This window comes from Passer domesticus, chromosome 1 (assembly GCF_036417665.1).
Source record: "Passer domesticus isolate bPasDom1 chromosome 1, bPasDom1.hap1, whole genome shotgun sequence".
Classification (NCBI taxonomy): Eukaryota; Metazoa; Chordata; class Aves; order Passeriformes; family Passeridae; genus Passer; species Passer domesticus.
This window is the reverse complement of record NC_087474.1, coordinates 116,401,479-116,545,657: the sequence shown is the minus strand read 5'-3', so window position 1 is coordinate 116,545,657 and position 144,179 is coordinate 116,401,479. Positions and strand designations below refer to the sequence as shown.

The 144,179-nt window shown below is 38.9% G+C and overlaps 1 protein-coding gene across 6 annotated transcripts; it reads left to right on the top strand.

The window, feature by feature from the left end:
- Positions 1–24,334: 24,334 nt before the first annotated feature.
- Positions 24,335–138,718, top strand: CDH2 (cadherin 2). 6 transcript variants are annotated; one of them, XM_064384819.1, is made up of 16 exons: positions 24,335–24,953; positions 35,761–35,872; positions 100,642–100,868; positions 102,685–102,831; positions 103,909–104,064; positions 105,414–105,558; positions 106,616–106,788; positions 111,637–111,774; positions 112,136–112,321; positions 114,197–114,453; positions 115,769–115,911; positions 117,108–117,341; positions 117,661–117,894; positions 119,126–119,265; positions 130,097–130,261; positions 137,296–138,718. In XM_064384819.1, the coding sequence occupies exons 1-16, from the start codon at positions 24,879–24,881 to the stop codon at positions 137,500–137,502; spliced, it is 2,739 nt and encodes a 912-aa protein (XP_064240889.1). In that variant the 5' UTR covers positions 24,335–24,878; the 3' UTR covers positions 137,503–138,718. The 6 variants fall into 6 exon arrangements, with proteins under 6 accessions (XP_064240889.1, XP_064240902.1, XP_064240907.1 ...); XM_064384832.1 differs by lacking the exon at positions 24,335–24,953 and adding an exon at positions 26,066–26,084; XM_064384826.1 differs by lacking the exons at positions 24,335–24,953; positions 35,761–35,872 and adding exons at positions 87,920–88,030; positions 88,438–88,510.
- The last annotated feature ends 5,461 nt before the right edge of the window (positions 138,719–144,179 follow it).

The window sequence follows — 144,179 nt, the reverse complement described above, 5'->3', positions numbered from 1 at the left end:
TGGTGTGTCTTTTTGCCTTAGGAGATATGTGTTAAGTATAAAGGTTTGCAGTTAAAATTCTGTGAGGCGCAAGACTCCTCTGGAACATCTATCATGTCAGCAGAACTGCTAAAGTGTAACTCTGGTAAAAAAAAAAATGACACTATAAAAATTACATCTATCATGTACCCTCTTTATTTTCCCTTGGTGATTTCCAGATTAAATCTGCTCAGTTTAAAAATAAAAGTGACTTTTTTTTTAACTGCTTTTTTTATCCAACCGTCTATGTTGCCTGTTCAGCTTCTGCCTAAAAAAAAAATGAAACCATGTTCCTTCTATTCCATACATCATTTTCCATCCACTCACAACAAAAATTCTCCAGCTAAAATACACGTTATATTTACACAGATATGAAATGAATCAGAACAAACCATATATCACTCACCTTTCAGATTAAAGTAAAACCTGTATCTTTTTTTTTTTTTAACCAGTAAGCCCTAAACATGTATAGATGACACGGAGTGATCAAACTTGTCATTTTCACAACAGCGAGCTGTAGAATGTTTCACACTAAATATATACCTAACCACATGCTACACATTTATGCCTCTGTCTATATATATACAGACACATGTGTCTGTGTATCTATGTATGCATGTAATACACACCTGTGTATTTCTAGATATACATATTTGGATATGCTGTCAAGCACTGTCCTAATCATAGGCTGTCAATGCTATTTTATATCCCTTAAATAGTTGTGCTGATACCTCCCTAAAACATCCTTCCACAGGAAAATTTGGGAAAAGGGCAGTACCAGCCTTTACCAGCACCAAATGACTGCAGCCCTGTGCTACTCTGTCAGTGTTGAAAAGCATTAGGATTATTTGTATCATTTCCTACCCCTTTCCTATATCTTCTATTTACTCACTTATATTTCATTAACTCTCTGTTTTGATAAGCTGAATTCTGTCAAACTGCGTATCTTTTCTATTTATACGAGATAATACAATAACCTAGTCCTTGTTATCTTTCCATAGAATATGAGTAATCATGTTATAAAAGGTGCTATACCACCAAATGGATTTGGCTAGTTAGCAGCTGGTTTTTTTTTTCCCCCATGGCAAAGGAATATTATTTGAAAAACAAAATAGAACAAAACAAAAAACTATTATAAAGAATGTTGCATTTAAAATACCAGGATTATAGAGAAAGCAAGAAATGCAGGGAAAAAGATGGTACTTCAAGAAAAAAATTAACTCTACTTCCTCTTCAGCATAGATGGCTAGAATGGCAATCAGATTATCTCATTTAATGAATGACGTATAGCCAAATGCAGGTGAATCAAAGCAAGTCAAAGGTCATGCAGGTAAACAGAATATACTTTGTGGAGTGTGCTTCACCATGCTAGAGTTCATTTTGGCTAAAAGTATGCGTGAGCAGTTGGTCAACCTGACTCAGTTTTGGAGGAGTACTTTGTACCAGATTTCTCCACAACTTTATTCATTAAATGTCTTTTCTATTTAATGACGTAAATCTGGTGGTGGTTCATCCCTCCATCACAACCTAGAGGAAAATGACACCATCATCCATTGTCTTGTCCCATCACAACATTATTGCAGGAAGTTATCTGGCCAGGAAATTATCAATCCTTAGGGGGAAAAAAAAATTCTTAAGCACATGTTTTCAATATTGTAACCTACCATATGTAGATTCGATCTGTTTTTCACTCCTTGTGCTGGGTTACAGTCTTTATTTTCCAGACAAGATTTGGGGTGGAGCCAAGGTAACTGAAAAATCACCTAAAGTTCTCAAATGGGGAGAGAGGTGGAAGTATTATTCTTCAGACACAAGGGCAGTTTTATGACAGAAGTAAAGCTTGTCTGTGCAGGAGACACAACTCTTTAAGGGTGTCTGCAGGACTATCAATTAAGCTACCACATGAAATAATGGCCTTTACAAATATTGCCACTTTCTTCTACAGCTGTATGTGATCAATGTTAATAATTTCATTTAATGTAGTGCTGGAAGGTGAAGGGGAGAACAGGAGCTGAGATAGAATTTAAGCCTCAATTTGTCTATATCAGTGGTTGGCTTACAATATGGTCTTAATGTATTTGTGTCAGTTAATAAATTGCTATAAAAATTTACAATAAAATTGAGTTAACGTTGATGGCATATATCTAAAATCTATACTAAGACATATTCTTACACTGTTAAAAATTAAAACTGTATAGGAAATAGTTTAATCATCATGAAAAAGTCAAGATTTTATAATCTCTTCTCACACCAAATCAAGGAAAAAATTAAGATCTCAAGAATATGCAGTACAATACAGCTCAATTTAAACAATTAATTCAACAGTATAATAAATTTCAATAATGAACTTATTTAAAAGGTTTAACTTAGACATTCAATTGAAAAATTATCGACTCATGAAATTATTGTTTCTATTGTTTTATAGACAGAGCTTTGTTTTGCAATTTTTTAAACTGTCAATTTCTTGCAAAATCAGAATCTTCCACAGGAAGTGGTTCTGCTTAAAAATCATGCTCAAGAAAGACCTCTATGTTTTTCTGCCCAAAACTATCATACACAATATAGTCAAAAATAGAGCTTAGAAGTATGACATGTACATAAATAAAAAATGCTAAACATTCGTTCTAAAACCCAAACATCAGCTATGGACAATAGAGGAACCAAATCAACTAATTACTGGTCTACGATGTCCAGTGAAATCATGAAATAACCCTAGCTCATGACTGAGGCATTCGTCTGGCTCTTCACCTTCAGTGGAATATTTATTAAAAGTAATTACTCCCCAGAAAACGCAAAAGTGCCTTTTTTCTTCCTCTTTCTGGTGAAACAGGAGCCCATATGTCTGAAGTGTTCATGCTATACTTCCTCACCACTCCGTACCCTGTCTGCATATCCCCAACACATGCTCTCTTCTGCCATAGATACTCTCTCATAGTTCTTCTCAGCACTCCCTGTTTAAATGCACACCTTCATCGCCACTCTTCCTTATCCTGTGCTTCTCACCTCTGCTATTGTTTGAACTATCAATAAAAACACAGAGCTGAAACTTGCTTTCATTAAAAGCAGGTGCTTTTACCTAGTGAAAAAAAGAATTATTCCCTTTCAAAATGGCTGCTGCTTCCCACTGCTTCCAGCAACACTGATGCTAAGATATGTATAAAGACAGAGGCTTCCTACCCTGAAAGAGGAAAGAGTTCTTGGAATGATGTTCGTAAAAAGGAATTAGATGTTGAAATGTGTATCTGCTCAGATAAGTGTAGTCATAGATTTATCCTGGCTGTACTCCAAGCTAGGAAGCTGTGCGTGTGCTTTGGCTTGGCAGCCAGAGAGGCAAATTAGAAGAGTGTTAACACACTCTGCTTTTCAGCTTTCTGCTCCAGGTACAGCTCTAGACCAGGCTGACTCATATTTGGGAAACTCAGAAAGAAAGATGTGAGAATAGCAGGAGTATCTGGTACAATTGACCCTCAGCTACGAACAAAAAGACGTCAAGAAACAAGTTCCAGAATTAAAAAAAAGCCCCTGATCTGGTAGGAAATTTATGGCAAACCTCACTGTAATGTACTTATTCATAAGCAGCAGCATATTAGCATTCATAAGTAGTATCATGTTAATATTCATAAACAACATCATGCAATCTTAAAGTAATTAAAGGAATTTCAGTGGTGAAATTCTTAGAGTTTTAACATGTTAGCTGTTAGACAACTTAATGATAGCAAGAACTGTGGCCCAGCTTTGATTGTCAAGTTGTGAGATAGTGAAGATCTCACTACACATGCAAGTGGGGACATGGGTGGGATGCAACTTCAGAGGTGACAAACAGCAGCCTCAGAGTGACCAGTCCTCTTAATAACCTCCAAGGTAACCCCACAGAGACCCATCTTGTATCTAATTACCTGGGTGGCCCTTAGCTTGATCATCCTCTCCTCTCCCCCTCCTTACTATGAGACATGGAGATCTGACAGCCCTTAGATCACTATTCCTCACCCATTCCTTGCACATTCTCTTTTCCTCTGCTACATTAGTTTCCATGGACATAGAGAATACCAGCAACTCTACATATTTGAAGTTTATAATGATGTCCTTTCCCTGTCTCTTTTCCTTATGGAAAATATCTCATGATGCAGTCTTGCCTGGAACTTGAGGTGTTTCAAAATCTGGATTACATTCATTCTTGTGCTTTTACACCTAGAACTGAACTCAGTCCACCATCTAATACACTATTTTCATTAAAAAATACTGCAGTTTTCCTGCATACCAAGTATGTACAGCAAGATTTCAGTTCCCCCATCCCCCCCTCCCTTTTTTTTTTCTTCCTTTTAATAATACATTTAGAGTTCATGGTGTTTAAAAAGAAAAGGACTAAGTCTATGCAATGGAACTCCAAATACAACTTTCTCTTATTTAAAACTCAAGCTTGGGTTCTCTAGGAGTGATGGCCTCTTGTGTTGTTTCCAGTTGGGATGCTTAACCTACCTCCTACTTCTAAGACTAAGAGGCAGCCAAAGGTACACCCACTACCTGGATGAAGCAGTATGATGAGCAACTGTAAGCATTGCTCAGTTTAATCCTCTTGACCTAAGGCTGTCACTATATCACTGCAGTTACACCTAGCTAAATAAAGCATATTGCAGAAGCTTAGTTTATTTTTCCCAGAGCAGAACTGGGTGCAAGCTGGTTTACCAAGCATTGAAAGCAAAGACTAAGAGGTAGTTAAGAGGAAACGTGGGTATATGCCTAACCTTTTATCTTTTTCCTGCTTTTCTGTGTTCTGTGAATGTATGAATCCATGAATGAATGAATGCATGAATGAATGAATTAATGAATGCCTAAAATTGAGTAATTTTAACCAAGTGTGCTGATCATAGGCTCTTTGATAGGGAAATTTTTGCTTTTGCTGGGTGTAAGTAGATCCATAATGCCAGCACTGCTGAGAATACAGAGCTATGGGACTTCAAGGCTTCATCTTCTGTGATGGGTGAGGGAAAACAAGCCTGTCACTTAATGGACATCCTAGCAGGATCTAAAGCACAGTTTGTCATGCAACCACACCAACATGCTTGGATTTTCTGCGCCAGACACTTAAAAGAAACCTGGGCTAGTTTGTATGTAGTCCAAAAATACCAGATTTCACAGGAAATGCATAAACATCTTTCTGAGAGCTACTTGCCAGTGTGGTTTTGAATAATACAAATACTCAGGTTAAGCACATCAGATGCAAAAACCTTCATGGCAGAGAGATCATGGTGTGATATGAGAGTGTCAGTGCTGACTCAGAGCTGGATGCAGTATGCAGCATCACTGGGTAGTCCACAGGAGCAGATTAGCTGATAGAGGCACCACACTCCCCTTTCTGGATAACACACACAAATGAGACTGTCTAATGCAAGAAATTGAGCCCTTCCATCCCCTCAGCAACCTTCCCTAGAGACTGTACATCTCACGTTTCCCACTGACAACAGATTACCTCCTCAAGCCCCCTTCCTTCATGTAATATTAGGACTTTTCAGGGCATGTCAACATATAAATGCACCATTTGAAAGAAAAAGAAGATAGATAGAAAAAGTTATTATGCTCACCTACCTGATCTCCAAAAACTAACAGTTTTGGTTTTGCAGTTTTCTTTTCCCAGAAAAACACAAAATTCAGTTTTTACAGTTGCTTCTGTGGGTGGAAGGATGCAAAAACATGAGTAAAACTGGCTTTCTAACAAATGTTCTTGAGTTTGGGTGTATTTTAATCTCTTTGAGGAGTTAGAAATTCTCCAAACTTTTACTTTGTTATTGAGCAATTTATGTTTTCTACAGTACGAGATGAAATGATGGTAAAATCTAAAAGAAAAAGCAATGTACAGAAAAATAGTCTCTTTAGAGCTGAGCTTCACTGCTTCAGCCATCTTGAGGGATGCTGTTTTATTTGCCTTTTTAATATATTAAACCTTAAAGGGTTATTATTTCTAGTAGCACTATAAACATGACAATTTCTCTGTAATGCAGTTTTATTAGTAGAAAATGTGAAGATGGTTTTGGCAATGGTTGAGCAGCATGTGACTGGACAGCCAGTACAGAGAAGTCTATGATATATTGGAAGCAGCTAGAACAGCTAAATGGCCACTGAAGCATCGATGGTAAAAAACTGTCAAACTGTCAAACTTCCACTAAACAATTATCATTAAGTTCAGACATTAAAAAATCAAAAATTCAAGAAAAATGTCAGGATTTGATATTTTTTAAAGGAAATCTTATTGCTGCTCTGTTGAGAAATTAATTTCTGTAATGAAAAACATGACTTGTGAAACTTGAAGAGAGAGGACTTCTTCTGATCACATTATGGACCGTGTGAGCATATACTGGAAGTAGAAAGGAGAATAATTTTGCTGTTCATTCTGCCTCAAGATTAGAAGGAAAGAGTGTCTATTTTTGATCCAGTTGTTTGCTATTTACAACTAATATTTTTTGTAAAATTGTACTGCATAACAGAAAACTAGAAGAGATGTGAGACTGTGTGCTTGTACAGAGGCAATATTGGCTTTTTTAAGACAAATCCTGTGACTTCATTACCTTTACAACTTTAAAAAGTAACACAAATTGACAGGAGTTTCTAGACTCTACATTTCTCTCCTTCAGACCATGCTTTCCACACTATAGCTCCAGCTTAAACATTTACATTTGCTGCATACATGCCATCAAAATCCCTGACAAGTCTGGTGATGAGATGGGAAGAACGATTCAAAGGGAGACTTCAGTGTTTTGAAAGGGCTATATTTACTGTTAGCTTCTCAATTAGAAAAATACATATTTCAGTCAAATTGTGAAAATCAATTTAATTGTTTTGTCATTATAAAATTTGTTTCTCCTCTATGACTGAAACCTGTCCTCTATTCCAGTTTTCTGAACAATGGAAAACAGGCATTTTAACATCTTTTACACTAGCATTAAATAGAAGGTATGTGGAGTGAAGATGGAAGTGATAATGAAGATCTAACAGGCTCACATGTAACTTAAAGAGCTGAGATTAAAATGGCCTATTTAATATAAATTTTACAACAAAGTAATACAAAATTGTAGCAGAGGTTTTCAAGATTCTTTATGGGTGTTCTTCTGTATTTATTCACTTAGGCACCAAAAGATTTTTATATGGATTTATATGTAAGTTGTTTTGTTTTTTTTTAATAAAAGTTTTTATGGCAGTTCCAAGTTGTCTGTTTTTATTTAAACCTCATCAGACTGTTCCAAAAATAACTGTAATATAAGTACTTATCAGAACTCCAACAACATAATTCAACATTTATTTCAAGTACTATGTAATAGTGGACAGCTGGAAAGTCCTGTATTAAATCTTATTATGACTCTAATGTTTCTAAAATTGGGATTTATGAAATTTCAGAATACACAGGACATCATCTACTCAATTTACAGAGCCACCTTTTCTTGGTTGTCTTAACAGGTTCATTCAACCATAACATCTCCTGTAGTATCAGTCTTAACAGGTCAAATCTTATCAGTCCAGAGATACTCTTGAAAACAGAATCAACATAGTCCCTGTTCACCATCCTTCTTGAAGATGAAGAATCACTTCCTACTTTCACTCCCCCTGTGCAGTATAAAGATTCTTCTTTGTTTACACAATGCTCAGAACAAAAAGGCCCTAAACTCAGCAGGAGCCTGGTAAGCAGTGTCAGTAATAAAGGCATGTCAAAAGGCATTTTGGAAAGTTCATTATTAAGCTGCACTTACGTCCCACCTTCCGTGGAGATTTTGTATAGTCTTTTATAACTTTTGGATATAAAGAAGAGTGGGAGGAGGGGAAATCAGCCCACAATTTTATTTGTTGTTTTATCTAATGCTGAGTTATTTTGGTTTAAGTATCTTGAGATTTCACTGCACTACGAATACAGTGTAGGAAATAAAGATGGAGAAAAAACTGTGCAGAGAAGACAACAATGAGAGAGAGTGAACACAGAACATTTATTGAATATGAGCTTTTCTTCTATTAATTTGTGACCAATTTTTAGACTTGAATCAGACTGAAGAACTAATTTGGCTATGAACACATAGATACACAGACAGCATAAAGTAAGGCAATGTCTTCTTTCCTTGAAGTATGCTCAGACTAAATAAAGTTCAGTTTGGTAACACTAGAACAGTACAAGAAAGCTTATACTTTTCCCCTGAAGAATTAAGCAGTTCAGAAAAAGACTCCAGGATGCCTGAAGAGACCTCAAGTCTAGGTACTAAATGAAATATCTCCATTAACATTTTCATTTCTATTTCTTAATCTAAGAGGCAAAGTTGGAGGAAAGGCTGGAGGCCAGAACTTTATGGCTCTTTCAGGCTTACAGCATCCACAACAAGAAGACACAAGTTTGGAAATGCACAAAAAAATTAGGTTTTTTCCCTTGTTTCTTTTTTTAACCTGTTAATGAAAAGGTGTCCCAGTTTGAGGCCAATTTGAGAGGAAACTGATTTTTTTTTCTCTCAGAATGAGATTGCAGATTTGTATCACTGCAAATTATTGCTTGAACGTGAATAAGATCTCTTGAAAAAAAACCCAACATTTAAGCTAAGCAGCTTGTTCAGTTTTGGTCCACACCTTGCTTATAACACTACTTAACCTTGGTTTTAATGCAAAGCTAGAATATATTGCTTACTTTTATCAAAAGCCAAAAATAACACAGCACTCTGTATTTTTCTGTGCAAATATTGTTAAAGCTGGGAGAAGAAGGGAAATAAAATTGACCTGAGCAGAATGAAAAATTGTGCTGCAATTAAATAGACTCTGCAGTGGTAGAGAGAGAAAATAAGAAAAGGAAAAAATACAGCAGCATGTAAGAAATAAGCAGCAATTAGTGAATGAGACTATTGCTGCTTAAAATTGGTATTTAAAACTTGGAAGAAGATCAAGCAACTTTCTTGTAGCATTCCTACATTAACATGTACAATGAAACTTCATATCAGCAAATTGCAGCATAAAGATGTTAACATGTTATGCTGCCATAAAATAGCATGAAAAAGTCTTAGAGCGGAAAAGAAAGGAATCTGGGGGAGAAAGGTTTCTACAGTTACACAAAATTATTTATTTTGTCTCATGTGTATTTGGCAATGAAGATTTAAAACTTAACAATGACAAGGACTGTTAGTATTGCAGCTAATTTTCTAAGAAAAGGTACTTACATTACTTAGGTTTCTTCTTATTAATGTTAGAACTCTGTTATTATATAGAAAGAGACAAACAAATCCTGTAGAATAACAATATGTTTGCTTAAAAAGTGTATTTCTGGTAAAACAAGAATGCTCCTCTAAGTGTACTTCATTGACTTTTAAAGTGGTAAAAGTGTTCTCTGTTTCAGAGCTAGAAGTTATATTAATATTAATCTAAAATCTTCCTAATATTTCCTTTGCCTAAAACAACAGAAGTTGGAAGAGTTCAGTTACTGTAATGCATAATAATACACCTGTCTTCAAAATGTCGTTCAAAAATGTTATTCTTTGAGCTGGCAAAGCCCCCATTCTCTCTGGAAATTGTTTCAAAGCCCATCCTATGTGAAGGCTTGCTTTAGCTGACATTTACGTGATTTCCTTCACGGACATTGTAGGGAGGTCACAGACCAAAATCCAAGTGTTTGTTTTCCATTCCTAATAGCAGAAAGATTTTAAACATGAAGCAATCACTCTCTTCTTCAAGAAAGGTAATTTATCTCTTCCCCTAGCACAGTCAGATCCTGGAGACTTGCCACTTCAATTCTCTCAGATTTTATAACCCACACTACAATATTCAAATAAAATTTTATTGTATTGTGAAAAGGGGAGGGAAGAAGAAAAACTGTGTTAGCACTGATTGAAGTTGAAACTTCAATCTGTGAAGGTCAGAGAATTCAAAATAGCTTCTTATATTATCTTTATCCAGCTTCAGTGTGTGAACATGTAAAAGTTTATTTTTAAGACAGCTGTGTGTTCATGGAACAAAATACCTTTTTAAGTAGTCTGAAAATAGACTAATTTCAAGGTGATCAGGATTTCACTTCCAAAAAAGTGTGTAAAATGTGATTGACTTTTCCTTATAAATCATTATGGTAAAGCTGGGTGTTCCTTGCCCATGTTGTTTGATAGGGAATATTGGTGATGCCCAAAATAACTGACTCAAGAAAACTTAGACTTGTTACCAAAGGTATTAACAGTATGATTTCCAGTAAAGCCTGTAGAAGCCAAGATTGTGAAATCCAGACAACTTATTTAAAATGCACCCTTTTCAACTGTCAGCCATCAATTTAAAGGTAGCTAAACTGTCTATTAAGTCATCAAAGCAAATCAAATGCCAACTGCTTAGCATTTCCAGTGTTTTCCCTAAAATTAAACTTTTGTACATTCTTTAAAGACCACAGTAATCATGTCGTTGCTTTTGGACATAATGTCCAAAGCTGAGCATGTTTTAAAAATTAATCCTATTATTCTGTCAGATATCTCTCTCCTTTCATCAGCTGAAAAAATGGCCTCCCGTAGAGAGTCAAATCTTTTTTTATTTTATCATTTCAGTGCTAGCTACAATTAACTTTGTTATTTTAAAGAACTTACCCTCTTACTGAAGAGACCTGAAGAAAAAATCTTCAGTAAAAAGGACACCTACTGTCAGCATTGTTAGTCTTTTATGAAAATTGCCTCATGTTGTGCCTTTTCAATTTAATTTTTTTGGTGAATACAGTATGTAATTCATACACACACATGTGAATGGCTGGATCACGGAATAATAAATATTAGACTTTATTTTCTGTGGTAAACAAATTGATTGCCTACAGCAACATGTCGCTTCTAGACTGATTAAGAAAAAAGTAACTACAGGAATCTTTAACACAGAAACTCCAACACCAGCCAGCTGTCCAAGTCTAATCACCTTGGCTGCATTTATTTAATAATGTAGGAGAGTTCCTCATGCTCCATTTGCTCAGAATGTAAGAGATATTTTCAATGGAGCTGAATGAAAATTAGGCTGAATTTAAGGAATTAGGATAAATCCTGGCCATAGAGGATTAAGGCAAGTGAAGGAGCATCTAAAAGATAGCAAAAGTACAGTACAGTAGAGGGCATGCTGTTCATTCCCTGCACTTGGGGTCAGAGAAATGGCAGATTCTCAGAATGTGATCAATTTAAGAAAGAAAATTAATAGAAGTCCATGGACCCACTCCTAGCAGTAAATGTTACTTGAGCTTCACCAAGGAGAAGCAGGGTTCAAATGTGACCATTTGAGTATATGCTCAAACTATTAACTTTTTTTTTCCTGGTGACCTGTGGATTTCATTAGCCAGTTCATCCTAACAGCAGGCTTCTTCTGTGAGTCAAAAAAACTCGTATCTCAGGGCCTAATTTCCAGGGCATTTAAAATTTCTGATTTTTTTTTCTCTATACAGTGCCTGATTGAACACGAAAGCAAACTTGAAGCTTTTATAATAGAGTATTACCAATTGAAAAAATTTGGTCATAAAGGTAACAATGTAATGGAGGTGCAGATTCCCTTATCCAAGACTGAGACCTTCCCAGCTTCAAGGTTATTAATTTTTATGGTGATTACAGGAGCAGTTTTGTTAGTTCAATGCTGGCAAGACACTTAAAAAGACATTGCTTAATGCCTTTAGTAAAACATAAATAATGTTTTTTCTTTTTGGGAATTTATTTTAAGATTTATTTGCTCTATAAGGATGAATATCTTAATCTCTTTTCCATGTACCTCTCCACCAATAAAGGGTAACAGAACTGATTGTTACATAGTTAGAGATCTATAAAACTATTATGGTTGTGTAGATAGATGACTGTATTGGCTGGCCAGAGTTCTATTTCTGATTCTTCCATCCAACACAAACAGAGAGTAAATGGGTTTGGTTTCTTTTTTCTTTTTTTTTTTAAGTGAGTTCTTTTTTTTTCCTTTCTTTTTTTTTTTTGGCAGTGGGGGGAAGAAATGTTTGGTTTTGGTCTTTTTTTGTTTTATTTTGGATTTAGATGAATCATTACCTGGGTGGAGTGCCTCATGGTAATAGTATTATTATTTCATTTCCGTTTGGTTTGAAACAAACAAAATCCTTCATTTCCTTCATTGATAGCATATTCAATACTTTGCATTAGGTGTTTTCTTCAGACCCAGCATGACATCAAGAAAATGAATGCTGTCCTTCAGTTGACACTGGCAATATTTAAATTTTTTGCTAGGATTGTGCAAAGCATTCTTAAAATGTATTGGCACCGTACTCCATCATGACTTCATATAGCTAGGATAATGTACATTATTTTGCACTAAACACTGACATAATTCTAGTCAATGGGATTTTGCCTTGTAACAGTACTTAATTGGTGTAAAACCACACTGACTCCAACTGCTTAAATGATCTCACTAAGTGGCATTGAGGTTAATTTTAATCTTGATTCTGTACTTCTGTGGTTTATGGGGCTGTGCCCAGTTTTTAGAAAAGAATGAGCCAGGGGAGAGTCACAGCGGTCAATAAAATAAACTTTCTCAGTACTATAATAATACTTCCTGGTACAGGTTCTAGCAAACTAGAGTGGGTAAAAATCATCTGAAGAAATGCTTCACATACACCTTTCTGAGGCTGCACCTGTAACTGACCATACACAAGAGAAAAACCATAAATCAGCTTCAGCACAGCAATTCAGCAGTATCAAACCCAAGTGGGTCTGTGTCACTTTAGGCACCAGCTGAGAGTAATCTCACTATAATGAGACTATTTTAATGTTAACTATATTTTCAATTGTGTCACTGTGTAGTCTGAGAAAATGCACCATGGTACAATGTTCCACCACATACCTCCATCCTACATGTTTGGGTTCCCAGCACAGGATAGTCCCTGAAGAAAAGAAGGTCAAACTTTGACTCAGACTTATACTCCTTGTTTTCTGATCTTCATTAATTTTGCCATTTTTGTTTATGAATTGCTTTCAGGACACTTGAAAAAATCTTGAATAATGCTGTGAATATAAATCTTATTTATAGAAATAGGCTGTGCCTTTGCATCAGGAATTTAATAGCAGATGGATACCACTGTGCAGTATTGTGTACCTTCAGATGTCATGGTTATCTGGCTCATGGAAGAGGTGCAACAGGCTGCCTATGAATTGCATTGTATAGTTGCATTCCCAATACTATTAGGACTTGTAGAGGGATGTATATGACTAACCTTTACACGGTTTCAAGCCTTCATCTTTCAAAATCTTCATCTACAGGACAAAATATTTTTTCATGTTGCCATAGGGCCTCATTATTAAGGAAGGTCCCCTAATAATAATGTGGAAACATCAACATTGCCAAGAACTTTGGTTCATCTTCAACAGTGTTCAAAGGAAAATCTGTTCTCTGGATAATCTAGATATTAACGTCGCTGAGAATTCACACCTCACTAGGGAATATCTAATTTATTTTCAGTTCCCCAGCATATGGTGCTTTCTCTGTGCTCCACAGACAGCAAAAAATAATAGTTTGGCTTAATTTTGCTTACTTTAAAATTGGAAAATGCTTTTGGCCCACTTACAGTTAAATGCTGTATTTTTCCCAAGGACATGTGGAAAGGACTGTTTTACTCAGAAGGAAGGAAAGGAGGATTAAGTGACTGCTGTGGGAAGGTCCTATAGCCAATGCTTGAAAAGGTGCTCCCCACAGTGACAGCAGCAAAGCCTGAGGCCATCCTGCCCAGCCTTTTGCTGAAGATTTCCATTGGCATCATTTTCCACTTATTTGCTTTATTTTGACCCTTCCTGACTCTTTTTATCCAGTTTGATTCCTTGGCCCTAGTGTAAGAACCTATTTGCTTCTCAGTTGTCTCTTTATAGCTTTCTTAGAGCAAATGTAATAATTCCCCAAACAGATCTTTTCTTCTTTCTTTCTTTTCCTGCAGAGATGTCTGCTTCTCAATGGAGAAAAGGTATCCCCTTTATGCAAGCAGCAGCATGAAAGAAGCATCCCAGGAACTTGGAGACCCCTCTCTATAGTATCAGTGTCAACAACACAAGACAATCCTTTTCCCCTTTCCCACTTCCCCCATAGTTTTTGGGGAGCCATTCCCAGATATTCTTCTATCTTAGCTTCTCATTTGACATCCCTTGAGAGGCTGAAGTATGTTGGAAATAATTTTATTCTTCCTAAAGCTTCTGTGACAGCAGTTGGTTGTTCAACCAGGAATGTGTTAGACTGGGGGCAAGAAAAAAATAAATTAGAAAACAGCCCTCAATTTGAGGGTTGCTGCTACCCTTAAAGCTGTTTTTACTTTTTAGGGTGTTACTCAGAGACAAGACTTTCCTGACAGATAGAAGGATCTTACTCAAAACAGACAGTGGATAAACTGGAAAGGGTGCTCTTTATCTTGATCTTTTCCTCATCTTACTCTCAACCATAGAGGCACTCTAGCTGCTGGAAGAGTAAAGGCAAATACCAAATATCAGAACAAGCACAGGAGATTTTGTCTTCCTTGGAGTCTTTGCCCTTAGTTTTCAGTTCTTTTTTATTATACCTGCAAATAATTAACAAATACACTGTAAAATTAGTAGCATTTTGCGATAGCTGTTTAAAGCCAAGCAATTTGCAATGTCCTACGTGTCTGGATTTTCTCTGTAATGTGATTTTGGCTGTTTATGTCATGGAGCAGATCACCTTGAGTGCCACCATGCAGCACATACAGGACAACCAGGAGATCATGCCCTGCCCATCTGAGTTCATGAAAGCCAGGTGCTGCCTGACTGGCCTGATCTGTTATGACAGAGTGACCTGCTTATTGGATGAGTGGAAGGCTGTAGGTGCTGTCTACCTTGACTTTAGAAAAGCCTCTGACACTGATTACCACAGTATTCTCATGGAGAAACTGCCTGCTCATGGCTTGGGTGGGTGCAGTATTCACTGGGTGAAGAAACCAAAACTGTTTGGATGGCCAGGTCCAGGGAGTGGTGGTGAATGGAGTTACATCCAGCTGGCAGCTGGACTCAGAGTTGGGGCCAGTCCTGTTTAATATCTTTATCGGGACTGAGTGAATCCTCAGTCAGCCTTAAACAATTCTATGATTCTATTAAAATACTGTCTCCAGCAGCAAATGTATTGCCAGACTTTTGTCTCCCTAGCACTCCTCGAGAAGAGCCAGTATTGTGAGTAGAGCTGTGAGTCACTATATGGATGTGTATGGAAAGTGGGAAAAAGCCACTGAAAGAATTAAGCATTTCCAAAAGTTCTATGTTGCTCCAGTCCAAGCTGAAGTTTATGGTGTTTACACAGCACCCTGACTCTAGGGAAGTAACAGCAGTGAGAAGGAACAGATGTAAAGCAAAGTAATATGCACAAACAAATCTCCAAGCCAACCCAAGGCCTGTAATTTTGTGCAAAGTTACAGCCAAGGATCATATCAATTGTGGTTTTGATGGATAACTAAACAGTACATAACTCTTTGGTTTGACACAACTAAGTTCCAGACTCCTCACAACTGTGGTACATTCATCATCATAAGTCCTCCTCTGTTTCTCTCATCCTTCAGTTCTTTTGTTGCCATTTCTTAGCCACTGACACAAGAACTCGTATTTGAGGGATTTCGCCACTAGTTCTGAATGCCTTGTATATGTTTACAATTTACTGACTCATCTCCAGGTGGGATAGACATTCTTCTCTTCAGAAGCTCAAGATATGTTCAAGCAGAATCAAAAGGGACATGGCTACTTTAATGGATATGGAAACTCAACATTATTTATCAGCACTCCTGGCTTCCCAAGGATATTTATTTGCAAAGGCAATCTGGTGATGACTCCAAATCAGTGTCAGGAGAGAATACGGAGAGATATAAAGTGATGAGCGTGGGATGGAAGTGGAAGACTGCCAGGAATGGAACTGCAAAGAATGTATTTACAAAAGCTTCAGTGCAAAGGAAAATGAGGGTTCCTCCTGGCCCAAGAGCAAATACTGAAGGGTGTGTTTCTCAGCAAAGGATATTATTCTGGGAAACTGGTTCTGATGGGGGGTCATCTGGTAACAACCAAAGCAAGGGTGTGATGCAAGGGTTAAAATGATCACTGTATCTGCTAACATGGGAGCACTGAGTAGGAGTCTGGTACATGTATTACTTCTGTTTTTCAAATTACTACAGCTGGTGGTAAAATACAGCATGCAGTTCTAGTACAAGCATTTCAAGCAGCATGTTAAAAATTAGAGGGTCAGGGGAGAACTGGAACATTTATTAAATTATTGGGAACTATGTATTTAATGAAATACTCAAAGACTTTGATTTAGTTTGCTTAAGGAGGAAAAGCTTCATCTTATCAAAGGTAACTGGTCTGTTCCAATACAGTGAAAAGACACATGAAAAAGTTAACTCTTTCAGAGCTGAAAAAAGTAACAAGAGTGAATGCCTAGAAATTACACATGTTAGATAAACATAGCTTACTCATTAGTTCCCTGGAAGGGTTTAAGGCCAGGTTTGATGGAGTTCTGAGCAATTTGGTCTAGTGAAAGCTGTCCCTAACCACTGTAATGGTGTTGAAACTAGATGACCTTTAATGTCCCTTCCAACCTAAACCATTCTATGACATTCACCTATGACATTTTTAAAGAGAAGAATAACCATCCACTTAGTACAGGCAACATTAGACTTTGCAACACCAGCAATTTTGAAATGAAAATCGGAAATTTTTGTAGAAAATAATAAATGTCTAATTAGGCAGTAACTTCTGCTTTGTTTCCAAAGTAACAATTTAAAGGCAAATCACAAGCATGCAGGAAGAATGACAACAAACTCTGTGAGGCATTTTCAGTATTTATTTTTCTCCAAAAACTATTCTTGGCTATGCAATAGCTGTGGTACAACATAGATACCACGGCAGTAGCACAAAGCTCAGTGCTGGATGCAAAATCCTTCTGCAAATCAAAGTGAACACTTTGTGTTTAGTCCGTGCTGAGCTCCCTGCTGTTGCCTGCAGCTCAGGAGCTGTGAACAGATGAGGTTGTAGCAGCAACTCATAGGGCACCCTCTCCACAGTGGTTCAAAGAAAGGCCTAGGTGGAAAAAATGTCTGTCCCTGACTTGTGAAGTAAGACTTCTCACAGAAGAACCACATTTCACTAGGAAAATATAACTAGCAAGGCTTGCCACTCTAAATCAAGCTTCTATGTCTGCCTTGAAAACTTCCCCTTGCTCTACACAAGTTCTTGGCCTTGTTAGGAAAACTACTAGGTAGTATTTTTAAGCCTGTGCGTTGATGAAGTCCACATAAATTATTTAAATGGCCCCTTCTGACTTCAGAAAATATAAAAAAAACAAACCTATGAATATGATCCATTAGTAGCAGAGAAAAAAAGATTTTATGTTTAAAGCCAAAGAACTAAAGTAATAGATTTTTTTGATTAGCTAGTTAGTTGTTTTCAGAATCTGCACATGTATTGAATTGTGATCTTTAACACAAAAAATAAATTAGGGCTTTTTAAAAAAAAAAAAAATCAATCCTTAACTTCAACTCCTAAATACTTTTTTTAAGACTCTTGGAAAAAAAACAGACCAACTTTCAAACTTGAGAAGTCCTCAGGAACTCCCACTGATCCTGAGGTGAGAAGCAGCAGAGGGGCGTTTATAAGCAGGAAGAACACAGGTTTAGTGTTTTGACAAAGGAGCCCTGGCCCATCTTGCCATGGAAGTTGTTAACGCCTTAACCCAAACAACGCTCCCGCCCCGCAGCCTCAGAGTCACCATGCCACTGTCTAATGACCTGGCAGCTGCCAGGGGCGCCGCTCAGCTCTTCAGCTCACGTCGCTCTTGGAGCATCTCAACCAAGAAAATGGTGAAGAGGCACACAAGCACATGTTCCCCTCAGCTCTGAGGATGGAGACCTCTTGGGAAGAGACAAGGTCGGCAGCTGTCAACAGTAGCAAACCATGGTGCCACAGGAAAAAAACCCTTTTTTTTTTTGGTCTTTTTGTTCGGTTTTGTTTTGTTTCAAATTGCAGACACAGCTTTGCCTGCAGAGATCAGACTTCTCACAGGATATACCTGGCACTGTGAGGACAAAAACTCAAGTCTCCAGGCTGCCAGGGGTCTAATGTAACCAAGGCAGAATACTCTTCCCTAGGAATAATTCTTCAGAGATTTCCTAAAATTCAGGTTAATGATACGGTCTTATAAATTCAAATAGCATTTGGGGATGATGTAGGCTGCAAAATATATAGAAGATCTACAAAATTTCATTTTAAAGTTGAAAGCCATTTTTGAGTCATACCAATGTAAAAATTATTCAAAAAGTAGGAGGATTTTTAAAAAAAATCATCAGATTTTTCTGCAAGTATGTAAAATATTTCTCCATGGCTACTTCACTGCATTTAATTAATTTTAACTTGGACTGAATTTTTGCAGACAAATTGTAAATGCTTTTAATGAAAACTACTGTTATTAATATACTTGTTGATAAAAGCAATTTTTCAGATACTTGAATCCACGATTCCCTAACCTTCTAACTGTTCTAAACTTCTGAATCCTTCTGCAATTTTTGAGAACATTGTCTGAAAGGGGAGCAACAAACTCATGAATATAGACAACTCCTACTCTCTCTCCCATGCTTAATCCAACAGGAAGTATTGGAAATCTCAGAGCATCTCTTCCATACTGAAAATAAGGGACACTAACTTGTGTTATGAAGAAGGCTTGTTTGCAGAATTTTTGCAAAACAGCAGTTGTTGGGGGAATAGGAGGTATATTGGATGCAGACGGGTCTGTCAGGGGATATGGCTGTGAAACTCTTCTGAAGTGTAACAACATAATTTTCAGATCTGTAAAAATGCCAGACTTTGGCTAATTTTAACAGCAATTGAAAAAGGCACAACCTCAATGTAAGGATCATGTTCCACCCAAAGTTAAGCTCTCTGCTTTAGAGCCTGGAGTAAAATACCTGAAATGGCAGCAAGAATTTTTCAACAAAAATAAAATTACATATTTTCCCTGATCTCATTCTTCTAAAAGGACAAAGAATTTTTCTGAAGTTTTCAAAAAGCACTTGGCATGAAACATAGAATTAAAACTTATTAACTAAAACAAAGAAAATACTACAGTAAATGAAAATAAGATTTGATGGAAAATATTAGACATATTTAAATATAAGTGTTAAAGATTCTATTTAATAATGAAAGTGACACATGACAGCTCTTACAATTTTATTAAAGCAAATTATTAAAATTTCATTAAATTAAATTATTATTTGTCTATGCTGGCTTACTACAAACAATTAGGGTTGCACTTTCTTAATTTTTATTACCAAGAAGTCAGGAATAGTAAGATTTGTCTTTTGGAAATTTCTTTGTTTCTTTTTGTAGGTGTTACATACATACCTCTTCACAGAAGTCAACAGCTTCATTCACACCCGTGAATTCTGGTTAAAGAGGGAGTCTGGGACTCTGCAAACTGCACAAATCAGAAAAAAGTCTAGACTTCTGATCCCAAGACAATAAAATTATTACTTGATATCATTGGAAAGCCAACCAAGAAAAATGAAATACTTAATATCATAAATAATTTTAGAAGTGTTTACTGAAGCCAGCTTTTTAAGAAGCAAGAACCTACTGGCCTGATCAATATGAAGCAGCTCTGTGAAACTCTAAAACTTTCTTTTGTAGAGATTAGAAATCATCATATGCCCTTGTTAGAAGTCATCATCCTTTCAGTCAATCAGTTACAAGTCAATCATCCTTTCTCACACCATATGATTAAAGCCTTGTTCTGGAAAAGATTTTTTTTTTTTTTTTAAGATATCCCACTGAATAGAGATGCTATGCTGATCCAAAGGTCTCTATCTTGATTTTCAATAGAAACTCTCCATGCCAAACAGCTTGAAGGCAGTGGGCAGTGATGCTGAATGAGATTCCTGGAAGAAAGTAGCACAAGCAATCAGCTTGAATATGTTGATCCCAGATCTTCACACTAAGGGTATAAACATGAAGCCAATTACACAATATGCAAATATATTGTATCACAGCTGGATTACATATGCTCAGCTTCTTCTCCGTAGAGAAATCCTTTACAAAAATCATTAGCAATTAAAAGAAATATAACTATGATGACAGATACAATTTAGCTACCAGAAAAGGGAAAAGAAAATCCTTTCCTGCAAATCATATACATATATGTATGTATACACACATACACTTATGTATATCTCAATAAAAAGCAATTAATGCTGCTGAGGCTTGCTAAAGCAGAAACAGATCTGCTGTATGCTACATTTTTCTATCCTAACCCAGCTGATTTTCAAACGTGAGCACACTAATGCTGCAGCTGTAGTTATCTTTCCATGTCTTTCATTGCCTTGATGTAAAAATCCTGGAAAAATACGTAGAGCTATGCATCTTAAGTATTGATAGGGCTAGAAAAGCCCACCAGGACAAACTGTTCAAGTTCTGTAATGACTTACAAGCTACAGTAAAATAAAAATTACTTATTTACTGCTAAGACCACCTTTTCCCCCCTTTTTCTGAGAATGCGTACCTAAATAAAATGACAATTTGAACTTTTTGGGGTTTTAGTTCATATCAACATGAAAAAGCATATTAAAAAACCTGAACACTCAGACTGAATAATTCAGCATCATACTTATTTTACTGAAGTTAGAGAAAGACAGCAACACTAACAATAGCATTTAAATTACTCCAATTTTTAAAATATTTAAGCTATTTTAGTTTCTGTGGCACTCAGGTTTTTTTTACCCACTTGATGCTATCTATATAAAACTTCTTTCTTCTTGGCCATACATGATTATTTACTTCCTAAAGCAATAAATCATTTTCATGTGGTGCCAACAACTAACAATCTTACTATTCAGAAAAAATCTCCCTCCCCTTAGGAATTTCACATGTGTGAAGTTGCTACAGAGAATATACAAATATGCTCTTTCCCCATTGCCTGCCACAGACTACTCAAAATAAATCTGGAGACTTAGGATGACAACATCCAAATTTAAAACCACTGTTTTAAAAACCTGGATTTTTGTTTTTGTCAGTAGCTTTTTCTTTTAGCAGAATTTATCTGGATTAGCTGATGGTGTATGCAGCCTTAGTGTCATAGTAAACAGCATTCGCTGCATTTTCCACCATTGTGATAAAACTCATTAATAAGCATTGGACGTTCTCAGACACATTAATTGTGTGATTTGGTATTGGGTTTTTTTAAACAAATAAAAGTATTTCTTCATAAGCCATGAAGAATACAAGAAAACTGAACAAAAACTAATATCCCCTTATTACTTTTGCTCAATGCATTTACACTTCCATCTTGTAAATATGTAGACATAAGAATAGGGGTTTGCATGTGTGCAGTGTAACTCACTAAAATCACATGCATAAATGTCAGATAAGAGCTTAAACTGTCAGTAAAGTACTTAATTTGCACTATTTGAGTTGAGGAGAGGAGTAGTAGTGGCAGTACCTGGCAGATTAAATGTAAGACTAGATCCACAAGGGAAAGGGTCTCCTTTTCCAAAATATTTGAAGCCATAAGCAATCTAGTATGATCCAAATTGAAAGCATTCATTTTTTTTTTTTTTTACAGAATTTTTATGAACCTTAGAAATGAAAATTAATTTGGACAAGTTGAAAGAGAAACTCAACTCCATGACTAACATGGGAATTACCCTAATCCTCTCTTCAACTCAATCATGGAATTTTAACAAGGTTTTTCTGGAAGCCCTTGAGATCTCCTAGCTTGAACATTAACTTGTGTCCACTATTTTCATACTAGTTAAAACACATAAATGCAATCTGAGGCTGAATTAGGAGATCAACCCTTTGAGTTCTAAATCACTTGTTTGAATTTTAGCCAGAAATTGCCAGCTTGCTGGGTTTTGCATGATATACATGAAAAAAGTTGATGATCTCATTTTAGCAGCAGCACGGACGCTGAATTTCCAGCTATGATTACTTAATGCTAGATTATTTATGTGTGGAAAAAAAAGTAAAAAGGTGTTCTCTTCTCTCTATGCTACAAATTAAGAATTCCCTGAAGAGTCATTAATGTTTGGAAGCAACACACAAGATTCTTCTCTGCTCTCCCAAACAAATGAAGAGATGTGGTGCAGAGATTACACCTCAAAAGGTACTACCCACCTGGCTCTTTTACCTCTCTATCACAATACCCAGAAGTAGGGAACTATGAGACAGAGGAAACTTTTGGTTTTAAGTAAATGAGGGAAGCCCACTGCTTTATTCAAACTTGTTCAAGGCTAGAAGATTCAGTAAAATGCTATTGGTGAGAGCAATTTTTCTGCCAGTGTTATTAATCCTGCCAAGTAAATTTAAAGGCAGCAGTAGAACCATAAGAAGCATCAGCCAGAGCTCTGATCTGGTAACTTTCCAGATACGCTGCAGAGCCTTTAGTTTTTCAGGCCTTTAGGGATGGATGGATTGAAGGATGTGAGGGGCCAGGCTCATTTAAGTGACAGATAATTATTCTCATTGGACAGCTGGTTTATGGAGTAGTTTATAATGTATGCTCTGCATTCTGTAAAACACTTGTAAAAGTGAATAAATGCTCAAATACAGCCATTAGCAAATGCTAATATTTTGCCTACCTATCAGAAAATACAAACAGGAATCCGTTACTCAGGGAAAGTTACTGTTTCATAAGCAAATCCAAGCGTTTCTCCTTAGAATTGCTAAAAAGACCAAACACGTGCTCCGTCAGGTGCAAAACCGGGAAACTCGTCCTTGTTACAGGATATAAACATCAGCTGTGCCCTTCTTGCTTATTCTCCCTCAGGCTTTGGCTAAATTTTAATCCAGAAAACTCATGACCAGCCGTAGTTTCCTCCTCTCATTGTTCTTCACAACTCCTGGGATGGGTACAATTGCACGGGCTACAACTTTAAAGGGGGCGCGGGGAGGGAGGCGGCGGCGGGGGGTGGCTGGCTGTTGTGCTGGTTGAGGCCGCCTCTGCTCGGCTGAGTCTCATTTGGTGTTTGAGCCTTGCAGGTGGCGCCTGGCTGTGCCGGTGCCCGGGCTGTGCCGGTGCCCGGGCTGTGCCGTGCCCCGCGGAGGCGGCGGGCGCGCAGCAGCGCCGCGGCTCCGGGGCCTTCTCCGCCTCTCCGCTGCCTCGGGTGCGCAGCTGCATCGCAGCTCACGAGTGACCGCTACTTTCAATTCCCAGGCTAATGAAAGCAGCATCGTAAAAGCACGTACTTACCCCGCCTTTCCCCGACAAAAACACAAAGGCAAATCCGCTGTTTCCTTTCAAAACACGGAGCATGACGGTTTGCATTATTTTCTAAATGAAGGGGGGGGGGGATGTTGGGAAGAGTGTTTTTCTTGCAAGTTCGGATGCAAAGATGCTTTAAAATAAATAATGCACCATTTTGAATGAACGCTTCACGAGGTTGCCTAGGGGCCAATGTCTACGAATCCTCCCCCTACTATGTCCCGGGATGAAAGCTCTGATGCATAGACAGAAAACAACTTTGCCTACTATGGGCGAGCGAAAACCCGTGCCAGCTCGGCAAATGACCCAGCACTTGGTACTTGCTTCTCTAACTGTTCGCTCAGCAGCACTCCCCAGCTCCGTTCCGCACGCTGACATTTTTGGACCCGCGGACTGCGGACCCAGCCAAGCTTTTGAAAACATTTGCTAATAAAATTCAGCGGGTAGTTTAGGAAAAGAAATACGGAATGAGGGGGACGGAAGGTGGTAAAGGAAAAAAAATAAAGAAAAATTTAGGGAAAAAAAAAAATAAATGAAAAAGAGTAAAGCTAAGCAGTAACAGCTGAGCGGAACTTGCCGAGCCGGCAGCACCGGCGGCGGGCAGGGCCGTCCCACGGCGCCCGGGCTGGGCACCAGCGGCACCCCCGCGGCTTCTCGCTGCACCGACTGTGCCCTACCGAGCAAGGCGGGGACGCGTCTTCCTTCCCCAGAAAGTTCTCGCCCCCCAAACCATTGTAGTACACTAAGTGTGGGGGTTGGAATTTATTTCGTTCCACCGCTCTTTAGCTGTTGGTGTTGCACGGTCAACGGGCGCTGCCGCCTGCCCCGCTGCCCCCAGCGCCCGCTCTCCGGGGACCGAGGAGGGGCAGCACTATTCGCAGGCACAGCGGCGAATTTCCCCGGCGCTCACTGTGCCGTGCCGTTCCCATTGGCCGTGCGGCCGGCAGGGAGCGACGGGAGGCGGAGAGGGAGCTGCCAGCAGCAGACAGGCAGGCAGGCACCGGGCGAGCGCGTAGACAGGCGCACGGCAGGCAGAGGCTGCTGGGGTATTGTTATCATTGTGCTTCGACAGAGGGCTTTGCCTGCAGGGGGAGGGGTGGAGGGAGGAGAAGAAAGAGGGAGAGAGAAAGTGCGGGGCGAGCATGCAGCAGGGCTGGGGCCGGCGGAGCGGCGGTGCTGGCGTGCCTGGGCTGAGGCGCTGAGAGGAGCCGCCTGCCCGAGCTCGCTGGGGGGCACCGGCGGGAGGAGCGAGGCGGGCACGATCCAGCCGTGGGGAAGGCTGCCAGCCGAAGGGAGCCGCCGCCGCCGCACCGGCCTCGTAGCAGCAGCAGCGACTACTTCTTTCTTATCTCCCAGCCTTTTGTTTGCCCATCCTCCTCCTCTTCCCTGCCCACCCTCTGCACCGCGGAGGGGGCTCGGCCGAGAGACAAGCAGGCTGACCCAGAGCTGAGTTTCACCCATCCTCCGCCCCCCGCTCTCTCTCCCTCCGCTGCATCGCTGCCCATGAGCTAGAGCGGCAGCGGGCTCCGGCAGGCGGGGGCAGACTCCGACCGCAGCTCCCGGCAGCTGCCGCTACCCGACCCTCCCCGCCGCTCCCCTCGCCCCGCTCCGCGGGCTCCAGCCGCGCTCCGGAACTGCTGGGGGCCGCCCTGCCGCCGCCCCTCCTCGCCTCCATGTGCCGGGTAGCGGGAGCGCCGCCGCGGATCCTGCCGCCGCTGGCGCTGATGCTGCTGGCGGCCCTGCAGCAGGTAAGCACCGCCGGCGGGGAGCGGGCCGGGCTGCGGCTCTTTGTTCCCCCGCGGGCGGCGATGCCCGGGGAAGGCGGGAGAGCTGGGGGGAGAAGGGGGGGGGGGGGGGAACAGGCAGGCTGCACTTCGTGGTGGGGGTCTCGGGGAGGGGGTAGGGGAAAGCGGCCCCGCCGCCGGGGTGCCCCGGGGTGGCTTGTGGCCGCTCGTGCAGAGCCACCTGCTCGGGGCAGCCCCGCCACCGGGCTCCGCGCCGCGGGGAGAGAGAGAGAGAGGAGGGAGCCCCCTGCCCGGGGCCGGCTGAGAGAGAGAGGGTGGTCCCGAGGCGAGAGAGGTGATGGGGGCACTGATCCCCCCCTCATTCCCGGGAGAGCAGGTGCTGCGGGACGCGGGGGACAGCTGCCGGTACCCGCGCTCCTGGCAGGAGCACAGGAGCTCGGCCCCGCCGCCGGCGCGGGGGACAAAGTACCGGAGTGGAGGACGGAGCGAGCATTCCCCCCTCCGTCCCGCGTGATGAAGGGCGGGCTGTGGTGCCAGAGAGGTGCGGGGCAGAGAGCAGCCCCCGCGCTTCGGCCACCCCCGGCTCCCTCGCCCGCTAATCCTTTCCCCGAGAAGAATTTAATCAGCCTCCGCCTGGACGCTGGGCTTCCCCACCCCCTGCCGCTAACGGGAATTTCCACTGGGACGGGCTCGGGCCCCGAAGTGTTTAATTTATTATTATGAAAGTCCTGCTGCTGCCTGCCCCCGGCGGCCTTGCCGGGGCGCTCCGGCGGGTGACGGACGGGGTCCCGGGCAGGTGGTCGCGGGCTAGCGCTGGGCACCGCTAGCCGCGGTGTGCTCCCAGTGGGGTGCAGAAAGTGGAGGTCTGGCGAGAGATGGGAGTAACGGGGCGGGTGTGGGGAGGACGGGGAGACGACAAAATGGATCCCGTTGGGGCAGCAGGGGCAGTGCCCGCGGGGTGATGGTTGGGCTCCCCTCGGGCGGCGAGGAGTGTGCGGGGCGGGAGCGGAGCCGGGGCAGCCGGTGGGTACCCCGTTCGTTTTCTGCTCGCTGAGCTCGTATCCGGCGCGGCGCCGGGGGTGGAGAGGGCGGTAAGTCCGAGGGACAGATGGCGCAGATCATCGCCTCTTAATGGTATTTACGATTGGGGCATTTCTGTCGGGCCGGGGGAGCGGGTTGAGGCGAGGCCGGCGGCGGGGCCGGGGTGCCGGGCGGGCAGGGCGCCCTCCCGCCGCGCCCGCAGCGGCTGGCGCAGGGCAGGGGGAGGCGGCCGGCGCAGCCACTGTCCATGGTGCGGCCCCGCTGCCTCCGCCGCACCGGGGGCGGGAGGAGCCCGCCCGGCCTCCCGTCTCCTCTCCGCTTCTCCGTCTCTCTGACGCTCCTGTCCCTTCACGGGGTCCCCGGGCAGCTGAGTCCTTCACGCAGTTTCTGAGGCGCTCTCAGGCGCTGATGACTTGCACCAGGCGAGCGAGGTGCTGAAACGCTGCTCCGCGGCAGCCGGGGATTTTCCCTTGAGTCCTAGGAGGACGCGCGGCAGGGTGGCTGGCGTGACACGGGAGTGTCCGGCTGGGCATGAGCGGCTGCATGTGATAGCAGACACCCTGTTCAGAAACTTGTGTGTGCCACTTACCGGCTGTTGTTGTGTTGGGTTGGTTTTTTCGTGTGTTTTTGTTTTTTTGTTTTAAGTCCTTATGTGCTGTTTACTGTATGTGCTTTCAGTTCTGCTTAGTCTTCCTATCTCAATAAATCTTTAAAGCACAAAATCTGCAGTAAGCTTTTATTCCATCTTTTTTTTTTTTTCCTTCTCCTTACCCAAGACCGGTTTGAAATTGAAGCACAGGCTATGAATTAAGGACAGGAACTAGCCTTGTTGCTTTTACATATCACTCAGTGTCACTGGCACGTTATGGTTGGGGAATCCAATTTCCCCCTTGTTTGGGTATCCATTAAATCAGGTTAGGGTTGATTTTTAATAGTGTGTAATAAAATTGGAACTTGAGTATGAAATCAGATTTATAGACCTGTATCTGTACAACACTTTCATTTTAAGAGCTGGTTTTTCCTCCCCCCTTCTTCCATCATGCATACTGAAGGAGCCTTCACCAGCTAGGTGCATTGCTAACTTTTGTCCCCATTGTCACACCTACTGCTTTTGGTTTGTAGGAGGTTATTTGTATCAGGTTCTTCTGAAATGTTGAACCTTTTCACTCAGTTTTTCCTCTCTGCAATACACCATCTATCTACCTTTATTTTCTAGAGTTATTAATCAGTTATTCGTTAGTGTTGTAGAAAAGCTGTCATTATGGAATTACTTGAGAGATCGTAACTGGAGTCAGATTTTAAGGGCAGATCTGTGGATGTTGTTTATGTACAGGAAATACGGTTTAAGAGTTTTGGCAGTATGTAACCTGCACAAGAAAGAAGGGAATGAAAACTGCACTCTGTTTTGCTGGTTAGCATATAAGTATGAGTCTGGGAGTATTACATGAAAAAAATCCTAACAGAAGATAGGATGGAAGAAATTAATCTTGTTTTTCTGGCTAAATTAACAATTCCAATCAAACGAAGGAATGGGAAAGCCAGTATGAGTTTACAGGAATGAAACTACTATTAGGAATAAACTGGAACACAAATTAGAAATCAAGTGCTCAAAAAGGGAATATTTTTCTTCAAATAAGCTGATTGAATCACTACATAGATGTTGTCTGTTTCTAAATCAAAGGCAAGTAAACAATAAAGCAGTTATTGGAGCCTTTTGAGCCTAGGTGACTGGTTTGAATTCGAATTATGATGACAGAGGACGTAAGTTATTACCCTCTGCAGGCAGTTTTGGTCTTATTCCAGGTCTTAGCGAATGTATCCAGGTGATAAAGCTACTACCCTAAATGACACTCCTGTTAAGCTGCCTCAGCTGAGAATCTGACAGTGGCATTTCTTGCCAGCTCTACCCCTCTAGTAATTACCAACAGCAGCAGTAGACTCTGGCAGAATTGGGGTGAGGAATATTAACGTAGTTTAACGTACCCCTATTGTGGGTAAATTTTCTGACTCTCATAATATACCTGTGTCTTAGATTTATTTTTCTTTATCTCTGTAAGCATGAATTTTACAGTGTCTCTGATAAATGACTCCATTAACAGACACCAACACCATTAACTCTTTTCGAAGTACACTGGATGTAGTGAATTGAGTGCATTTTGTAACACATTCATAAGCCCCTGACCAGAGTAGTTACGTGGAGTATCTCAGGCTTTTTCGATGTAGCTCTTCGTGTTCTGGTTTTGTTTTGTCTTCAAAGACTCCATTGGAAAAGTTAAATGTGTCAGGGTATTGCAGCAGAGAGCTCTCCAATCCTTGTCTGTCTTGTCTAAGTGACACATCCTCAAAATTCAGATAATTGCTGAGCTGAATTTCCCTGGATATTAAACTGAATGTATTATTTAAATATATTTTGTTAAAATACATTTGAAAAATCTCCTTTTTGCATCTATTGTAGGACAGATAAGGTTGTGTAATTCAATGAGTTTTTTGAATTTAAGTCATTGGTTGACAGAACAGGAGATAATCAGATTTTTTTAATACACAGAATTTTCTGGGCAGGTATTTCAGCAAGCTCAGAAATACATACTCTGCTTATGTACCATAAGGCATATATTCTTATGTTGTCAGTCTATGTATTTTTAATAAATGTGTGTTTTCTAGAGAGCCTTCTACTGCTCTCTCTCTTCCTGGGTAGTACTGCTACCTAGGCATGCAGCTCAGTGTGCTGGGAAGATGAATGTATAGTTTTGGTACCAGCTTTTAAAATATTGCCCAAAATTACCATATTTTTGAACTACGTCTAGTCAAGAGTGTGTAATTCAAAAACTTCCTGTTATTTGCCTTTCTGTTTCTAGAAGGTGAAAGGCTTCCCAGAAACATCATTGGAAGAACCGTGTCATGTTCTGTCTTGCTTGGTTTCATTGATGCTTTATATCAGTAATATAATTTATTAGTTCTTTTAATAACTGAGTACTAGCACATGAGACAGTTTAGTTGTGACAGAATTGCATGTTTATATTTAAAAATAGCTTGAGGAAGCTGTGAGTAAAGTTATTTTTACTCAATACAGACAGTATTGTGTAAGGGACTTGCCATGTGGTAAGGAAGAGGAATTTTTGAATGGCTTTTCCTGCTTAACAAAATCATTTACCAATTAAACTCTCTTTCTGTTTCTCACTGGTTTTGTGAGTGCTTTTTTAGGGCAACAAAAAGTTCAGAAAGCTTGCAGTAGTTTCAGTAGTTACCAGCATGCCCATTGGGATGAGAGCGTAACTTATTTCAAACAATGTACACACACAAAGCACAAGTCTGTTCACAAAAGCTGTGCAATCTCTTAATGTTCCCTGGAATTTTTATTTTAAATTCTTGTTATAAAGGGTAGAAGGATCCCATAGTGGCCTTACGGAGTAGCCTCTGTGCTTCTGTTAACCCAGTAGCCCCAGCTGTGCGTAAGGTTCAGTGAGACAGATTACAGAATAAGCTGATGATCCGACAAGGATCACTGAGTCCAGCTCCTGGCCATGCACAGCATCATCCCCAAGAGTCTCACCATGTGCCTGAGAGCATTGCCCAAACTTTGTGTGGAGAGTAATGAAGGCAAAAAGAATGCTTGACATCCTTCTCACTTCTCACCTGCCACTGGCTGAGATTCGCTTGTTGGCCAACAGTGGCATATAGTGAGGTGAATCCTGAGAGGAAAGAAACATACATTATTGCAGGATTAGTTTAAGGAAGATCTGTATTTTCCTCAAGTGTGTTTGTAGTTTGTGAGTGAGCTGAGAGGGACCTTTTTCACCTGGGTGTTGGACCATGTTGCTATTCACTTTGAGAGGTATATAATCCAAGTGTGCATGATTCATCATTTGATTTGATCCTGCACTTCTTGCTGAAAGATCATGGGAGCTCTGTCTGAATAAAGAAGGGAAATTAGGCTTTCTATTTTTAAATGACTTATGAAAACAGCGTATCAGCAGCTTCCAAGATGGAAGGTGATTCGCTGCCAAATATTTTCAGCATTTCACTTAAAGTATTTGATTTTATTCAGTATTCATATATTTAATTAAATACCATGTTTCCAAAAAGTGTGTTTATCCTCTCCTTTAGGCACTCCTTGACATGTTTAAAAAATATATTTTTACCAACGGACTCCTCTAAGGACTCTCTCCTTCCTTATAATTAGCATATCATTATCACCCAGCAGCTGAAGACATAGTTAAAATTTCGTGATCTCCCCCGAAGAGGCCTTTCAAGGCCTCTCCCAAAGGTCAGAAAAATGCAGCATCTTCCTGTGTGGAATAGCAGCAGTTTTATGGGCTGAGATGTTCAGTGTGAGCAATACAATGGCTATTGCCAAATCAGAGAGATGTCATTTCTTGTAGAGAAATTAGAATGCATGGATCAATTTTTTTAAAGTTATTATTAAAACAATCATTAAAACATAGACATACAGAAATTTTAAGATATCCTTCTCTGAGCTGTGGCTTACCTGAAGAGCCATGTGTTTTGGAAGGTGCAGCCACTCCTATGTTCTCCTAGTTGAGGGAGGGAGAAAATTCAAACTTGGATCATGAGTTTGAGCTACGTAGGGTATACTAAATAATTGTTGTAATTTTTAGTAGAGCAAATGAATATCGTCTCTCATTGGGGGTTAACAGGATAGGCTGTGAACATGGTTTGTAAAGCTGGGGGAAGAACAGATGCAGAGCAGGGCTTGGTGGTGCTGGTGGATGAGAGGCTGGATATGACCAGAGAGAGAGACTTTTTACATGGGCATGTAGAGATAGGATAAGTAGAAACAGCTACAAACTGGAAACCAGGAGGTTGACATTAGTTACTCTTCACTAGGAGCATGGTAAGGCAGTGGAACCAGTTGCCCAGAGAAGTTGTAGATGCCCCATCCCTGGAAGTGTTCAAGGCCACGTTGGGTGGGGCTTCGAGCAAGTCCCACTGTTTTAGTGGAAGGTGTCCCTGCCCATGGGCAAGAAGGATAGAAATTTATGACTTATATGGCCCTTTCCAACTCAAGGCGTTGTATGATTCTATGAACCTTTGGTGGTTTAAGGCAAGTTACTTCAAACCAGATAGTAGCATAAAAGTTGTAGATTCTCTTACTTGGGGAAGGTGCTTGAGAGCTCTAAGTGTTGGTTTAAGAAATTGGATTTTCTGATCTAAAACCTTGTTCACAAAGTAGGGCACTGATTAGAAGTGAAGATGGTGTAACGAAAGCCCTTTCTGCTGTAACTGAATGACCTCTGGGAGGATGTGGCCTGGCACCCACTTTGGAAGCTTTTGGCTTCCAGAACAATTTGAATGAAAGGCACTTTTATTTTTCTCTAGTTGCACTCTATGGTTGAAAACAAATTGTACTTGACTACTTCTGCTGAAGTACTGAGTACTGTGAGAGTATAAACTGTTGGCAGCTTTGTGTGCAGCAAGTTTGGGATTTAAGAGACTTGCTGAACATTTTGAATTCCAGTATCTAAAGCTTTTCTGAGATGTTTCTGTCATCCAGGGTATCTTTCTTATGCTTTATGACAGTAAGTAGAAACTCGTTACTAAATAATACTACCTTGTACAGCATATCCCATTGTGTCAATAATGTCTGTACACAAAACTAAAAATGGACAGAACACTCTCTAGAGTTTCTAGAGTTCTCTAGTTGCAAGTGAGTATTGGGTATCATCCTGGCTTTTAAATTAATGGAGAAACACCCAGTCTTTAAACAAAGTCACAAATGTTTCTGTGATCTGTGGTTAAGCTGGATATTACTGTGGTAGTTGTAAATGAATGTTGGCTATTAAGGAGGAAGAGCTCAAACACCCCATTCTTGCTTCATCATACATATAATTATGTCAGACATTGTTTTGAACTTCACACAATAATGTCCTGTGAATTGGCTATACTTGGCAATTGGTAAGTGTACTGTGTTCAATTATACTGTGTAGTATGATATTGTCTTTGATACGTACCCTGCTTGCTTTCTCATTTTACTATCTAGGCTTCTTTTCCTATGGGACTAAGTTACAATGATTAAAAAAGAAAGCAGTCTTCCAAAAACAACTTGCCTTGCATTTTGGTACAATTGTTGTTAAGAAATCTTGTGTAGTAGTACATGTAGATGCAAAGCAGTAGATGCAAAGTGGAAGAGACTTGGATATTTCAGAATAGTAGCTACTGCTGAACTCCAGTGGTGTATGGCATATGCTGAGGAGGTGGTGAGATTACATTTTGAAATACATGTTTCTTTAAATGGATATTTCCAGATATTTGGAATTTTAAATGTGTCTACTTATTAAAAACAATGGAAATCGGTTATGAGTCCAGATCTGTCAGTGCTAGTGAAGAAATTCTGCCTGGCTCAATGCTTGTTTTAGTTAGAAACTTTTCAAAACTCTGAGACTTGTATTGTTGGAAGACTTTTACTGGTGGTATTTTGAAAAAGATGTAAATGCAAATTCCTTAGAATTATACACTTGAGATTGTAAACAGGTTGTTAATGGTATTTTTGGTTTCAGGGGTTTTTTTGGTGGGTTGTGGGGATTTTTTGTTTTTTCCCTTTTTTTAATCAAACTGGAATACAGCTTTGGAATTAAACCACAGTTTTCATATCTAGAGATGAAACTAAAGTAACAGAGGAGCAGGATGTCAAAACTGCAGGCTTAACTGCCTAACTATATCAAAATGGTGAATTCTTTTAATTGATTGAATAAAACAGTTTTGACAGAAGACTTCTAATTTACATCATGTTGTTTCATAATTGCTGTTTTCCTGTTGCATTTATATCTGAGATCTACAGTACTGAGTTTATATGCATGATCTGATACCATGTGTGACTATCTCTCTGGCATCTGGAGATGGTAATGCTTATCACTCATTTAGCAGTTAAAAATGGCTAAACAAGTCATAAAGTATGAGGAAAGCAGGATAGTTTTTTAGAAGTAATTTTTTTTTGCTGTCACAAAGTCTGATAGTACTTGAGAGGAGAATTTTCCAAGTGCTGAGCTTGTTTAAAGCTTTGTGACTCCACTGAGCAGGTTTTATGTGGGTACAAGCTAAGGTAATTGCTTTCTGTCTTAAAGAGATTTTTTTTAAAGTAGTGTCCTTCTGCAGATGAATGTACAAGTAATATTATCTTAAATTTGAAAGTGTCTTGGGAATTGTACTAATCACACAAAATCCTGTAAATTATAATAATGTGTCCCATAATCTTCACTAGGTTTTGCCTTTTGCCCCAGATAAGGGGATAAAAATATTTCAGCATCCTTCTTTTCTTAGAGTTAAAATGGTTTAAGTCTTGCAGTACTCTTAGGCTGAACTTAATGTGACCCAGTGTGTCTGAAGTTGCAACTTCTACTTAATTCAGAATGCTTAACACGGGGCGATTAAGAATTGCTGAAAATTTGAATTCCTTCTTCCCTTGTGTTTTTATTCTGAAACAACCTTTACAAAGGGCTGTTTTTGGAGAGCAGAGTAGAGTCTTTTGTTTCTGGATAAAATTGATGGCTGCAAATGAAAGAATAAAGAAGGCTCTCTATTCATGTTCCCCAGCCTTTGTTTCAGTAAGCATTGTTTCAGTTTATAAGAGCTGTTTAGTACATATAGATTACTGGAAAGGCTGAAAGATTCCCAAACACATTGGTGCAGTCTTGTTAAAAATCCTGCTATCTCCTCAGCTGCCCAACCAGTACCTTTTTGTTTCAAAGATACCATGGAAGACTTATATTTCATTTTCCACCACATTACTTTGAAGTCACCTTTTGTGCAGTAGTTTAAATTAGTCTTATTATTTTTCTTTCAGATTATGGAAACTTTATCAATCCTGTGATATGATCTAAAGCTGAGGAAACTGGCTGGTTGAAATTTTAGTTATTTTTCATTTGCCATCTTTTTATCTTGAAAACTCAGTATATAAATAGACTGTTGGCACATGGCTACAGATCTTGGTTCCAGTTTTGTAGGGAACATGGTTCTGTGATAGCTAAACCGTTGATTCATTTGCTTTCTCTTTAGGGTCTCCATATAAACATAAAAAAACTAGTTAAGTAATTGTACACAGGTGAGATACCCATGTAGATCTTAAATCACAACAGTTTGAGTTAATCTGAAAATTGATAATTACAAATTCTCTTACTGAGCGCATACCTGGATGGTGCATTAACTTGTGAGTAAGTAAATTTTTTTTTTTTGTTTTGCTAGTGTCAGTGTTGAGCTGTGCAATTAGGATACTGTTGGTATAAATGCAGTGCAGTGGGTTACAAATGCCTCCTTGTATTAGTGATAAAACTGTTCCAGCAGGGGTTGACATGCTGAGTTTGGCCATGTTTGTCAGTGGAGAGATTACACTTCCACCTGGTCCCCTTTCCCTGAGGAAGCCCTTGTTGTTTGAGATGCTCCTGTTAAAGCATCTCTGCTTTAATGCTCTCTTTCCCTGAGGTTACTGGGGTGAATGGGTGTAACACTGTTATCTCCTCTTTCTCCCTCCCTTTTTTATTTTTTCCTGCAGGGCTTTCTTTGCACGATGCAGGGATACGTAGCATGGCCTTGAGTAGGTCTGCTTGATGGAAGCCTATCTGGAAAGCAAACAGGAAAATCTAATTTAAGTCTTGATCAGATTTAAGTATGATATAATCACACAGTTGCTTGCTCCAAGGCCATGTACTACATCTGGGCATGCATGTGGATAGGCCTTTGTTTGGCATGTAGAGGTGTTTGAGATTGTGTGGCAGTGGTCATGGTTTCTTGGCTGTGTCTCAGCCCAGGCTGCAGTGGGAGCTGACCTCTCTGCTGTGTACAGTGTGAAAGGGGTTTGCCAATGTACAGTCATGTGGCCACATGTAAGGTGGTCCATTCTCTTGTGCAGTACTAAAATGAGATGAAACCAATCCACTGAAAAGAAATCTTAGTCCTTTGCCACAAAAAGTGTTTGGTTTTGGTTGTTGGTTTTTTTGGTTTTTTTTTCCCTTCCAAATAGGCAACTAGCTGTCCTGGAAAATAGCTTTCTTACCAGAATTATCTTCTGAACATGGAAGACTACAGTACAAACAAGTTTCCAAATGCTGTATTATATTTCTTAATGGAAAAGCATTTATGCAGCTCTTTTAAGAATGTGATTTGAGGGTAAACTTTTTTAATAAGTGAGAGAACAAACAGTTTCAGTGGCTCAGCTCTTCCATTGTGCAAATTTAATGAGCTGCTCTCCTTTTAACTTAATGTCCCTTTGAAATAGGAGTTGCATTGGAAACATTTGGCTTTATATGGTATCTGTTTGAATGCTAACAAAAGTGTAAGTTCTGTTAAGTTATTGCAAATGTAAGATTTTGTTTTAGTTTACTTGTTCTGGTGCAGCCTCACATAGAAATATTCTATATAAAACATTTTACACCAGTGGTTGAAGTGATCCCGTTCAAGCAGTCTGGCTGTGAAAAAGTTGAGATGTGTTTTGTGCAACATTTATTTCCAGAGGAAAGAATGTTTTTGTTCCCTTTATGATTCCCCTTCAGTCTAGATGTCTGGTTTAGTGGAAATGTTCAGTTGTCAGAAGAATCAAGACGGTGTATTATTTAGATCTTACCAGACAAGTGGGATTTGTTCCTTCCATTCCAGTTATCAGAAAGATTAACCCTTTGCCCTCGCAGTCCTAATTGCAGTCGTTCAGAAACAAAGATTTTGCTTGTACAAAACAGCAGCAAAGTGTAATATCTGCCAACTGGAATGTTTCTCTGGTGAATGTGGGTTGCAAGTATTACATACATTTTGTCTTGTGTTTCAGGCACCGATAAAAGCAACCTGTGAAGATTTGTCATGCAAGACTGGATTTCCTGAAGATGTTCACAGTGCAGTAGTGTCAAGGAGTGTACATGGAGGACAGCCTCTTCTCAATGGTACTGTTAGAAAACATATTTTGAACTTTTTTGTTTCTTCTCGTTGTAGCCATAAGTCACTCTGGAGCATTTTCATCCTTAAGTAGGACACAAACTCTTTCAGGAGAGAACATCAGCTGCTTTGTGATTATTTCTTGATCACTGTCATAGGACTTGGAAAATCAGTTGGCATTGGTGACAGCACATGCACCTCTGACTGTAATTTGAGAACACTGAGTGTTGCAGAACTTCCCATTATTGTCCTCTAGTTCTCAGCACAGCATTCACACTGACGTTTCTTCCTACCACTGACAATATATATGCCATTAGTCTGTACTTACAGCCCATTTATGTAAGGTAAGGTAAGCAAAATTTCCTTTTTGCTTTACCTCTCATAGAAGAACTGCAGTTACAGCCAGTGCTAGTGCTTATGTTAGTGCAGAGATGGTTCCCTTACTGCTTTTTCATGGCAGTCTGAGGAGAGATACCTGTAGGAAGCAAGTAGTGGGCTGGGCAGCAGCATGAGAGAGTGGTTGTCTGTGAGCCCCGGTCAGTGACCACAGCGCTGCAGGCTCTGCAAGGAGGCATGCCAGGAGAGGCAGGACGGTGCCAGGGCTGTCTCAGGGACAGTGCACTGCTCTCTCACCCTGGCACCTACCTGCATCCAAATGGCACGGTGCCCAGGCTGGGGATGACCTGCTCGGTGAGCACAAGCCCTTTCCTCCACCAGGGATGCCCTGCAGTCAGTACACCTGCCCAGGTTTGTCCAGGTTGGGAATTCAGTTCACTGTTCCTTTTGTGTCTCTATTTTGCAGGGATAGAGTGGGACAAAGAGGCAGATGCTCTGAATGTTTCCTAGATTTCCCAGCCAGTTAAGTTTCAGTATACAAGCTTACAGAAGTACAAGGTTTTTAAAAATCTGCATTAATTTATCTGTTTTCTGAACCGCTAACATAATTTTTTAAATCTAATTTGGAAATTGTGGAACTAAGAACATCAGTTTTAGACAGTTTCAAATACAGCTTAAATAAGGACTAATTTAATTTAATTTGTTGTTTCTTTCACGTATAAATTTGGCTACACAGTTTGAGACATTTAAATGAAAAAAATTCTAATGAGTCTGCAAACAAATGAAGTAAAAGCTGTAGTCTTGATTTTACATGCTGTATGTAGCAGTCTCTCGTTAATTATATTTTACAGACCTGTTTTGTGCTTTCTTAGAAGTATAATGGAAACTTGAATGCAGGATGAATTGATTAGCTTTAGTGTATTTAAACTTGAGTTATTAAAGCTTTCTGTATTCAGTTTCAAGAAAGTATATTCTACCAGCACTGACTTTTCTTTTATGAAAAGATGGCTTAGAAATTTATGTATTGAAGCAAATGTTCTGCCAATTGAGCAAATAATAAAGAGGAAAGAATATTCCTCACTTTTTCACCAAATGGGACTTAATAGATGGCTCTTCTATATTCTCCTGTAATAGACATCAACATGAGAATTCCCTGGTATGTGATGAGCAAACACAGGCAGGGTGCAGAAACAGGGATGCAGCCAAATGCTTTCTAAGGGTTCTGCCTTGAAACCACCAAATGTTTGTTATAGGCTAACTGTCATACCATCAGTTCTCTTGAAATGGAGATCACACAAGTTTTGAGATCTACCTTGTTCTGTGGAAGTTCTCTTTACTTTCTATGGAATCAAGGCTGTTTCTGCAGTTTTTCCATTTCCCACCAGTTAGGAACCATAGTAGACTGGGCATTAATTGTCTGTTGTCGTTGCTCATGGAAACCTGATGATGATGTCTGATCAGCTCTAACTGAGTCTGAACTAGTAACGCAGGATGACAAACTGACTTCCTGTCTCATTATTCATCCCAGTCCCACAGTCCCTTCCCTTGCTTCTCAGAAGTGAGTGAAGCATGACTGTTGGTTTGTCCTTGAATGGTATTAAAATGCATAACATTTTAGGGAAGTAGGAATTGGAAACACTGTATGAGGCAAACAGTATGTATCACATCATATCAGCTGGTTGAAAAATGACCTGGGGGAGTCTTTTTCCTACTACCGTTTCCTCAACTGAATTACTGCAGTGGTTAATTCTTTTGAAAATTTTGACATGCTTAAAAGCATATAATTTGCTGGTTACACATAAACATACAGTCCATCATTGCATAGCTTTGACTTAAATTTAATTACACTGTCATTTTGAAATACTATTGTTGTCAAAAGCCTATTTTCTGGTTATTAAACTAGATTCAGATGATGCTGGAAGTTAAGTATAGTTGCATGACATTTGCTTCGTAGGGATAATCATGTGCCTGATTCTGATCTTGGCCGCCTCGCCTATCTAAATGCATGGAATTATTTAAGTTGGAAAAGACCTCTAAAACCATAAAGTCAGTGCATTAATCCAGCACTGCCAAGTTTACCACTAAACTACGTCCCTAAGCACTACATCTGCATGTCCTTTAAATACCTCCTAAGATGGTGACTCCAACAGTTTCCTGGGATGCCTGTTCCAATGCTTGCCAATCCTTTTGCTGAAGAAATTCCTCCTAATATCCAATCTAAACCTCCCCGATGGATGGTGATGCTATTTTCTCTTGTCCTGTCACTTGTTTCTGGAAGAAACGACCAGACCCTGCTTCATTACAACCTGCTTTCAGGTAGTTGTAGAGAGCAGTAAGGTCATAAACTTGGCCTTGGCTCACTGATCCTCTGTATTACCTTCCTGCCCTCCAGCAGATCAGCATTCGTGCCCAGCTGAGGTGCACTTAATCCCCTCATCCCGATCATCTGATCATCGATAAAGATATTGAACAGGACTGGCCCCAGCAGTGAGCCCTGGGGAACACCGCTGGTGGCCAGCTGCCAGCTGGATGTTACTCCATTCGCCACCACTCCCTGGGCCTGGCTGTCTGGAAAATTTTTGGGTTTTTACCCAGTGAACTCTGCCATGAGCAGGGAGTTTCTCCAGGAGAATACTGTGTTGATCAGTGTCAGAGGCTTTTCTAAAGTCAAGGTAGACAATACCTACAGCCTTCCACTCATCCAGTAAGCGGGTCACTGTCATAACAGGAGATCAGGCCAGTCAAGCAGTACCTGGCTTTCATGAACTCAGATGGGCAGGGCCTGATCTCCTGGTTGTCATGTATGTGCTGCATGGTGGCACTCAAGGTGATCTGCCTTGATCGTGTCCTTCCCCAGCCCCTAAATTAGGCTGACAGTCTTGTAGCTCCGCAGATCCTTCTTGTAGCTGTGCATCAAATTTACTCACCTCTGGTCAGCTGTGACCTTCCTGGTCATCCAGGACTGCTGATAAACGTTGGAAAGTGGCTTGCTGAGCACTTCTGCTGGTTCCTTCAGCACCTTTGTGTGGATCCCATCTGGCTCCATAGACTTGTGTGTGTCTAAGTGATGCTGCGAGTCACTGACAATTTCTCATTGTGTTATGGGGGCTTTACTCTGCTCTCTGTTACAGTCTTCTAGCTCAGGGGCAGGGTACCCAGAGAGCAACTGTTTTTTTATGACTGGACTGTGGCAAACAAGGCACCAAGTACCTCAGCCTTTTCCTCATTCTTTGTCCCTATGTTTCTACTCATATTTGATAAAAGATAGAGGCTTCTCTTAAGTTCTTTGGCTTCTGTCTTACCAAAATTTAAATAAAATTAGAATTATCATATCACTTGTTGGTCTTTGCATTCCATTTGTTGCAGTAACATAGGACATCTGGCTTTTAAAACGCTACTATAAGAAATTTTCTTGCACTGCACTATACTGTATGTTTTCTGTATGTTTTTTGAAGAGGTTTTTGTTTTTCATCCTGTGTTCAGGTGTACTTGTTTTTGATGGAGGATCGGACTTGTTCCCATTGCATTTAAGAATAATTCATAATGGCTTTGTTCATTCCTATGGCTAGGACATTATGACAACATCTGCTGATTTTTAACTTTTGTTCGTGAGGGCATGAGAGGCAACTACACATTCAGTTCTTGTCCAGGTGATCAGTTATCCCAGTATGTGGAAAAATTGGTGAAGCAATATATATTCAGAATAACTTAATTTGGAAAAGGGAAAAAATGCTCCACATTTATTAATGGGGGTGGGGGGTTGAGGAAGAGAAAGAGAGCTGCCCTTGTTGCCCTTGGTTTCAGGATGAGGAAATGGAGAAGATGATTCTAGTTGAGAGGTCACAGAAGGTGGAAATTTCTCCATTTGTAGGCTGTGACTGAGCTGTGTAGGAGGTGACCTGCACCATATAGACTGTCCCCTATTGCCTCCTTCTGGCATAGTGTCACCAGTTCCCCATGGTCCTGTGTTCCCCTGGAACAGACTTCACTAGTCATATCCTTGGAGACTCTTTGAAGCTGATACCTTACAATTTGTCTTGTACAATATCTGGCAAGTCTGACTTCAAGATACAATACTCTCAGGTCACTAGATACATTTAAGATAAGTCCTATAGCCGTAATATTAAATTAATTTACTATGTTTGACATGTTGTTTCACTTGATACCAATTTCATTGATATTACAGTGATCTTTACCGAGGAACTAGGTGACCTCAGAACTACTGTCTTAATTTCTGTAAAGGAGGAAAAAAAATAATAATTTCAGAAGCAGAATTAAGAGAAACTTCATTCATTTCTAAAAATTGTCTTTGGACAACCATGGAACTACTTGAGCCTCCAGCTCTTTTAAAATGTAATATACTTTGAAAATTTTTAGGACTTAAATCCTCCAACATTTAAAAAAGAAAATAAGTAGTATGCAAATAAGTCTCCCGTCATCAGCTAATAGAAGTAGATATCTAACCCAAATTGAGGGCACAGTACTTAAGACTGGTTTCTGTAAATATAATGTGATTACTGTTTGGAGAGCCATAAATAAGATGTAGTATTTGTAGAAGAAGAGGTTAAGTCAAAAGGGAGTTCCGTTTAATATATTAAATGCCCTTGCTTGCGCTGGTTTTATCACATTTTTGTAGTTCATCCAGGGAAAAGTACTTGTGGCAGTTTGATATGTCCAGCATGTTTATCTAATCTTTGTTCTATATCCTGCAAATTTTAAGATACAAATAAAGCTTTTTCAGCTGAAATAATTCACCTCAAAAGGTTACTTGAATGGTTTGCAGAATCATTTCGTAGAGATTATTATGCTGATAATTATTGGAGCAGTTTCTTATCTCTCCAACAGGTTATTTTAACATTGCCTGTCTTGCTACTAAATGCATGGTTTTAGTTTTCTGCTAAGAAAATTCATTCCTAAACCATTCCTTCGAATGCTGAATAGCTATAAAATATTTCTAAGGTCTTTGTGTTGCACAGTGATAAAGAAAAAAAATATTTTGGTGTTGATCACAGAGATAAGCAGTGATTATGGATGATAAACACTGCAGTTTCATTTAAGCCACAGTAAGCATCAGCTCTGCCAAAAAAGGCATGCTTATGCCTTCCCTCCTTTGTGAGCCTGGTACCAAGTGCTCATGAAACCATTAAATAAATGGGGTTAGCCAATTTATCTGGGGTAAACTTTCACTCCCACTCCTTTAGACTTTTTTTCTGAGTGACCTTGTAGTCTTAAACAGAGCCATGGTGTCCCTGCTGCCTTCTCTCCTCTAGCAGTGGAATGCTTAGAGAGTAGTGTTTGTTTTGATGCTTTCAAAGTGAGTGGCAAAACTTGGTTTTTTGCATTCCCACAGACTTATTTTGTAGTTTACCATTGAAAATACCAATTTGTCTCAACCCAGAAATGTGTTCTTGTTGGTAGTGTGGCCCTCAGGCATGGCCTGGTGGCTCAAGAGTAACTTGACATTTTTTCCTGATGTAGTGGAGAGTTACATGGATGCTGTCTGTCCCAGGTGAATCTACTTGGCTTTGTTGCTAGTGTTGTTTTATTATTCTCCATATACAAATGTCTACTGTCAGCCAAGAATAAAATTCCTTTTAAAAAGTTATAATGCTTAAAACTGAAGACAGCAGCACATCTTTTAAGGTGGATTAACTGTAGAGCCAAGGAAACTGTTCTTAGAAGAATTATATTTTCCAAGAGGGAAATTAGTCTTTACCCAGGAAAAAAATGTTGGCTTTTTCTTTTTTCTTCTATTAAAAAAAATGAAAATAGTAACCGCTTTGTTTGAAGTCTCCTTGCCTTAAGCAAAAAGACAAGTTGACAAGTTCCTTCCAGGCAGACAGCCAAACAATCTCAGATAGATGGGGTCTCTCTATGAGCTGCTGGCAAGCTGGGGAAAAATTGTTTCAATTCTTCCCAAATGTATTGTTTTCTGAAATTCTTTTCCTGTACTCATCACCCTGCCCCCTCTTGCAGAAAAAGAAAGAAAGAAACCACCACAACCTACCATCCCCTTCTAGTTACTCTTTTAAGCCTTATGGGAGTGAATTTTTTTCCAGAAGCTTCTGTTAAGATATTTTTTCCCTCTGAGTTATGCTTAAGATTTTGTAGGTTTAGTTTGCCCTCTTTGAGAAGCAGAGTAAATTCTATTGCATCACATTGGTGATGCTGTGCCTTGTTGTTTTATTGTCTGTTACAGTTGCATTCCAGTTCTTGGTTTCTTGCCGTTTTAATCCTTTTCATCTTCTTTTCTCAAGCAGTTTTCCCATTTGTACTCTTTCCATACCCCATAGCATCCTAAATTCTCCAGTGTCAGTTTTGAGCTTGCTATCCTGGATTGGAAGAGCTGCTTTTGTTTGCTTTCACTATGCTAGCACAGTACCTGTTCTGTGATACCAGTTGTCTGTTCATGTACCAAACTCTTAATCTATTCTTGGATACTTGTCCCCTGAAAATTAGAGCTTTCTTTTGCTGAAGCAAGAGACTGCTTTTCTTGAGATGTTGTTTCCTTATTCCCTTTTACCAACTACTTAAACATGGATTATATTCTAGAGTATATGAATCATATATCCACCTTGCAGAACAGTGGTAATATTCCTATTTGAATGGTGACTTCTTTTTTCTTTTTTTGTCTGACTTGTATGTGAAACCTGATTTTATTTTTGAGTATTAAACTACTGGCTGTAAGTTGGTATCATCTCGTTTCAACCTTGTATGCTGAATGTTACATAGATATAAATGGAAAATAAGCATAAATAATGAAATGCAGTGATGTTACGAATGTATACAAAGGACTAACAAATATGTACGAAGGACTGTTTCAGAAACATAATTCTGTTATCCCTTGGTGGACTGTAAAGCTACTGTGGACTTGCATGTAGTATGTGAATCAATTTGTACATCCAGTATCAAAGAATTTATGACTCAAGTTCTAGGTAAAAAGGAATTCTAAAAAAATTGTATAGAAATGTACTAAACAAAACTTTTACTTTTCATGGAATGTTTTTAATACAGGTGAAAATACAGTTTATAATAAAATCCTAAATAAACTACTCTGTCCAGTTTTTCCTAAGAAGAAACACGATTCTCCCTTATTCCCTGGAAAAGGAGCGCTGCTTCTGTTTCTCGTGTAGATTCTTATAACTCCATGTTGGTAAAGAGAAAAATACACCTACAGAGAAATTATATAAATCTTGAATGGTTGCAGTGTTCTGGGATCTGTAAATTGCTATCTTAGTTAATTAGTCCAGTTCAGATAGTAATTTCTGTCTGTAGTGCATTTACTTGGAATGCACTGAATTAATTAGTACTTATTCCCTTTTCCTATGTTCAGCTGGTTACTTGTGAGGGTCTCAGATGCAGTGTCCTTTCTGTGTGCAGAAATCTGAATTACAACAGCAGAATTGGTAGCTGCCTCACTAAGCTCTGACTGTGGCTCAATGAAGGATGGCAAAGGGGATGTTTCTTTCTGCCCTCTGAAGCTGGGTCTAGCATTATAGTCTTTCTAACACCATTTAGTGTAGCCTTAGTTCAATTTTAAGCTATACCATCTGGCTTTGATTCCCAAGGGGCCATTATTTTCTTGGAATCATTGTAGTTAGAGTGTTCTTCAGTGCTGACCAGTGCTCTAGGGAAGGCTGGGAGGAATAATGGCTGCAAAGCTGTGCAGAAAACCTCCCCAAACTAGGGGAGGTTTTCTGCAAAGGTGCCCCTAGGTATTGGGTGATTTATTTAGTAACAGAAGGAAGTTGCTGTTGCATGCAAGAGCCACATGGGAAAAAAAAAAAGATTTTTTTGTGCGGTGCATTACTTTATGGAATACGTGGAACAGAAACTCGGGTGAAGCCTTCTGTGTTAGTATACATAATAGGAGAAAATGTTATTCATAATTAGGAATTCAGATTGTCACTTAGGACTACACTGCATCTTCTGTTGACTTGTCATTCTTCTGTCTGAAAGACGAGAGCATCCTACTGAACTGATATTACAGGAAATATCCTTTATTGCAAAACATATTACCATACTAAACACAGATAAACTCCTCTAGTATTTAAATACTTAAAAACCAAATTAAATCAAATACTACTGCCTTGAAGACTTGGATGTCAGTCAACAAATCCTATGTATGGTTTGAACTGCTCTGATTTTGATTTAATGCAGTGAGGTAGATTTATTGCTTTTGGTTAAACTTGGGACACTCAATGTCAGGGTACTTTTTTATTCTGGAAATAATAACTTTTGGAAGAGCTCACTTCCAAGCTTTCACAATATGTCCTAGGCATCAGAGCTAGCTTTGCTAAATAAACTCAGGAGAAAGGAGGAGCAGAAGGAAGGTGCAAAAAAACAGGGTCATATTTTGGATGGAAAGGAAATTTGCTGGACTTGCTATTATCTTCTAATTGGACTGTAGAAGGAGCAACTGGCCTTTGGTACCCTGCAAATCTTTCCAATTTAACACAGCACAGATGGTTTTCTACTCATTTCCATATGCCTTCACAGGTTGATGTGTCCTCCAGAGGATGGGGAAAATAATGTTGGGGGATAAATGGAGTGAAACACTGGAGTGCAAAATGGAGCTGAGGAAAGGATGGAAGCAGAAGAATCCAGGTGATGAAGGCTGATGAATGGAGGGTGGAGTTATGAAGCTGGGTGTTATTCAAGGGGGAAGGGAAAGCAGAGGTTTTCCACAACCCTAGAAGGAGCAGAGAAACTTCACATTAGTTGGAAGAGGAGGCAGAAGCAACCGAAGGTAAAAAGGAAAATATCTTGGAATATTTTCAGATTTCCTCATGGCATCCATTTTGAGCCAGCCATGGACATCCAATATCCACCCTAAGGGAAATGCTGAGGACCCAGTAGAGCTCACCAGTATGAAATAAGTGAGCATGTAGTGCTGAGAAGCTTTTCTAGGGGGAATAACCAGGCCTTCTTTACACCAAAATGGTGTAAAGCACGGTGTCCCACATCTTCCATTTTTTTGCCATTTTAGCTAAAAAAACCATAATTATGTGAGTATTCAGTCAAGATCAGAACATGCACAAGAACATGCCTTTTGAAGATAAACTGATCTCATAGCCAGGACATGAGGTTAGCTACAGTACCTACAGCTGCACATCATGACTTGTGCACTGTTTTGGAGGAAACAATAAGTTTGAGCACTAAGGGTCCATCAGTGTCTGTGAAGTGGTATTAAAACTCACTACTGCTTTTTGTTATAGGTGATTTGGTATTACCAATGTTTTTTCATCTTTTCTCACCTTGTGTGTCTGTCTATACATGCAGTTTAAGTGCATATGAAAACACCAGCCTTAATTTAAGCTATGAGAGGATATACCCAAAGTTTGAATCTTCCCTGTTGTTGCAAATGCATTACAATGATGTGGCTGCAAGGTGAGTGAATTTGATCAGCAAGATAATGCATCACAAAACTGTTCTTTTTCTGGGCTCCTTCTCTTCTGGGTCAGGTTAGTTGTTGATTTGCTGGGATCTGCTGTGAAAAAGGAGATAAATTAATGAGAAAAGAGGTGTGTCAGTGGTGATGAGATAAAAGGAGGTCATAACTGAATTAAGCTCCACTGTGTTAGATTCTCTGGTAGGTTTTTTTCCACCCTCTTTTCTCTCTGCAGTGCTTTCTTCCTGCTGTTTTAATATATCCAGGACTGGGCAGTGAGGATCAGTGCCCTGCCATCCCTTGTCCTTGATGGCTGCTGCATCCCAGCGCTGCCCAGGCACAGCAGTGAATTGTGCTGACGGTTCTTAGCTGGGTTGCAGATGACAGTGAGCAATCCCATTAACCTGCCAGCCTGGCTGCAGATAATCCCGGAGAACCAGGGCACCCAGTGCTGCCCACGGCTGCCATCCCTCGCCCTGCTGCCTGCAGCTCCTGCCTGTAGGCACTGATGCTCTGGGCAGAGGAGCAGCGTGGCTCAGGTGCATCTCCTCCTCCTCTGAGCTGCCTGCAGAGTTCAGAAACTGGCCCGTTCAGATTTATTTTTTTTCTTCTTTTTTACCGTCTGCTGTGTTTTGGCAGACCTGTGAGCTGTGGCAAATATTATGATCGTGTCTGCTTGCCTGCAGCTCTTTCTTGTGCACTGTGCTGCCTTTTAAGAAGTATATTTTGTTTGGTTTTGAAAGTTAATGGCATATGCCTCTCAGATTGTAGAGAAGAAGGATATTTAAGGCCCTCTGTGAGTTCCAGTTTAACATTCTTTTAAATAGGAAAGTCAGAATCCCTAAAAGCACAATTTATAATATAAAAGCTATCAAAATAGCAGTGCAGTCTGTTAAAGTGTTTAAAAATTTGATTCGCTGCAGTTTAAAATGTGAAAATAAATGTACATTAATTGTTTTGAATGGAGATGAAGATGGTGTTTGAAGCCAGTCTTTAAAGGAATTAGTGAGATAGCACTGCAGTTAATGGTGAAGCACTATTTTCCTGTAATGGGCTAAGCAATGTTCTCTAATTAGCTTGCAAATTGATATTCAAATACAAGTAAACTGGCAATCAAATACAAGCAAAACATCTATGTAAGTAGACTTTGACGTCTGCATTTAGCATACCTGTATCAAAATTATGTGTGGGTAAAGGGTAAGCTCTTAGTTGTTTTCAGCATGGAGCTTTTATTAATGGCAGCTCGCTGGTTACAGTAGGTCATTTTTTAAATTTAAGCACATGAAAAGAGAAAAAATAAGTTCCTCTTTTTTATTTTTTTCCACAAGTGAGTGGCTTTTAAACATTAGTAACATAATACTATGTGTGCATAACTAAGAGTTTATTTCCTGTCTTCATTTTTTCTGGTTTTTGTCAGCTAGTTGTGCACGTAAGATGCATAGCTGAGTCAGTGGAAGTTACTCTGTTGAGTTTTCCTGGATTTGGGTCATATTTATGTTCGTTATTCAAATTATTGCTATATGGTGTAGCTGTTTCATTTTCAAGCCTTGTGGCAGAAACTTAATGCATAAACTGTTAGTGGTGTTTATGTTGTAAGGTTTTCAGTGGTATGTAGTACAGGTTCTTAAACCTGAATGCCTGACACAAGTAGGTTTGTACAGAGGAGAATCGTAGGATGGTTTGGGTTGGAAGGAACTTAAAGACCATCTAGTCCCAACCCCCTGCCATGGGCAGGGGCCCTTCCACTGGACCAGGTAGCTCAGAGCAGCATCCAGCCTGGCCTTGAACACTCCCAGGAATGGGACACCTGCAGCTTCTCTGGACAACCCATTCCAGTGCCTCACTGCCCTCACAGTAAATTATTTATTCCTAGCCATACAAAAAAACTGGTGCATCAGAACTCTTGCTGGGAAAGATAAACAAAAATCATACATTTAAAATTCGGTTTTCAGGGTCTTTTTAATGTCTGTATTTTCTAATCTATAAAACATCTCTCACTCATTGATACCTCACACACTGATACCTTGCTAACTACCCTCTGTAAGAATAATTTTTACTGACAGAAGTGTGAACGGTATCAGCGGGTCAAGTATGTGGCTTTATCAACCACCAATACTCCTTCCATCAGCTGTTGTGGTGTTTGTTTAGTATCATCTTCTATGGTAAAAGTTCTTTGGAACGTACTTCCCTAAATCAAATTCTTGTCACTGTGCATTCATTAAATCCAATTAATGTTTGCATAGATTTAGCTTTCAGTGCTGATTATTGTCAGAATTCATCAAGGGGGGAAAAAACTCAAACAAAACCAAAACAAAACCCCCCTTGTGTTGTTTTCTGTAAAGCAGTAAGTATGCATTTATACTGCAGAAATCACAATCAGTGAAAGTCTTGGACTTTCCAATTCAGTATGTGCTTTTCTGTTCAACCCCACTTTTCCCTTTGCAGTGCTTTAGTGCATGTATGTGCTTTTATAAAAAAAATTGATCAACTTGGCTCTCGGGGACGGTTAATGGGGGAGTGTAGGTCCCTCAGAGGTCACAGGTTCACATCAGTCTGTCATCTGCATCCAGTAGCCAGTAACTTATAACTGCTTGGTAGGTTATGCAAAAGGAGCTTCGGTTGATTTGGTTTCTTCTGAAGGAGGCTCTGTTGAAAAGGTACTTCCTACACAAGAGCAGAAATACTGCTGAAATTAGTGGAAACTGGGTCAGCACATGTGGGCAGGGAGTGCTCATGTGTATGAAGGTAGCTGGAGAAGGTCAAGATCACAGTGCTTTCCTGACTGGAAGAGAGAAGCGCTGAAACAGATGGGAATTTTAACCTCTTGAAGTGCGTTTATGCAGAACTGTGATATGTTAGGGCAGTGGTTTTAATAGCTTGGGGCAAATAGCACATACAGCATTTTAGGTACTGCAGGTGTTTTTGCCTAAATGTAATTGATTCAGTATGTTTACCAGAGCTGGAATGAAGTCTGCATCACACTGAAACTTCAAATACAAATTAACAGCAAAAGAAATCCCTCTCATCCTTACCCTGTGTGTCACTACCTGCACTTCTGACCATGCCAAATCTCATTTAATTAAAATCTTCTTGTTGTGCCTTTGTGCCAGTTAATTATTTAAGAAAGATATGTGTCATTATTTATAAAAATGGATCTTTTTTCCTCAGAGAAAGTGATTATATCAGTTGTTACAGCTGCAAATTATCTGGAAGTTATTTCTCCTTCCAGTTTGTGAAACAAAGTCTGTAATTTACAGATGCATGCCAAAAAGACAATATAGTGTGGCTAAAATGGAAGATTTTTGTTAGCCTTCAGTGAGTTTGCTATTTAAAGGAAGCAAAGCCTACAAAAGCACAGGTGCATCTGGCTTTAGGAAGCAATTTTGCAGGAGACATCCCAGCAGAACATGGCTGTTCCAGTCTGCTGGGCAGGTTATGGTGCAGTGATGAAACCTGGCTTAAAGTGCCCAATGTCTCAGTGTCTGTGGATTTTATATTGCAGCTGATTTAAACCAAAAAGAAAAGTTATTGAGTCCTGACAGTACTGAGTTGTGTTTTCTTCACAAAACCCAACAATAGTATACAAAGATTCTTAATTTTTTAAGTCCCGTCTGTCATGTAGGACATAGATAAAAAACTGAAGCGGCTGTCTCCAAACATTTGTTCCTGTAAGTGACTGTCAGCTTTGAAAAGGTACCTAAAGTTTTTGTAGGGTGAGCAAATAAGGTCTTGGAAATGGCTGCTTTTAAAGACTACTTGCTGTCTGCTTGAAGATGATAGTGTGACTTCTGTTGCAAACAATAAAAAAATTGTGAATGAGCCTAGCAGATGAGCAGCAATAACTTCTTGTAAAGCATTTACACCTTTGTAGAAGGTGTAGAGATAGATAAATAGTTTGGTAAACTGTTACATGAGTATTTTAATAATATCTATCAACCATGTGTATTTATGATGCAGAGACTTTTCCAGATAATGGGCAGTGTTAAAATGTCACTGCAGGTCAAAACATGGGGGTTTTTTATTTGTAGGTCTTTGTTTTCATTTGGCATTAGAGTTCTAAAGTCTCTGTATTATTATTTTAGTAAGAGTCTTGCTGTCTTACATTTTAAAATTACTGCAAGCCATGCACAGATCTGCATGCACGGGATAAATTAAGTTCTGAGTGTACCATCCCATGAACTGAGAGAGAAGGTCACCTTTATGCCATAAATGCAAACTGTGTCAATAACATTGCTCATTTTGTATTCCATACTTTATGTTAAATTTGCTAATTTTGCCAACAGCAAAAAGTCATTTAAAAAATATTATATAATAATTGTTTAATTAGCAAAATTATAAATTAGACAAATCTTTAGCAAGACCTGGAGATACCAAGGGGACAGAGGGTCTGTAATACTCAGTATGGGACAGACAGATGGTTTTAGGCTGTTTCAGAATGCGCCCAGTTAATTCTGATAATGTGATTGGGGGATTAATTCTCATTTATGCATAGTCTGTATGCTTGCTGCCTTTCTGAATGCATGTGGACGAACACGGTATATCTCATCGTTTTAACTGATGCTCCTACTAAACATTCAAAATAGGTTTTCCTCATTATAGCAAATACTAAAATTAAAGTTTATCTTGTAAAAAGCTTTTGCTACAGGCTGCAGAATTTTTAGTGGTTCTGTGACTTGAACCATCAGCTGTTCAGAGCCCTCTGAGGTGGGTGTTGCAGGTTCCAGGCACTATCTGTGGCTCTTGAAAAAAAGTTAAATCTCTGTGATTGAAAGACTTAAAGAGTGCTGTCATGGGGGATATTGAAAATGGCTGGGAAGATTAGGAGGCCAATTTGGAAGACTGATTGCCCCAAGTTCCCTCATTTCAAGAGTAACAGTTCCCCCTATTTAGAGGGTGTAAGAATTGCAGAGCACCATCAGCAGTTCCCAAATAGAGAAGCATATCTTGCTAGTGAGAGACAAACATAAAACAGATGCACATTAAAATAGGGTTTGCTGATAATAGTGCTGCTTGTGGATAACAGTCCTGCTTCCACTGGAAAACAGTCCCCACTCTGGGAGAGTGCCTTACTCTCCCAGACCCAAATGCATTGGGAAATTTTGTGCAGAAGCATTTGCATTGCTGTGGATAAGGTAGCTAAATGAAAATTTGGTCTCTTGTTTTTGGTTCTGTACAAGGTAGTAGGACCAAGGAGGGGTAGGCTGAAAGAGGTGTTTTGATGAGGGACTGAATGGTACAACCTTGCTGATGTGAGTCACACCCTGTATGCATCTTCCCTGGTGACAGAGGAGCTCAGGCATGTGTTACTTCTCAAGTCTAAGGTCTAAATCCTGTATTGGAACAAAGTGATCTAAATTACCATGGGAGAGGGCAGTCCCACATCTCTTCCTAACCCTCCCCAGAGGTTCAGGTGTGTGTTCTGCACTAGTTAGAGTGGTCTTGCAGCCTCAGTATGAATCAATGCATTGGTCTGATCACATGGCAGACTTCTGCTGAAGTGAAAGAGAAGTGATATTCCTGTGGATCAGCAGGATGACTGAACTTCTCCTATAGCTGCACTGCAGTGTCTTCTGGGAGAAGAGGGATATGGGACCATGGGCTGCAAGAGCACATCTTCTAGCATGATCTTGTGCCTGAATCATTTTAATTGTCATGCCAGAAGTGCATCCTAGCTGTGTTCATAAATATTGCTCATTTTTTACTGAGGTCTTCATCTCTCACTGGCCAGCCATACTGCTTTGCTGTCCTTTTAGATCTGCAGAACCAGGGTGGTTGATTTGAGCATCTAGTATGCAAATCAGATGACCTTTTCACTGTGATTACTTTTTTTTTTTTAATGAATGTATAAATCATGGATATTTTCACCATTAGCTCAAGCCCTTCTGTGAAATATGAGAACGAAGTGCAGCATTTTAATCTTCAGTCTGTCCAGTCTCTCTCCCTGCCTTCCCACACCTCCACACTAACAATCCAGCAGTAAACCCCTAAGTAAGTGGCAGTATCTCCAGACAAGAAGAGTCATGGGCTTATTGCAAAGATGAAATGAAGCAAACAAAGCCGACTACCGTAGTTGTAAGTTGTTTTTGCATGCAATCCCTGTTGAACTCCCTTTTGTCACCTGGGGTGATGTAAAACATGACAGTCTGCCAGGGCTGCTGCAGGGGCTTCAGTGGCATTCTCAGTTCCTCAGACTCTTCCACGTGTAGAGATTTGAGTGCTGGCTCTGCTGGAGTCTCCTACTGTAACAGAGGATGCTGCTGCCTCGGTGTAGGCATGCTGGCTCTCTGCTGGAGGCTGCCATGCTGCTGCAGGGCTGGTGACGCCGGCTGCCTGTCTGCGCTGTGCCTCGCAGGGTCAGAGCCTCCCGTGAATTATCGATAAGGATGTGCTGACACCGGGGCAGCAAGCACAAGAACTAGAGCAGCACAAGGATGTGCCTGGCTTTCTGTCAGGCCTTGCTTGTCACTGTCCTTAGCAAAGTCAGGATCTGGGGTTGGAAGTATTTTGTGCTGGGAAGGCAAAAGAGCCCCAGGGCCCTTGGTCACATGGACCTTTGAAAATGTCTTCAGGAAATGGTCTGCAGTGCCTTCTGCAGTAAATTCCTCTGGTAGCCATGCTTGCTGCTCTCCTGCTAAGGCTGAAGTCTTGTTCCAGGTGTATGTACTGTGGCAGTTGGGTGTGTCTCAAAATAGACACATCCCCCACGCCTTGTACTAATCAGTTTGATTAAGTTTGGGATGGAAACAACTGGAATGTTTTCTTTTAAGCTGAAGGCTGTGACTTGTTTTGGACAACACGTCTAAGCTTCCCATTAAGGGAGGGAAAAAAAGCAAACCAGCAGCCTTGTAAGCTATCTACTATGAAGTTCTTTAAATAGCACAATCTATCTCTCCTCCTAAATTAGTGGTCAGCTTAAAAGTAATTCATCAAAACCAGTGGATTTACATAAGTATGTGGTATAAGAAAGATGAAAACTAGGTCTGGAGTTTCTGAGAATACTTGAAATTCAAGGCAAATCTGGCTAGTCTAAAATCAACCACAAACTTCGTAAGCTTCTAGTATTTAGGGGTTTGGGCTTTTCATTCGTTTTTTCATTTTGGAATATCTCAGCTGGGAAAGGGAAGTTCTGTAGATCTGCTATGGATCTTGCATTCTAGAAAAGATTTGAGAGTTATTTTTATGTATCTAAAGTGAATGTTACAGGGAATGACAAGGGTGCTGGTTTTTTCTTCAGGGACGAATAGGAGTAAAGGTGTATCTCAAGATTGTTGTATGTGATGAACAGAATGTATTGGATGGCATCAGTGTGTTTCTTCACAGAAAGATTTTTGATACCTGATTTTATTATAATCTGACCCAGTGGTCAGACTTTTTTGCTTTTACTTACAACTTACATATTTTCCCGTAAAACTGGATGTTTGTTAGTACCTTTTCTTTTTATTTAGAGTATCGATGTGCAGTTGTGTAATCTAAACATCCAAAGTTATATTAGTATTTCCTGCTGGTTTACATGGATTATTTTTTTTATTTGCCCTTGACTTGTAATGAGCCTATGAGCTACAAGCTATCTGTGTGCCCATGGGCAGATCCCAATTCTAAAAGTAAAAACTGACAGCTGTGGCCAGAGGGGGCTTTTCAATGCAATACAGTGTGGCTTTGCCAATAATTTTAATTTTTCTAAGCAGACTTTTAAGGGGGGGGGAGGCTTTCATTGTTGAATCAAAAATTTAATTAAGACATTTATTTTCTATTAATTTTTGTACATCTGAACTATTTTGTGCTCTTATGAGAAAATTGTGAAAATAAATCTCCAGTGTTTAGACAGATGCAGCACAGAACAACCTCCTCATCTGAATTCAATGACTGCCTGCCTTGCATGGGTGAATACTTGTCATGGTGCAAAACTTTAGAACTAGACTGTAATACTGAAAAAAATAGAGCAATTTTAAGGAGTATTAGGAACTTGGAAATGTTCAGCTTTTCTGAAATGCTATGCAAGGTACTGAATGTGAATATTACATTTTAAAAGAAGCAATTGTAATACGCTTGCAACATTGCACCTGTTAAGCAGAGATCAATAAATAGCTCCTGATAGTTCATGTGCATCTCGGTTTTATTGCAAGTATTCCACGTGAGGAAGGAGGAGAACACAAGAAGATAGAAAATTACTTGATTGAGTTCACCATGGGCTTTTCTTTTATTCCAAGTCACAAGTTGGGAAATTTGTGACATGATAAAACATGGAAATCTGTAGTTCTTGCATACTTGCCATTAAGATTGGTTATTAGATGTAGTTTCTGTAACTTTTTGTACTTCTGTCAAACTGCAGTAGATGTGAAAACAAGAGACATCTGTTTTTCTTAAATGGTAAATGCAGTACCTCAATAGCAATTGAATTATATAGGCTCAGCTCTCATTAGGTGAATTGTTTTGGTTTTTTCTCCTTTACATTCTTGAAGTGGCAGAAAACAGTGAGATTTCATCATTTACTGTCGGTACAAAAGCTGCATTCAAACCTTGAAGTGAATTTTGTTTTCTAGAAACTGGTGGTTAATACCAGAGATGATTTGTGCCATGCCATTTGTGCTGGACAGCATTTGTGAGTGGATTCTAGTGTAGCAACTTCCCAGAACTGCAGGGAACATTATCCCTTTTTTTTGGGAATCATTTCACTTTCTAGTCACTGATGCTGTAGGGAGGAAGAGCCCCCATCCTGTTGTGTGTCACCAGAAATGTGAGAGGTTTGTAGGTGATTTGGAGGTTGAGTACTGGCTTGTAGAAGAGTTTGGATGGATGATTGCACTGGCCAAAAGGGTCTGTCCCTTTGCTCAGCCACCCTGCTCCCTTGAAGCATTTACTGAGTGCTTTCTCCACCTCTCTGTCCTTATGCTTAAAATCTCTCCTCCCTAAATTTCAAAAGTAGTAGTTTTGGGTATTTAGAAACACTTTTAAAGTGGTATGACATTGAATTAGGCAGGAAGCACAACCTTGGAGGAGCAGGTTTTTTAGAGCAGGATGCCAAGAATGGTTTAAAAAATGTAGAGCAGTCTTCATGGTTCAGAGCAACTAAGCATGAAAACTTCCCGGTAAAAATCTTGAGATTGGAATGGGCTTTTCAATAATGCAATAACTCTGCCATCTACTAAAGCCTTTGATATATAAAAACAAAAATCTCCTGGTTTTATGTAATGTGTTTTGCAGCCTTTGTCTTTTGTTTCATGCTGTTGGAAAGCCCAGTAAGCAATACTAGTTATTGACACCTAGTCCAGTTTTTTCATCTCCTGTGATGATCCTTCGCTTCTAAAAGGTTATCATTGTATATGGGGGAAGAGCAGCATATGGATTAAAAATTATTTCACTAAAGTAAGTGTAAGGCTAGTTGGAGTGCACCAGGTTGCCTTTACTGAGATATTTTCTCCTTACATGTCCTAAGTCATCACTGTTTGTCTTACTGTTTGGCTTTGCACCATTGGTCAAGGTAGCTCCTGTCCTGTGAGTCTGAAGGGCTGGAAACCTTTTGTGTTTTGTGCATATGGGAAGGAAAGCTTTGGGTTCAGACAGCTCTGAAATGGAACCACAATACTAAGGAGGCCTTGCTTCCTGCCCCTGGGCATGGTGGCATTTGTATGCCACAGGGGAGAGGACAGTGGGTTTGCTGAGGCACAGAGTACCACCAGTTCTACCAAGCAAGGCTAATCTCTGTCCAGGGAGATCAGAGCTCTGCTCCACCCTTGCGCTGGGAATGAAGGCACAATAGCAATCTTTAAAGTCTTGGGAGACTTGAGATGAATTTTTTAAAAATGCATTTTAAAAAAGAATAAAAAGCAAGTATCAAAGGTGATCTCTATATTTAGGAAGGGTCTAGCCATAGGATAAGCTTCCAGAAACCATCTGAAGTAGAACAGCCTTTAAAGAAAAATAAGTCTTCTCAAAGAGCAACTCTCTGTTTCACCCAGAAGAGACAGTGTAAAGAACCCTCACAAAAAAGTTTTCTTACATATTTGGGTGAAATAGTCTTTTATAAAGACAAGTAAGAAAAATGGGGAAATCCTCCTCTCCTCAGCAGAGGCTGGAGTTGAAATACTCATTGAAGACAGATTTTGGTAACTGCTAATCTTTTGCAGACAGTATTTTCGTTGTGGGGAATGCTGAGGATGGTGGTTTAACCTTTTACTTTCTTTTTCCTCTTCTTCCCCTCAATTTTTCTAGCCTATATTAATCTAGTGTTAGGTTTTGGAGAATGAAGATTTTTGTTGCGACGAGGTACTTTCTGGTTTTTGATATGATTCTTACAATTTTGTCTTTATTTTCTGCAACTTAAGAAAAAAAAATCTAATGAGTGAATTCAGAGAGAGACCAGAACATGCACATGCACCAAACTTCTCTTTGAATGCCACAGATACCGAGGCTATTTTGGGAAAATGACTGAAGAGGTGTGGCAGTGAGCTGATGGCCCTTATCTCTGACTCACCTCCGTGTCAGATCTGATGGGGACCTGGGCATGCAGAATGTGTGCTGCATTCCCAGATGCTGTCCTACCACAGCTATGTGGAGGTCAGATGCTGGAGGCACCTCTGGTCATCTGCAGGCAGCTCCCAGGATGGTAATAGCGGAAGGTATCTGTGGTTTATTTTGGTCCACTGACTTTGTCCACAAAGCAGAGATAGGAAAATCAAAGAACTGCATGCCTCCAGGAGCCTGTAGTGGGTGTGATTTAAGTTATCTGCAGGGGACATGGTGTTCCATAAACTTTCATCATATGGATTCTGGCTGTACTTTCTGCTAGATCTATAATTAGTTGGTAGTCATTATTGCTTCATGCATTAAGTGAAGTTAAGATGTAAAAGTGAAATTTTCAGTCAAAAGTAAAGCAAAAATTAAGACATTAAGGGAAACATGCAGTGCAGATTTAAATGCTGAATACTTTTAATAGCAGTGAGTACCTGAGCATGCTTCTGTGGGCATCCTTTATAGCTAAAAGAGGAAGAATTGGGGTCAAATCCTGCCATGCTGGATGAACTTACTTGTTTCTCCACTGCCAGAGTCTGTAAGATAGAACAATCAAACATGCAAAGGTGGCACAAAAAAATACTGTTAAAAGAAATAAATACCCTTAATTTAAAAAATCACAGCAATGTGAGTAAAAGCCTCATGTTTCCCATTTGTTTGTCCAGCTATATAAAATAATGTAGATTTAGTAATTTAAAGTTACCAGGCAGTAATACAAGAATCTTTGGTCGTTAGAGGGTTGGACTTGACATGCAAGCTGTCAGTATCCTTTGACTAGTAAATTAACAGAGCTCTTTAATATGCCTAAAGAAAATATTTAAGGGGAGGAGAATACTACACTGGGGGTTCAGCACCCTTAAGTTGTTACTTTTTATGTACTAAAACTAGAAATTGTGACCGTTCTGGCAGTGGGATGGAACTTTGACAACAGAAATTTTTTGTGGGTGTTAAGGGTTTTTTTTTTGTCTTTTATGGATCTAGGTTGCTGCTCAAATATATTGACTGGGAAGGTGGGGGTGGATGGCCTTAGAATGTTGTTTCTTATACCAGCTAAACACTGTTAATTCTGTAGAGCCTTCTTTGATGTTCCATTCCCTAAAAGAAGGCAATGCTCTCCATTTCTCATTGCTAGACCTGTGAACCACTGGCAAGTATGGTTCAGAGGTCTCATACAGAATTAATACATGAGGCAGTTAATGTTCCACTGCATTAAAGCAAAGTTGGTCTTCTATCAACTTTTACACTCCCCAAGAGCAAAGAGGCTCAAGCTGGCACACTTCCTTGCCATCTGAAGTCTAAACAGGGATGTGGTCAAGAAGGAAAGTTGAGAGGAACATGTCAGGGGTTTAAAGTTCTTTCATATTTTTCCAGGCAGAATTTTGTTAGGAAGGATCTTTGGGGTGATGCTTTTTTGTTTGCAAAGCTCTCTGACAATGACAAGCCCTGGGTAGTGCAGGCTGTCATTATTGCTATCCGTGGTCTAACCATTGCACAGTATGCACATTTTGTGATGTCTATAATCTTCTGGCAGGCCAGCGCTGTTGAAATGCCACGTAAAGTTCATTCCATCCTTTTTACTAGTTAGCTGAATTTTCTTCAGAAAGATGGTTTTGCTTCGTGGCAAACCTTGGAAGACATTCTCTAGGGTTTTCTGTATGTAAGAACTACTGACAGTGTTACAAAAATAGCCTCAAACTTTTGTGTCATCTTGCTCCACTCTTCATTTGTTTTCAGAATAGTTGCATGTAGGCTGAATTGACTTTTTTGACTTAAGTTTGTTCCATACAACAAGAGGCTCTGGAGTTACTTGAAGGGCTCTCAAATCTGTCTTCCCTATACTTCCACTATATCCATACCTTACTGAAAACAGGACCCAGCCCTACCCCTCTGCACATTTTCATCCTGCTTTCCTAAATGCAGACCCCAGCATTGCTTTTGCCACAGTTCCTGCTGTTGTCCTCCTGTGTATCCCCAACCTGCTGAACCAGAAAGGCCGTATCTTTCAAGTGTGTACCTCAGATGCACCTTTGCTTCAGCTTTTTTGTTCAGGTTTGAACAGGTTGCCATTGTCACGCGGCAGCTGACAATCTCCTTGTGCATATGCTCAAGTGGTGGCACGTCCAGAAGGTGGCAAACTGAATGCTACCATTCATTGCTAGTTCATGCCAAAAAATTTGTAGGTGTAAGGTATGTATTTGAGTGCTATTTCTTGTGACTAGATCGCTCAGTGGATACACCTTTCCGATCTTGCACAGTCTTCCCATCTTCTATGCAGAGCCCTGTGAAATGTGTATTATTGGGAGTTGGGCTATCAAACCCATGTGAGTTTTGTGTGCTGAGAACTGATCATCTCATAAGATAGTGGAGCAGGGATGGGTTTAAGTTCTTCCTCAAGAGTTATATGTAAATGCTGTGTTGAATAGTGAAATTATTCTTTACAAGACATGATGTGCATTCTTGAGAGTGTAATGAAAGACCAGAAGTTCAGGAATTACATAGCAGAGAGGCATAAATGGTTCTGCAGGGATAATGAGAAGTTATGCTGCAGTTTTCTCCTGCTCTCTTGGGATGTGGTGCAAGACCAAAGTTAACTCATTTTCTCATGAGCCCTGTAATTTATCAAGTTACTTAGATGTTTGTGGTTTTCCTTTGTAGGATGCCATTCCACGAGATGGCAGTGCTCAAAGGGCTGTGCTCATTCTTAAAGTAAGATTACAGAGTGGGGAGAAGTGGCATCAGTTTAAAAACAGAGAGGGAAATTCTGTCCCCACTTTTAACTTTGCAACAATGATAAGTCTGACTAGACTGAAGTCGACCTACATTTAAGCTGGTGGTATGGTGGGGGAGGTCACCCTTGACTGGTTGATTATATACCAAAAATACCCAACATGACCAAGATAATACACCTTTTGAAAAGTTTTTAGATAAATACTGTACATTCTTACAGAACAAACAAAGCACGAAAGTCCAATCACCTTCGTGCTCATTCTAAAAACCTGACTTTTTAGAAAATCTGGGTTTTGCTTTGCTGTGGAAATCTCTTCTAATGAGCTAAAAGATTTGGGCAGCAACTGTGTGATGAAGGCCTGAGCACCAGCCCACTTGGGTGCATTGGCACTGGCAGAGCCCCAGGCATTAGCAGTTGCATTTCGGCTGCTGCTGTTGCAGCAGCTGGACCTGTTTAGCTGAATACTCTGCTTCTCTTTCTTAAAAAAAAGAAGAAAAAAAAATCACTCAGACTGCAATTAGGAAAAAAGTTCATGAGCTCATATGTTAGGAATGAATAAATGTCCAGAAGAAGTTTATACTTAAAGATGTTTTGAGTGTCAGTAGCTTTCAGGGCTGCTTGCCACGAAGGGACCTCTTGGTCAAACGCCAAGGCTAAAGTGTTAGAAAATGAGTCGGTTTATCTCTTCACCATTTGTCATGCTCATTGGACATATACAGGTTTATTTCTTTTAATTAATTGTCTACCAAGACCCCTCTCCTCTCATATTTTTTCTTCCCAAACACCCCAACCCCTTCCTATCAGCTGTGGGGATATGGTTTTGTTTGCGGACTGAAACGGTGCTAGAGAATTTTGAAATAGCTTCAGTTAAAAAAAAAAAAGGATAATTGCATTTAATTAATAGCAGAACAATATGTGTACTTTAAACAAGAAGTTCTTTCAAGATAAATCTTGTCAGTGGGTACAAAAATGATACTGAAGGAAAACCAGTATAGCTACAGAAGATATTAAATTTGTCTTGGTCTCCTTTCTAGTTTACAAGCTAGCCAACCAAAATGCATGGAAATTTTTTTGCTTAACCCTTCCATAAAAGTATTTCCTCAGAATGAGGCATCTGTAAACAGTAATGTTTGCCTTTGTGCAAGTGGACTAAAGACGTAGTTTTTAGTTTTGGAAACATGCATTGATCAATGTACATAAATAATTGTCTATGGCATGTTTTCATTGCATAAGAACTAGAAATTTACAGACAAGCACAGTTTCTAATACAATAAGATAATTTTCATAAAACTAATTTCTAATGACAAAAAAGGAGGATTCTTGGTGAGTTTCTCCTACAAACTATTTTTCATGGCTATGTTAACTTTAGAAAAGATAGAAGGTTAAATTTCTTTAATGGTTTGTGTTTGCAGAACCATTGTTTTCATGAGCTGTTGGTTTTCAATTTTTTGTTTTTAATTAAACTTTATTTGGATTTTGTGGTGGTTGTTTTGACACCAAATCATGCTTTTCTCATCTGCATCAGCCATTTGGACATGAGTTAAAGTTTCTTGGTTTTCATGAAGTTCTGGGAGGTTGATTGTTTTAAGGCAGTGGCTTAGTATCCAGGAAGGAGATGACCAAAATGCCATGCTGTGTGGCAGTGCAAAAACTTCCCCCCCCCCGAACAACCTTGAAATGCATAATGTTAGCTCAGGAAAGCAAGGATCTGTTTGACTGAAGACCCTTCCTCCATGCTTTCTTCTCTGTTCTGTTGCAAATCAGATAATCTCATTTCTGATGCTGCTCAGAGTTCCATAACATAAATCTGAGTAGTCTAAATGTTCAGCTGCATCTAATGACTTCTGTGTACTTTTGAACTGACTGCATAAGTTATATAGTAGAAGATTCATGCACAAAATATACAAATACTGAGTAGCAGTAAATGGGGTTTGTGGATGAAATTCACTCCATGCAGATGGCCCATTTAAGATGCTTCTGCTTGACAACCTCTGCCAGAGGTATATTTATGGGAGGAGGGAGGGTAGTAAAGGATGAAATGTAATTTTGGCACTGTCTAAAAGGACAGTAAGTAAGCATCTTACTTGACAGCCTGTCTAGATTTGTGGATCAGATAACCTGGGTGCATATCTTTTTCCTAGTTTTCCAATTGTATTGGAAGCTGCAAATAAACTTAATAGAAGGAAAAGTAAATAATATGAGTTTTGTTTAAGAACTTAGTTGTTAAAGGGGGCAGTAGTCATATTGAGGAGTGATCACATGGTACTGCGTGCCATCCCTTAAATAGGGTAAAATCTAAGTGTTACCTGGTGTGTGGAGCTAAGGGATGCTTTATTGAATAAAGATTTAAAGTTAGAGTTCAAGAAAGGAAGTGTAAATTCTGTGAACTGTACTTAAATTAAGAGAAAAATCAGAAGGGATGGTCAGAGCAGGCTGATGGCTGCGCTGCGGGGGAGCTCTTTGGGACACCACCCTATGGTAAGACTGGTAGGCAAACATGATTACATTACTTGTTTGAATAAAATTAACCTTAGAAATAATTTCTTTTTATTGAGGAAAAAACATCATATAAATTTGACATTACTTGGGCCCTTATTTCTATTTACAGCTATTAAGAGATAACTATCACATTTAGAGGAAAGTAATGATGTTTTCTCCTTCTAGACATAATTACTGTATGGAGCAAACATCAAAGGTCAGTGTTACTAGAGCATTCTTTAAGAAATTCAAACAAGCCATTATCAGTTAGGAGGCTATATACTGAGTTGAAAGCTGTGGTATATGTAGGATTGAGACAGAGAAATGACAAAAAGTCAACAGAGGATGCTCCATTCTGATGTCACCCTAAAGTCAGTGTCTGTGTGCATGTATTCTCTAAAGCATGTCTGTAAAAATGGCTTTGTTACTTCCTGGTGTATTGTTCAGCAGTGAGATGTGCATCAAATATGCTTACTGTGCAAGTTTAATTATGTTCCTTCTAACTGCTAGTCTTGCATTTTCAGTCTGGAATCTAAGTTTAAAGTGCATTTTGCTTTATCATCTTCAATATTAAATGTTGTGTGGATTCATCTAAGCCTTTATTTTTGCAGCTCTACTCCGGGCAGGTTTGCCCAGTGGAGCTGTTGAGGCCATACTGGAAGAGATATGCTGTATACTTATAAATAAAAGAAATTGTTTTCTCTTGATACTTACACCAACCATCCCATCATCCTCTAAAAATAATTTTGCTTAGCATTCTCACAGGTGTGTTGGCTTCTTGCGTTTGGCTCACAGTTTACAATCAATGCATAATTTGTTCAAGAAAGGTTTTTTTATGCTAGGATGCTATAATGCCATTCTTCACCTTTCCTTTTATATACACAAAGGTGTCTCCTTCATCCTTATGAAGTATGTATCCAGTGATGCATTTGTATATTTGTTGTTTGGGGCTGTTTTGTTGTTTTATTTGGGTTTTTTTCCTGGGTGATTAGGTAACTTATTTTTTAATAGATTTATTTTTGTATCTCCATCTCTAGTTTAGTGAAGCGGAGAATCACAGGCCCTTTCAAAGACTAGATGTAAATTTGCTCTCCCAGAGTGTTGTTGATGTTCCTAACCTTGAACCTTAGCACACACCTTATCCTTGATCTTATGGAGCTTTCATGAGTGAAACATAGCTGAAAACCTGATCTTTTTCTTTCCCCCTGATAGTTTTTTGAAACCGATGCTGGTTAGAAAGCTGATCTGAGGAAATTCCTACACGGAATTACAGGAACTTCTGGGATTTAAGCCTTTCTGTCATCTGCTCTATTTTACACTTGTTTGGCACATACCTGAATATGCGGGTTCAACAACCTCGCTGTTTTGTCTCTGCCCTATTCATTGCAATCTCTGGAAAGTGATTCATAAAATGGTTTTATGGATACTTTTCAGATGCTGATGTAACTCTTATTCACTACCTAGAAAAAGCAAAAAATTATGATAGTCATATCTCTCTCACATATTTGTCCGTGGTAAGGTGTTCATCCCCAGAGCATGCCAGGGTATTGCCTCCAGATTCTTCTGGGGAAGTAAAGTGGGGTGTTTGTTGTTATTTCATGGGTTTATTGTGTGGTTTTTATTCAAGTGTTTTGTTTTTTTCATGTTTTAGAAGGATTTTCCAAAGGATTTCTTATTTTGCTATTCCAGTTTATTGGTTTTGTTTTTTTAAATTACATAATCTCTTGTATGGCTAGTGTCCTGGTTCAAGGAAAAAATTTAGTTAGGAGGATACGCTTAACATCACCCCAGGACAGCCAGTGATAAGGTTTTCTAAATCCATGTTTTATAATTCCTGCCATACTTCAAAGCCCATGTGGAAAAGCACCAAGATTGCAGAGAAGAAAACAAATCTGCATGTGAACACCTCCTCCTGGCTTCTGTCACATAGGTTGCAAAGAGCTAAGAGCTGCTTTGACATGAAAGGCTGTTTTTTTCCGGAGGTGGTGGAAGGTTTGGGAAGCTACCAGAGTCAGGGGAAGTGTTGCTCTTTCAAACATAACTGCATGTTAAGTGATTCTTATTAAAGACCCTTGCTGATATTGTGCTTCCATTGTTCCTATCTTCACAGGCTGGTGCACTCTTGGCACCCTCTCGGGTCATGCAGCCTTACAGAATTCCTCATCCTCCTCCGTATTATGTGTCCTTCAAATACTTTGCAGAGGATATCATGCCTCCCTCAGTTGTTGCTTCACTAAGATATGTGAGCCATTATGTTCAGCTCTTTAATCATCCAGTATTAGTTGTTCTTGCCAGGCTGCTTCTTATGTTTGTTGCTTAACTTCTTTTTGATTTGTCTTTATCCTCTCTTTTTTAGACTTGGACAAACAACAGACTTAGAATACTGTTAGGGAGGATAATAGAATATGGCTAATAATCACTAATTTTCCTATCTCCAGTCTTTCTGGATGATGTGGCTGTATGTTCTTTTTTCTTACCTTATGCCATTAGAAGAGGAAAGTCATCTTTAGTATTCCATTAACTTAAAAAGTAGCACCTGCATCCTTTGGTTGCAATAAATGTAAGAATTTTTTTTTTTTGATGGAGGGGAAATTGATGTAAAGAAGCATAGCAACTTAGCCATTAGTCCAGTTATCAGAGAGGTGGTAGATTTGTAGTCCTTTTGTAGCTCTATTTTCTTGACCTGGTAACCAGGAGTCACTTTGTACATTTGAATGGTGTTTTTAAAACAAAGATCAAGGAGCAGTTGACAGAATGAAAGAAAGAACAAAAGAGAGAAGTTATTACAAGTATGTAAATAATGACAACTCATATTCCAGTGAGAACTGGTAAAATTTTTACACCAAGTTATAGAAGAAATATGTATGATTTACTGCCAGATATGTCAGACGATTAAAATTATTTAGGAAAGCTGGGTATCTGAAACAGAATTGGAAATCAGATCAGTCTGGGGAATTGTCCCATCTGGCAGATGTCTGCAAGAAATCACTGCAAGCAAGGATAATTTATTTTTCTTCTTTCCCCCAAATTATATATGCTATTCCAAATTTAACAGCAGCCCTCTAAGAAATATGTGGTTTGAGTTTCATTGTTCCCACTGTGAGTGCCTGTAAGCACCATTGAGGAAAGACAGATTTCCAGACTGAAGCAAATAAAAGGATTATTGCCTTCCAGAATTGTTATTTGATAGGTTAAATCTCGTAGTCCCAAGTTTGGTTTTTTTCTGGTTGAGCAGAATTATTGAGCAGCCATGATTTCCTTGTCTCTACAGCCAGATGCCTCAGTTCTGTATCTCTGTAGTTGCAATGAGGATAGTTATTCAATTGCTATGATTTTTGCTTCTTGTTTATATGTTTTAGGAAGTCTCTTGTAGATGTGTTAAGAAGCTGTCTCACCAGGAGGCTGAAGTTTGTTAGATGGAGAGGTACATGTTCAGTAGAAAATGTTTTAGACCTCTTCAAAAAAGGGGGGGGGGGAAATCCAACAGCTGCTTGTTTTCGTGTGTTCCTAGCTCTTTTAAGATGTCCTCATGCACATTTTATCCCTCCTCTGAAAACTGACTTTTGGACTGTGAAGGAGAAGAGAAGAGTTGAAAAAGTTGTCATTATGTGTATTCTTTTTGAATTTTTAGCTTCTTTTCTGGAATTAGTGCCCCTTTTCCAAACCCTGTGTTTCCTCTTTTGTGACTTGCAGTTGGAATATGAGAACATATAATCACTGACTGGTAGTTTGCCCTCTTACCAGCTTCAGTGAGTAAAGTAATACTTTAGAACCCTGTTGGAAGTACAATTCTAAATGTTTTGTTCATCTTTTAAGATGTATTGGTTTGGGTTTTTTTAATGTAAATCAGCAGATACCACAGTTTATACAAAATATTTTTCCCTGTGCTTGAAACAGACTTGATCGGATGTTAGATGCTGGATATTTATTACTGAAATAATGCTGTTTAACAAAGTGTATTCAGGATAGCAAAGCTTTTTTTGCAAGCATACCCATTTTCTTTGCATGGGAAATAATTTTTTTTTTGCTTTCTACAGCATTATTATTTCCTCTTTTAAGTTACTAATACTGTATTGCGTCTACTACCACATGAAGAGTAGAACAGTCCCTTATAGTAAAATGGTGACTAATTAGATTTAAAATTATTTCATCCATAAATCTTGGCTTCTTTATAATTTTTCATACCTGGAAGAATCAATGCTTAGAAAACTAATTTATATTATATGAGGCAAAAAAAAAACCTCTGGTAAGTGTGGACCATGTGAATGAGAATAGTTTCTCTGGAAGTTTGTTCAATATTTCCAAGAGACTTTTTCATAATTATTTTTTAACAATCATGGGCACATCACACTAGCTCTGCACAGAGTGGGGGAGAGAACTAAAGAAGTACAAACATAAAAACCTTCAGCAGAAGTTTGGAGTAGTTTCTGTGTTACAAAGACTAAATTCCAATATACATAACTAGTCTACCCAGTAGTGAGATGGTCGCTTACCTAATGTTATAAAGACTATGTTATGCTTTAATAAAAACCTTAATCAAATAATACTGAAGCTAAAGAAGAACCTTCCTTGGATACTACCTTTTTTTTTTTTAATAAAACAGCAGTGCAATTTTAGAATTAGTTTATTGTGTTCTGTTCTTGTTCCCATGCTGGTGGAAGTCATGCTTAATTTTGGCCAAAATGAAGTACTGCCTTTATTTGTCTGCATGTTTTTGCTTCTGAAATGAGCTCCAGAGAGAACCATGTATTATGCAGTGTATTTCTCTCCCTCAGTCATAAACACAATGTCTCTTGCCCTCACAGTCTCTTCAGGACTTGGTCACATGAGGAATTTCAGCTGATGGTGGAGCTATGGGACACTTTAATTGTGACCCAGGATTTATACTGTGCTCTGCAGTACTGTGAAAACGTTACTCAGTTGAGTCCTGTACTCATCAAATGTGTACTGTGATGTGAATTTTGCCGTGAAGGCAACAACACGTTCCCTTTCTGAAAAGAGGTTTTGCATGTCTCTGTTAGTATAATTATTCAGAAATTTTACAAAGGAACAAAAAAAGCTTTTGAATCACCATATCCCAAAGTGTTGAAATAATGTATTTTTAAATGTGTTTAGTGTTACATTTCAGATTATTTCCAATTTTAAGTTGGGATCTCTTAGAAAGCAGAGAAGATTGGATGTTGCAGCAGTCAACATTAGCTCCTTAATAAAAGCCTAGATGAGCATTTTAAAAGCAGTATTTGGGTTTGATACTGGCAAAAAATTAATATTTATTTAATTTTTCTTTTAATGTTACCATGATGGTAAACTTCTTTGCACAAAATTTATTACAATTTAACTATGATTGAAAGGAGAGGTAATGTTTAAAAGATGGATCTGGTATCCAACTCTTGGATCTTGGCTCTTTACTTAGTGTGACGATGTAAACATCTGCAAAACACCTCTTGCTCTGTATAGGAAAAACATGTATTTCCTTGTTCTCAGACATGGAAAAATGCATTGGCCAGTTTTGATCTTCAGAGCATTTTCACATTTTCTGATGAAACTATATTATGTAAAGATAAACTAATACCACAATAAAACTCCCAGCAAAATGGCCCCACTGATGCCTTTGTAAAACACTTAATTTAATCTATTTGGAATTCATTTTGTTTCCTAAAGAGAAGCCTTATAAAGCAAAGACTTAAGGATGCGGAAAACACCACTGATTTTAAATTGAAACTCCTGTCCTCACGTAATGCTGTGGTAGTAGTGATGCACACATTTTGCTCTGCTGTAAAATGTTGCATCCATTATTTTGTGAGTTGGGCTTTGGTGCAGCTCCATTGGGGCACAAATGCAAAAGAAAGGAATCTGACTGAGCAATTAAAAAAACCCTTTTGTAGAGATGAGGCCTAAAACTCAACAGTTCTCTCCAGTCAGAATTTTTGTTGCTGTTATTGTTCCTATTGGTTGTTCGCTAAGTATAGGAACAAAAGGGTTTTTATGACTGAGTTAAGAATAGTATTTCTAACCAGGTGGAAGCAATAACTGAGAATTAAGAACTTGGTGTTTGGAAGAGCCAGCAGAAGGGCTTCCCCTTTGAAGACATCTACTAACAAAATGAACCAAACAGTTTTTTTAGCAGTGTTCCATCCATCTTTATCCCTGTTTCAGAATACAGTAGATTTGCAAGTTCTGCTTTTCTAGTCTGTTAAATAGTAGACTACATTGCTACATAAATAAAGAGACTTGAGATTTAAATTGCAGAAATGAATTCTATCTGGCATGTTTGTCTACCATTAAAATTTCATTCACTACCACTCTTAAATTTTAGCAGTAGATTCTTCTTATACACAATTAAACTTTTAGGTACACGAGAACGCAGGCTTTTATATTCAGTTTTCATAGTGAAGGAAAGGTAAGATTCTTACTGGTCTGGTACAGCATGTGTTGAAGCAATCTGAGTTTAGCACCGTAATGCCATCCATTGACCCGCTGTCAGTCTGTCAGGGTTTTCTTCATAATTCAGTTTACTTGTATAAATAATGCGTAAAAATGTTGAATTGTAGAGCAGAAAATAATGTGGATGAAATAAATATTAAATCAAAGTTATAGTTACTAAAGTTCTTTGCAAATATTGAAGTAGTAAATTATATGTGGCTTTGTTGGTCAGACTTCTTATTTTTTCTTTCAGGTGTAGAGTCATGCAGTCTGTGATGCACCTAACACTCTGCTTTTTTTGTAGAAGTACTGTGTATACTATTTCAAAAATATGTCCTCTGTGCAACTGTGCACTGGAAATTTCTGAGAAAACATGGTGCACATTAGCCTAAACCTTGTGCTCTGATGAAGCAGAGTGGCCTCATCATCAAATTTCCGTTTCTGTGCTGTAGCTGTGTGCTCATATTGGGGGAGAACAATTCTGGAAACAATTTTTCATGTTTGGTGTATGTTTTTATTAGCAGCTCCCCACCCCCTTGTCTTTTTATCTGCCCTGTGTACTTCTCCAGTAAAAATGCATTTTACATGCAAATGATAAAGGTTGATGATAATCAACCTTTGCAAATCCATTTAACTCAGTTTGAAAGGAGCAGAAATGGAACGACGAGAAAAGAGGAATGGGATCCTTGACAAACTCATAATATGTGGTTCTCATGACATGTTGTCTTTTTTTCTATATTTATGTATAAAGAAAAATAACATGGGGAAAAGAAAAACTTAATGTCTTGCTTTTGGTGGGTGAGGTTTAAAGAGACTGCAGTAGTTTTACTAAGATACTCATGTTTGATTAATCATATCTCTAATTGATTGGGAACTTGTATTGCTTCTGAATGCAATTCCACTTACTAACTTAGCTCATTACCAGTATTTATTCAAGTGAAGATTAGTTTTAATATACTGGGATATGCTTAAATTGTTTTCTTTATATGTTAAATTTCTTTGAAAAGTGCGTTTAGTAAGCCATTAACTTGGGAGACTAGAATAGTACATTAACAAAATGAATGTTTGACAAGCATGATTCTTTAAGCGTACAATGTTTTTTCATTGCATATGGCTGTAAAATTAAAAGTGCTCTTAATGTTCAGTTTCAACAAATGGTGCTTTTATCTAATTGAAAAATAATCACCTTTTCTTTCTCTTAAGCAAATTAAATATTTTACTAGTTTAATAAGTAACTAGATTATTAACTTAATGTGCCTCAGTTATTTTGACTGACATGAGAGGAAAGAAAACTGTGTAGGTTTTGCTTGATACATTCAATCTGTTAATACCAAAAAACCCCTAAAAGTTTAAGCAGTAAATCGTAATTGCATTAATTTCATAGTAGAAAGACTGTGAGGTTTGGATTTTGTCTTACTAGCACAAGTTCGTGCAAAAAGAGTGATGTAGAGGGACTGGGGAGGTAAGTCAGAACAGCTGAAAACTAAATGCCATGCCAGTTTAAGCTGTTTTTCATGACATTTTAAGAAAGGCTGAGTTTGAAGTTAGAGGCAACAATATATATGGAAGTGTAAGTCGCTGTGGGTAAGGTGACAATACTGACACAAAGGCTAATCCATGAAAGTTTCCATGCAAACTGGATTTCAATATTAGTAACTATAGTCTTAAGATTTTATTTTGTTTTCACTACTTTGCACTTTAGGTAAACTACAGATAAAAATGAGTAGGTGAATTTATAACTTTTTATGTATCACTTGACATCAGGCATAGTAGTTGAACATTAAAGAAGATTCTTATCCTAAAGTTAGTTTGGAAAAAAGAGTTTTTAAATCTAGTTGTTACAACAAGCATATAGAATTGCTTTAATACAGTGATAATTCTCAGTCTTTATTGCATCTAGTACCCCACAAAAGAGTCTATATTTGTAATTTTCTGTGAAACGAAGCAGGGAGGCCCAAGACCATGAAGCAGAATAGAAACTTCTTCTTTCATGGATCCATTTCTAGTTGAGTGGATGTGCAGGTGGCAGCGTCCTTTTGACCACACTTCCAAAGTTACGGTATCTCGTATGGACTTGGAAGAACAAAGTTGTTTAAGACTGTAGGTTGACGATCTACCTGGTCCTTCTTAGGCTCTTTTCTTGTCTTTCAGCTATAGTAACAAATTAGTATTTGCATGCTCTGTGCATGGTCATTGCTGTTTATATAACTTTTAAAACATGACAATGAAAATATGATAGAAAACTTGCCTTGTCTTCTGAGATAGATGATATGTTGTTATCTTTGTACATTTTGCTTTTTTGTGTTATTGTGGTTCAATTCACTGGATCAACAGCAGCAGCAACACTTGCTGCTTTCGTGTAGTGAGAAGCTCAGTTTCTTATGTTTTTGTGCAAGCTTTTGTTCCTGCGTAGTTGGTTTCTTTGATAGCCTTGGTTTACCTCATGACGTCTTGATGGTTCATCTTGGATCAACAGCAGAACTGCTTTTGCATGCTGTTCTTTGGGCAGATGTGCAGCTCTTTGTGTGCCTGCCTTCCAACTTTCATCTCGCCTTTTGTCTCTGTGGCATGGAAATTGATCCCTCCTAAAGGGTGCTGTCAAATTCAGTCAGGGAGAAAAGGATACCCTCCCAAAGCTGGAGAAGAAAATCAGTGGGTCCCTGAGGATAAGCCTGTTTCAGCATGGCTGCATAACTAAAATATTGAAGCTGGTGGCTCTGTGCGTGCCATCTTAAGAATTTGTCAGTGTGAATAACCCCCGACCCTCCGACTGTATGCAAAGCAAGGCCTGAATAACAGCTTTGTGCTGCAGGAACTTAACATGTGGAGCAGGACTAAAAGCAGGGTTTCATTGGTTATTTCGGACATTTAACATTCAAGTCTCGTAAAAGAAAGAAGCTCGTTATGACTCAGTTCCGTTAATTAGACGTAAATTACTGTCTTCAGTGCCTTAACACAAGGGAAGGTAAGGGGGAGTTCTGCAGGACCAGAGGATACAGAAATTGCAATTAGATGGGGGCTTGGGCTGGGAAAGGGTAGTTGAGCACAAGCTCCCATTGAGCTCAGGGATTCACACTGAACAGTGTGTGCAAGGACTGAAGTCAGAATAATCACTTTCTAGCCTCCACCCAGATTTGTTGTGTTTCATTCCAAGATGACTGGTGGGGCTGAGTCTGAATGATGTGATGAACAGATGTAGTTCATCTAGTAAAGGTTTTATCTCCTGTGGAAAGCTTTAAGCAATCTCCGTTTTAAAAAGGCGATTAGCCTTTAATTCTTAAAAGTTCAAAGGGACACCAAAAGTATTCCCTGACTTCTCATGGTCCTTGGCATAGCCATGGGCTTCTTGTAGTATTTATCATCTTTATCATGGACAGGCTAAAAATATTATGCCTATTACATATTGTCTAGCATAGCCTGTCCCGGAAATTTGGGGTTTGAAGCAGAATTGTAGAAACATTAAGGAGGTAAATGAATTTGCATGTGTCTCTGTTCAAGAAGAGGTAATAATTTGTTTTGAAGCTAACAATTCTTATATTAGATTTGGTAAGTTTTATTCCATTGCTTGCAAAATTAACCATTTGTAAAATTTATGACTTAAAAGATGCTTTAATCCACTAAAAGGGATTTCTAAAAAGCATTTTGCAGTTGGTTGATTCAAATTCAGAGATGAAAGGATTGCTTTCCATAGTGTAAACATGGAAAAGTTTATTGTCCACCTTGGTAGTAAATAGCAATAGCCACATTCTTTCCTCTCCACTATCATTTTGTCCAGTGGTAGCATTAAACAAGCATCTGACTCAACAGTAGTTGTAGTTTTGTTCCCTTCTTTAGAGTTGAATTCAGAAGTAACATACTAACATAACATCCGCAATGGAGTAGTCGGTTTTTTGAGAGACTGATAGACATAGAAGTACTTAAACCATCATTTCATGTCTCTTTGCATGTTAGTATCTAACGAGGAAAAGTTAGCTGTAGGGACTTAATGACAGGGCAGGCTCATTGCTATAATAATAACACAGTGAAAATTTTTTGTTCCTGCATTGTTATCAGTCCAGCTGTTCCATGAATACCTTTTAGAGCTGAGCAGTAAATCTGCCTGTAACTTTTATGCTGTTTCTCTAAAAACAGTTTTCTGTTCCTGTGATAATAATGTTGGTAAGTAACTAGGCTGGTTATGTGTAGTGAAGCTGGGATTTGTGGTCTTGCCTCCTGATGATTAGGCTTTCTTTGTTCCGCAAAAAGCCATTGAAGTATTAATAAAGGCTAAAAACAGCAGGTTGCTCAGCACCAGTCAGAAGCCAACACAGTGAGGAGCAAGGGGCAGGCAGGGGGATGACACAGATGGACTTGTATGTAAATACCAAAATGTAATTTCAGGCTTTTCTTGTAAAGAAAATAGTATAGAGTTTAAAACCTATAGTGAAATGGTCAGTTTGGGCAACTGACACCTAGCGTATTACAGAATACATTAAAAGAATTTACCAGTTGGAATGTCACAGTTTGAAATGCAGGAAACACAAATGTTACATTTCTGTAAAGGCTGTTGGTAAATTAAAACTATGACCTGCTCCACTCCCAATAATTCTTTTTGAGTTTGTTTTTAATTGGTACTCATTTTCTAACCCTTGAACTACCTTTGAAGTAACGAGCTAAAAAACACAGAAACAGTTTTACAAACATTAATATTCCAGAGGCAAATCTGACCCTCAGGCCCATACTTATCTGCAGGCATATTTGCTTCTGTGAGTGCTCAGAGTGACTTATACAGCTATGCTATTGAAGACATCTAAATCCTGAACTTGTGAGGTGTCCTAGAAAAGCAAACAGTGTTTTCTTTGAACAAAGTGAATTGTTTTGTTCCTATCTAAAACTGTTTGGCTTGTAAATCCCATTTAACCTTTTCAGTTACTTCAGCGAGTTGATAGGGAGAAACATTGTGTTCTTCACTATGCAGTCTTACTCATTAACTGTGGTCACTGTAAATCATTGTCAGAGTGACAATCTGTTAGTGACAGGATGGAAGATACCATGTTCGCCCATGTAGCTGGAAGGGCATAACTGTTGCCACTGAAGGTCACTTCAGAATGCAGAAGGAATAGAGGATATTTATTTTAAACAATTTTTGCATGACCAGTGTGAAACGTGTCATGCATCCAGGTTCTAAGAATGCTGTCTGCAGATAAGAAACATTTTCTTTTTCTTACTGAAATACTGCCAGATGAAAATAGCCTTATAGATGTTATTGATGTGATTCTTGTTTGAGGCAGGATAGAATTCTATGCTGTTTCTTGCTGCTCAGTCAGTTTACCATGTACACCATTTAGTGAAATGCATAATAAATAAACTCTTATGAACTATGTAAATAATTAGAGATCCAAATCCCCTAGCAGACCTAAGAGTCTTGCTGGAGCACCCTTTATGTCCTTCATGTCCTACCTGCTGCATCATCTGTTTTTAATACAGTGAAGTACATGAACTTAAAGTCTTACACAAGCTTAGTTAAAGTCTGTAGTTACGAGATTTCTCTCTGCCAGCCTGGTACTCCTGTGTCCTGTTACATGCTTTTCTCCTTCCTGTTTGTAAGTAAAATAACGACTTCTGAAGAGGTTGAATGAAAGGAATTAAAAACCTTATTAGAATAAATGAATTTTATAAAGAAATCTTGTATATAAAAGACTTTTTTCCTAGTCTCAAAGCACAAATAGCAGGGACACTTCTCTCATACATATTTGGATGGACTGCCTTCCAAGCAATAGATCTTCTGCATTCTAGAGAGTGTGTGTTCTCTTCCACCAGCCCTTCTCTGAAGGGCTCAGCTTCCAGCTGCTAATTTTGTTCTCTTGGGTCTATGGGCTTACGTTACCTCAAATCTCAGAAATTTTTAAAGAGAATATATCCTCCATTCTAAAGAAAAAATGTATTTAAGACTGGCTTTTATAAGACTTGGAGTGCAAGATCATGTATTTTTGTTAGCTAGTACTGAGCAGCTGGTATTTTTTGGCCTCAAGTGGTGCCAGAGGAGGTTTTGATTGGATTTTAAGAAGAAATTCTTTACTGAAATTGTTGTCAAGCATTGAAACAGGCTGCCCAGTGGCTAGTCACCATCCCTGGAGGTGTTTAGAAGACATGTAGATGTGTAGCACCTAGGGACATGGTTTAGTGGTGCACTTGACAGTGTCATGTTAATGGTTGGAGTCAATGATCTTAAAGGTCTTTTCTAAACTAAACAATTCTGTGATTTTAAGCCTGGATGGGTCCTGACTGGGGAGTGCCTTGTTACAGTTGCTTAAATTCACAGATTTTTTTAGCTGCTTGGACATTTTGAGAGCAAGAGTGTGTTTTCAGTGGGAAAAAAACCAATCAGCCCTGAATGGCATCTCTTCCCCATTTACTTCCTTTTGTAATCACAAGTCCCTTTTTTTCTGTAAAGATACGAATTAGAAACTTCACAGTATCTTCTAACTGATGTTTGTTCACCGTGCTTTAGTCCTAATATCTTCCCTGCCACTGCAGCACTGTGAGGTTGTACCAAAGAGAAGCAGAGCCTCCATGAAGTGCAGCCAGTGCTCCTTGGGGAGTTGTGTGCAGTGCTTAGTGACACAATGTCCAGTCCTTAAATTTCAGACTTATACTTGAGGGGTTTATCTGTCACAGGCTGTGGGAAGCAGAGGAGAACGTAAAGCAATCATCAGTCTTTCTCTTTGAGCATCTTCAAATTTGGATGTGAGTTTGTTGGGTGCTTTGTTGGGACCACAGCAGGAGCTGGTGGCACAGTTGGCCGACAGCTGCTGGGAGCCAGTCAGGGAGCGCAGTCAAATAGCAAAGCAGCATCCCTGTGTATGCAATGAAACTAAATGCATCACAAGCTAATGACAAGAGGAACCTTATATTTTTTTATCTGATTCATAATTCTAAGAATTGCATTGCAATCTCTTCTTTCCAGTGTTAGTTCCTGTCTGCTTCCATCTGGCACATCTTCTCATATTAGGCCTTGCACATTGTTTTTCAATCTTCCACTATTATTTCTATTGCTGTTTCATACTTGGCTCATCACAGTTTTCTTCAATGGCCTATTAAAGCTTCCCTCTGTATTCTTCCTGCTCTGTTGGGCACTGCTGAACAATTTATGGGAAGCTTTTTGTTTGTGCCCGCCAACTGCAGCGCACACTGGAGAAGGCATTGCTCCTCGTCAAGAGGCCGTGCTAATTGTGACCCACACTGGGTGTATCATCAAGGCTATTTCAGATCCAACTAGGAGCCTTTGCCAGGCCAGCTGGTATCCATTCGAGGTCAGGTCTGGTGTCTGAGTCCCCAAGGGGCAAGTACACAGATATCTATCTATAGCTCAGTGAAGGGATCATATCAGATAGAGACTTCTGAAAGACTGGACACCCTCAGATGCTAATTCTCATCTAGACTATTTGCCTGTAGGCAGTCTCAACCTCAGAACTGTAAACAAATATTTCAGTAATTTTTCCCTCCGGATATATTTATAAATAAACCACTTCTGATATGTTCTGACTCTCTCTCCTTTTCAAAAACACTGCCTAAAAACAGCCTCTTGTTTTAGTCCAGTTAATCTTGCTTAGGAAAAATCTGTTTCAGTGTAACATTATGATATTTTACCAAAAAAACCCCAAACACCAAACAACCACAAGTGCAACCAAAAAAAGCATTCTTCCTCTTTGTAGGTGGCTGGCTGTACTTTGACTTTGTGGAAATACTTGTATAGGTGGATTAGACATTTTGAAAAAATAGATTCTTGGTGGGGTATGAAGTTTTCTTGTGTCTTCAAATGATACCATTTATCATCAGCAGTGAGTATGTTTGCTGGGTAGATGACACCAAAATACTTTTATCATTTGAATATGCCCTGCAAAAACTCATTTAAGGCATTTGCACAAGTCTCTCTTTGTTCAGTGCAAGGTCTCCAGAAGTATCAGAAGTGATGTAAGCTGGGAAAGGAGCCCACTCCAAATGTACATCTAGAACCACTTGATCTTTGATCTTAGTTTGCGGGTGGTTTGCACGTAGCTCAGGGCAAATCTTTTGACTTTGTACGTGCGCCTTTCTTTGGCTCCAAAATAAGAATACTTTCTCAGCTGAGAATAACATTGGAAAGATTTTAAAACAAAAAAGGCTTTGTCTGTCCCAAGTTTTGTGTCATTTTTAAAAACTACACGAGTTGACCTAATGAAAGATACTTCTTCATCTAAAACTTATCATTCATTGTTAATCCTTTAGTCTGTGTTGTCTGGGCTCTGGCTTCTCCAGTGAAGAGGGAGTTATTTTTAGATGGCAGGTTTCCCAGTTTGTCTTAACTCTTTAGCAAAGCAATTTGTCTTTCCGTTGAGTAAGTGTCCAGATTATGAGACACATTTGAATTTGCTACAGTTGGTTGCAAGGAATTCCACCATCTTCAGCTAGTTGTTCTTGTCTTTAAAATGTTTACATTTATTTGATAAATTGAGTAGAAAATGGGTAAAAACATGCCAGATAATTTCTGGAAGTCTGCTTCTGAGGATCCCCTGAAGACAGAAGCCATTATGTGAATACATCAGCAGCATCCCCATGTCAAGGACTTAAATTCACAGTTAACTGAGGGCAGAGATAAATAGCACTCGGTATCCTACGGCATTGTTATGAATCCATATATATTTAACAGTGTGTTGTGTGTAGGGCATCTGTGCATATATAAACAACACAAATGTCCTAAGATACAGGAAAACCTGTTACTTTACATTCTGAATACATTCTGCATTTTTATGTATCCCCTAACAATATCAATCTTGTTAAGAGTAAGCTGAAATTCTGAGAAGACACTAGCTGAAGGTCTTTTTACAATATATGTGAGGTTCTTTTATGTATCTAGTCCTTGTCTCTGGATAAAGGCTAAAGAAAACATTTTAATGCAAGAAGTTTTTTAATGCAAAAAGTTTCACTTCTCTTTTATTGTTCTGTTCTCAAAATGGAAATTGATCTTGTAATATCAATTACAGATAGTCTTTGAAAAATCTAAGTTGTTATGCACTGTTACTAGCAAATTTTGACTCTGTCTGAGAATATCTAAGGGAGGAATGTGACCACTTTTGAATAAATGTAGCAATACCTATATATTTTGAAGTCTTAGATGTTGAAATAATTTCCAGCCATCAGAAACTTGAATGACTTTCCTATGAGAACTGAAGTGGTTCTGAGTCTCCTGAATAACTTCACAGGCAGCCAGATCTCTCCTGTGAAGTGTATTTAGTTGTGATTTCAGCTGAAAAGGAACTTTGCAGACTTTGTGTTATGAATGTTGCATTTAGAGGGAGGGAGAAACATTTAATTGTTAATGTATAGTTTATTTGACATCACTAAGTTTAATCAGTGATTTACCCCCAACTTCATGAGTTATACACACCTATAATTTGGCATCAAATTGGAAGACTGCTGATTATAGAACTAGAATTCCTGTTGCTTCTGCTTAGCAATCTGTTATGCACACAGTCAGCATCTGTAATATTTATTATACACCAGGATTCCCATTTTGTTTTTCTCCCCCCCCCCATACATATTTGCTATATGCTGGAGCTTGGCCCCTCTGTTCCTTCCTGTACAGTAAGATGTCTGTGAGTATCAGTGGGAGTTAGAACAGAGCTGGCAGTATATAATTCTGGTGAACTTCTCTCTGCTTTGGTGACACAATCCCACAGCAGGAATACAGGCTTGTTTTGCATTTCTTTTTGCATCTGCACAATAGAGAAGGGATTTAGCTGAAGAAAATAGGGAAGGGGTATAATGCACAGATTTTAAAAAGTAAAGGGAAAATGAGCTAGAGGAAGTAATGTTCAAGTATAGTATTAAGAGCCTACTCTGATGGGTTTGAAGTGATTTTTCTCCTTTGGAAGCAGATGACTAAATAAAACAATCAGTCATAGATACCTTCTTAAGTGTCTCCTACCAAATTTTTTATCCTGCCTGTTTCCACCATAGGAATAGCATGGATGTAATAACCAGCTAGAGCTATGAAAGTGGTGTTAGCAGCAGGAGAGTAAAACCTCAGTTTTTCAGCTGCTGTGAAAATATACTGAGATGTGTATATTAACAGTCCAGGACTGCATCTCCACAAGGATTTATACATATATCCAGTCCAAAGCATATGAGTATTTGTAATAATACAAATTATTTTAGTGGTTCAGGCTTTTTTTTTCCAGTCAGGCAAATCCTACAATTGACCTCATGGTGTTTCGTATTAGCTAAGGCTGCAAGATATGTTTTTTGATTGTGTAGTATAATATTTTGTGTGTTTACATTACAAATATCATTCTTCCGTGATCATGCTTTGTTCCTATAATTCTGACTTTATCTGTTACAATGAAGGTTTGGCTTTGGAAATTGGAAACAGACTTGTGGTTATAATTGTATCCATAAACCATGCGGCCTTTAGTGCTCAAGTCTAAATAAAGAACAGAATTCTCATAAAACAGAGTAATGCAAGAAAGTAGCTTCTGCTGTGAAAAAATTAGAAAACCTGTTCTACCTAGTAATAAAAGTTTCAGTATGTTACTTTGCAAGTATTTATTGTGGTCATTGATCTTGTGAAAACGTAATCTATTGGCTGATTATTCCAAATACAGAAAATATACAGAGATTTATTACCCAAATATGAATAGGTTCACAGAGTTTCACTCTCTTTTATAATGAAAGGAAGGAAGAAAATATTGTAGGTTCTGGTTTTTACAGCTGTGTTCCTTCTTGTTCCTTTTAGGTTTTGTTGTATCAGAACATAATAAGCGGATCAGTGATAACTCTGAAATTTGGTGGTCTTTGTACATAAATCACATAAAGCCCAGGCCCTCTAAAAAATTTTTGGTAAACTGAATTGCAGTGGTTTTGAGCTGGGAAAGAGAGGAATGTGCTTTGAAGAACAAACATCTAATTTACTGTTTCCCAGATTTGTTATGGTAAAATAATTTTAATAGACATCCAATATGGCGTGCCCACAATGGTCCAATTCAGCTATCAGTAAAAGCATATTATCTATTCCATTTCACTTGCCTGTACATAAATATGGTAGATCTTAATTACAGTTTGCCTGAAAAGTAGAATTAGAACTTTTAATTTTTGATTTCTTTTTTGGTCTGGGAGTCAAGAAGAGATGTTTTTGTGTGTGGTTTTGAGGTTTTTGAATTGGATTTAGGGAAACAATTCTTCTAGGTAGAAATTTCCTTACCACGAACATACATTGTGGTATTGCCTAACTGTTTTACTAAATGCCCATGGATTTGTCAAGTAAAAACATCTTGTGCCCCAGTTCCAAGCAGTATTTGAGGCCCTCCTCTAACAGAATGAGGTAGGCTGCAGATTATCATCCAACCTGAAAAGTGGTTTTGATGCAAAAGCGTACACAAGTGCCTTCTTTCTTCATCCTCTGGTTGTTTTTCCTGCCTGTTCTGTGTCTCTAGGATGATGTCACAAAATGGATATGGTTGTTCATTAATCTCATGAAATATTTCACTTACTTTAAAAATAGAAGTAGATGGAGAAAGGATGTGTTGTGTATTGTGTTCTGCTTTGCTCATCATCATCAAAATCACATGGTTGTGTTTTCTGAGCCTAGTCTTTACTGTTGGCATCAGTACCTGAGATGGTGATAGCGCAGCTTGACTATTTAGTTCCTATAAACTTCACAGCAGAAGTCATGATTCCATGAGTGCAAAATTCACCTGTATCCATATTGGAGGACCTCTCTGTGGCAGGAAGGGTTTTAATTTTACTAACTGAGGGAATAGAATATTTTTTTCCTCACAAATAATGCTGAATTGTACTGTCACAGATACTTCAGGTATGTGAAGTAGCTACACCAATGAATAGGCTCTCCAGATGAGAGATATTCTGTCTGAATGTTTGTCCTGGTCTGGATATGCCTTAGCTATGTGGTGCCTGAAATGAGATTTGAAAATCCATATTGTGGTATTTACAAATAGCTTGATTTTCAGTGGTCCCAAAAAACCGCAGCTGCTGTCAGCAATTCAGTTAATTCAACACAGCGTTTTGCATTTAGTGACAAAACAAATGAGCCAGAATTAACAGAGTTGGGTGTTTCAGCACTACTTCATTTTGTAGGCACCTCTGACTGTGGAAATACACTAGTAGCAATTGCTCCCATCAGGTTGAGTGTCTTGCATCATTTGACCCAGGTTTTCTGATGTTGTCAGTCAGATGTATGAGAGGGTAGCAATTATCTACTACAGATACACAGTTTTAAATAAGGACATTGAGAGAACCTCTAAGATGGTGTTGGTGCTGATTATATCAATATCCCTTTGTCAGGTGCCTATTTCCTATCTGTTTTATAGCTCTTCTGAAGAGACTGGAAAGGCAAGGAGTTATCACCTATCTGTGTAGCCTCACTGCTTCCCTCCTCTTCAATCCCCCTTACAGACAAAAGAGAGGAGCAATATGAAAGAAGAGGAGATTATGATGTGGAAAACTACCAGTTTTTTCCTGCTTCACCCATCCTGCTGTCAGAGCTAAATGTTGATATATCATGCACAATTTTCAGTGTACTCACAGAATTTGAAAGTGGGCATATAAAACTCAGCAGCCTATGAAATCGGGAAATTTATAAACTTCCATGCAAGCAGGCGGCCTGTGGCAGGGTGAGACCTTCTATCTCTTCTTGTGAGAAGTTACAGCCCCTGCACTGTATTTGCAGGTAAGAAGTCCTTGTCATGCTTGTCCTGCAGGAAGTTAAGATGTGGAGAGCGGGAGGCAGACCCCTTGCAGCAAATATTGCACTATCAGCTAAATAGTCACACTGTCCAGCTAGACCTCAGTGTTGCAGTGCTTAATTCAAGGCTTGATAGATGCATGTGACTCTGTACCTAAAGCCAGTATTTACTATTATTGTCATGGCATCCTCTGATGTAGTCTAAATTGCATTATCAGTGAAAAGTATTACAAATTGAGAAGATTCTTGTATATAATGTACGTACTAGGGTGCAATATACTGACTAAGTGCTATCTTCTTACAAAGCTAGAATCTGACAGTCTAGTACGGGAGTTACATTTCAGCATTACAAGACTGACTCGGTAATTGGAATAAGAAGCATTCGCTGCTCATGGTATCTTTAAAAAATAAACTTCTGTCAAAATTCTTTCCCAGGCTTACCTCATTTACGCTGAAATAGAACTTGGAGTTTTCACAGTTACAGCCTAAATGTCACTAGCCATTTCTCTCTTAGTTACCTCAAGGTACTTTGCTAGATTTCTACTTCAAAGTTTGGAAGGAGCCTAGCAGAAGAGCACTTGAATAATTGGAGGGAGCCCCCAGAACAGCTCCAGGGCCCTTGCACAAACCAGGAGAGACTGCTTGTTTTATTTCTCTTAAAGACCCTTAGGTGGAAGGTTTAATGTTTGTTTAGGGCTAAACCTTCAAAGTGAGCAAACGTGAGTCTCATTTGCTAGTTTCCATGTGGAAGTCTCCTGTTCCCTGGGATAAAGAGTATTCTGAGGCTGCATGAAACTCCTAAGCAAGTGCAGATTTCTATCTCAATAAGCTGATCCTGCTGCCAGCATTCCCCACATACCCATCCCAGGGAGGCCCTCCTCCGTAAACTCCACATGAAAGAGAGCAGACTAAAAGCCTTAGAAAGTGCATCCAGCTTTTTGTTTCCTTTGTCATCAATACAGTGTGTTCTTGTGTCTCCAAGACAACCATGTCTAAAAGGCTGACTGCATCTTTCACTGCTGCTCTATAGCGAGCTTGCCGAGATTGGCTGTGAGGGCCAGCCTCTAGCCAGTTTTTATCCATGTGTTTTCTGGGTAGTGCCTAAGTTACTTCATGTACTTGCTTTGGTTTCAGCTTTATTGCAAGAATTAAGCTTTGGTTTATCAGATACTGATTTTAAAGATATTGTTTTGGGGTTGTCCCAGCTCGTCTTTCTTTGAATAGCTGTAAGGAGCAGTTAGGATGTTCCCTAACGTGTGCAACAATGCTGGCTTTCTTTGCATTTCGGGTCCATTCTGCATCTGATAATAGATGCCTTCCTGCTGCTGAATAGAGATGTACTGAATCTTGCATTCTGCCTGCTCTTTTGTTGCCAATGTGTGCTGCCTCCTTGAATGATTACTAGTTTCAAATTTAAGTTGAAGAGCGTCAAAACACCTGGTTTTGTGATTTCTGTATAGTTATCTTGTCAGTTTGCAGATTGGCAAGCCCACAAACTTGGGAGGAGGAGGTGAGTGCTCACTCATGGTATGTGTTCTCTGAGCAATGTCATCACAATCCTTTCCCCGTGTTCAGCTGTCCCAGATCTGTGGCCTCTGTGTCCCCTCCTGTGTAATGTACTTCTCTGCCACTTGCTTAGTGAAAACTGGTTAATGGAATACAGTTCCATGAGGTCAGGGGCTTTGGGAATTACCATTGTTCTGTTTCCTTACAGTTGTCTAGGAGAAGCAGAATACAGGGCATGTTTCTTCCAGCTGAAGTGAAGAGTAGTTAAAGATAATGTAATTATTTGTGGTTTACAGCTGCCACAGTCAAGAGCACCGCCCCTTCCCTGCCATGGGCTTTGTCAAGGTGGTTAGCATGGTTAAGTATATGCTTAACTCTTAGAACAACCAACTGTTGCTATCACTTTCCACAATGTCTGAGACCCACATGCTTAGACAAAAGAAAAAGAAATAAAATTCTCTGATAGCAGATTCCAGCCTGAGCAGTGGCAATTCTGTTATCTTGGCAGCCTCAATGTACTGTAAAAAATATATCAATAATGTACTGTAAAAATACGGAGATAAAAATCTAGGTAGATAACATTTATATATGTTGGGAAATCTTTAAATGAATGCATCATCTTAAATAGTGTTTGTTGTAGCCTATTATTTTATTTGTATTTCTGAATCCAGTATCTTAGAGATAAAGTTGATTTCTGCAAGCACTGTGTTGGTATACTTTGAAAAGGATAAGCAAAAACTTGCCTTTAGACAGTAAGCAAGGACTGTGAATAAGACAGTATTGGTGGGGGTATAGTCTGCAATAGAATGAATGAGAGCAAGCTATGGTGCCTGTGACCAGGTCCATGTCTAACTTGGCAGAAGCATTCACCCTTGCCTGCATGCAGTTGGTGAGACCAGTCACATATTCCATTAGCACTGTGTTTAGAAACATTTCCTCTGGTTTTTTTACCTGATCTCAGCAGAGCAGTCAAATTGAGAGGCAAGAGGATATGGTGTAAAGGAGGAGGAGACTGGGATGCTCTTCATGCTTTGGCAGCCTTGATTCCCCCACACACACATGCAACCTCCTCCTCCCCTTTCTCTGTTAGTCATCAGAAATTTTAGGAAAAGCCACAGGAGCAAATCCTCCAGTGGTTGGTAAGATTCCAGACATCAGAAAATGTATTGGAGCTCCTTTTCATTTCCCTAGGAAGCAGTTTTGCAGTGCTCCTGCAGATCAACCCCCCCCCAAATCAATACCTTTGTAGTACAGAGAGTTTTCTGGTGCCTACTTGTTTCCCTTTAGCACTTTGCAAACACAGTGACTACTCTAGAAAAGCTGGTCTTTGGTTGTTGATATTTTATTTATTTATTATCAATTTGAGATGCATGTTCAGAAAGGTTTTTTTGTTCAACTTTCAAATGAAGTAATGAATGAAGACTCATGCATTTTTGTGTAGCAGTCTGTTCAACTTTTCCTTTCTTGCCTCATTTAAAGCAAGAATAAATAATACCAAGATTACTTTAATGCTTTCAATCTTTGAGGTGGTTTTTGGTGTAGTTGTTTTGGTTTGTGTGTTTGTGTGGGATTTTTTTTTGTTTGTTTTTGGAGTTTTTTCAAAACAGCATGAAATTACATTTCCAGCAGTTCTAGCTGAGCAGTAGAGTAAATAACACCTAAAAATTGGAGAGGTGGGAGGACACGTGACTTCTAAAATATTTTTGTGGAGACTTAAATTTTATTTTTAAACTTGCAAGAACTTAAGGTTGATGTGATTGGTCTTAATATATTAACAGGCTGTGGCTGGTTGGTTCAGGTTTTCAGGTCTTGCTTAAATTCACTAAATTCAGGTTGGTTAATAATGTGGTGCCATCCTTTAGTTGTTCAGTTGCACCATAAATAATTTGTTTCATGCATGTGTAATGTTTTCAGTAAATTGACTGATGTGGGTGGGCATTGAGTTATGCAATAATGAAGAACTTAAAACTATAATTAGTTTTAATCTACTGTGCTATCAAAATAATCTGTAAGTCAATGCACTTTTCTCTGAGTTACTTTTCTAAGTTGCATTTAATAATCACAATTCATAATCTGTTAAATTTTTGACCATTTCAGTGTTTCATGTTTAGTACTTTAATTTGTTTCTCTGTAAATGGATCAGTATTAGCTGAAGTCACCTTCTTCTATGAATGTAATAATTTGCAATTGACTTCAGTTTTAGAGGTTTTGAACAAAAAATGCACCTTTTCCAAGATAAAGTTTTGGGGAAAAGATAACTGATTATTTCAGGTTAGTATGAAATTATTCCCTTTTGTCACCAGCTGTGTTATAATTTCTTATTTTGCATGTACTAGTGGTACAGCATAAGCTACACAACGGCCCACAAATAAACTTCACAAATCATGCTTCTGTTTTTATCATCAGTAATGCCTGTAGTGGGCTCTGTCATTTTAACTTCTGCCTTGCTGTAAATAAAACTACTTTTCAGCCATATATCGCTTCCTTCGACTTGCCATGAAAATCTTTAGCCTGAGAGAGATTTTTCTCATGAGGAATCTCTGTGGCATTGTGGTTTGCTATGAAGGCGAGGGCAGATTCTTGCTCCATTTGTAAACCTTTGCAAAAACAGCTTGCTAAGTGGTTTTGGAGGAATTTGTTTGCCTGCTTTCTGTTTGTCTTTGAACTGGCATACTTAGCACTCTTGCTGGACATGTTATGTAGAATAATTGGGGTGGGAGGAAAGAGGGGATAAAAGAATGTGTGCCACATGTAGCATAGAATTTGGCCAACTTGATAAAGAAACAGACCTAAGACTGCTGATTTCCCTGGACACCTGTCATGTACAAACATTTTTGTAGCTTTCACTGCCCAAGGCAAGCAGGAAAGAATTGCCACCCCTCCTAGTCAAAAGCCACTCGCACAGTAAACAAAATGGTCACTAAACAATTTGCTGCCCTTGATATTTTGCTGACCTGTGTGACCTCCCCTTGTCCCTCCTGTATGGCACAGCTGTGCCTGCAGCAGCGTCACTGCAGAGCTCAGGGCTACAGCCTTTGGGTGGCTTTGATGTCCTGTTCCTGAGCTCCGTGTTTGTGGGTCAGGGCATAAATTCCTCATCTCAGCAGAGACTGAGATGGCTTCTCTTGCCTGGGAAGGCAGAGGTTTGTATCAGTTACAGGAAGAGCAGAAGCTGCTCGTGTATAGGCTCAGGTGGTGCTTTCTCTGTGCAGTGTCCAGCCCAGCTCAGCTGTGGCACCAGAAGCAGTGGATCCTCCTCACCTCTTACCTCCACCTCCATCTGCAGGAAAACTCCTCCTGTTTGACCAGGGGGTGGTGTTCCTTGGGGTTACCCAGTAAAGCAGCATTCATAGAGGCAGGGATAGGCTCATTCCCTGCCTCCTTTACTGGAAGGTTTTATTTACCTTAGATGGTGTTTTATAGTAGCTGCATTTGAAGCCCTTAAAAAGTCTGGGTGTTGTTTTTATTTGAATTTATTATTTATTGTAAGAAAAGCAAATAATCAAACCATTACTATGTGTGCATGATGTTTATGAGCAGATGAGGAATGCAGATTTGGTCCAGTAAATGTAGTAAAGTACTATATCAGGAAACCTAAATGCACCTTTTAAAACTTGGTAAATTTAATTTTGGGAAACAGTGATAATTAGCAACACAGCATTAAGCACTATCAAAATATGTTTGTGGACCAGGCCTTCTAAATGTTTTTCAGACTCAGATGAAAAAAGGAAAGGACAAAGCCACCTTTTTTTACTTTAATAAGAGAACTCTCAAATTTCAGCCTTCTGCAGCTGATGACCACAGTGAAATGTCAAATATTAGCAAATTTTTAAAAAATAAAATGTGCTACATGACTGAGAAGACATTCTTAGGAAAAGATGCACCCTTTCCATTTTCATCTAGAGAAATTAAATAGCTTTTTTGATCTTAAACATCTAGTTTTTCCTTCAGATAAATGAAAATCACAAGCTCACCTGTGCTTTTGACCTGCTGAGACTACAAAGAAAGAATGGTTCTCTTTGACAAGAGAGGAAACATTGACACAGATCATACTAATTTATTTTTTTCTAAATAAAGCAACAAAGATTTCAGTACATAGTTTAAGTGGTGACAGATTTTCAGGACAGTGTTTTGGGAGTAATGTTGTGTTCTCTCATGCACTTCTTAATTACTTCAGTATGACTTCCAAATTTTTCTTTACAGACTTTGGTGCTGATTTCTGATTCCTTTGTGGAAGTTTTCTGAACCTAGGTTTTGCTTGCTTTTTAAAATTAATTTAAGAATTGTTTCTGATATTTTTGTAAACACAACATGAATTCTGTTTGCTTTTCATCCATCATTAGATAGCAGCATCTCTAGTTGTGATGGGGAGAATGCATTTGATAGAATAGTGGAAAGAAGTGAAGTGTTCCATGTTGTTGTCCCCTAAAATACTGTGAGTTAAGCTTTCTCAGGTGAGGAAGACCTTTTTGTTTAAGACATTGATGTTGGTCTTGGCTCTGCCACTCTGCACCAAGATTTTGGGAAGACCATTGGGTCTGCTACCTTTAGAGACTTTTCTCCATCTTTCCCATTTGGGAGAATGATAGAACAAGCATCTACATGGCAATGGTACTGCCCTGAAAAACATGGACACATTTGATGGCAAACGCCTCTCAAAGACATGTGGTTGAAAAGTGTGAAGGCAGAGAATAGGGTTGTGTCATGTATAAGAAGGTAGGCTAAGAAAAGACATAGTGGAGTCAAGCTGTATTAAGGATATTAATTAATACCAAAATAAACTGACATTGCAGTACTTGGCGAAGGTGCAGAAATCTGCTGGATCTGGAAGTAAACTACTGTAAAAACAATTATGTAGCATAGAGAGACATGAGTCAGTTGAATGTGATTTGAAGACAGAACTGAGTGCTATTACTGATTTTTATTATGGGGGTTGTTGGGAGTAGCACAGATAAATCAGTTTGGTGGCTAAAATTTCACGTCTCAAGTTCCTTTTGTTACCTTGGTACTCAAAAAAAAAAAAATTGAACTGTATATTGGAGATATCCATCAATAAAAGAGTTAAGGAAAAACCATGTAGATTGGTTATACCATTTGTTTTGAAAATCTGTAAGTTATGGCTATAATGTACAAAATGCCAGCAGATGTACATTAAAAATGACATCTCTGCATTTATTAAAAAAAAAAAACCCACACTGTAGTGAACTTTATAAATTTTTAACTTCTAATAAGGAACAGCAGCCATGTTGTGTGCATGTGAGCCAAAAATCTGGTTAATTTTCCCCAAATGCCTTTCTCCATACCCAGGGTACCGTATGTATTTAATTTGTGGCATCATGTGTATGTTCCTTGATGTTTTTTTTTTTTTATTTATGACACTACTAAGCATGAATCTGTTAAGAACTTCACATGAATGTTATTATTTTATGACATCATAGTGTGTTGCCTTTTGTAACATCCTTAAGTTATGTACACAGTACCACAAGGATTACTGAAAAATGGACTGGACCTCAAAATGAAGTTCAATTTTCAGTGGCTCTTTGCTTTCCCTTGGCAGCATATCAAAGTAAAGTAATAACATTTCAGTGCCAGTATTTTAAAATGTAGCTCAGATGTTTATTGTAAGGTCAGATCTGTTCCATTTCACTTGCTGCTTCCTCCTGCTGTGGGAGAGGCTGCTTTCAGTTTGCAGAAATCCATTTCTCATGGGAAGGTGAGCTTTAGATACCATGATCTTGAGCCCTGAGAGGCAAATCAAAATAACACATCACTCATTTACTGTAGGCATTGCCTGACTTAATAAGAGTTGTTCTGAAGTCCAAGTGCTCAGCTAAGATGAGCAGATCAAATTGATTATATTGCTTGCTAACCTGTCTGATTACCTCATCAAAGTGTTCCACCAGCCACGTAGATTCTCCCCACTGGCAGTAAGGTCTTCAAGACAAAGACTGTGAGCAGCCTGTCCAAACCAAGCTGAAAACATGATTCCATATGTTCTGGATAGTGCCTTGTGGAGAACTTCTGAGCCTGTGTTTGCAGGTTCTCAGGCTGTGTTCCTTGGGAGCCTCCTCCTGAGGGTAACTGAATTCCTCACCTTTACTATAAAATGGGGTAGGGTGACGTGAGTAAGGATATATGTTCCAGTTAGAATGTGCACCTTTGAATAGAAAGTACAAAGTAGTGGCGAATGTGTGCACTAAAATTACTTGAAAGGAACAGAATGCATTTAGCTGTGGGGGCTATTTTGTTTTATTTTCAGGGTGTGCATGTGGGAGGGGATGGTTGATTTGTAGCTTTTTGTGATGGATTAGTTTGTGGATTTCAGGGTGGGTTTTTGTTTTAGAGGAGGGGGTTTTTTGTTGTTTTTGTTTTGGGGGTTTTTTGTTTGTTTTGTTTTTTGGTTTGGTTTATTTTTGGGGTTTTTTTTAACTTCCTAAAACACAGCCCTAAATCCTAGTGAAATAGATCCTTAATATTGCTGCAGAGACTCCAGTCCTTGCCTATGGATGCAGACTGGTCACCTGCTTGCAGATGGCTGTCAGGTCCCTCAGACAGAGGTGAGAGGAGAGAGCAGTTTTGTATCTGCTACTCATGAACATCAGACTCACAACATCTGATGACAGGTTGCTATTTCATGCTCTGCAGTTTTGTTTCAACAGAAACTCAGTATGCTGTTTCACTGAATGACTTGGTGTTCTCCCTGTTGGTGACACTATTGCATTTACGGATCAAAAGCATATCCACATGCACACAAAGACACATCTGGAGTATAGTATTAGAGAGGAACAGTGCATCATACACCAGGAAAGGAAAGAATTTTGCCATGAGTAACTTCAGCAGTCTTTTAGATGGATCATGAATCTGCTTATATTAGCCATCAAAGCACAGCATTTCCGTGATTTTTGCACAAGGTGTTCATGGTAATGCTTATCCTAAGGAGAAATATCTCTGGATCAGCAGTCATTACTGTAGAACACATTGGATAGTATTTTCTGAAGTATACAGCAAGCGTAGCGTGGCTTTCTTTATTCCCTTTGCAAACTGGCATTGTTTTTGGGAAGAAGAAGTGAAAAGAGATGCTTGTTCTCGTGAGTGAATGCCACAGGTGTCTTTTTGAGGAATTCAAACATTTGAGGAAAATTGAGAAGAATACAGATGGCAGTTGAAATAGCCATTGAAATGTTAAAATGTTTATTACAATGGGGCTTTTCCATTCAGATTCCTTTTGGAAATGAATATTTAGTATTCTGGAAGGCAAAGCAAGAAGCGCTTTCTATTGGAATAACACAGTACTTGGGTTTCTAAAGGAAGATGTAGTTTCATTTTTGTGATGGATTGATTCTGCAAGTTACTGAGCATTTCCGTTGTTCAGGTATTTGTATTGTATTTGATTCATGTAAATGTTAGAAGTTACCCAGTTTTCATCTTGTACCTAGGAACTCCCCATCAGGGAGCAATCCTGTTATACCAATTGCTGTAGAAGTAATCCCCAGACACTTGGGGTGCAGTCTGGGCATTCAGAGGGTGTTGCTGTGTAATCTTTGCAAAGGAACTTAGAATGTTGTGACTAATAATTGAAAAATGAAGACTGCATAGAATGCAACAGCTCAGTGCTTCTCAGCAAAATAATTGTGACTCAGACAGTAATAGGTTAATTGCCACATCCAGAAATGAATCCTAATGATTCCCTCTAGGAGCCATTATCACATGTGGGGTTTTCATTGAGATATTTATAACTGTAATCTTTGGTCTCGAAGCTCGTGTAACTGTTGAATCCAGCAAAGGGGTTCAGAAAGGTAATACCCTGCTCTCATCCTTAGGCTTTGCTAAAAGTAGAATTTTCAGTTCTAGTTCAATCAGTCAAGCCCCTGCTATTTTCAGGCATTATTCCAATCTAACACAATTTGAATGTCAAGTGTCTTCTGTTTTGTGCTCACAAGGCCCACAGGAAAGTCTAGACACCAGAAAAAAAAAAAAGAAAGAAAAAAGCTGCATTTATCATAGGAAGAGTATCTTTGAGTATATCAGAAGATTCGTTCTTTTTCTTCTCTGTTCTTCTGTGACTAGACTGAATCATGATTGTAAAACAAGTGTCTGTTCAGCCAGGTCTGTCTCTTCTCCTTCCACCTGGAATAAATTGCATAAATTTGCACAGGATTGCTTTGGCATAGAATCCTGAAGTATGTCTTAATTTTGCAGTACTGAAAGTTCCCTCTTGAATGAAGTCTGTATTTCTCTCATTTGTCTGCAAATTGTATCCAAGGATTTATTTTCTTTTTCTCCTTCCTGTATTAATCCTGGTACCATGTTGTGCTGCTGTCATGCTTGTCTGCATTTTGCTAAGAAAACATTTTTTAATCTGTTTTTTTTTCCTGGTGTAACGCCTCTTTTATTCCTGTCAATTCAATTACTGTCAATTTGAATTTGAGGGGATTATCTGAGCCTCGTAATTTTGTAATCCCTCACAAGATATTAAAAAAAAATGGTAAAAGATCTTGAAGGAAAGTAGCATCACTTAAATTTTGGCTTACACTGTGTCACATGTACACAAGTAACCTCATCTTGGTCATTTTAATGAGTTTGTATAGTATGGTGCAGTCAGACATGAAGCAACGGTGCTACTTCTGCTTGGAGCCAGTGTTTGTCTAATTTACCTACAGTCAGGTGGGCCTTACATGAAATAAAAATATTGTTTGAAAAAACTCAAGTCTGAGGTCCTCACTCTGCAGCATGGCATAGAAAGTCCAAGTTTCTCCTCCTCTTTTGTTTTTCCTTTTGTGCTATTGATACTTGGTGACTTTGCAAGGATGGGTGGTTTTCATCTCTTTGAGAAAATGGTTTAGGTAGTCAACCAGGAGGATAAAAATAATAATCATTTGAGAGCATTCACCAAGTGCCAGTCACTAGAAAGTATTCCAGCATTGGATTTTTTTTTCTGATTTGGACTTACTTTAGCTCTTAAGGAAAAAATATGTAATGTATGTACTAATTACTCTTCGCTCCCTGGTGTGGATTGATGATAACATTAAGATTTCCCTATGATGTTGTAGTGTTTTAGGTGAACTTCCGTAGTCAGCAGGGTCAAGTAATTTCCTACATATTTCTAATTAAGTCTAAATCTAATACCAGTGGTTCTTCATTTATTTTTAAGTCATCTGCACACATATATTGGACTGAGGGGGAATATGAGGCATATTTGGAGAGTTGCTATAACAAGATTCTGTGAACAACCCAAATAATAATCTTAAAATATGTGAGAGCAAGCATTTTCCTAATAGTTCCCTTGATACTTCCTCCTCTTTAATGGTAACCATTTAATTACCATGTCACCTTAGCTATTTTAGATGTTGAAAGCAACACACATGGAGTGAATACCCATTTAGGGCTTACTTTCACCCACAGGTACTCCCTCATAATAGGATAGACATACAACTTTTTTGAATCCTCTGCTTTGTTATGGGCAGCACTACTGTGACCTGGTTGTGAAATACTCTGTACTAGCCTGCACCAGTCACCAGGAGCTTTTTCTGAATTTTAAGGTCAGGTATCTCTGTTTAAGAATAATAATGATGAAAACCCAGGGTCTGACTAGATACTATTAAGCTGCCATGCCACTAGTGTTTTGCCTGAGGCCTACTGGACATGATCCAGTGATACTATAATCCGTGGGATTTATGGGTTTTATTGCTATCTAACCACATCAGTGTAAATAGTGCTGGGCTGTCTCTGCTGTCTCTTCCAGTCCCTTTGGCAACTGGCAGGTTTCTTGCCCTTGTTTAATACAAAAGCACAGTGTTCAAGCAGGGTATTTTTGCACCATTATCCATTTGCTAAGGAAATGAGCATCCCTGTGGCACAGGGTGGTTCTGCTCTGAGATCAGCCATGCCTGCTGTTTGCTGTGGGGATGCTGCTGCAGTTGTGTCCATGTCCATTGGCTGGAAGGTTCTCCAGGTTCCCCCAAAAGAATGACAGCCTTTGTCTTTCAGCAAAGTGGTGCACAGAGCTGTCACAGTAACTAGAGTATGACTAAGGACCTTCTAAAAGTCATAAAGAATAATTGCAGCTTTGGAAAATTAGACCATAGTATGCCCAGAGGAGTGACTTGCGGGAGAGTGACAAAAGCCACCAGTGTTGAGCAGACAGAGGAAGGAAGGAAGCAGGGGAAGATCTGTATTGGTGTTTGTGGAGGGTCATTGCATTCAAATGTGTGCTGGTTTGTGAAGCTGAAAGGCGGGTTTAGGGAGAGTTGTCCCCTTTCCCCTTGAAGCATCCATAGCCACATGGGAGGGACTGCCAAAGTGATCTCAAGAAACAGGTGGTATCCTGGGGAATGCAGCAGAATACAGAACATTACGCGGTCCCACATCTGCTTCAAGACTTTTTTTTTAATGGATTGTTGAGAGGAGTGCTGCCATTTTGTCAGTGCTGGGGATTTTTGTTTGATGCAATGCTGTTCAAATACAACACTCACTTCTGCCTGAGCAGTCCTGTAATTTAATGAGAAGAATCCCTAATTTTATTTTTTATTTATTTCCCTGGTGAGAAGTGACACATTGCCTAAAAGTGATATATGCTTCTCTCCTATGTTCTGTTGTTATTCCTAAACCCCTTTTAGTGTGGGGGCTTAAGCCACTGTTTAAAGCTGCTGAGTGGTTGAATTTAGAAAATAGATCATCAGCTCATTTGTGGGTATGCACCCATTTGATATTTCAGCAAGTTCTGGTTTTTTACAGAAACTGTAGGTGCCCGGATATTTAGTTTGTTAGTTAATTTGTTTATTTTTGTAAAAACAGCCTCCGATGATCTTTTTGCCTAGGTGTGCTCCAAGCCTAAGCTGCAGCCTGAAATTTAGAGGTGCTTTGACACCTCAGTACCTCTGTCAGGAGCACAGTTGAAAGAGGGGGCAGAAAAAATGGGAGCATCAGGGAATAAAGTTTCTTTAAACTAGAAAACAGAATGTTTGGAAAGGCAGGGAGAAGGAACAATAAAGAAGAAAGAGAGGAGAGTTAGGAATAAAAATCCTTGAAACCTGAAGCCTAAAAGGACTTCAGGCCAAGAACAGTTAGCATAGAGAACATATAAAAGCATCTATTCTCTGTTCTCACTTTTCTTATTGCTAGTGAGGGAAAAGGAAAAAAAAAAAAGCTAACTTTTTTGGCATTTTCTAAAGATAGAATAAAAGGAAAAGTGGCTTATCCAGTTTTTTACTAGATATTTAAGTCATTACTGTAGCACAAAAACTGCCCTTTAATTGCTGCACTGTAATTGTAGGTATTTGTTTCTTATGCTGCTTAAGGTCACATAAAAACGAATAGAGGTAAAAATAGGTTTGTGTTAAGTGCCTCAATTTTGAAACCATTTTCTGCTAGCTAGCTGCAGAGACAGTACTTTCCCTTTAGTCTCCTGGTTTGACTGTTCAGTAGATACATTTTTTAATTACCAAATTGGATTTTAGCAGGTGTAGTCAGTTGATGCATTATGGGTATAAGAGATTAGTGTTTAATCCTTCTTTTTATTACTGTGTAGAATGGTGTGCTTGGGAAAGTATTAAAGGTGCATTGCATACTCCAGAGTACAGAAATGACATTTATTACTGAGTTTTCTTTCAGCTAGCATCATTTAGAAAAAAGCTGTGCAGAACTCTGCAGGGGCCTATAGGCTCATCTGTAGTGAAACTGCCTTAAACAATACAGAGTGGAGGGAAATGGAAAGAAACCTTTTTGTGTTTTAAAACAAAAGCAGTTGTCGAAATACAAGTGCTTTCCCTCTTTAAGATGATTATTCTCTTTTTCCACATTTTATTTTTTCTAAAATAAAGACAAAAGGGATGTGAAAAGCACAGATCTTTGTGCCAGTGAGTGGTAGAGGCAAAGACTGAAAAGGGTCAGTGAATCAGATATAATTTGGACTCTGTTTGAGATACCAGTCCTGTGTTTTGCTGATGGCTGGTATTCCCGTACTGAAAAGCTGCAGAGGATTTCTATCGAATAGAAAGAACATTATCCCCATTTTCATTCTGGCATGCCTGTTACGACTTTGTTCTGTAAACAAAAAGGATTATGGGAACTGGAAACTAGATGGCATTTTATTAAAGAACTGTGTGAGTCTTTCCCTGTGAATGCAAGAATTAGGCAGTCTGGTGATAGCTACCTGTGAAAGAAAATACTTATAAAAATAGACTTTAATGTTTGAATTATTAGGGTTCATAAGGAGGCAGTCCTCATGAATGTGGGAAGGAGCTTTAATATTTCCCAGTTGTACCTTGCAACAAAGTACTTTAAAAAAAAAACAAACTTTCACAGTAATTGTACAAATCAAGAATTAAAAAGAATATTGCAGAAATACAGAGAGAGGGAGATTTATGTCCAGTGTTCTTCTGTCATGTAGACTGCCAGATTGCTTTGAAAGTATGTTATTTTAGGAAACATGCATATTTATCTATCTAGAATAGCAGTCTCAGGAATGGGGCAGGAGTGAGAATTGCACTCTGAGTCGCAGTTTGGTAACCAGTACAAATTACTTTTACCAGCATAACCTAGAACTTTTATAAAAACTTAGGGGTTTTGTACAGTAGACTACTTAACATCCTGTTTCCCCAGAGTAAAGTCATATATCAGTACTAGGTTTTACCTAATGCCTGCTGCAGATCACTCAAACTGCTTTCAATTAATGAAAAAAGTGTACAGTATGAATTAAACCTAATTCTTGCAAATCACCTTCCCTTTTAATCATTATTTTCCTAACTGAATAGACAATTAAGCAAACAGTTCAGCATGGTAAAGTGGGAAGTTAAGCTGCTATTAATCAGATCATGAAACCCATAAAGTTGGTAAATAGCTTCAATACATCTTCAGTTTCACCTCAGTTGAAACCTTCTGATGTGACACTTCTCCACCGCTCGAGAGCTCCATAACCAGGCTTACCCATGGAACCAGCCTGTAAAGATGTTGAAGACAAATGCAAATAGGATTTAGAAGCAAATGGGCTGTATTTGGCCCTTAGTAAATGGCAAAACTCCAGTTGGGCTTGCGTGACCTGCTGAAGCAGCCCTCTACTCCAAGTGGGCTGGGGTGGCAGAACACAGTGCTCAGCACAAGGCACAGGTTTTCAAAAGCAATTATTGAATTAGCAGGCTTTGGTAAGTAGCTGTCTTTTGACAGCCGGCTTTCTTTTCAAGTGTCACAGCTTGGTTAGTCCAGCAAGGCTCAAAATGAGTAGCGCTTTGAGATTTTTGGGTAGTCTGGAGTATGGGATAAACTACAGGTCATAAATACCAAAGCAGAGAAGAAAAAGGGATTAGGAAAAATAACAAGAAGAAACTTTTAGAAACAATGTTGGTGTATGGAAATATCTCTAAAGGATATAATGACAAATGGAATTACAATACAGGTAGGGAAATGCCGTTGCCTAAAATAACCTGATTATATTTCATATTTATTTTGACTCAGTAATTTCCGTAGCTAATGTTCTCAATTTGCAGATGCAAACAACATTTTTCTGGCTGATGTAGACAACCCATATATCAGAAAATCAGATAGTAAATAATATTTAATAAGATTTCAAGATGGTTCCAGGAAGTTCTAAAATCAGACTAAATTTAAGGGTGGTGGTGGAAAAGGCAAGTTAGAATGTATTTTAGTTCATGGTGATTATAACAATTTGCCAGGATGTCAAAAGCCCAGTTCTTTTGAAGGTCATCTATAATTATAGTAAAGGATGTCTCATGGGCATTACACATGCCACTCCAACAAGCCATGAACTGAAATATGAGCATGTGCACTATGCCAGTAGGACTAACAGATCATCTTACAGATACAGAAGTAAGCAGTATGAATAAATTACTAATTTATAAAGTAAGAGCATGGGGGGGACATTATATGGGGTTTCTCATGTAGTTTTCTCCTGCTTCTCTCTCTGAGAAGCAAAGACTTTTTAATACAGAGTGTTCTTGGAGAGTGTTCAGATATTAAATATGCAGATGGCTAGACAGTTCAAGCAGAATGTTTCCATATAGTTTCTCCATCTGTCAAAGGTAAAAGTGGTATCTAGTAGGTAGTTGTACCTAAGATACTTTCTTATTCTGTTTATTTTGTCTGTTGCAAAACGATCCCAAGTGGATTAAATAGCTGTAGGTTTTCTGTTCTATGATGCACACTCTTAACTGTATTGCTGAAGTACATGTGTTGTTAGCACTTGGCATTTGTTGCAGTTTTCCATAATGTCTACTAAGTGAGCCTTTGCCTTGAGGTTGATAGTTAGGCATTGAGAAGAGCATTCAAGAGGAGCAGCGTTCCAACAAATTTACAGAAGGAAGCACACTAGTGTGCTTGTATGCATGTGGATGTTATCTAGATGTGAATTGAATTATTTTCTAAGTGCAGAAAATCCAGATGGCAAACTCAGTCTCACGATCAAAATGAGTAATGAAAATTCTGTATTAATGTTTTATGTTGCACATGAATATATATGTTCATGAAATATTGTACAGTGGGCTGTATTATTAACAGCAATTTTTTTTCTCAGTCCTTGTTTGGATCAAGTAATTCTGATATTATTTGCCTAGGAAAAAAAGAGCAGGAGCAGGTTGTCAAAGAGTGCAAACCAACATGAGTAGCTGTATTTTATAGATACTATGAATCATTCATCTCCTTAGACCTGAGCAGGAGTGGTGGTGATCTCTAGGTGCACTTTAAATGAATTTGCATGTCTAGTTCTTAACATTTTGTACACTACACGTGTGCATATGTTGTAATTACTTCCATGCAAGAGTGTTAAACTGAAAGCTTCCTTTAATATCATGGAGCTGTAGACATTCATTTTACAATGTTGTAGTCTCAGAGGTCCTCTTTATTTAATAGAATATACTTGCCTCGGTTTTAAGACAAGCAAAGACTCAAATTAGGGTATTAATGGTCTTTTGTTGTAGGGTGTAATATTTAATAATAATCATATGCTAATACTAAATACAATTTTTCTTCAGTTTAAAGACCTACATGTATAAACCCTTGTGCACATCCCTATTTTGAGCCTGTGAACTGAGTGCATTTTCTCCCATGTTGCATATTACTGCTTTTATATGACCAAAAGTATTTTCTTTAAAACTGAAACAGTTAATCTTTGAGTTTGATTCAGTACTTCCCAGGGCTTTCAAATACTATACTTCTAAAAAGCACATACTTTCAGAAGATACAGAGGATACTCAAAAATACTTTAAAATCCATGAATTATTTTTACAGATTATGATACTCTTATCTGATCATTTATGCAGAGTGTTATTAAAAAGCAGTAAAATCAGATACTTGATTACTGGTTTTATTGCATATAAAGTAACTGAGATTCTGCAGATTATATCTAGTTAACCTTTTTTAAGTGGAAAAAAAATCTGTGATTGATCTATCAACATAAAGTGACTTATGGAAAGTATGCCTCCCTTTCCTGTGGTTTTTAGAAAAGAACATGGTTGCATAACCAATCATTATTCACAGTAAAAAAATATTTCCTGTAGCATTTTTGCAAAAAAAAAGTCTTTGCCTGAAAACCTACTGTCAGAAATCACTCTTTGTTCATACTAGTTGAACACTGAAAAATGAAGCAAAGTGATCTAAATTGAATTTACAAGACTGATAACCATGTGGTTGGGGGGAGAGTAGCTACTGCACAACCTGTACTCTGTCAAGGGAATTTAATTATAGATGGTTATACTTGACTATAATTCGTTAATGTGTGCTCCTTGCAAAGGGAGAATAATTCTCACATTGACAATTTTATATGTTTTTACCAGGATACTGTCAGAGGAAGGGATTTTCATTGAATTTCATAATACACAGTCGCCTGGGGGAAGAATATCAATGAAGTGGCTAGCAGGCTGGGTTTTTTGTTTTATTTTTGTACTGCTGGAGTCTGTATGTAAGGGGATTGGGGGAAAGAAATCTTCTTTATGAATTTGAATATCTAAAATAGGAATATATTCTGCTACTGTGCAATAGTTAGGAAATATTTTTTAACAAAATGTTGTGATATCTTGGTCTGTTGGACCATAATGACAAATATTCATTTTAGCTTTCATCTTTTTGAGAAACAATAATGATCAAAGTTTAGATTCATCATTATTCTCTTTCCCACTGTTGTAGTTTCCGGAAGTGTGAGAAGAGCCAGAGATGGAGCTAGCTCCAGAGCTGTTTGTCCTTTTGGTCAAGACACTTTTTTGAAAAGCAGATTTGGAGAGCAGTTGCAGCTGAGATGAGATGAGAGGTTAGCAGAGGCACAGAGCTATGGGTTATGTTGCTGGCTGGTGGTTTTTTTTGGGCTTTTTTTACTTATCTGGACTGTTTCTGAGAGGTTTGTTTGTGAACAGTGGTGGCATTTTAAGGATTCTCAGCTTCCTCCATGCTTGGGGTCTGGGTCGTCTGTGCCTCTGTAACCAAGTACAAATAGCACTGTTCAATAGTCCAGTCATTAAATTCTTGTATCATTAAATGTAGTGACTTTGGAGTAAGCTCTTCTTGGACATCTTTTATTTCTGTGCTGGGCAATACAGTCTAGTCAGCTCTAAAGGTGGGCCAATCAGAATTACAGAATTAGGACTGTGGTAAGTATTTCTACATACTGGAGTAGTTGCTTTAAATAGTAGTTTTATATTCTTGGTTTAGAGTCATGCATGTTCTCAGTTGGCTGTTACATTTCAACCTAGTGTTGCAGTGAGCTGACTCAAGCTGCAAGGCCCGTGTTGGAAAAAGCAGGGGGTCAATGGGATGGTTAATATCTGGGAACTGGAACTTCAGCCTGTCAGTTTTCTTCTCCCATTTAACCAGAGGATCTGTCATCTTCTCCAGATTCTGCAGACCTGTAGATTATAGGGAAGGAAGTCATTGTACCTGATAAAGGAGGTAGGATGGACTTGAGGATCCATAGGAATTGCTCAAACATATGAAAGCTTACATGAGAGGCTGAGTATTTACTAGAGTTTCAGAAAACCACCCTCCTCACTTAAGAGGAAGACCAGAGGCAACCTCTGCAGGGAGGATGACAGGAGCAGCCCTGCTGGTGAGGCTTCAGCCTTTTACCCAGGACTCAGTGCTTTGTGGACATGGCATGCTCTTCTCCTCTCGGTGAGGCTGGCCTTTCGCAGGAAAAGACCTTCAAACTCTGGGATCTGGAAAGAGCAGTATCCCTGCCCAGTTTAGCAAGATGAAAGTTAAGGTTGATGCTGTATCATTTATTTAGAGTAGTGTTGTTCTTTGTCTCCTTTTTGTATCTGATGGACTCTTTTAAAATGGTCTTTTCTGTCAGGAGAGAGCAAATGGGGGATTCTGGATAACTGAAAGGGTGCAATAAGGAAAGAAATTTAGTTTGTCATCTGAACATCAGCTTGGTGCTTAAAGTTCAAATACGAAAAAATATGATTCCTCTTAGTACTTTCCTGAAAACAGTGCATTACAGAAGACAGCATATGATGCATGACATTTAGTAGTGATTTTTCTTGAGAGGGACCTTTAGGTTTTGAAGCTAAATAGTTTTTGCATGGTTTAGCACAATATAAAAAGTGCAATAACTGAAATGAGGCATAAAGCCTCATTTCATCTTCACTATGTGGATTTCAGCACAACCTTCATAATGGTATTTTGCACTTCTATTACCCATACAATCAAAATATTTCATAATGCTTTCGAAACATTAAGGAGCGATCATTGGTTATAAAAGCACACTTTCATTTTTAACTTACTATTATTTGCAGTAACCCAGTAGATAACTGGTGGTGAAAAGAATTGGGTAGAGAAGGCAGTAACTTGTTACCAGTTCTGTTTTGTGGACAACACATCATTATCTCTACATTCACTTTTACTGACTTCTTTTTCCACTGTGTGTCTCTCAGACACAACAAAAGGAAGGAGGGAGGAGGGAATTAAACACTAGGTAATTCCTAAGTAGATAAAGGGACATGTGTGGTACAGAATATAGCTTTAAAAAAAAAAATCCAAACAAAAAAACCCCCAAAACAACCAGAAAAAAACACAAACTAACAAACACAAAAACCCAAACCAAAATAAAAACTCAAGGTCATTAACTTAAGTTTTCTCTGTGAGGCACTTACTGCCTCCTTCACTGTCTCAATGAGGGACAAGGAAACTCAGTCCCAGAGCTCATAAGTAATCTTCCTGAGATGGCACAGCTGAATCACAGGCTGATTTGGGCACAGAATTTAATATTTTTAACACATTTTCAAGGTTTCTGCCTTGCCCCCATTGGCAGAGAGAGCATGCTGGAAACACAGTTGTGTTTGCAGTTATGGTTGAAGTGTAACGAAATTTTTTGAGGTTTTTTAATGAATCAGCTTGATGGATTTTTGCGAAGCTTGAGATGCAAACCCAACTAGCAACCGACTGAAATGTACTATAGGACATGGAAGGAGATGGTTTTCTTTCTGGTGCTGGAGTAAAATTGGAGGAGGGAGACTGTTCCTGTCTAGGGTTAAAATCTCTGCCTAGCAGTCCACAGAAAAATACCATTGTTACGTGGCGTGTACTGACTGGTAAAGTACAAGTCCTAACTTATAACTGCATGTGATAGTAGCAGCAACAAGTATCTCTGCTTTTGAGTTTGTTGTTAGTGCATTTGGTGTCACAGTGAATTCAAGTGGGCCGCTTTTTCACTTAGTTTTTTGTTTACTGTTTTATGTCTGTTTTACAGTGAGGTTTCGAAGCTGTGACAGAAACAAAAAAATACACTTTGGTAGCAGTGAGCCAGAAGATTTCAGAGTAGGTGAGGATGGTGTGGTCTATGCAGAGAGAAGCTTTCAGCTTTCAGCGGAGCCCACAGAGTTCGTCGTGTCTGCTCAAGACAAGGAAACCCAGCAAGAATGGCAAATGAAGGTGAAGCTAACCCCTGAACCAGCCTTCACAGGGGCTTCAGAAAAGGTAAAACAAGAGTTTAATGCAGCATGTATAAATGTATCTCCACAAAGATGCCTAAAATAGGGGTTTAGTTTTGCCTGTCATGAACCTCTCCATGAACCAGCTTATTAATGGACACCTAGTGCATGCAAAGCTGGAGCTTTAGAAGGAACTTTTATCATCTTTTATTCTGTAGTTTTGCTAAGGCACGAAAAGACTTGCCTATTTAACTATAGAGGATTCTTTGTGTTTGAGCTTTTTGTTTGTATAGCTTGAGATTTATACCTGAATTTAAGTCTCACACAGCCATTTCTTTATTTTAAATTGCTTGAAAGTATTATAGTATTTATTCAAGCGGTTAAATATAACCACAAAATAAACGAATCTGTGATAGAATGCATCAGTCACATTTATTAGATGGGAACTGTAGATTTACAGCAGTAAGTAGGAAAGCACTTCTGGCAGGGAATATTGGCTTTGTCTTGTCCCGTCATAATCAAATTGGAGTTTGTAAATTATTCATGATTCCAGCACTACTTGGTAAGGAAGATAGTCTCCCTCTGCTGGAAGCTGCCGTAGGATAAACTATGTACTGTAACAAAAATCAGACATAGCAATATGCAATTAGCAACGTGTTTACTTTAGAAAAGCGTATTAGGTTGTTTACCTTTTTCTGTTATATTACCTGTTGCCTGCTGTTTCTTGCCGCCTTCTTAGTGAAGAAGTGCTTAGTTTACAGATAAAGAACAAAATTTATTCATAGATTAACATACCTGTAATAGGTACACATTTAAGATTTAAGCATAATGTTAAAAGTAGGTAATGTGGTTATGCAATACATTTTTCCTGAGAACGCACTGGAGACCACTGCTGTGTAAACCTCAGTGATTTGTTTGCTTACTTGGTGATTGTGTTAAATCTGCTAAGGCATGTTTTACAATGAAAATACTGTCATTTTGTTCGTGGAAGCATAGTAAAAGAGCAGCTGCTTAAATGTGCCAGAGCATGCCCTGTTTATTCCAAAGACACTATTCAGGTATCCTTACCATCAACAGAATGTAGAGGAGTAGAATCTGGCCTTCAGCTGGGCATATGTCCATGCTCTGCAATGTAGTTGCTTAGATTAAAAAAAAGTTATTCTTTTAAAAGATTTGGAAGATGTTTTTGTTACCCTGTTTCCAGCCTAGCTGTGTGTGCTGTCATCCAAAGGATGAAATGACTGCAGACACAGAGGGGAATAGGAAGAGAATGTTTGACACCCAGCAGAGATTAATGCCCAGTGTGTAAAGTGGGTCATCTACTGCATCCATCATGGCTGACATAGGTTTAAAATAATTACAGCATTAATTCTATGGGATTTAATAGGGTCATAAATATTTGAGACATTCCTTACCAGTAGGTATTAAACTTCTCTTGGAACTCAAATTACATTATAGCACACCCAGATCTAAATTTAGAGTACAGTAGCACATTACCTGAACTGAAGCTCTAGCTAATGAGAAATACATAAAGGCATACTATTAAATTCCGCAAAATATTAACAACTTCTTAGAAAGTGCCAGATGGTTTACACAGTAGTGCCATGTTATAAATGGTTTATAATTCCCTTTCTCTTCCTAGTTAAATAAGGAAAGAAAGGGTTCTTACAATTTTGCAGTGAAGTTGTAAATGATATTGGTTATTTTCAAACTGCACTGTGAATGCAAATAAAACAGTTCGATGAACACAGAGGAAAGACAGTCTTTCAGTCAATTATGTAATTGTACCTGAGTTACTTTATAATGTCTGCTAGTAATTCTCCTTCTAACATGTGCTTAATTTTATCTTTTACCTGGGAAAGGACCAAAGGAAAATTGAAGAAATCATATTTCCATGGCAACAATACAAGCACAGCAGCCCTCTGAAGAGGCAGAAGAGAGACTGGGTTATTCCTCCAATCAACCTACCAGAAAATTCCAAAGGACCTTTTCCTCAGGAATTAGTTAGGGTAAGGAAGTTAATAGAAGTGTGGTTTCAGTGTCCCTCAGAGAGCTCTTGAAGAGATTTTGTGTAAATGATGTCTTGTTCATCATCCAGACATTTATCAGAGTCTTTTGGGTTGGTTTCTTACTGCTGCCTGTGCATTGCATGCTGGGATGTGTCTGATTTCCTGGGGTTTAACTTGTTCCTATGCATCTCTGCTGGTGGAAGATGACCTTGTTTTGGGTGGTGTGTTAAGGGGTACCTCTGCTGGCTCAGGAGTTCTCCAGTCTCCTGCACTGGAGTTCTCTCTGTGGAAAGTGGTGTGGGAGTGAGCAGGAAACAGAGTGCACCAGGAGACCAAAGGAAATTGTATCTGATGGGGTGAGGACAGCAGCTCTTCCACAGGATTCTGATGCCCAGAAGTGGCCACTGCAAGGATCCACTGCAGGAGCCAACCTCTTCTGGGCTGGCTTCCAACCATGGTACTGGCTGGTCATGATCAATGTGTTGGAACTTGGCAGAACATTAGCCCAAGTTGATAGGACACAGTTTCACTCTGTTCTGTTTTATGTGTGCGCTAGTGATTCATCTGCTCCTCACAGATGCACTGCCCTTCAGTTGTTTCCTTGGAATATGAAACAAATGCAATGTTTAAGCAAAAATGGTGAGTTTCTAAAGAGCTGGCCTGTCATGGAAGAGAGCCTGTAGCTTTGGGCTAAGAAGGTATAGGAGAAGGAGGAAAACACAAACCAGACTTCTAATTTCATGTGTAATTTTATGATACTATATGTTTTCTCTAATATCTAAACAATTCTGCCTAAAGTATTTGCTTGTTTTTGTTTTAACACAAACAATTTATATTTTGAGAAATAAACAGGGATAATTTTATATTTCTGAATATTCTTTGACCAGTTTCTAACAAAGAGCACTGTTAAGAACTTCAGACTTTATACTAACGCTTTACCATTTCCACAATAATTATTTTTGCAAGTACATCTCAAGGAGCACGGAGAAAATAAATAGAGCTGCTGCTTGTCTCAGCAGCAGTCCCATCCTGCGCTTGCTTGTAGTTAATGTAAACTTCATCTTTTTTGACACACAGATTAGGTCTGATCGTGATAAAAGCCTTTCGCTGCGGTACAGCGTGACTGGCCCAGGAGCTGACCAGCCTCCAACAGGCATCTTCATCATCAACCCCATCTCAGGGCAGCTGTCTGTGACAAAGCCTTTAGACCGGGAGCAGATTGCTTCTTTTCATGTAAGAGTTTAATTTACCACAAATCAGATTATCAAATTGAAGATGAACATCTGCTTCAAACATGACTTGAGCAGCCAGCATTTAGTTTTGTATGAGATATGATTTGAGGAGTTTGTAGCAGATTTGTATTTATTGTACTTAATAAGCTAACTCTTACTATATTTAAGCAGCTTAAATACATTAACATATGTAAACAGTGATTAAATGTATTTAGGTAAAGTAATTTTAAAAGATTGAAATCTGGGTACTGTGGCTTATATTTCAAGTACAGGCCATTGATCACAGTCTCCACTGATTTGTATACTTTCCAGAAGTTTATTTTTAATTCAGCAACTTAAATTAGGATGTGACTGCTATTGGAATTGCAGCAGCTGTGATTTGAGAAATGGATGGGAAGAATAACGTACCAATTCTTATTTTAGGGGCAAATCTAAGCATTTTAATAGAATTGTAAATTAGGCCTGTCAGCTTATGAAAATGATATTCTTTGCTCTAAAGAAATTGACAAAGTAGACCACAGCTTCCAGTACCAGTGGAAAAGGAAAGTTGCAAGAAAGACAGGGAGAGCAGGCTGTGACCTAAAGTTTCCTGTGCTTTTGGGAAACCGTGCTGAAATCACCCAGCTCCTGGAGAGAGTTTTCCAGCATGTTGTGGATTAAAACACTCCTTACCTTGTGCTCTGGGGAGCCCTTTGAGTGCAGCTCCCAAACAGAGGACACAGCAGGAGGCATCTGGGGGGGAGGTGTGGGTGAAAGGCTCTCAAACAACAGCTCTGGCATCTGTAAGATTTTAACTGAGAATTTGACATTGGCAATTCAGGATTTACTGACTTAGGAATTTACATTTATATGAGTCATTTCCAGAGTGGTGAGTTAGTAATGCCATCTTGCTGCTTTCTAGAAGTTTTGTAGCCATAAGATATGTGTGTGTCTATATATATAATGGGCATCAGCAGGACTGCTGTAGGAGAAAGTTGCTCTTTTCCCTAGCAATGGCCACACTCTGGTCTAAATACACAGATTTACATTTAAATCTGCATCTTTTTGGAGAATGTTTTCTAATAGTCATTATTAAAACCACAATTTTATAAGACAGTAGGCACTAGTAGTAATCAAAATTACATGATCTAAAATAATTCTATTAAATCAAAGAAAGAAGTCTGCAGCTTGGAGTAGTTTGGGAGTCTGAACATCAGTCCCATTAGCAACTTGGAAATTTAAAAGGTTGATATGAGGGAGCAGTGGCAGATAAGAGCTAAAATGTCTGGCCTGAAACTTCCTGTCACTATTGCTATATATATTTGCACCTGTATGTTGTGCAAATTATAATACTTTTAATGATTTTTGCAGCTGAGAGCACACGCAGTGGATGTAAATGGAAACCAGGTGGAAAATCCTATTGACATTGTTATTAATGTCATTGACATGAATGACAATAGACCTGAATTCTTGCACCAGGTTTGGAATGGGACAGTCCCTGAGGGATCAAAGCCAGGTAATACATGGGCTTTTGGGAGGCAGAGGTGTATTATTTTGAAGTATCATAATTATAGTATCATTTTGAAGGTGTAATGAAGGGAGTGCCTTCAGACCTTGTAATACTTTGAAAGGTGTCTTCAGTGTGATGAGCAAAATCTCAGATCCTCTATCTTCTTATTTCATCCTATTTTTAATGCACTTCTTAGCATGCTGGGATTCATTTCCAAAAGGCAAAATTGCTGTGTGCATGAACTAAAACCAGGGGAAATTTTAAGTATATGACTTCTGGTTTATGGTTTTCAAAATCCTAATTATAACATCACAGTTCTTACATTTATTTTTATGATGGACATTGATGTTCATTTAGTTGACAGGTCAGGGTATAAGAGACTTCTGAAATGTCACTAGATACAGTTCTAGTTCTGATTCCCAGAGGCTTTGCAAATACTGGGATTTGAAATCAGTGTCATTTGAATTCTTGAGAAAACCTAAGTGTTGTTCAGATCTCATTAAAATTCTAATCAGCTCAGACTAAAGTTTGCACTATGGCTGAAACCACTTCCTTAATTTGTCAGAAGTGCAAAATGAAAGGTTAGCACCAGAAATGTGTTTTCTAACTTTGCAGTGTTTACTTGGCATTTGAGATCTATCTCAAAGACTTTTGAAAGAGTATTATTTATATTGATTTTCAGTCACTATCAGTATGTCCACCAATTCTGAACAATAAGTATATTTCCTTTGGCCCAATTAATAACATAAGTACCTAAACATGAGATGTTCTTTTGTTACAGAAATGTTATTTGTGGCAGAACTGTAGAGTTTCATTGTTTATGTAGCTTCTACAGTTATAAGCAAAACGAGTCTTTTATAAACATAGAGTATTTTTATCTCCTCTTATGTATTTTAATTACTCTGTTGGTGAGTCTTGATTTTAGCCAGTTTGTTTTAAGTAAAGAAGGAATGCGCAGATTTTACCAAAAGAAATATGTGCTTTGACCACTGCTTGTAAAGTGATCTTGTATAATCTGAGTGTAAACTGTTTATATAACATCAATTATTTATCCTGCTGCTAGGGACCTACGTGATGACTGTTACTGCCATCGATGCTGATGATCCCAACGCCCAGAATGGGATGCTGAGATACAGAATCTTGTCACAGGCCCCGAGCAGCCCCTCTCCAAACATGTTTACAATCAACAACGAAACTGGTGACATTATCACTGTAGCAGCTGGGCTTGACAGAGAGGTAGGGAAGGTCCTAATCCCGTGGGCTGGGTTGCATTTAATATTTTAAAGATGCACGGCTCAGGGTGGTGGGTGGGTGGGTGAGGGGGTGGACATGAGCTGACAGTGTGCACCTGCAGGCAGTCATATCCAGGGCTGCATCAGAAGCAGCATGGCCAGCAGGTCAAGGGAGGTCATCTTCCTCCTCTGTCTGCTCCTGTGAGACCCCACCTGGAGTGCTGCATCCAGATCTAGGGTTCTCAGCACAGGAAATAAGTGAACCTGCCTTGAGTAAGTCCAGAGGAGGGGTGTGAAGATCATCAGAAGGTGGGAGCACCTCTCCTGTGAAGATAGGCTGAGAGAGCTGGGGCTGTTTAGCCTGGAAAAGGGAAGGCTCTGGGGAGACCTTATTGCTGCTTGCCACTACCTAAATGGGGCCTAGAGGAGAGCCTGGAGAGGGATTTTTAATAAGGGTATATAGAGATAGGACAAGGGGAGATGGCTATGAACTGAAAGCAGGTGCATTTAGATAAGATAAAAGGAAGAAATTCTTTACTCTGAGGGTGGTAAGATGTAGGAACAAGTTGCCCAGAGAAGTTGTGGATGCCCCATCCCTGGAATTGTTGGATGGTGTTCTGAGCAGCCTGGTGGAGTTGAAGTTGTCCCTACCTGGGGCTGGGTGTCTGCAACTAGATTATCTTTAAGATCACTTCTAGTCCATACAATTTCATGATGTTGTGATATATTTCTCCCCCTCCTCAGTCTTGACTTACTCCCTTTCTTCACCCTGTTGACACCGGTTGTTTTCCTAGTCCCAGAGTACAAAAACTCAGAGGAGAGAAAATTATTTTAGGGATGAAAATTGGACCTATGTACTTGTGGCTGTCTGGGGTCATGGAAAGGATCTTGTCCTATGAATCTGTTTGCTCTTAGATACACTCTAACAGATACACACTAAAGCAGAGCAATGCAATAATAATAATAACAAAAAGAAATAATCTGTCAGTAATACATTGCTACGTGCTGAGCAAGGTCCATCCTGTCTAGACAGTTCTTCACTGTGCCCACCAGTGGAGAAGGAGCGTGCCAGATCCTCTGCTCTGATTCACCCATCTGTGAGGTTGGGAATAAAAATATTTCCCTCCCAACTCCAAATCTGTCACACTAACTGTGCTTTTAAACCACTTGAAAACTTCACAAGAGATAAGCATTATTTTATAAACAAGCTATAAAATCCTAACAAACCTCTTTTGAATACATCTTGTTTCAACTTCTGTTTTACTAACCTCATTTTAGCTCATTAAATCCAAAGTACTGGATTTGCTGTTCATCTTTTAGCTGCTTGTGTATAGTTATTTAATATGGAGAATAAAAATGCTTTCTGAAGTTCTGTGTTTGCTATTAATATTCTGATGCATTTCAGTTTGAAAGGGGTAATCAGAAGATTTGAAAAGCTAAACAGACTGTTAGATATTGCAATTAATTTTTGAGGTTTTATTAACATTCATTCTGTTTAAGTTGGTTTTGAAGAGAAGGGATTTGAGCAAAGGAAAACCCTGAACTTTACAGTATTGCCCTATTAAATTAAAAGAATGATGGGCAGCTTTGCCCTTGTTTTTAAAATCCCCTGGTCATCTTTGACAGATGAACTTTGAGAAGGACATAGCGATAATTCTTGAGGTTTTATCACTTGGTGACTAGCTACACTGGAGGGATTTAACTCGGAAGAAACCAGCTGCCTGTGGAGCTTAGACCCTCACATTAACAGTTGGAAAAGCCTTGTCATTCACCATCAGTTTTCCTGATGGATCACTCTGCTGATACCCAGATGAGAATATATAAACATTTCTTGAACATGTTGGATATTAATGATTAACGTTAAATCATTCAAATATTAAATTAGACTAATATGAAATAAAATGGTTTCCTTCCCAAGCTTTGCTTCCTCCATTTCCTGAGTCATTTTGTGGAAGTCAATTAAATTAAAACGACTAGGAGTCTAGAGAGCCAAAGCTGAATGGTCTGTCAGTGGGAGTCACTGTCAGGGAGTGCCTTGTTGTCCATGTACCCCAGCTGGTCTGCCCACTTCTGCCTTTCCACTCTTTTCTATAAGTCTTGTCTCTCTTTATAAAGCTCTAATTAAAGTCATAAAATACTAGACAGAATTTTAAATTCTTAAATAATGTGACACATTTTTTATGGGAGCATAAGTGTTGTAGGCATTAAAAAAAAAGTGGTTCCTCTGATAGCATTCCTCATCTGCTGGTATTTTAGATTAACATGCACAATGCATTATCTGTGCTAACATGCACAGGAAGAGATTTGCTTAGGTAAGGAAACTCAGCTTAAGGCAGAAGAAATCTTTCATTTGTTATCTCAAAAGATGCTGTTTCATGAGATCCAGCTGCTCTTATTTCTTCCATTATTGCTGTGGAATTCACTTCAGCATTAAAACATCTGCCTTACTGCTGGAGGTGCTGAAGAAGTCAGGCAGGGTACTTGAATTTACACACTGACATTCCTGCCTCACGTGAGGTTAATTCAGTGAAGTGCTCTTTTATTTGGCCTGTGTTGAAGTGGAAAGATGTGAACTGATGAGGTCTGCGTTCTTTCTTGAAGCTGCCAGTTTGCTTTTAGATGTGTTGCTGCTAAGTCTCTGTGCAGGCTGCTGACACATGCTCCACGGCTTATTCCTGGCTGCTTCTCAAACCACAGTAAAAAGAGACCCACCTCCCTTAATTTCCCCGTGCCTGGAAAGTTGTGTGCTTGTTGATTTCTGAAATTTCACTCTCAGCAGTTGTTCTGTTTTATGTGAGTGCTGGGAAGAGGGAAAAAAACCAAGGAACTAAACAAAAACACTGATTTGCTGTCTTTCGGGGCACTTTCTGGGGAAGTTTTTTAGTGTGCTGGTTCTGTTGGAATTAAGATGATTGTAAGGAAGCTGAGTCTCTGTGTAATAATAATGGAGTTTCCTTAATGAAATTTGCTTCTTGGGATCAATGTATTAAGACCCAGATGAATCAGAAGCACCTGCTGTTTCAATAACATAGAATCATATGGCAGTGAGATTTGCTTCAATACTGCTTTAGATTTTATTGCTTCACAGTAAGTAAAGTATGATTTTTTCCTGGATGAAAGTGGTAAAAGCATTTCTTTGATTCCCTCATGACTGCTACTCTTACTGGTGTCATGAAGGAAACCTTTAAGATGTTTAAAGCCTATTGAAGGTCAGTTTGCAAGTATATTTTCCAAGCCAGAATTCTCATACATCTATGTATATATATTTATGCGTTATTAAACATGTATACTGCATTTCTGCAGACTTAATACTAGTCTTTTTTAAAGAATTGTGGGATGCATATGTAGCAGTACACATTTGGGGTGTCTTGTAAGGGTTTCTGTGTGAAAGAGGGCATGAGCATAAATCGTTACCTTCAGTGGGAGATAAAGATCCATAGAGTTTATTTTAAAAACTTTCTATTCCGTGACTCATTGTTGCTGCTTGGAAATGTGCAAACTGTTAAACCTCTCATGTCTATCATACTGTCTGGCCAAAGTTTGAAAGAAGGCTAAATACTACCAGTGGAGTTATCCTTACTTATTTTTTGTATCAATACCTGTAATTCCTTTTTGTAAATGTTGGGATTCTAGGGTGTCCTGCTTAGGGTCAGGAGTTGGACACTCTGATCCTGATGCGTCCGTTCCAACTCAACATGTTTCATGATTCTGTAAATTGTTTCCATGAGGAGTAATCTGTCATATACCCCACTCTTTAGACAGTGGAAGAAAATAGTCTACCAAGTGGAAAAAAAACCCCAAAAAAAATAAAAATAGGCCCTTCTTGAAATAGTTTTATTTTGCCAGAAGGTTTTTGCCAGTATTAGTAAACCCTTTGTGAAAGTGCTGTTTCAAAGTAATAGCAGCTCCTTAGGTTTTTGTCCTTTCTTTTGGGAAGAACTGAATGGTAACACTTCTCTACAAGGAAGGACGATGAACTGGAAAAATGAGGGAGCACGTACAGATTTCGAGAGCAATGAGTTAAAATAAACTTTTCAGCAATTCCACACACAAAACATCTTCATGATTTTTTTTTTTTTCAAATAGAACGTTGTTGATGTTGTTTTAAGCAGCTCACCAGGCTGAGGTCAGGTTTCCACCAGGCATTTCTGGTGCTTAGGGACCCTGGCCCCACTCCAGCTGTGGGAATGAGCAAGTGCCCAGCTCAAGGGCCGTTAGCAGCAGTGGGGGGAGAGGGGGCCCATGGCTGCCATAGTCGGCCAGGGTGTTTAACATTTATGGAAATAGCCCGTTTGGTGCTTCCCTCCCCCTTCTTCCCAGTGCCCTTACTCGTCTCTGTTGGCCTCGACATCTTTGGTTTCCATAGAGATCACAAGAAGTTGCAGCAGCAGTTTTAGACTCAGGCTTGGCTGAAACAAAACCTTGGCAGTTGTGGCCGTTTGGCCGACAAACCTACCTTGGCTCAGGGCTCTCAAATGCTTTTGAGGACTTTCCCTGTTTTAGTATAAAATGCACTCTGGCTCTCTTTTTGCTGTTTGAAAAGCATTGTTAAACCTGTGATCATGCATTAACTGTCTAAAGTGGTTTGATTTATTAGAGTAGGAAGCAGTCAGCCTGTCCTTACCTTGATGAAAGAAGGACTTTGAAGAAAGTCAAACAGTAGTTCAATATAAGCAGCCTGCTGCTCTATTCCTGTGGTACAAACTTCGCTCCTGTCATTTTGGGTGATGCTAACTAGAATAAACTGTGTGATAGGCTGCATTGCTTAGCAGAGTGCAATTTTTGGGAACACCTGCTGTTCTATGGTAATGTTAGTTTTGTCTAAAACTTGTGTTGTCATTTTGTGTTTTAGAAAGTACAACAATATACATTAATAATTCAAGCTACGGACATGGAAGGAAACCCAACATATGGTCTTTCAAACACAGCAACTGCTGTCATCGCTGTGACAGATGTCAATGACAATCCTCCAGAGTTCACTGCCATGACTGTAAGTACAGGATAGGAGTTAGTGAAGGATGTGCATATTTATAACCCTTCTCTGTTTCTCTCATTATATTCACAGACAGTAAATATTTATTACTTATTAAATACCATACTGCCAGGCAGAACCAAAATATGTGCAGAATATATATCCTGTACATGCTGTGTTCTGCTTTTGACCAAGAGGCAAAAGCTGACAAGGGAATCAAGCCGTTGTTTCTCTGGGTGGCCTCAGGTAAACTTCATTAGATAAATTGTCAGAGCTCCAGTGAAGAGAGATGGGCTGCCCCACTTTGATGAATGTTCAGCCTGGTGTGGCTCTTGCGTGCTCCTCCAGGTGAGGTGAAGTGTTTCCATGGATTTTGCAGTTCTACGGGGAAGTACCGGAGAACAGGATGGATGTGATCGTGGCGAACCTGACGGTGACAGATAAAGACCAGCCGCACACGCCGGCATGGAACGCCCTGTACCGAATGACCGGGGGGGACCCGACGGGCCGCTTCACCATCCTCACCGACCCCAACAGCAACGACGGGCTGGTGACTGTCGTGAAGGTGAGGCGTGCTGCATTTCAGAGTGTTCAGCAGATGGGGGAACACTGAGCGGGGGGAAATGTGAATTCCTGAGGCCAGCATGAATCTGGAATAAAATTGATGCTCCCTTTCTTGTGGAATCTAGTAATCTGTCTCTTCGAATGTTACTTTGCTTATGCTATCAATAGTATTCCGCCTGCTCAGTTTTAAAAATCAGGCTAGGTTATTAGAAATTACTAATCTTGAGTCTTTTATTTGCTAAAAGTTAAAAATCACTCTGTGAAAAATTGTCTGCTTAGTATTTTTTGCTAGTCTAAAGCAGCTTCCTACCTCCTCAATTAGTAGTCATGCGTGTTGTCTGCACAATTTATGTCAAGATGTTCCATTAAGGAGCAGATACAGGCAGTCAAAGCACAATCAGAGAGGAAAAAATGATAGGTGGGAGGGTACTTCTACAAGAGACATTTAAAGACTGGCTATTTTTAAAACCTCATTTAAATACCTTTTATGGAATAACCTGTCTATCTTCATTCTCTAGCCAACACAGCTCTGTGTTGAGGGATGACTTATTCCAAGTGATAATAACAATGTGATTCTATAATTAAACCTGCCAGGCAGTAGCCACCTTTCCTCATGACCCACTGATAAAAGTCTCATCTCTGCATTGGCCAGCTCTGGTTTTGGCTGACCATTTCAAAGTCAAATGTGCAATGCCAGTAATCCCATTTGGAAATTTTAAAAATCACTTTTCCTTTTCTCTCTTTGTTTGTTTTGTTTAATTTAATTTTGTTTCATTTCATTGAATTTTGTTTTGTTTTATTTTAATCCTCCCAGTATCAAGGTGACAAAAAGATACAACCTACATGCAGCATTAACAGTAATTCACATTGGGTTTTTTTAATAACTGTCTCTGGTTTATAACTGCTCTTCCCCAGAGGTACCAGTTGTTGCATTGCAGTCTTCCAGGAAGAATTATGTGAGTGTCTGTGGTTTTTAGCACTCCTTTAAGTGCCCAGACACGGGAAGAGTTGGAAAACTGCCTACAGTTTTTATTGGCAGTGCAACAAGTTGATGTGTCAACCTGTAATAAAGATTAGATTGTCTCTTGTCACTTATTTCATATTGTCACATGCCAACTGCCCCAGTAAGGTACGGGGTTTTCTTCCAATCTGGGATCTGTGTGAGTAGTACAGAGGGAAATCCTGTCTCCAGGAATACCTCAACCCTGTGCAGCATGACAGAGGAACTCTGGATTCACACTGTTTTTGCTTCTTAAATTGGACTTCTGGCTCAGTGAGGAAATCTCCAAACGAAAGGTTCTTCACTAGGAAGGTGGAAGCTGTAGGTATATCAGAAATCAGGTTGACTGGGATTACCAAGAGTCTTTCTAGTGAAATGTTGAGGACATGAGAATCTCTGATCTGTGGGAATAGCTATAGTCATGAACTTGTTTGAATGAAACTTCCATCCTTCTAACAGAAAGAGGCAGCTTTCTGTCCCCAGGAGAGATCACCAGGAGGCACATATGAGTGCCTGGCACAAAGCTGGGAGCTTCTTCATCATTTTGTGATTTAACTGTTCATTTCCTCATTTGTCTCTAATGGCAGTACCAGAGTAGGTTAAATCCTGGAATGGTGAGGTTTCTAGCACTTCTGACTTGAAATCTGCTGCAGCTGCTGTGTGCAGAACTGAAACTGCCACATGCTGCTAAGCAAAACCCCGGCACATGGGCTTGTGTTGAGGTGATGAGATTGTGCTCTCTTCAGAATCTGTGCTCATTTTTGAGAAAAGCAGTACAAGTAATCTTCAAAAATGTGTTTTAAACTTAAAATGTGATTGTGTGTCCATTGCTACTGTGAGTAAACATTAACACTTCCTGCTCTTTTCTCTTCCCAGCCTATTGACTTCGAGACCAACAGGATGTTTGTACTTACCGTAGCTGCGGAAAATCAAGTGCCTTTGGCTAAGGGGATTCAGCATCCTCCTCAGTCAACAGCAACTGTGTCCATTACAGTCATTGATGTGAATGAGAGCCCATATTTTGTTCCAAACCCCAAGCTCGTGCGTCAGGAAGAAGGGCTGATGGCTGGTAGCATGTTGACAACTTTTACTGCTCAGGACCCGGATCGTTACATGCAGCAAACATCTCTAAGGTCTATATAAGCATTTTGCAATATTTGTGTTGTGGAATGGGTGGGTAGCAAAGAGGTGACTTGTGAAATGACTGCATTTACCACAGCATACAGTTATCCCGACACCTTGTGTGGGTTTTGTGCAGCTCTCTCCAAAGGGATTTTTGGCTGTAGAGAAGGTGACCTGACCAGTAGATATTTAATTTTCTCATTCTGAGTCGTTGGGTCATTTTCTCATCATGAGTCCCATTCCATGCAGTTCTGTGGTAAAGTATATGTTCTATCACAACAAATTCAGTCAGAGCAGACACGTGCTTCTCTGAACTAAGATCATTTGCAATTAAAATTCACCAGTAATTTTCACATGGCAGTGAAATTGGATTGTTGATGAAATCTGAAGGGTTTTCTTTTCATTTTTTCCCCATTAATGCAAAGTAGTGGTGTTATCTGTCTGTGAATTCTTGTACTGACAGCTAGCATCATAATTCGATCATAATTTTTCTTATGTCCAAAACTTTTCTAGACGAGCCTCGTGTAAGACATGGTCATTATTTGCAGAGCCAAGGCTGTGACTGCCCATGGGTCAAGACTCACCATATCCAGCTTTTTTTTTTTCCTTAGCTCATGTAGAAAAAAATCTAGAACGTGTTCTGTCTTTCCTTCCAAAATCAAGATTATTGCAATTTTATTTTCTCTTGATTTTTGGTTAGCTGTTTGTAATACCTCATTTCTGGACATAACCATGATAGAAATGACAGCATGAGGACTTTAATACTAAGATAGCTTGCACTTGATTAATGTCAAAGAGGAAACTTACCAGATTGAAGAATGGTTTTGAAAGACACTTCTCTTTCAAGATGAGAAACATGCAGTAAAACCAGGGCCTCTGAAAATTAAGTGATACTGAAGCGCTAGAACAATATCAGTTAGTGCAACTAACACTATCCATTTTTACCTCTCTCCTGCTCTCAGTACTCTGACAACATGAAAATTAGTATGAATAGCTCTGTAGCTATAGAAAAAACAAGGAGGATCCTGACTGAATATTTTAATTGAGGCTGAGTATTAATGCTATATAGTTTATGGTAATTATATTATTTCCTCCAGTTACATGATAACTTACAGGGCAAGGCACTTCAAGAATCAAAATGCAGGACTGGTTTTAATATGTATTTCCAAGAAATTTACTGACAGGGCTTGATAAATGGAAATTTGTAAAATGCTATCTTCAAATTCCAAAGACATGTTCAGAATACAAATTAAAATACTAATACTGTCTTTGTTGTCAATATTTATGTTGGCAGATAAATAACACAACTTATGATTAAATACACAGGTACTCAAAACTTTCAGATCCTGCAAACTGGCTGAAGATTGACCCTGTTAATGGACAAATAACTACTACAGCTGTTTTGGACAGAGAGTCAATATATGTGCAAAACAATATGTATAATGCAACATTTCTTGCTTCTGATAATGGTATGTATCAATATTGTGTATTTTTTTCAAAAAGCCTTTCATCTTTGTGATTTAATGGCATTCAGTTTTACTGGGGCAGAAAACAGGATATGCTCAGAATACATCCGTTGAAAATCTGTATTACCATCAGACTGTGTATAATTTCCCAGCTACTTGGGAAATGGATGAAGAATAATTCTCTGAATTTATAGAAAAACACTGTCTTGGTTACATTAGTTGAGTTGACAGAAAATTGAAAAAGCCCTGCATGGGAGTGTGGTAGCTTGAGTGAATGCACAGCATGAGTGGGCTTTATGGGGAGTAATGTGTCATTGGTGGGGCTTTGTATTTTCCCACATTCAGGCTGCAGCAGTGCAGAGTGAAAAGTATCTTTTTGTTGTCAGTTTGTTAATGACAATTAACACTGCTCAGAAATGAGTCCTTTGATTTCAGCTGGAGTGCTGTGCTGTTCATAGCTGATAGCAGAAGGATGGGCAGGCACATTTAGGGACATTCTCACATTAGAAGGGAAAACTGAAACACTGGGGCTATTTGCCTTGGAAAGAAAACATGGTGAAATTTTCTGAACTGGACACTAGATCAACTGTTTCTATACTTTGCCTCTGTTCTGGAGAAAATACATAAATGCTGCTGGAAGATTATGGGAGGTGGAATGAGAACCATTGCTAGTTATACTGAAAACTTCAGTGCCAAATGATCACATCAGTGTGTGATTCCAGCAAGGTTTATGGAAGCATCACACATTCAATATGGATGGCAGGAATGTCTAGAAATAGCATGATGAAAGTCAGTATTAGAAAGAATTTAAATACCACTTTTATGGTAAAGGGTGATCTTAAGCCTTCAAAGTTAGGAAATACTTTGTCCAGAGGACAGACCATCCAAATTTTGCACCTTCTTTGAAGCCTTTGATGTGGACCATCTCTGGAGATTAACTGTCTGTCTGGTCAGTGAAGTGGCTGAGTCTGTGATCTATGGATCTGCAGTTACTTGCTGAATTTTGCTGAGTAGGGCCATTTTTCTGAGCACAGACTACATAAGAATTACTGTGTTAGCAGGACCAGTGACAGTGTTAGATTGCTTTTGTAAAAGACAGAATCCTAAAACTGAGGTAAACATAAATGTGTGTTGGTACAGCCTTGTTTAAATAATTTTGCAGCTGGAAACAGCATTAATGCTATTTCATTTTCTTTTAGGAATACCCCCAATGAGTGGAACTGGCACACTTCAGATATACCTGCTGGACATCAATGATAATGCCCCCCAAGTGCATCCAAAAGAAGCCACAACTTGTGAAACCCTGCAGCCTAATGCTATTAACATCACTGCTGTAGACCCTGACATAGATCCAAATGCAGGCCCGTTTGCCTTTGAGCTGCCTGACACACCTGCTAGTATTAAGAGGAATTGGACCATTGTTCGAATTAGCGGTAATTAACATTATGGAAGTCTTCATAATTTTAAAGAAAATTCTGAAAATATCTTGCCTTTGGTATTATTTCACATCATACATGAGTTTGGTTGGTATGAACAAGAAAGCACCTTAGTGTAAGTTCCTCGGAGGACAAGAAATCTTAAGAAAGAAAAGATGGTCACAACAGTCTGGAATTCTTTTACTCTGAGTGGCACATAGCAGTTTGACCAAGAAGTTAACACTGAGCTGAAACATGAGCTATTTTTGGCAATGCTGTTTTAATCCCATGTGAGCAATATATTAGTTTCTAACCAGCACCTTATTTTCACACACAGGCGATCACGCCCAGCTCTCCTTAAGAATCCGGTTCCTGGAGGCTGGTATCTACGACGTGCCCATAGTGATCACAGATTCTGGAAATCCACATGCATCCAGCACTTCCTTGCTGAAGGTGAAAGTTTGCCAGTGTGACTTAAATGGAGACTGCACAGATGTTGACCGGATCGTTGGTGCAGGGCTGGGCACTGGTGCCATCATTGCAATTCTGCTTTGTATCATCATCTTGCTCAGTGAGTAGATAGCTCTTTTAGTTCTAACTCCTTTACTCTTTTTTTGCAATACAATATTACTTATTTTAGTATCAGGTACCTTGAAGAACATGGGGGAGTTATTAAAGGCTCAGATCCAGGAATTGTTGCTGCATGGTTCAGTGTTTTGGACAAGTATGAAAACTTCTGATAGTACAGGATTTGGAGTTGGACAGAGTACAGGCTAGCACCTGTTTGGCAGTCAAGCCCTGCAGTGGGTTTGTGAAAGAGATTTTCCATTTATACCCAGTTCACTTGTAGCGTTACATCAGTGAGTGGCCAGGTTGAAGATGTGATTAGTCCCAGGCTTCTAATCTGTCTTGTGCTGCCAGTACTGTGCGATTCAGTGCCACCCATAGCAGGTAACAGTGCTTTTAAGGAGTGCTCTGATGTTACTGCTACTGGGCTTCAGATTAATACAAGTAGGAATAACTGTTGGAAAGTAATACATCACAGCCCTTCACGTAAGGCCTGACAAGAAAGGCAGGTGTTGCAGTGATTTGAATGTTTATTTTATTTTGTATAAAGTGCATTGAGTAAGAGAAATTACTAAAAATCATGAGTAAGTGTCTGTCCAGTGTAGTAAATTAGATAATTAGATTAGCTAGCTCTCCTACACATTATAGTTAACTGATTGCCTATTGTGATGGAGCACAAGGGAGAGATTAGCCTGGTCATAGTACACCATGCACCTGTCTAGAACATAGAAAATTATGGAAAGGAGTAATTAAAAAAAAAAATAAAAAAGAGCCTGGATAAGCACATGATTCTGTACAAGCACTCAGTGCAATTATTTTCTTGATAGAAGATACTTTTTAAATGCTAGGTATGAAACTAACAGAGCCTTACTGAAGGAGAACTTTCTTTCTGAATATATTGGTTTATGAAGCATAGTCTTTCTTAATTCTTTTCATGGCAAGTTTATTTTGCAGATGTGGAATGGATTTGTTACTTACGACCTTGAATATGTGATTGATTCCTAAATCAAATTGCCTGTCGTGGTCTGAGTTGAAACATCTCTTGCTTAAGCTGCCTTCTGTCAAATTAATAATTTTAAAAAAAACCTTTACCTTATCCAGAGCAGTCAAATCCAACTTCATTGCTTTTTCCTTTTTTTTTCTTTTTTTAGATCTTAGTATTAAATTTCTACAGTTTTAATGGCTGTAGTTCAGAATTAAGGTGTGGTTTTGTCTCTTCCATTTTTGCATTACAGTTTTAGTTTTAATGTTCGTGGTATGGATGAAACGCCGTGATAAAGAGCGTCAGGCAAAGCAGCTCTTGATTGATCCTGAAGATGATGTGAGGGACAACATTCTGAAATATGATGAAGAAGGAGGTGGAGAAGAAGATCAGGTGAGGAAAGGTTAATGGGGTTTTATGTATAGATTTACACTTCTCACTGCACTTTATTTTGTTTACATTGAAACACTCTGGTAGGTAGCTAATTTTTACATTAAGTACTGAAGGCAATAACTTTAAATAAAACATTGCTTTCTCTTTCTTTTTTCTTTTTTTTTTTTTTTTTTTTACCATTACAGATAGACCAATTACTTGCCATTTTGATAAGGTGTAAAAACTTATCTTGTCCTCTTGCAGAAAAGCATTCTGACCAGATTCCAGCTAAGGCTGTTATATTTAAATGAAAGTTAACATCCACTGTCATTGCTGTCTGTAAACTTTGCTCACTCCTTGTCTGGGAACTTGTACAGCAACACAAGTGCAGGGTGCCTAATATCATCTAATCCAAATACAACCCTTTCTTGGTGGAGGGTGAATGCCTTTCTAGATAAATAGTAATGTTGGCTATTGACAGATTTGCCACCACTGGGATTTCAAGCTTGGAAAGCATTTAGGTTTCAAGTAGCTGTCAGGGCACATCTGTGTTTATTCAAATACTTTCCCAGGCAGGTGCCATATGCATTTACTCTCATGTCACCTCTGGTTGAACCACTGCTGATATGTCAGAGGACTAGGAGTGATGTGTATATGCTAAGAATAGTGTCTTTTCCCCGCTTCCCTCTCCAAGTTAGTGGATTTTCAAGCAGTGTGATTTCCTTCCTTCAGAGGACGTTTATTAAGTGCTTTATGGACATGACAAACAGCAGATTTATGCACATTATCAATGGTAGAAGTGAGTATAGTAATTACAAAGAGAACAGTGCGTATAATAGAGTCTAAGAAATTTTCCAGTTAAAAGCCTTGAAAAATTAAGTGCAATTCTTCCACACATCCCCAGTCTCAGTCATCTGGCACTTGAGTTATCTGAAAAGTGTCTCCCTTCCCTGGTACAGACTTTCATAGTTTCCTTCTGCTCGTTTGTTTGTTTATCTGAAATTTGTGTTCCCCTTAGTAATTTCCATGCTTCCTGCATTTCCCCAAGTACTGTTCCTACTTCCTGGCTTTTCTGCATTATGCTCTTCTTAGGCAGTTTTCAAAGGAAACTTCAGTTTATGCAGTTTTGGAAAAATGCTTATGTTAAATAAAGTGAAAACAACCCTTTGAGTCTGTGCATGTATTCCAGTTATTTGTACACAGTTCTGGTACAAGAACCGCATCCTGTTCGTGCATCTGTTGTTGTACAGAAAAGTTGCAGTCTTAAAAGAAAATTAGGAAAACTCAGTCCTGTGAGAAGTAATTTTTCAGTTCACATATTCCCAGCTCCTGTTCATCCTGAATTCTCTGGAGGACCTGTTCAGCAATTGTCATGGATCTTTGATTTTTAATTACTGTCCACACAACGTTCAGGACAGAAGTGAGTTAGGTTCTCTGAGTAGAGGCCATTGGGAAGCCATAGGTGATGGTAGGGTAGCGTTGGGAGGGTTGTGCTGCAGATCAGAAACCTTAAACATAGTAACAGTGTACAGTGAGAACAAAACGGGAATGGTTCTGAAGTCCCTCCTCTGCCCATCCTGTGCTGTGCTCCTCTCCAGCTGGCAGTGCTGTCTTTGTGAGAGGCATGGCTCGGGTGGTGTGGCAGGAGTGAGTGAGACATGCTGTGAGTGCTGCCGAGATCGGCGCGATGTAAACCAGCCGTAATCGCAGCCTTTCCCGGCAGTGGGTGAGTGTGCTGCATGCAGAGAAAGGAGAACTGCCAACAGGTGGAAAACAGTAAGGAATGTGAAATTAGGACCATTTCCTCTCACAGTGGACATAGAAATCATCTAAACCTAGAGAATTTTAAGGGCTTTACAAATGAATTATTTTTAGTGACAAACCCCCTTTCTTACTTTCTAAAGATGCATTTTAAAGCCACAACTGCGATTCAGTTATCTTCACTGCAGCCACTTTGTTCACGTACACAGGTCCCTTTTTTGATCCGTTGACAATAGGCCAGTCTCTGGGGGTCTGAAACACCCTTGCACACTAGATGTAGAAAACCTGTCCAGAAAAGAACAGCTTGTACAAAGTGTAACAAGCTTCTGTGACCATTTCTAGTGTAGCTAGTTTTATACCATAAACTAGTAGGAAAAATGGGGGTAAGTTCTCCCATAGCTTCAAAGCTAGGAATTTGTTCCTATGCAGAGTGGATGAAGAGAGAGCACACACTTTTCATCTTATTTTCTTGTCTAAAGTGGATGATGTAAATATGTTCTGTCTTGCTTTTCAGGGAGATTGTTTTACTTTATTTTGGTTAGACGTCTTTTAAAATCTAAGTTCTTCTTGTACTTAAATAGATGGTAATAATTCTTAGGTTTGTTTCTTCTTGGTTCCCTCCTGGCCCCCTTCATCTCCTGTACCCAGAGGAAAGAGGGAGAATTATACTTCATTGAGGTTTATTTCGTTTTGCACACGTTTTATGTGAGATTTCAGAACTTAGAATGCAAAGCTTTTCGAATGTCCCAACAAGTTCTCTGTAAGCAGTAATCTCATTTTTGCAAACCATGGCTTAGTAAAATACTGCATAAGCAAAGCTACGTGCATCATTGTGGGCAAAAGGTATTGGCTAGAAAGATCTTTGCATTTTTGTCAGTGTTAATGAAAGTATTCAAGTGTCAAGTGTTCTAAAAAAGTATGGGACTAACATCAAAAATGTATTTTCAGAGTGAGGCCTCACAGGGTAAAACTGCCGCTGTTCTGTTAAAATCAAGAAAAATTGCTTTGTGTCAATCTTGGATCCATAAGTCATCAGTAAATTTCAGGAAAATGCGTCAATATTAACTTTTTTTATGGTGCTCCATCCCTAAAATCCTGAGGACTGATCAGACAAGCAGCTTCAGTACACAAGATGACTCAAGCACAGAGCCATCCAGCACAGGGTGCATCTCATGTGTGAAATAAAAGGGAATTTTAAAGCCTCTTGTGCATCTCAGTGAAAACAGTATTTTAAAAGCTTCTGACATTTTCATAAAAAGTAAAGTTACTTTTATTTACAGCCAGAAAATTACTTTTTAAAATCACATGATTCTCTGGAAGGGCAGCTTGAAGATTTACCCTGTGTGGCCTGATATTACCCAGATGTTTAGGTTATCTGAAGATATGACTGTTAGGGCTTGAAGGTAAGTGATAGAACTTAGATCTCTCTTTATCCTGAAACAAATCAAACTTGGGATGTTTTTATCTTAAAATGCTTTATTTATTTGAGAGGTTTAAACTCTCAAATTTTGAAACTATGTGAGTTGGTTTCTTAGCTCTCATGGCAGACTCAGAAACTCCTACAACATGTTCAGCAGGTTCCTTTCTAACTCTCTGTACATTGTATCAGAGTGATGTCTCCTGTAAGAAATTAGATGAGTTCAAATTCCAGCTAGTTCCTCTGAGTCATAGCAACTGCCAGAAACAAGCTGGAATTCTTCTTTGGTTTTGTTGGTGTGTTTGTTTTTTTCTTTCTCCTGTGCCAGCAATTCTAAGGAATTATGAAGTGAAATCTGTAATAAAAGAGCAGTTTAGTCCTTCATGAAGGTCTTGTGTTAATCCCATCTGAGGCCATCTTGGCCTGCTTTGTTCAGTCTGACAAGACTGAATGCTTGTCAAGAAAATTGAGGATCTTGAATGATTCATAGTTGTCTTCTACCCTGGCATGATGTACACAGGGTCGTGTGATCTCCACAGCAGCTGAGAAAAATGCTATTAATTCTCTAAGCCAGAAAAGCTTTTGATCTGTGGGTCATAACTGAAGTCAGCCTGCTCACCCCCGAAGAGCATTGTCAACACTGGAAATGTTTTGGACTTTTTTCACCTAGAAAAAGCAGGCTGAAAAACAGGCTCCAAAATGTTCACAGCAGTCCTGTCATTCCAGGCAGCAACTGTCTGGGTTTTCTGAACAATGAATGTACTAGCAGAAGTTGGGGATAGGGAAAGAATGAGAGAAAGCAGAAGTATTCCAGATAGAAAGCCTTGAATTCTTCTCATGATTCTGTTTACTATTTTCTACTTTCAACAGTTGAGCTCCCTGACTTAGAGACGAGATGGGCCATGAGAGGGTTTGAGTCAGCATCATTCCACAGAAGTCAGTGTGACTGGTTTGGGAAGGGGAGAAGTGTTGGGGCCGGGTTTTTTTTTGGTGTTGGTTTGTTTGATTTGGTTTTGTTTTGTTTGTTAAACCCTGGTATTTTGTTTTGTTTTCCCTGAAACTGTATCTGAATCTTAAACTCTTGGGGATGGAGGACAGTATAGTTTATTACATGCTGAAACAGAAAGTTCAAATTAGGAAATCGTAGTGAGTGCCTGTCTTGATTGTCAGTGAACCTCATGATCCGTAACTTGTAGTTGTTCAGCAAATGGGGAGGTGTGAGGTGCAAATAGTGAATATTCTTTCCTGATATAATGTGCTCTGAACTTGTAACACCAGTCTCAGTTCCAGAGAACCCAAACCTGCTGCTGACTGAGTGTTGAAGCACTTAGCACATGTCTGCAGCATAGTTTGCGCACACAGCACATCACAACCCATAACCATCACTAACTCATTTTTGTCACATATCTCAGGCCATTTGTGTGACTTGCATCAAGGTGGTGGGTGCTTGACTGGGATATGTGCAGCATGTGTCAGCCTGATAACTGTGATACACCTTTTTTTTCATCTAATTGCTATTGTATACGTCTCATTGCACAAGATGATTCTCTCCTTTGAGTTCATTTCTATAATGTTTTCTGAATTTTAACAGTACTTGCTCATGCAGGTAGTCCTGTTGAAGCAAGTTGTCTGAGCAAGTGGGTGGTATGCTTTTAAAGTATTGCAGATGAGCTGTTTTGAACATGTAGGATAATCTAGCCCTCAGATCTTTTCGGCACAAGAATTTCAGTGCAATGATTTTACTATTATTCAAAGTAGTTTTCTTGCTGAGAGGTCTTCATTGTCCTTCCTACATCAGGTTGTTGGGTTTTTTTGCATTAATCACTAGCTTGCTTTTTGTCATATTTTTTACATATTTACATAAAGATAGAATATAGTAGCATTTATTTTAATGGTGTTAATCACATTAAAAATAAAAGATGGATGGTTTATTGTTATGTGTGCAGGATGTAAATTCTCAACAGAAATTTCTCCTTTATGAAAGGGTAGCTGTGTTCCAGCATTTATGTGTCATAAATAAAAGCAAAATTAGGTAATCCTTCTGATTTTTGTGTGTGGGTTTTGGGGTTCTTTTTCGTATTGTCATAACTTTCTGTATGCCCACATTTTTGAGATAGCATTAGTCTTCTGTGCTGGGTCTTTTTACCACTTGTAAACATGATAATGGTCCTTACCTACTCCATGAACTTTATAAATCCATGTGATTAGATTTTCTTTTTCACCACCCTGTGTGTTAATAAGATCATTTACTCTCAGTTTTTAACCTTCATTTTGCATTGCATTAAGAATAGAACATGTTTTATGTTCTGAAATTTCAAACATAATGAATGAAATAAAGGTTGCTATGATATTCTCCATGAATATACAATAGTATAATTAAAAGGTAGTTATTTCAGGGATTGTGTTTGCTTACTAAGACATTAGCTTCACTTTTTTGAATAAGTGACTCATACAGTGCTCCTGTGGAGGAATTACTGTCATTCCTTGGTGAATCTTTATCTCATGATATGAAAAGTAATGTTCTCATAATTCCCTTACAAAATTGTTTTGTTTTATTTTATCATATCTAGAACCTCTGCCTGTTACTGCCTTGTATCTGCAGCTGGAGCTTAACTTTCACATTTTTTATTATGAAAAAGATAAGCTAGCTTCTTTGTTATCTTAAAAGTTATTAACTTGTAGTACTCCAGGTGCATCTATAATAAAAACAAATGGGAAAAGCAGTATGGCAGAAAGTAATCTAAAAGCAAGTGACAAAGAGCAACTGTTGGTGTAGGCATTTCAACTATCCTCCCACCTGCAGCCTACATCTAGTCAGTTCTCTATCTTTGCTTTTTTTGAAGTCTCATAGTTTCAGGAAATGTAAGATTTAGGGGGGGTTATAATATTTTGCAGAACTCAGTCAATATTTTATGTGAAAATTTTGATAGCATTTTAAGGTGATTTTTGGTGGGTTTGGGGTAGAATATATAGCAGGATTGATCTTCACTTTTTTTTTTTTAAGATTTCAGTGGGAGCATGCAGGAGTAAAATATTTCTTTCCTTACTTCTCCATCCCATTTCTCTATTGTAGTAGACAGTAATTGCCTTTGGGACAAAAAGGCAAAGCAGAACACGTGTTTTATCCTGAGGTACTGCAGAGTCATAATTAGTTTTGTTCTCTTCAGAAAATAAAAAACCTGAGTTTATACTAAGGCTCCATCCTCTAAAAGGGGCAAGTAAAATTCAAATTTCTGCTACTCTTGCTTTATATGCACCTAAACCACTACAGATGATTTGTGTTCAGTGAAAGACACTTACAGGTCTCACCATCACATTAAGTCAAAGTGATCTGCTGACAGTTAAGTTGATTATTTCTTGTGTGGGGATAGAGCTGAACTTCCATATTTGTTTGCAAAGGGTGCATTCCTTGAAAATGAGAAACAGGTATAGTGGTTTTGTTACATTATTCATGTGTCCAGTCCTATGTTCTTGCCTAGCCAAAGCTTTCATTCTGTAGAAGGTGAAAACCCAAGTCCTCCCTAGAAGTTCACACACATTCTCATGAACAGCCAGGAAATAAACCAAGAGCTCTGAGACAGCAGAGAAGCCAGAGTCATAAATCATTGATGAATGTCAGTCACATTCCAGGCACTGCGCTGTAGTAGTGGAAAGCTCAATTCAGATGTAATGTATTAAAATATTTTCTGAGTTTTTCTTTCTCAAAAAAAAGTCTCTTCTGTCTCTGCATAGCATTTTATAGTTTTAGTTTATTGTGGTTTCCTTCTGTTGTTTGCAGTTCTGCATCATAATGCTCCAGGATGCATTCACATAAATAAGGCAGTTATCAATTATTGTAAACATTTTTTAATTTGTTAGGGGTTTTTTTCAAAGAACTTAAGTAAATCTTCTAAATTAGAACAACTAATGAGGATGAAAAAAATAAAAGATGTTTTCAAATGTCTTCTGCTGTAACCAATCACTGCTCTATGAGGGATTATTCCCAGGTGCTGTTCAGTGAGTAGCTACCTTGCCCAAGAGGAAGTTGTTTAAGAAGGAGATTTTTGAAGGCTGCATTATCCTGTTTTTCAGTGATTACTGGGGAGTGTAAAATGGCCTTTTCTTCTATTCCAGTTGAGATACTCGAACTGTGCTTTGAACTACTGTGTAGATGTCCTTAAAGAAGTGTTTTGGGGGGGTTTTAGAGCCTTCTGCATACATTTCTAGTAATTTGTAGGTCTTGGCTACCCGATTTTGACATTTAGCACTCTTCACTGAGATTACATATTTCAGGAATGTAAGGTTTGAACTAATAATGGTTGAAGTCTTTTCTTAAAGCTGTAAGAACTAAGTGAAGACCTAATAATGTCAATATTAATCAATTTGGGGGGGGGGCAGTGAGATGGATTTCACAAGATGGAACTTCTGATAAAATGCCCTTCTTGCACATGAAGGTTGTCATCTCTTTAGCCACCAGTTATCAAAAAGGCAACTATAGTTTCTCCAGTGATAACAGATACCTTCATAAACAAGCAGAAAAACAAAAAATCATTTAGCTTGCTTCACTTACATCCCTGTTGTAGAATGTGAGTTTTCTGTTTCTCTGTTGACTGTAAGTTTGGACTATCAGACTAGTCCAGGTTTCTGTTTTCCAAAGGCTTGAGATTTTCTACATGCAAAATGGGAGCAAACTTAATATGTATTAGTAGTATTGCAACTGAGAAAAACTAAGTAGATTGTCTCTTTCATCAACAATCCTAAATTTGTCCAGAAGTTTGACAAGGAGAAAACTTGAACGAAACATCTGTTTTAGCATGCTCAAGTCCAAACTGAAGGAAGGGAATTTTTTTCTAGAATTGCTGGAGTTAGGTCTAGACAGCCCTAACTAAATAAATACTCTGACAAAAATTGGCAGCCATATGAATTAGATACTCACAACTCTCGCTGAAATACATTTCCAGTGGAGGGCCGAGACTTTTTCCCCAGTGAACTGCCAGTAATCCATAAGCAGATTTTAGCTACAAACAGGTTATATGGGAAAAGACTGGAGCAAAACCAAAGCACCGTAGAATTGTGGTCCTGAAATTAAGAGTAAAAATGATGATCCAAAATACTGGTCAAAGCTGTCTGTCCCAACCTATCCCACCATGTTTTGTTCTCTCTTTGATGTGCCAGTTTTCCTTTCAGCTGTCACTTCTACAGTTAACTATCTTAACAAACTCTGTTTGAGGCAACCCTTTAAGTCCATTCAGGAGCTTTAGGTAGTGTGTGAAAAGCTTTCCTGTCTGTGAAAGCATCACTGAGTGAAGAGATGGGACCTCAGCACCTCTAAACAGCTTATGACCCAGCATTTTAAAACATTTTTCTCATCTTTTACTTTGCAGTAATTGAGTAGAGTTGACTTCAGACAGAATGTTGAAACAGCAGGAATGTTTGCACGGTGCCTTTCACTCCGCCGGTTTGGGGAGGCGGTGGATGAGTTGGCCAAACCCTGCTGGTGTGCAGTTAGTACTGGTTTTAGTGATAGGAGGGGTTTGAGAGCCCGAGGTTATACAACAGTGGATCTTCTTTTCCCATCCAGACACTATTAGACCTGAAAGATAAATTTCCTCTGAGAGAAGGCTAAACGACAGTGTCATAAATTACCCCTAAAAAGAAAACCAAAGTGGGATTCCACGTAAGGACATGTTCTGCACTGCTGTTACCTCACAGATGTCTATTTTTGCTGACTTTTTAGCTATTAGAGTCTGGATATGTCTCAAACTGATAAATACACGCAAAAGGATGCCTTAGATGTGGACATTATAGAATGACAAGCTTGATTTATATTTCTGTATGACCACTAACCAGTGAAAGAATTGTATACAAATGTGTGTGGGTGGGGAAAAAAATTACAGAATTGAAATGAACAGAGATGCTCTTCTGGTTTTAATACATTGTTATTTAACCATACCAGTTTGAATTCCTCCACAACGAAATGCTTAGATTTAAAAAATATATCTGTTTCATTTCTCCCTGTTGGTGTTTTCCACCTTTATCTTTTGGGTGGGTATGAAAAGCACTCGTGTTACATATTTATAAATTCTAAAAAGTACATTCTTCTCCGTTTGATAGGATTTTCTGATAGCATGTCTCTAAACTATTTTGATTTATTTTATGTAATAAAAAGGGGAAGGATAAAAAGTTCTGTTCTGTTTACTTTTCTCTGATTCATACTGCTTCCTGGAGATCACTTATTATTCTGTTTGGTACATGAAGTACCGAAGGCTAGGAGTTAAAGCTCTGCCCCAAGGAACTTGTAATCTAATTAAAGCATATGAAACTGCGTTCTCAGATCTCAGTGGAGCTGTTCCACCTTTTTTGACTATATATTTGTGTGCATTCATCTGAGAACCCAAGTAACAAATCAGAAGGTGTAGTGGATTTGATAATCAGTTACAGTTCTCCCCACAAACTACCATCACTGCTGTCAAAAATAATTTTTCTCCTGTTGAAAAGTCTGGGTTTGGGGTTACAGGAGGTCATAGTCTCAGAAAGGATCTATATCCCATGAGGTAGCAGCAGCAGTAAAAGCTTGCACTCCTTCCCTTAGGAGCCAGTAAGGAACTAATGAAAAATAGTTTGAACAGACAATGTCCAGCAAGTTGAGATCATAAATAAGATTTTTTACCAGAACAACATTGTTGAAAAACTGATATTTTTGATGGATAGAGTAGCTTATTTAGGATGTTTATAACTGCTTGGATTATTTGTGAGGCAGGGTATCTGGCATACAGCGGAGTTGACATGAGCTCCCATCTGATGATAGTTCTTGAATGGCTTTTGTTTAAGCCTCGAAGTCCAGTTCTTTGTTGTGCATTCTCACCAATGCCCTGTGTTAAGGCATCCTAAAGCATGACTTTCTTCTAGACATGCCAACCGTGAGGAGAATGACAATGATGAAATGCATCACCCTGTGCAGAGAGAATTCAGGAATATCTATGTTCAACGCATAAACATTGATCTAATTAAATTTTTCACATACATACATACTGCTTATTGGAATTCATACTGCTGTGCTAACTTCATCAGTCTGCCAGAGTTTGAAACTGCAGCATCAAGTACTTAATGAACAGATTCATGAGTAATCTCTAGAAAGTGCTTAGAATTAAGGCCAAATCTGAGGAGCTTTGTACTTCTTATGACATTTTCCCCCCTTTGGCTTTCATATTATGGAAGCCACATAAAATCAGCAAGGAGTCTTAAATTCATGCTTTGAAGGTATTAGAAAATACTGCAGAACACTGTGCTTGCTTTTTTCTCTCAGAATGGATGGTATTTATTTTCTTAGAAAAATAAGAGTTGGATTTGGCATCCTTGCTCTATGCTGTAAATCATCATTACTAGGTAAAGTGTTTAGTCCCTTAATAGTACTACTCAAATCCCTGCTTCTCAAGGGAAAACTTATGAGAAGCTCTACAAATCTGATGGAATGGAATCAAACCAGGAGATTCAGGGAGTATAAATCAAATAACATCCTGTTGGTATGCAAATAACAGTGTTATTGACTTACTCTCAGTAAGCATTACAACCCTGAAAACAGGACTTCTGGTGAAATGATACTTTGCATTTTCCTTTTCTTCCTTCTCATGTTTCCCCCTGACAGATATTGTTTGAAATTCTGCTAACGTACTGTGTCTGTTTCATATTTTGCAGGATTATGACTTGAGCCAGCTCCAGCAGCCTGACACTCTGGAACCAGATGCCATCAAACCTGTTGGAATCAGACGTCTTGATGAAAGGCCAATCCATGCAGAACCTCAGTATCCAGTGAGATCAGCTGCTCCTCATCCTGGGGACATTGGGGACTTCATTAATGAGGTAAAGAAGCGAAAAAGAGTTTCCTCCTAAGATCTGATAAGCTTTTATATTTTGTTTATTCTATTCCGCATGAGTAGCTGTTATGTTAGAAAATAGTAACTTTTTAAAACTTCCTTAGACAATTAAAATTGTCTCACCAGACAGAAATAAATACGGTCTTTTAAAGTGTAGACAAATTTAATTAACTAATTCGAACAGAAAAGCAAGATATATCAATTAACTTCTGTGCATTCGTATTAATTACATTCATAGTACGTTATCAGCGGCAACCACAATATCTCCAAGCAGGATTATGCAATGGGTTGCAAGTAATAAACAGAATAACAAAATTGTAGTGTAGCCTAAACTCATTTATTAACTCACAGTAATTTAATAATGGAAGAAGTTCATTTTCATTCTCCTCATGCATTACCCTTTGAATCCAGATAATAGTGGAAATTCAGTACCTTCAATAAGACCAAAAGAATTCCGTCAAATACGATTAGTGAGCTGGGCAGCTAAATTAAATGTTATGTAAGTGCTTTTAATACTTGTCTTGTCATAGAGCTTTCAAAGATTTTGCATTATCTTTGATTCTTCAATCTAATAAATGTAATTGAGATTCATTCTATACCAGAGTACTGATATTTCTGAAAGGAATTATCCTCATTATTTCTGTCGCTGGTCAGTCTTAAATCATTGGTGTTGTGGTACTTATGACAGAACGTGTTTCCTATGTTTGCTGGTTATAGAAAAAAAAGCTAACCCAGGATTTACTTCTGTTTTTACTTTATTCTGTACTGAATTGTAGTAGTTAATTATTTTCTCTGGTTTTCTCATATCTTCCGTGTCAACTGGAGCTGGACACATATTGCAGAGTATTGCTGAACAGTTTCTGCAAACGTGTTTATTCTTGTTTGCCTTGAAGAAAAGTCATGCTAATATACGAAAGTCTTTTGTGTTAGAAAGCTGCAGAAAATTGAATTTGCCCCTTTTAAGGTATACAGTGATACAATTGTCAAAAAGCTTAGAGGGGAGTTGACTAGGAGGAAATGTACAAATATTCTTCTAGGACGTATTTTAAGAGGCTCCAGTTTTTGCTTGCCTTACACTTCTAAATATTACAGTTATCATGGGCTTCTGGAAAATAGCAGAGACACGGGACAATAATAGGCCCACGTTGTTGGCCAAGGCAGTGTGCACACAAGAACTTCCTTGTGCTTCCAAACAATCGGAGATTCCCATCCTGTTCTCACACAGCTGTGGCCAGACAGTGCCCACCTGGCAGGCAGCAGTGAAGAACCCTGGTTTTTGTTGTTCTCAAGGGAGGCTCTGTTATGGAGCAAAGGCAGGGAATGGGTCTGATCCTGCTGGAAGGCCAGAAAGGGGCCAGAGGTTTTCTGGCCTCCTGCATTTTTTTAATGACTTAGCAAGCTGTTCTTTCAATGTTATTTTTCAGTAGGTTATCACTCTTGAAGATGATAGCATCAGTGTGTACACATGAGGCAGAAGAAACAGTACGTGCTGTCTTGATTTAACCCCGTACGTTTATAATGCACTACAGACGAGCATGGAATCGTTTTCTTCTGCTGTCTATTGTATTATATCAGTACCTCCCTTTATGCTTCCCCTTGCCATTCACCAAAAAAGAAAGCTTCTCCCAGCTATTCATACACAGTAAAATAGTGTCATTGATTAAGAAAATATATGGAAATATATATGAAGTTAAAGAAAACATGGCAATTTTCTTGTCTGCAAGTTAGCTCAGAATTAATTATATCCTCTGATTGAAAGGAACTGTGTGAGGTAGTTTCTATGTTTTAAGGATTATATATTTAGCTTGTCTTCTTCATACGTTTTTTTTTTTCTTAGGATTTTATAGAAATCTGTTGTTTTACTGTGAAGCATTCCATCTAACCCTCTCTCTAGCAGACAGTAGCCACCCAAAGATTTTCCATGCTGTTTTCCTAAAGACTGAGCAAAGTGGGCATTTTATTTCTCTAAAATAACATCATCTTAATTTGTGTTTTCTGTAAAAAATTTCCCATGACAGGTGTGATTCTAAATTGTCTGCTAGGTGTGGGAGAAAATGGGTCTGTCTTTCATAGGAGTATTCATTGTTACAGTTAAATTTCAAAATTATCAGTGTCTGGAGCATAAATAGAGCTGCACAGGTTTTCAGACTCTCCAGAAAATTGCACCTGCAGTCCTGGTGTGATTAAACCCAAGAAACTTGGTAAGTTTCTCTCAGTTTTACTTGAGGTAAATTGAAAAAATATCTTCAGTAAAGCCTGTAGCAGACATTTCTTAAGGCAGTTCCTACAGAAGATAAGCTGAGCTGTGGAAACAACATAGCAAGATAAGAAAGAGCAAAGTTCATATCTCTCTGCATCCAACTTCAATATTATTAGACGTAATTCTTCCCTAGGGCATCTCTAACCCAAACCACCCACCAAACTAACCCAGTCCCTAGATGAGCAGGGAGAGGCTGCTTTTGAATTGTCAGCACTTCAGTAGCAAAGTCTGCATTAGCCCTTGGTTTGAAAAGATGTAACACTTTTGGAGATCAGTCCAGTCTTTCGGAGAACTTGACCCTGTTCCAGGAGATGTGGGTCAGTATGGTCTTTTGGGGTGCTGGTCCACATGTGGGAATTTAATCTGTTGAATGCTCACCAGAACCTAAGACTCACAGACAAAATTGTTTAGATTAGCTTGTGAATTACTTCAGCTTTGGACAAAAAAATAACTATAGGTCACTGATTTCAGATACTGGACGGTTTAGCTCCCATTGCCAAGCAAGCATGGGAGTTTTCTTATTTTCATTACAGAGTCAGAAACAAAAAGCAAAAATAATCAAGTGGGTCATTTAGGATTTTTTTCCTTTTAGCAGTACTCTGTTTCTTCTGGTGTACTATATTGTACCTGTCATCCCTTGTATTCAACCTTCTTAACTCAATGAGACATACGTAAGTAAGGGTATTTTGTAGTGTTCTGGTGACTTCTCAGTTGAAAAACAAGTTAGAATTACAATAAAAAGTCATGCATTTTTATAATACAAAGTTTAGATAACATGCAGAAAGCTATGAACTGTTTAAAATAAGAAGGTTCCAGAGGTGTCTGATAGTCAAAATAGGTTTTGCAGGCATAAGCTAAATGACCTCAGGGACTTTCTTGTTTTGTCTGTTTCAATGGATAGATGAATCTGTAATTTAAGAGGGGAAGGGAAAAACCTCCTTTTCTTCCAGTCCAGTGTACAAACAAGTCAGTGGAATAAGTCATGTGTTGTTAAGAATCCTCTGTAGACTTTGTTTTCCATTTTGAGCCTTTCAAAGCCTAACCTGCAGAGTGTGGAGCATAATTAACACTTAGAATAGTCAGGATTTGCAGGACAGTATAAATTAGACCTGTTTGAAGTAGTTTTGTTAATCCTGTTTTCAAGACCCACCTATATTGTCCCTATTCTCCACATTGTGGTGGAGAATTTGTGGCTAAGAATATATTTATAATCAATAGAGGATATAGCCTGAGGCAAACTTAAATTTAAATTGCAAACTAAAGGTCTTATCCCATGGTGACATGGAGGACCCTCAATTCATTTTTAGTAAATGGTTATTGATACAGTGCACCTCCATGCAGAATGGACTCCCTTGATAGTTCCAGATATAAACCTTTTTTTTTTTTATATTTCCCTGAAGGTCTCTGTTCTTTCTTTCCTTCTCATCAAAAGTCTGCTGAATCTGATTAAGTAGTAGGATTAATGAAAATAGAAGTATTAGCAATGTTCCATGTTAGTTCAAAATTTGAGAGGGTTGCTTTCCTTTAATTTGAGAGAAATGGAGAATGCTGCCTGTATTAATGCACGTTTACTGTTGGTCCTCAGCCAAGGCACTGTAATTTCTCCAGTTCTGCTCCTTATCACCTCCTTAGTGAAAGCTCTACTGTGTATATAAAAGAGGAAAAGGAAATAAGTGAGTCTGTCCAAGGTCTCAAGCTGGCCTCTCTCTTGCTGTGGCTCTTCTGGGACTGCTGGTGGTGTAGCACATGTAAAGAAATGTGACAATTCACTGTCCCAGCAGGTTCCCCTGCTCCTGAGGATGTGCCCCAGAAATTGTTGAATGAGCTTCTCACTCTAATGAAAACTTTGAGTTTTCAGACCAAGAAACTGTAAACCAAGTAACTGCAACAGCTCTGCTGCTCTCTGATCACATCTGGTAAAAACTGAGATCTCTTTTTAGAAGTAACTGACAATGAATGCCTTGGCAGAAAAGTCAGTAGAAGCCACTCCTGGCAGCCATTTGTTGTCTTTTCTGCAGCAGGCCATGTATCCGTACCACCTCTACCCACTGAAAGGGACAGCATAATAAAAGAAAAAAGGTGGCAATGCTGAAACCAAAGGGAGCTTCTGAGCTGATGGCACTGCCAGGGCTGGCTGGCATGCTGTAGAACCCAACAACAATGTGCAGCAGTACACTGGGTATGCTCAAAGAATCAGCTTAGCAGAGGGAATGAGAAAACACGGTAGTACTTCTTTCTCATTTTAGTATGTAACTTGTGACACAAATATAGCAGAAATCTTGTCATTTGAAGAGTTAGACACTAAGTTCAGTCATTACACTGTGAACCAGAAGATAGGTGAAAATGTCAGTGTAAGTTGTGCTGTGCAGTTGAATCAATACTTCCAAAACATGACCCATAGCTACGTTCTCAGAATGAAATGGATTACACTGCCAGCACAATCTTTGAGAAAGTGAATTTGTTAGTGAGATCCTATCTTGTAAGTCAGTAACTCAAAACCAGTTTCCTTCTCTGAAATGCTATCATGATAGCAGCAGCAAATTGAAAAAAAAATTACAACTTCCCCTTTGGAAAAACAGATGGAAAGAGACTGCCTTCTGCCTTGTCATGGATGACTGATAGGTATCAGAATTTTTGCAGTGATGTAGGAAAATGTTTTGTTCACTGATTTTTTAAAATAAATTGGTATCCCATGGTTGGCTGGCTATTAGTAGGCAGAACTGCAGGGAAATAACATTTTGTCTCCAAACCAACTTTCTAAATGACTTTCACACATGGATACCTGGTATTTGTACCTCAGCACTCCTTAACCTCAGCCAGTATTTATTCTCCTTCCCTGTCACCTGTGTTCCAACACATGGTTGTCTGTCACCCCAAGCAGTCTTAAGGAAAGATCTGAATACCATAAGGCCAGTTACTGCCTAAGAGGTAAAGTTGTCTTTGTGCTTCAGCAGCAGAAAATAAGAGAAAGCCTTAGAACTTGCCCCTTGGAAGCTGGATAAGGGATGTCTTCCAACACTTGAGCTGTTGCCTTTTCAAAATCTCACATCTTTTTTGCTTATTATGGCCATCAGGTTGGAAAATGCCAGAGAGAGATAACAAGCATCACCAATTATTCTTATCTCATAATTCAAAATTACACTTTTAATGCAGGCTATTAATAACCTGCTTGATGTTGTTGTACCACATGAAATCATCATTTCAAGGCCAAAATTTGTTCTTGATTAGAGGTCATTAGATTGATAAATATGCTGGGCTTTTCCACCACTGATTTGGAAATTATTTTAGGTACATTTTGCACAGTTCTGAATTATTTAAATAGGTAATAAAGAGCCAGGATTCACTTATACCTTATCAATGCCAAATGCTTTAATTAATGGGTTTAATATGTATGTACTCCATAATACATATTTGTAGAAGAAAAATCAGCTTCTGGTTCCATTTTGTCATATTTGGACAAAACACAATTGAGAGTGAAACATACTTTTCTAAAACCAGAATATTTTAAATAATTTGAAGGAGGCACACTCATTCCTTCAAATAAGTGGGAATATAATAATGCCATTCTTTAAATAAATGACCATTAAAACTTAAAAGTAAAACCAGCACAAATATCACTGGTAAAAATTAATAGTGAGCAATTTAAAATCCTAGCACAGCTTTATGGAATTCTGAAAGATACGTTATCCCCTGTCAGTGGCTGTCAGAGTAGATCCGATTCAAAATGGAAGGTCTTGAAAAAGTGTTGTTAATCCCATGGAGGAAACTATGAGGTTAAAAAAATATAAATCATAAGAGGACTTTTTGTTTTCAGGCTTTTATATTCAGCTTGTAAATCTTCCCCAGATAAGCAGAGAGAAATTGTCTCATATTCTAAAGTTAGTTACTCATATAAGCGTTTAGGTTTGGACTTACGTAACAAAACAGAGAATGTAGAAGCTTTTCTCTGGAAGAAGTGTGATTCTTTCCTGGTTTTTCCTCTTCAATTCTCCAGCATTTCCTCCAATTCAATTTGTGTTGCTTTTAATTTTGTCTATTCAACTCCATGGACTGGAAATGTAAAAATGCTGATGGCCTGCTATTTGTGTGTTGGTAACTTCAGTACTTGGAAATGAGGAAACAAAAACATCATCATCTTGTATTCAGCTTTGATGTCACTGTGTGTATTTTCTGAAGAGCAGGTGGATTTCATGGGTGGATGTGGCAAAACATAAAAGGCTTAAGACAACGTACCATATATTTTTCTCACAGCAGCCTACAGAGGTACATGAGTTTGCAGGACTGACTAAATATGGATTTTGGCACATGCAAATGGACTGCAGGCCAGAAAAGTCAGTGGATATGCTATTGACCATGTGAGGTGGCTGTTGAAGTGAATCTCTGCAAACATGCTTATTTCTCCTTCCGCATCTGTCTAACCATTCCCACATTGCCCGTGGCACAGGTTGTGTGCTGTATATCTTGGGAACTGTTTGTTTACTAGCTTCAGTCCCAGTGCCATGACTCTCTCTTAAGGTTTTGTTAGGGCTGTGATTGCAGCTACATTCGACATGTCCAGTGCTGCAGTGCTGGAAACCTGGCCATTCTAAAAGGAGTTATAAAAATGGGAATGCTGTTTTGCACTGAACGGCAGGAGAGGAAGAACTTTGTTTTCTCAAGTGGTGCTTGATAGATAACTGTGCTGCAGATATTCCGGATATGCTTTTGTCTCACTCTCAGATACAGAACTTTATCTTCTTTTCTCCCTCTCCTTCTTGCAGGGACTTAAGGCAGCTGACAATGACCCTACAGCCCCACCGTATGACTCCCTCTTAGTCTTTGACTACGAAGGAAGCGGCTCCACTGCTGGATCCTTGAGCTCTCTTAACTCCTCAAGTAGTGGTGGTGAGCAAGACTATGACTACCTAAATGACTGGGGCCCACGTTTCAAGAAACTTGCTGATATGTACGGTGGAGGTGATGACTGAACTTCAAAGTGAGCTTGGGTTTTGGACAAGTACAAACATTTCAACTGATATTCCCCAAAAGCATACAGAAGCTAGGCTTTAACTTTGTAGTCTACTAGCACAAGTGCTTGCTGAAGGCTTTGGCTTAGGCTGCAAACCAATTTGGGCTCCGTGGAATATCAGTGATCCAATGCTGTTTGGAAAAAAATATTGAGCTCAGTTACACTTGAATTTTACAGTACAGAAGCACTGGGATTTTATGTGCCTTTTTGTACCTTTTTCAGATCGGAATTAGTTTTATGTTTAAGGCTTTAATGGTACTGATTTGTGAAATGATACATTAAAGAGACAAAATATGTTGGGGTGGGGAGGAGTAAGGTGAAACACAATATACTTCACAATGCTTTTGTTACATCGCATTGCTTTTATTAAAATAAGGAGATTAAAAATAAACAAAAAAATCCTCATGGAACAATTTTATTATCTGGGAGAGAGGACCATGAGGTGGAACAATGTACATTACTTCTAGTTTTAGATGTTAGGGGACTTTTTTCACTAAAATTCTAAAAATTATGCAGCTGGTTGCAAATAAAGGGAGTTTTCATATCACCAGTTTGTAGCAGAATTGATTTTTTTTTCTTATGCTAGAATGTTAGACACATACATTTTGGTCTTAATCCATGTACACATTTTGGTTTTTGTTGGGTTTTTTTTTTAATTTCTAGTATTTTTTTCCCACTTCACTGTAAAAAATGGTATGTGTACATAATGTTTTATTGGCATAGTCTGTGGAGAAGTGCAGAAACTTCAGAACACGTGTATGTATTATTTGGACTATGGATTCAGGTTTTTGCATGTTTATATCTTTCGTTTATGGATAAAGTATTTACAAAACAGGTTGCAAACAAGTGACATTGATTCAATTGTTGAACTGTAGTTAGAGTACTCAATATTTTTTTTATTTTTATTTTTATTATTTTTTTGGTTTGGGGAGGGAGAAAAGTTCTTAGCACAAAAAGGTTTTACATAATTTGTACCAAAAAAGGGGGGGGAGGGGAGTTGGCCTGATACTGGTGGCACGAGAAAATATACAGTATGTTTTCGGGGTGGGGAGGTGGGGGGAAGGAGCTTTCAAACTGGAGAGACTTCTGAGAACAGCTTTGCCTCTGTATTGTGTACCAGAATATGAATGATACACCTCTGACCCCAACGTTCTGAATAAAATGCTAATTTTGGATCTGGTGCTTGGTTTGGCATTTTTTCTTCCACCTGAGCAGCCCTGACTACAGTAAATAAAAAGTACCCAAAATGTGTTTGAGTTCTGTGAGAAGTTGTGTGTGCTGCTTTGGCATTTCCTACTGCCAGACTGAAAACAAGCTGCATGTAAAAGAAAGCCCAGCACAAATTTGGAAGGCAAGTTCCCAGGTAAAAGCAAAGTGATCTGTGCTGGGATTTCTGGGAATTCACAATTTTCAGTTCCCCAGTGATGGCTAGCTCTTTGATTTAATGTGCATTATCTAAATAAGACCTTGAATCATTTTTGGCTCATTTCTAGGCTGACAGTTTAATGAATGTGTGATTATGCTGCAGGTTGCATAAATAAATTGCAGATTGTGGCAGTCCTCTGCTGCCTGGACTTTCTTGTGCTGATGACAAGCCCCTGCTAACCCGAGTGCACATCAAATCGTGTCCTTCAAGGAGCTGCTTACAGTCATGGAGCTCCATCAAAAAGCCCCATTAGGAGATTTGTCATTAGTAAACATGTTTCTGACCTGTTACCATGATTTACTTGCAAAAAAAGCAAGCGTAGTAGGTACAGCAGTTCTGTCTTTGTTCTCTTGCAGCAGTCTGCTCAGGTTTAGTTTAGACATTCAGACATTAAGGATCTAATTGTGAATGGTGTGAGCCTCAAACGAAATAACATCAGTGGACGTGGAGGAGAACCAGACTCTGGCAGCAAGTTAATCTGGGGGGAAAGCTCTTCACTGGTGCCACTTCAGTGCTTCCCCAGAACTCACACCATAATTGACATAATTTGACTTTGGGACGTAAATCCCAAAATCTGATTTGGGGAGCATTAACACTGTGTGGGGGATGTCTCCTTCCTTTTTCTTGCTCCTGACAAAAGGTTGCAATCATCTCAGGTTGGGATATACTGTTTCAGCTTCTGCACACCTGGCTACTATTTATATAATGCATTTTCAACTATAATTAATGCTGTGATATAGCCTTGATTTTTGAGTAATTTGTCAAAGTTACCAATGAGCACTGTTAAGCTATTTTCAAATTCCATTTGTAGTATACAGAACAAAGGATGTAGATCAGGACGTGGAAATAAAGTCTGACCATGCATAGTTAAGTAAGGAAAACTTTCATAAAGGGCAGATTTTAAACTGTCAATGCATGTTAAATAAGCAGAAGACAGCTTTTAGCACAAAAAAATTATGCAAAAATGTATTTCAAGCATAGTATTGTTACTTTGAATGAACAAACTGGAAATGCTAAATGAACTTTATTCATTGACATTGAATGCTAAAGGACAGACTGGGGGAGAGGGAGAGATCTGTGAAAGATTTCCGGTTTGGGCTATAGCACACAATTTTTTGTTAAAAGTGGACAGAGGTCATCTTTTATAAGCACTTGGCTGTTCTGCACAGCAGTAGGAGCTTTGTCTTGATCAGACAAACAGCCAGCTCTACAGCTCCTTTGAAATGGTAGCAACAGTTCTCAGACCTAGTGATAGTTCAGCATTGGGTCTGCTGAACAGAACAAAAGGCAAGTGATTTTTATGCATCTCAGATGCTTATAGAAGAAGAAAAAAGATGTTTGAACTGATCTCCTTTCATCAAGTTTCAGATTCATCCATATTCTAGAAATGTGAAACCAGGTTTTATACCTGTGATACCTGTTTCAATGCCCATCAGAGGGCTGCACTGAGAGGAAGATGGCTGAATACAGTATTTTTTAAAAATAGAAATTTTGGCAACCTAATTTGTAAATGGCATTTGGTAGTGGCATATATTACCTCTGCTTTGTAGACACTATCCAAGGGAAGTTACTGGCAAGAAATGAGGCCTGAGCAACTTTGACCTTTCAGCCTTCCTGCAATTTGTATTTTCTTTCAATGATAGTCTTTCATAGCCTATATCCTTCTCAGCCTCAGGGCTGATAAAGGTGAGGAAGAGTGGTTTCAGAAAATCAGCATTTCAGGTGGATACCAATGGCCTTATGTGTGGATGGGTCTACCCTACTGCATTTTCTCTGGGATTGCCAAATTCTGATGAATATATGCTAAAACTCACCCCGTAACAGTCTAAAATGTACTCACCATGCTCCCTCAAGGTAGTTGAACTCCCAACTTTTGATACCAAAGTAGCAAAGCGACTAAGAGCCACATGAAGGCTGCTGCTGGGGAATTCTCTTTTGACTCTACTTACCCCAAACATTTACATCTACTCTGCCATGGCCCAGTGATCCAATGGGATCATTCATCTTAACACCCAAGGGAAATATCTTCTGACAGGTGATGGGACACACAATTCCCAAAAGGGTCCCTAAAACCGTTCTGTAGTTATTAGAGATGTCTCGTGTAAGCCACTGCCACTTCTTCCTTTACACAACTACTCCCACCTTCCTAAGGAACCTTCCTGCTAGCAATCGTAGCATGATTTTGGCAGATTTGCCCTTCTGGTTCAGGAATGTGAAAGCAAAGTTCCAGCATTTACCTTAGTCAATATTTATTAGTCAAATAAAAATCAGAAAAGTCAGACAAATGCTTAAATGCCTAATCCAGAGGGGTATATTTTATACACAATTTTCAGACAGGGATGATCCAGATTTGTATGGTGTCCTTATTTTTTTATTTGTTCTGCATTTGCTTAAATAAACTTTAATGTTTAGTCTCTCTCTAGACAAGGATCTTTCCTAGGAATTTCTTTAAAGCATAGGATGATTCCTCTTTACTTAATATATGTCACAGAAATAATGAAAATATTTCCCTTTAGCAACAAAGCCCAGCTGGGAAACAGAAGTGAGGAAGAAAGGCTAAAGAAAAAAGGCTAAATGTTCCCCACAGGGACCCGAGGTGCTTTCCATCACACAGATAGGAGAAGAGCATCCCATTTGTTAGGGACCCTTTGATGAATCAATGCAAGACACTTCAGCCAGCCTGTGCCTCTGTACTAGCCAAACATCTTTTTGGGTGTAACTTTGGAGAACTTGGAGATGTCCCTTCTCTGGAATTCTCGGTGTCAGTGCTGCTTCCTGTCCTGCTGGGTTACATTTGTATGTATTGCGTTACTGTGCTTTTCCAGTTTTCCTCCTCAGATTACCTAGATAGTTGAAGAGTGCCAAAACTCACACCAGGTTTTATGTAACCTTCAGTTTACAAACCACAAAGATTCAAGGTCTTAAGTCTTGTTTTGGTTTGGTTGTTTTGCTGCAGGCTGGAGGATGTGTTCTCCACACAGCAATAGCTGGGAAGGCTTTGTCTTCCTTTTCAAAGTTCAGTGTCCTGAACAGTATTTTACCCCCGAAACCTCTGTGGTTTTCTAGGACATCTAAAAATGCAGCATTTGCCAGTGATACAGTAGGTACTTATAATCAGATTTCGCATTTATGTGGTCTCTTGACATTTCTGCCATATCCTGTGGTGACAACGTGACACTGCAACCCCACCCAGAGAGCTTTTTGGAAAGATCAGTCAGGGTGAGGTTGTGGACATGTGCTCTCTGAGCTGCTCTCCTGTTGCTCTGGCTGCAGAGAATGCATTCCTGTGTGTCTAACTTGTTGCCTCTCAGAAGATTTACGCATAATTGCAGATCTCTTGCCACTCTTCTCTGAGCACAAAAAAGCTGCCCATGTAGGACCCCTGGAAATCGCTCACACATTATCATCTCCTGCATGTCTTGCCACCTTTACAGTCATTTACTGCCTCAACAAGATGGTCATTATTTTCTATTTGCTTCCATTTTTATTTTTCTCTCCCAGCTATGTTTTGGGAAATACCTAAAAGCATTTGTCTTTCATTAACATAGGGAATGCACTCTGGTTTATGAATTATTCTTGTTCCTTGTTGCATTTCCCATCTAATATGTGGTTTTTAATATATAGTTTGTTGGGGTTTTTTTATAGTTTGCCTTCCATAATGTAAATTCTGCTTTCTTAGTTCTCTTGGCAAGGCTGAGAAAATGCTTCCACATTTGTTTCTGTTTCTACTTACCCATTTTCAGTTTTTGTAAGAATCTCTTTTGCTCTTGTTTTTAAGACCTTAAATCAATATTCTGTGAAAAAACAGTGACCAACCTCTTCTTCTTTAAATTGGCTATTTTTTCCTCCTAATAGAGAACATGCTTGTACAGTTCCTATTTTCCTGTGTTGAACCCAGGAAAAAATTTTCGTTGTTCACAATGGATTTTATTTATGACTATTGCTTTAAAAATATTCATTTTGAGAGGCTTTTTTTTCAAGCACTAGTGCATTTTTAAACCTCATGGTGGTACACATTTATGCAATTTCATGAAACCACCTTCAGGTGGTTCACTCCCTCCCAAAGAGCCTAAATACTGATTTTGAAAGAAACACATTTTGCTCTGGGTATGAATAATGAATAGTAGCATTGTGCAAATTACTTTTACACTCCTGCTTCTGAAGATAAAATGTGTTGATACAGTATGGGTATATACAGACAGATCCATGGGCCCACCCGTTCTGGGTTCCAAATTACCAAAGTTTGATTATTACGTTACATTTGTTATCTGCAGTACGGCAGAGCGAGCTTATAAAAACCCCAGCTGTCTCTGTGCACCATAAATCAGAAGTAATGGCCAGATAATCAAAATTATGTTCCAATTCTAGAACATTCATTACTGGTGGCATTGTGTGAAGCAGTTATAAAAACAAGCAGTGTGCTAGGATGATTAGAGGGAATTACACTAAAAATGTAGATTCATTGCTGGTATGTTTTGACTTGAAGTTAACAAAGAGCAGTTTGCTCAGTAAGGGTATTTCAAGATAAACTGAGAAATAAACAAAAATTTATCTTTTAGCGTGACCTAGTCAGGAAGCAATATTCAGAGCCCTATCTTTCTGAGAACTTCTGATTTTTCCTCATTTGGGCAAAATGAAAGTAAACAAGAAAAACTACCAAAAATAGTCAACCCAACCCTTAAAAACTCTTCATGGAATGGGAGAGGCAACTTCAAAGACCTGCTCTGCTGTCATGTTTCATAACAAAGAATTCCAGGCTATTGCCAAGTTTTTTGATCTTCCCATTTTTTTGTGTGGCAAAAGTTCACGCTGACTAGAGACCAAATTGTCTGACTGCAGAATGTCTAAATCCAAGCCCTAACTTAGAGTTAGTTACTTGGGTGTTTCCCGTTGTTCCTTCTTGGTATGACTAATTAAATACTTGCTATACCTAAGAAAATACTGTAACACCTGAACTACTATATGGGGATGTAAAGAAGCCCCAGCCCACACTCAGGAACTGTGTCTTGGTGTTGTATATGCTGAGTGAATGCTATTATCTTGAAACTAATGAGTTTTTTCATTAAAGTCTCGTGGAAATCTCTAGATTTTATTGTGAAGGAAACAGTTCACAAATCCTTTGCATTTATTCACAAAATGAATTGTTTTCTGGACATTTCCACTCACCCTTTAGCTATTTGAAGGCAAGACTTAAATGGCAATAAGATTTT

Bases quoted from the DNA above. Each gene is read 5' to 3' on its own strand.
- CDH2 (XM_064384819.1), top strand. From the start codon at position 24,879: ATGTGCCGGGTAGCGGGAGCGCCGCCGCGGATCCTGCCGCCGCTGGCG. The intron at 35,873-100,641 runs GTACTGTTAGAA...TCTGTTTTACAG, and splicing joins AGGACAGCCTCTTCTCAATG to TGAGGTTTCGAAGCTGTGAC. The intron at 130,262-137,295 runs GTAAAGAAGCGA...TCCTTCTTGCAG, and splicing joins TTGGGGACTTCATTAATGAG to GGACTTAAGGCAGCTGACAA.